The sequence below is a fragment of the Phasianus colchicus genome, chromosome 3 (genome assembly GCF_987193195.1).
Source record: "Phasianus colchicus chromosome 3, bPhaCol1.hap1.1, whole genome shotgun sequence".
Classification (NCBI taxonomy): domain Eukaryota; kingdom Metazoa; phylum Chordata; class Aves; order Galliformes; family Phasianidae; genus Phasianus; species Phasianus colchicus.
In genome coordinates, this window is record NC_143438.1 from 71,969,407 (window position 1) to 72,091,302 (window position 121,896).

General features: G+C 39.9%; 4 protein-coding genes and 1 long non-coding RNA gene across 9 annotated transcripts; 1 reads left to right on the top strand and 4 right to left on the bottom strand.

Annotated features, from left to right (window-relative positions):
- Positions 1–572: 572 nt before the first annotated feature.
- Positions 573–4,752, bottom strand: LOC149918669 (uncharacterized). The gene is made up of 3 exons (XR_016465633.1): positions 4,369–4,752; positions 3,946–3,991; positions 573–931 (listed from the first exon to the last, which is right to left on the bottom strand). It is a non-coding gene; the product is annotated as an uncharacterized LOC149918669 (long non-coding RNA).
- A 10,788-nt stretch (positions 4,753–15,540) lies between these two features.
- On the bottom strand, positions 15,541–76,831 carry RAD54B (RAD54 homolog B). 2 transcript variants are annotated; one of them, XM_031591003.2, is made up of 15 exons: positions 76,629–76,831; positions 73,835–73,989; positions 73,007–73,163; positions 37,817–38,017; positions 35,771–36,058; positions 32,708–32,870; positions 31,803–32,028; positions 27,273–27,480; positions 26,580–26,719; positions 25,729–26,019; positions 24,267–24,442; positions 21,798–22,059; positions 20,477–20,543; positions 19,121–19,321; positions 15,541–16,407 (listed from the first exon to the last, which is right to left on the bottom strand). In XM_031591003.2, the coding sequence occupies exons 2-15, from the start codon at positions 73,970–73,972 to the stop codon at positions 16,187–16,189; spliced, it is 2,739 nt and encodes a 912-aa protein (XP_031446863.2). In that variant the 5' UTR covers positions 73,973–73,989; positions 76,629–76,831; the 3' UTR covers positions 15,541–16,186. The 2 variants fall into 2 exon arrangements, with proteins under 2 accessions (XP_031446863.2, XP_031446862.2); XM_031591002.2 differs by having other exon boundaries at positions 15,545–16,407; positions 76,674–76,831.
- Positions 52,161–58,843, bottom strand: FSBP (fibrinogen silencer binding protein). Its single transcript, XM_031591004.2, has 2 exons — positions 58,163–58,843; positions 52,161–53,876 (listed from the first exon to the last, which is right to left on the bottom strand). The coding sequence occupies exons 1-2, from the start codon at positions 58,531–58,533 to the stop codon at positions 53,351–53,353; spliced, it is 897 nt and encodes a 298-aa protein (XP_031446864.1). The 5' UTR covers positions 58,534–58,843; the 3' UTR covers positions 52,161–53,350.
- A 245-nt stretch (positions 76,832–77,076) lies between the features above and the next one.
- LOC116227615 (RING finger protein 151-like) lies at positions 77,077–90,525 on the top strand. Of its 4 annotated transcripts, none has more exons than XM_031591006.2 (8): positions 77,077–77,215; positions 79,960–80,059; positions 82,327–82,440; positions 83,348–83,573; positions 84,815–84,954; positions 86,369–86,531; positions 88,012–88,132; positions 89,085–90,525. In XM_031591006.2, exons 4-8 carry the CDS (start codon positions 83,368–83,370, stop codon positions 89,319–89,321), a joined length of 867 nt encoding a protein of 288 aa, XP_031446866.1. In that variant the 5' UTR covers positions 77,077–77,215; positions 79,960–80,059; positions 82,327–82,440; positions 83,348–83,367; the 3' UTR covers positions 89,322–90,525. The 4 variants fall into 4 exon arrangements, with proteins under 4 accessions (XP_031446866.1, XP_089993935.1, XP_031446867.1 ...); XM_090137809.1 differs by having other exon boundaries at positions 79,960–80,054; XM_031591007.2 differs by lacking the exon at positions 77,077–77,215 and adding an exon at positions 77,233–77,432.
- Positions 90,526–94,246: 3,721 nt separating this feature from the next.
- VIRMA (vir like m6A methyltransferase associated) lies at positions 94,247–121,120 on the bottom strand. The gene is made up of 24 exons (XM_031591001.2): positions 121,007–121,120; positions 117,722–117,837; positions 117,409–117,495; positions 116,976–117,024; positions 116,189–116,357; positions 115,771–115,893; positions 114,935–115,219; positions 113,022–114,174; positions 111,431–111,922; positions 110,132–110,286; positions 108,701–108,783; positions 107,405–107,498; positions 106,723–107,267; positions 105,960–106,195; positions 105,125–105,377; positions 103,734–103,951; positions 102,577–102,709; positions 101,665–101,817; positions 100,006–100,166; positions 99,691–99,787; positions 98,511–98,677; positions 98,045–98,376; positions 97,029–97,172; positions 94,247–96,567 (listed from the first exon to the last, which is right to left on the bottom strand). The coding sequence occupies exons 1-24, from the start codon at positions 121,067–121,069 to the stop codon at positions 96,410–96,412; spliced, it is 5,466 nt and encodes a 1,821-aa protein (XP_031446861.2). The 5' UTR covers positions 121,070–121,120; the 3' UTR covers positions 94,247–96,409.
- Positions 121,121–121,896: the final 776 nt, after the last annotated feature.

Genomic DNA, 121,896 nt, shown 5'->3' on the forward strand with positions numbered 1-121,896 from the left:
ACAGTCACTGGCTGCAGAGACACAGAGCACAGATGTTTGAACCTGGCTGCAGGAGAGGTGCCAGCCCTTGTGAAGCAGAGAGATGTTCCCACAGCAGTTTCTTTGCTTCCAGTACAGGAGTGTTCCCCTCCTGCCCTGCTGCCGAGGCAGTGCCTGCATGGAAAATACACCTCTGCTGTCTCACAGTGTTCTGGTAATCCCATTTTTCACAAACAGAAAATGGTTGTCACTGCAGGTTGTACAACAGCTCACAGTGCCACTAACACTTTGCTGCCTCAGTGCTGCAAGATAGGGAAGGCAGCACTGGCAACTATGCTGCTAAACCTGGACTTGGGCTATGCAAGGAAATGTAGGGGAAAAGTGGGCAGCCTTCCAGAGAGGGCAGTGACTATAATAATATTGTATATAGTAATGTAATAGTAATATAATATTTAATAATAGGCAGTGACATCCAGCACTTGTGCAAGGAAGAGTTTGCTTTGGTGCCTATATATTGCTGGGATTATGGAAAAGGCAGTGTTATATCAGTCCTATATCTGGCACTTACGCAGTGGATGCAGCTGATAAAAAAATACATTAGAAAACATTAGATTTGTTCCAAAAACAAATGTATGAGTTCTTCAAGTGCAACAAAGGGGAAATTTAGCGGACGATGACAGAACAGGCTACCAAACCCCACCTAGTCCAAACATACAACTGAGAGCATATAGGGTGTAGGATTTTCCCAAGCAGTGCTCTTGGTTTCTTCAAAGCGTGCACTGTCCATGCTCCTGAGTGCCATTTCTGTGTCTGTGGTTATCATAACTCTTCTGAGATTCACATACTGCTCACATTGATGGGTGCCTTCTCTGTCATGACAGTCTGGTCCTTTGGGATTCCCAGCACACATCTCAAGTATTCAGCAAGATGCACGTAGCGAAAGACATTCAAACTAGCAAACAAGCAAAACAAACAGTAGTTATTTCTATCCAAAAATAGCCAGAAGATGAATTCCAACAAGTTTTTCATGGCAGCCATGTGGACAGAGCACTCGTGCAGCAAGTGGGAAAGCAGCATTTACTTCTCTCCCTAATTGGAAGGGACTCGGACTTGTGTGTTGCCAAGGCTGTTCCTGTTGTCCCCAGGGACACAGTGCAGAGCATGGGGCTGAAGCTCAGGCCTGCTCCTCCCAGACAAGACTTTTAACTATTAGTAACTACTACATGCTTTTATATTAGACTGTACATGAATATCATCATTCCAGTGTCTGAGTTTTGTCAAGAAGTTGCTCCCTATCACCTGCAATTCTATAAGTCGGTGCTTCTAGGATGCTCTTAAGAAGAGGAAGCTGCACGGTTCTTTAAGGAGAAAGATATCCTTATGGATTATCAGCATAAGGATCTGGTTGTTTTGCAAAAGTTTGTCCTTGCCTTCTGAGGAGGTACCTCTTTTTAAGGCTAAAAGAGAGGGAAAGATAAGAGAAATAGCTCGCATTTGCACACAGTGTGAGTCATGGCTTGCTCACTAAGGTTAGTCCTCATGATACTTGAAGATCTGTCTCAGGGTGCATACATGAACCTCAAGGCCAGTTATTTTAAAGGCATTTGTGCAGTCTCTAAGTGAAAGGCTTTGGGGAATTTGATGCCTGCCTTCCGTCTACACACTCCCCACATTGTTGAGGAAATACCTGGATTCAGTTGAGGGAAAAACCAAATATTTTTGTTTGGATAGTACTTCCAAGGGAACAGATGCTAGGAGCCAACTAGCAGCAAGTTTGCTTGTCCAGCAAATTTAACATGCATCTGTAAGTCATGTGCCTTTAGTCCTTGTATTTCCAAGTCTAAATGTGACTGCCTGCTACAGTCTCGGACTCTCATCATCATCAAGTTGAAGAGCCTGCTCCAAACACCATTAGGCTTTATCACTCTCCTCCTGGTCTTTCTGTTTTGCCTTCTCAATTACTTCCATCCAATCTACCAAACCCTCTTTTGCTGAAATTAAATTGTATTAAATTGTTACATGGGTAACTCAACTGGAAACAGCAAGGAGGCTGCGCTCTGTGGCAACATTTTCTGCCCTTGCAAGAGGCAAGCCAAGACTCCCATTTGTGTCTTCAGACAGCTTAGATGAGCTGCCTCGAAATCTGATCAAAAAACTTTGAGTTAAATAATCCCCATTTTGTGGAAGAGGAAAACCTTTGGTACTGGCAGAGCTGTAGGCGTTTCCACATCACTGCTGCTCTAACAATGTGGGAGAGGAGCAGTTTGTGCAGAGCCCATAGAGCCCAAGCACATCTCGTGGGCCCCAGTTTTGGGTTGTTTCTCGGTGCAGTGTGAAATGACTAACGTTTGCCTCAACTGCATTAGCAGTGTGTTTCTATAAGTAAAGCTCTTGGCCCAAAAGGAGTCCATCACAACTTTTGGTTTTGGAAATGTCTATGTTATATCGGCAGTGATTGCAAACAGAGAGCACAGCCATCCTGATTAATTAAACCCCACACGGTACCTCCTAGCAACCAAGGGCTGTTTTTCTAACACTTCTTGCTAGGACTTGCAAGAGCATAACTTAACCATGCGGGAATGCACTATCTCATTCTCATGAGCTCAGAAGTCTTTAAAGGAAACGTTACCTACCAAAAAGTTTTCTGAGATGCCATCAGTGGCCAAATAGACACAATGACCAATAGATGGACAGGTCACAGAAGGTCAGAAGAGAAGGTCCTATGCTGGATCATGTGTTAGCATCACAGTTAGCAACTCTCCTTTTTTCCCAAAAGAATAATGAAGCCACCCAGCCAGACCCCAGCTCCAAACGTATTCCCCACTGCAAATCATAAGGAATTTTAGAGCACAAAATCGGTGCTGTTCTGAAAACCATGTGAAACACTGAAATCATGTCACTGAGTCCATACAGAGTAAATGTCACTGAGTCCATACAAAGTAAGTTGTTGATGGAAAACCTGAGATGTGCCCATCTGAAATGCAGGGTTCCAGTTTTCACAAGTTTTTGAAATCCTGACATACACCGTCTATACAGCAGCAGCCTCCAGCAGCACTGCAGCTTCCAGCAAGAAGGTTCCGAAATCTACCACTGACCATAATGTGTCATCCCACCCTAAATCTGCTTTCAGCAATACTACATCAAATCCCTCTGCTTGACTTGGCATTGGTGGCCTATGAAGGTATTACTTACATCTGCAATCCCATGCTTTTAAGATGCATCTTTTACTAAAAAAAATCCTAGCTAAGCAAAGATAGCAGAGAATCATTTCTGTATCCCAAAGCATGAGAAGAAAAGTAGGTGGCTGTCACTGCTGAGATCTAAGCCAGGATGTTCTTGTGGCCAAGAAGGCCAATGGTATCCTGGGGTGCGTTATAAAGAAGGTGGCCAGGAGGTCTACTCTGCCCTTGTGAGGCTACATTTGGAGTACTGTGTCCCATTCTGGGCTTTTCAGTTCAAAAAAGACAGGCTCTCTAGAGAGATTCCAGTGGAGGGTCACAAAGATGACGAGGGGCCTGGAGAATCTCCCATACGAGGAAAGGCTGGCAGAGCTGGGTTTGTTCAGCCTGGAGAAGACTGAGAAGGGACTTGATCAATGTTTACAAATATCTAATGTGTGGGAGTCTACTGGATGAGTCCAGATTTCTTTCAGTGGTGTGTGGTGATAGGACAAGGGGCAATGGCCAAAAACTGAAACGTAAGAAGTTCCAAAAAAATATGCGGAAGAACTTCTTTACAGTGAGGGTGACGGAGCACTGGAACAGGCTGCCCTGGGAGGTTGTGGAGTCTCCTTCTCTGGAGATATTCAAGACCCGCCTGGATGCCTACCTGTGTGACCTACTGTAGGGAGTTACTGTAGTGCGGAGTTGGACTGGATGATCTCCAGACCTCTGCAATTCTGTGGTACTGCAATCAAGGTAATTTGCTTACCTAGAGGAAATGACTTACATCTAAATGCATACCCACCTGCTGTGCTTTACCAGCCTCAGAAGCTCAGCATGCAAGCTCTTTGCTGAAATTAATTAACAAGAGAAGCAGAAAATGATATCATCATTAATTAATTTTCAACACTGTTACAGGGAAGCCTGAGGAGTATGTTTGTGACCAGTGGTTCCCCAGGAAATAGGGCTATACACAGAGGAAGACCATTCAGGGACCTGCCTGGTGTCACAGACTTGAGCACTAGAGGGGCTGGACCAGCAAATAACCACAGGGTAATTTTGGAGACAGCATCAAAGTTACCTATGATTATTTTTAAAAATTCTGTTCTAAAACTTGTAACTGATACTTGTTTAATTCTAGAAACTTTTATTTTTAAAATCTGCATTTTAAAATATGTTTTATTGACATTAAGCTCTTCTCTGGTACTAAGAGTAACAACAAACTGACCTGGGAAAAGCTGCTGCTTCTTACGCCAATCAACACCACATTATCCATTTACGATGCTGGGGATTCCTCATCAGATTTTCCTCCTCTGCACTGCACATCTTGCCAGTAACCACAGAGGCACATTTTCTACATCTCCTCTCAGATATACTTCCAGCAGCACAAACATGCAAAAGCACTCCTGAAAAGGACAGGTCACTAACTAGTGATAGCCTGCCAAAGCATCACTGCAGGCCCAGCTCTCTCCACCTCTCCTCACAGGAGAGGGACTCCAGGCCCTCTAGCATCTTCATGGCCTGTCTCCAGTATGTCCTTGTCTCTCTTGTACTGGGTGTTCCAGAACTGGACCCAGCATTCCAGGTGTGGCCTCCCCAGGGCTGAGCAGAGGGGAAGGATCACCTCCTTTGCCTGATGGCAACACTTCACTAGTACAGCCCAGGATTCTATTCACCCTCTTAGTAGCAGGGACACACTGCTGACTCATGTTCAACTTGGTGACCAGCAGGACTCCCAGGCCCTTTTCTGCAGAGCTGCTCCCATCTGTCTGCCTCCAGCAAGTCCTCATGCCTGCAGCTGTTCCTCTCCCAAACTTTGCATTTCTCCCTGCTGAACTTCATGAGGTTCCTGTCAGACCATTTCTCACCCCCAGCCCTCTTAGATGGGAATCTGATGGCATCCAGACTGGCTTCCACAGGATATAAGGAGGATGCCAGACAGCTCTCCACAGCAGCAAATGAGCCACCACATCAGGATGGGGGCTGAGCCTCAATGCCAGGCTGGGGCTCCCCACTGGCAGCATCCCTACAGGGCCACCCTGCAGACAGGTGACAGCTGGAACCCCACAGCCAGGCACTGTGGGGCACTGGCACAAACCTTGGGAGCTGGGCACAAGGACAAGAGGCAGCTTTCCGTTCAAGGTAGCACAAAGATCAGAGCTTCTTATCAGCACCATTGATCGGTACAACTGCTGTTTGTTACAAATCACATTGTGAATTCTTTGAATCAGAAGCTGTAACAACAAAGGGCCATATGTTTCCTGCTTTTGCAGGTCATGTGGGGAGCTGGAGCAGGAGAAGAAATGACTCTGAATACTGTGTAGCCGAAAAAAAGCCATTTCCCCTCCACCTTGGAACTGACTTGAGCCCCAGCATGGGACACCAGGCCCAGCTGCAGCCCCTCACCGGGCCACGGCCAGCCCTGCACAGAGGAACTAAGGAGTGCCAAAGGAGGTCTGCACTTCATTCCCAGCAATACAGTATTTTATTCCCAGCAACTCATTTCCAGCCTAAGGAAATCTGCTTAGTGTCTCTCTCATCCCTCTTCCCAGCTCCTGGTTTTTGCACCTTGACCTATTTTCCTGCATATGCCCCATGTTTAAAGTGCAGAAAACTGTAGTGTGAGTATTCCAAGGGGTGAAGAACACTATTTGGAGAGAGGAGGCTCCCACTGAGGACATTCATCAGGAAGTCTGTCACATCCTCAGGCACTGCCAGGAGCCAGCACTTCAGGTACAGGGAGCAGGCCTAGAAAACTCCAGCAGGAAAGTATGGCAGCACCTCACATCTCATGGGGGAGTTACTTCCACAGGGACCTCAAGCAATGTCATTATTTATCTGAGCAGCCACACCACTTATCTCCCACAGGAGAAAATCTACAGAGGCCATACAGGACGCAGCTAGATCCAACTGACAGAAAACTTGATGAGAATGGAGTCTCCAGGCTCAGAAGAATTTTATTGTATTCCACCTCACAGCACAATCCCCCTCAGCACCCCTAGCACAGGACCTGCTGCTTGACAGAGTAGTCAGGGGCTGGACATCAGGTAATGAGTTGTAACTTGTTTTTAAACCTGCCTGTACATCAGTGCCTTTGGCAGGGGCTGAAAGCTTTCTTCTTTCAACATGAGCTCTCATTATTCCCATCTCCAGGCAGCTCAATAAGTTCTCATGAATCTGGGAATAGAAGAGCAGCAAGAGAGCTGATGATAAACAGTCTCTACAGGGGATTTCTGGTCACCAAAAATTACCTGCCTAGATGTTGCAGAATGAAATGGAAGCAGCACTCATTTTGATAGACAGTTATCAGTGACACAGCTTCCTTTTATTTTACCAGACCTTTCCTCATAACCTGTCTCAGATGCTCCTTTCTTGGTTCTTAGAAAAGCCCTTCAGATTCCACCAGCCAGGAATCAACACAGCAGGGTTTGGCTTCAACACTGTAGCAGATGTACCTTAGTGGGATGTATCCCATCCACATGGAGACCACCAGAGGTGGACCTGAGGCTGTCATACATGAAGACAAAAGAAGGACAACTCTGGAGAGAGACACACAAAGTCTCAGAGATCTTCCCTAGCAGTCCGCTTTATCTTTAATCTTCACTTCTCAGTAAAGTGCAGTTGGGCACTCTGAAGATATGATGGCTTGCTGGCATGGGGAAATTTGGGGAATGCCCATCTTGCTTGAACTGGCTGTGATGATTCAGAGAACAACAAAGGGCTGAACTTCGGGCACTGTTGCTCTCCTCCTGTTCAGTCCTTATTTAAGGGTTGCAAGAGAAGTGTGGCCTGAAAGATGTTTTGTGTGTGGTCTCAAGATTGTATTGCCTAATGATAATGCAGTAAGATTTTGTTCTGTCCCATAGGACTCTGTCTTTCCCAAATGAAACACCATGATCTTGGATCTTGATGTGATGATTTGAAGTGGCCAAATTCAGTAACAGAGAGAACTGGGTCCTTCCATGGTCTTAACCACCGCTGAGGGCATGTCTGAAGGTTTATAATGGGTTGTAGTGGAGCAACCTCTTTGGACTATTATGACGCACTGTGATTCAGAGAAACCCTTGGGCTGCCTTAACTTACTTATGAGACCCTACTGTTGTCTGCTAGCCCTGGAAATTAAAACAAAATAGTGCAGTCCTATGCAGTCATTTCTTCCTTTCCCAAAATCATGTCGTGGAGGATGCCAGACTTGCAGATGCAGGTGCTGTGAGACTCTACAGGATGGCATCGAGCATCGTGGTGCCTCATCAGTGCCCAGGATCCATAGCCCTGTGTGAGGTGTCAGGGGAGAGCTGGGTGCCTCCGCGCAGAGTCACAGTTACCCACGGCATTAGCAGACAGACACAAGAGCGCTCCCAGCCGCTTAATCACAGTGGCAAGTCTTTGGCAGAAAAATACATATCTGAGATCACCCCAGGAACTTGGACAGACTGTGTGGGTGCTGGACTCGAGGTATTTCATAGATCAGTCTGTGGCCAGACAATGGCTGTAGGAGGGCACGTTTTCGGGTACAGCAGCACTGGGACTGCACTGACGCAGCCGCAGTGCCTGCACTCGCTCTCCTGACCGTGTGTCCAGCAGACATGGCTGCTGCCCAGATTTACAAACCATGCTCTTTTACGTCAGTTGTGAACTCACATGGCGTGCCCTCTGCATCAAAAGGTACAACATCATAACCCACTGACAACACAGCTGCTCACCGGACCAACGTACCTCGTTCATTTCAATGCAGAATACAGAGAGCATTCCTTATTTCTGTTTGGAAGAAGCAACAGATTTCGCCTTAGCACCTTCCTGCAATCCCGCTCTCTCACAGCAGAATCTGCAGTCTCCCTAAATCCTTGTGACCATGCACCGCACGATGCAACGCTACTGTGAGCCGCTGCTGCCACCCTCAGGTCACCCTCGTACAAAAACTCGGTTTGCCTCTGGTGAATGTCGTCATTCACATAGAACCACAGAATCATAGAATGGCTTGGTTTGGAAGGGCCCTCAAAGATCATCCAGCTCCAACCTTACCGCCATGGGCAAGGGCTGCTGCCCACCAGCTCAGGCTGCCCAGGGCCCTATCCAATCTGCCTTGAATGCCTCCAGGGATGGGGCACCCACAGCTCTCTGGGCAGCTGTGCCAGGGCCTCACTGCTCTCAATGAAATTTTCCTCTGAAATCTAATCTAAATCTCCTCTCAGTTTAAAGCCATTCCCCCTTGTCCTATCACTATTCACCATGTGAAAAGTCAGTCCCTCTCCTGCTTATAAGCTCCCTTCAAGAGCTGGAAGGTTGCAATGAGATCTCCCCAGAGTCTTTGCTTTGCCAGACTGAACAAGCCCAGCTCCCTCAGCCTGCCTTCATAGGAGAGGTGCTCCAGACCTCTGATCATCTTTGTAGCTCCCTCTGGACCTGCTACAAATGCTCCACATCTCTCTTGCACTGTAGGCCCCTTGCACCCAATAGGTATGATGGGATTACTTGCCAAGGATGGGTCAAGTTTTTGTAACTTCAGATGCTTTGCATCAAAGCAGGGGCAGCTCTGGCATGGCTGGAGCAGATGCAGGACAGTCATGGCACACAGCCTGCTTGTTTCTTTGAGTCCAGACCCTAAACTGGCAGCAGTGCACCCCCACAACCAGGCAGCTGCACACATTCTCTCTCTGCAGCACAATGCACAGCTCGCTGCTTCCCAGACATCTCCTGGCAAGACCCAGCTGGGCAGCAGCCAGCCAGATGCATTCGGCCTGCAGGAACATGAAGCTCCAAGCAAGCTGTGCCCACCCTGGGAACATGCCACTGCAAGGGCTGGGGCAGCAGGATAGAAACCAGAGCCAGAAATGGGGAGGCCTGAAGTCACCTTTTATTTCCACTTTCAAACCCCAGGTAAATCCACGGCTGGATTTAACCATGCTTAGGCTCTTATCCTCCAATTCCCAGTTCTAACAGTGGATTTGCAACCAGATCTACAGATGTGGAAAAACTTGGGAAAGATCACTATGTCAGGCAATATGCAGAGGTTCTCAACAAGTGTTTGCTTGCATTTATACCACCATGACTACCTCAGCTCATAGCTGAAGGACGTGGCTCTTATCAGCCGTGAGATGATACAGCAATGAGAGAAAAGCCAGGAAAGTGAGAAGGCATTGTGCTGCTCTCAGCATGCTGCAGGAGGAAGGATGAGTTGCCAACCACTAAATCAGGCACTGGAAGGAAGTAGTTGTACTCTACAAGGAAGTACATATTGGTTCCCAAACAAGTTTTGCTCATAGAAGTTTCAGCTCAGTGATATTTTAGTCCCCAGCTAGTTCTTTGCTCTAATATTTGGCTGCTGGGGAACCAAAGCTCTAGCATGGGGGTTTCTGAGCTTGTGTTGAAATCAGGGCTGACATTTTAGAACTTATAACACTTTAACATCTTCTTAAAGACCTTGTCAGGCTATTAAACTTGCAACATCTTTGGAGGGTAGGGGAGATATGGTTTACTATAGCTTTTGGTTTATGCTTTTTAATTTTTGTATTTTTCTTTAATTTTATGGCTGTGCCAAACAGTGTACAGAAACAGGCAAAAGACACAGAGAGTAGAACCGTCCCTAAAAGCAGCTTGAGGAGAGCTGGAGTTCTGATTTCAAATGGCCTCAGGTTTAGGCAATCTTCCAGTGTTCATCTGTATGCCAAAGGCTCTTTGGTCAACTTCAGGGAGCTGCCAACAAGCTGTTAGCAAATGATCCCACAACAGTTTCTAGGCTGCTGATTTCTTGGTGCTGTTTCCCACCGCAGAAGAGAATTCCTGAATTCTTTTATCAGATCTTTAAATCTCATTGTGCCCTTTTAGATTCTATTGTTTTGCATCCATCACAGATTTTAGATCCCAAGGAACTTCTGAGGGGGACAATCAGTGGCTACTCTCCCTCCTAGATCTGTATTTTCTTCATACTCCTGACACAACCCAGGAGATACTGAGCAGCAGAACAACTCACACTGGAAGGAGCATTTGGAGGCCAACCAATCCAGCCCTCTACTCAAAGCAGGGACAACTTTAAAGTTAGATCAGGTTGCTCAGGGCTTTGTTCAACCCAGTTTTGAAAACTGCTAAGGATAGAGCTTCCACATCTTTCTGGAAGAGCACATTTCAGTGTTAAACTTTTCTCCTGTGTCTTTTTTTATTATTTATATTCAGCAACAGTCATTTGAGAGTAACCTTATTTATGACACAAACTCAGCTTGTTGCAAGGTAACTGTCCAATCTCCTAGCTGGATAAGGCTAAAGAAACAGAGTATGCACCCCTGCAAGATTCTATTGTGATGCATATGTAAAAGGCTGTTACATGTTGAAAAGGCAACTTCAATCCTGAGTGCCTGCAGTTTTCAAAATAGTATCAGTATCCTTTGAGAGTTCATGCTGCAGTGAAGGTTGTAATCATTTCCACCTGGCTCATGCTTTTAGATTTGCAGTGATTCACAAATCAATAGCAAAGAGACGTCAGTGGCTCCGCAAATGCTTATAAGACATCAGGTGAGAAGAAGCAATCATTTTACCCACGACTTAAATAGTGTTTGCCAAGAGCAGAACAGTGAGACTCAGGCATCACGGGGCCCGTTACAGAATCTGGGGGACAGCATTCTCCCTCCTTTGGTCAAATTTGATGCATTTTTCTTTTTAGTAGCAGTATCTTGTTCCAACCTTGACTTTTTCACCCTCTCATCCCCACCCACCCTACTCATTCAGCTGGATCTGGCCTTTTTTGGCTTCTCTTACTGTGCCTCTTCAAAGCCTTTATGCACTCTCAACTCTCCCTCCTGCCTGTCTGTTCCCTCAGATCACCTCCACTTGCTTTTCCCTCTCTGTGCCAATCCTGATCTCACCAGTTTCCTTACCCCACACCACCTTGCACCTAGATCTGCTGCTCCAAATGGGACCTACTTCTCACTTGAGGCTGGTGGGATGTTGGTAGGCTGAGTTAACACGGGTGTCCTTGCTGTCACCTGCTGCATTTGTGCCCTACCCAGCAGAGAAAAATTGGAAGCCAGAACTGCAAGAAGAATCCCTTGAAACAGCTTCACAGCTCTGGATCAGACTATATTTAGTCACATACAGGATGTGGTGCATTCAGGGCCCGATCATAGGTAAAACTTAGGAGGGAATGGCACTTGTTCAAATCGGTAACATCAGCCAGTTCTGTATCTCACACAGTCCTGGTGTGGAAGGAATTAGGAGATATTTTAGCTGCTCAGAAGAAAGAAGTCTTTACCATGCATACTACTACTGCCCTTTCCTTGGAAATATTTATAAAACTCTGCAGGTACTAAAAGGAAAAGTGAAAAACATTGAATGCTTTTATGGAAGTTGTGTCTTCCCCACTCCTATTGCTCTTTAACTCCTAATTCAAAACAGGAAGGTGAGAGATGGACAAAACAAACTGCTTTCTCCTACCCATGGTCTTAGGACTGCATCAACCACATACGCAGAATCTTTCAGCTCAGCATAAGAATAAATCAGCGGCAGAAAATCAATGGGGGAAATGTTTCAAACAGGAAAAGTTTCAAAGTAACTAATGAAGCAGGAAAGCACTCTATAGCAGAAAATTGTGGTGAGCTTCAGTGTTACAAAGTACTGCCAGCCTCTTTTACACGTGCATTACATATTTAAGATATGTCGTTACTATGGATGACCCACAAAGACTCATCTACTTAACTCAATGCCTTGGGCACCTAATTCGGATCCCAGGTCTGTCAGGTTTATGGGTCAGCCTTGACACATACACAGAATTCAGCTGACTTGATGAGGCTGAGTAGACCTGGTGTTCAAACCCAGGACAGGACTAAAACCGCATCAAAGGCAACAGATTCTAGTTGGAGGAAGGATATTTCAGGCTGCTGCGCTCTTACTGTTCGGCAAGCTCCATCCATTAGGATGGATTGACAAGGGTTGCAAGGGAGATTCTTGCTAAGTGCCATAACTCACACTCTATAAAACTAAAGCCTGAGCCAAGACAGTCATAATGAAGAGAGAAAAAAGATTTTCAGCTAACTGACAGAGAATACTAGAAAAACCAGCTTGCAGGGGCACAGGCTTTTGTCACAGTGACTGACATCTTTCCTATTTGGGAGAAATGAATGAAAGAAAAATGAGGAATGTATGTTGTCAAGTGGGTGTAACTCAAACCAAGCAAACAAAGGAGCACAGGAAAAACTCAGGCTGGCATCAAGGCTGCAAGAAAAGAAGAGAAGAAGCTGGAAGAAGGCTGCACATACCCTTGGATGTGTATCCTTCATATTGTCTCAGATTTCAGCACGTTAATGAAAATTGGGTGCAATTCAACAGCATCCAATACATTGAAGCTGCGGAGTTTCTGCAGAACACTCCCAAGCTGGCTGTGGAATTCAGTGTTATTGCTTCTGTAGTGCTTCTGCTGACGTGTTACCTCTTATCCTGAGAGCAAACACTGCATCATACATTGCAAGTCCTGCACGTATCTATATCCACATTTCTAAATGGAAAACTTGCTTTGGTACAAAGGAATAGCACACAAGGCTCTGTTAGAGCTTTCAGTTTAGCTTAGTGTTCAGTTATGATGTAAAGCCAAAAGCGGTTTTCCTTATTGTTCCTTATAGCCTTCCCAGATCTTCCAGCCACAGACACATTGTTTGTTTAAGCCACACATAAACACCCATGGCTAACGTCAAATTTTCATTCAGTGGAAAGCACATGAAAAAGCTACTTTCCTTCTGTGTGTTACTTGCCTACAAAGCTGGAATCTCTCTTTGTGAATTCCTGGTGATGACCCGAAGCAGTTGTCAAAGCCTGTTCCATATCTGGCATTTTAAGAAATTCCTATGAATTTATTCCCTTACAGAATCACTCCGTCACCACTTGGCACCCCTTCTGTAACAGATGACAAGTTGAAGGACTTCATGATCTCTGAAAAAAGGCAAACCCTTAACCGGACTTATGTTAACCTCTTGTCATCATGTCTCTGCTGCAGTTATCATACAAACATCAGAATCTGAATCATTAAAAAATAAAAAAAAAAGCAAGCCAGGATGGCTTAATACTGAATCAACAAAAGTAATCATATGAAACCAGTTTGTTGTTGTTTTTAAAAGATGCAATAAAAGCAACAGTAAAACAACTTTCTGCTCTTTAGAATCTGGGTTGATCACCACTGAGAACATGAAGCACGTTTGCTTCTTTGGCACTACGCCCTTTACCATAAGTAATTGAATTTCTCCCAAACCCCTCCACCTACCTAGGAATTGGCAACAAACACAATATTGATTGCTGAACCTGAGGGCTGGCTGGCAGCACTCCCTGCCTGGTGTGACTCAAGGCCCTGCAGAAGTTGCTCTAGGATTAGTCATAACTTTACAACTTGCTCTCCTGAAAAGGTGAGCACTGCTGGGTGTGCCTACTGGAGTCAGGTGTTAATAGGTGCCCTAGGACACGTTTCAATTCAAATGGAGTATTCTCTAATTTGGCAACTCTCAATATCTCACACTTAGAGCACAACCAGGGCATCGCTGGCAGTGAATCCAGAAGCCAGGACCATCTGCTTGGAACTGACAACTTGTCTTTCACCACCAGCTACCTTACCCACCCTCTAGAATTTCATGTTTGTTAAGAGAAGGGGCAACACGACCTTGTGAAAAGTTGAAATCCTCAATATAACTTACCAGTCAAAAATCAGATGATAAGTTCATTATGGGGCCTTTTCCTAGTGAACATTTTTCACCTATGGGTGAAAAAAGTCACATGGCCACGTGCTGCACTTTGTATGCTAATAATGATCATTTCACTGTGATTATGTGAGCAGGATGGGCTAATCTAATTTTACAGGCTTTTTTAGACTACTGTGAGAGAATTACAGATGGCGTACTAAATTAGATTCTGTATTCGTGCTTCCTATATTTTCTGCAATCTATTCTTCCAGTGTGAAGCATAATTTTCTAGGACAACAAATTTTAGAGTCAGTTTCAATCTGCATAATGTATAATGTCATATTCAATCTGTAATTTGGGTAGTTTTGATTTATCCAACAAAAAAGAAGCGTGCTCATAATTCAGTCATGCCAAGTCATCACCTCTGGCATCCTGAGAGCTCCATGGTGGTTTAGCACCAGCTTTTCTCGTATTTATTTATTTAAAAACTGCCAGAATAAAACAGCTCTGCAGGTTAAATAATAACAGGACTTCCCTGCTAGACCTGTGTTCTGCCAACATGCAGCTACATGTGTCCTGTGTGGAGGGCAGGATCTCAACACAAGAGGTCGGAAGGCTTGCTGAGAAAACCCTGGGGTCTTGAGAAATGAAACAGAGAAATGAAAGAAACACGGCATGGTGTGGGTCTTCCTTCTGTTATACACCCAGGTTTCCTCAAGTGTTGACAACTTCATGTATGCTTCAAACCACAGCATGCATGTTAAGTGGAGATGACCTGACTCCCATAAACAAAACAGCAATGGGAGCAACCTACCTTTTCATGCACATGCATGAAACCACATATAAGGTCAGTATCAGCAGAGAACAGAGAAGGAAGCTGGCATGCTTCCTTCAAACAGACAGACTGACGAACTTATGGGCAACACTGATCAAGTATAACCAGTCTCAAATAAGTGTTAATTATAACAATCATTACTATATGGATTGGCTACAGTCTGTCTTGAGTTTCAGAGATACAGCGAATCTTGGCCTTGCTAATTAAAATAAGCTGTGGCATCTGTTAGCTATCAGTCTTTTATCTAACAGAAAACCGACAAAATAGCACAGCACCTGGATAAGCATGAACATCTTCTCCTCATACACAGGGTGAGGAACAAGCTCTTTAACAGACAAACTAAAATGTTACAGAACTAAACTCTGTTTAGTTTTTCATTCTAACTGTATTAAGGAACAAAATTTGCATGCCAAAAATATTCATACTTGTTTATATTCTCCAACGTGCCCTCACTTTGTTTTTCATTATTTTCTTTTGACATCCAGTTCTCAGAGTCAAAGGAAATGAAAAAAAGAAAAAACCTCTGAAACAGACTTCTATGGTGGAGAGAAGTCAGTGTATTTGATTTCCAGTTCTCAGACTCACAATGACAGGAAAATGTATGATGATGGATTAGGTTGGACTGTGAATTCCATGACATTCTAGAGAAAGATAGAGCACCGTTTTCTGAAAATTGGTTGGACTTTTTAATGACCTACTACTACCACAACAGGCACCAAATATCAAGAGTATGTACAACATGTGGCACAGTGCAGGATTACCACAATGGAGTCTCAAATTCTCTAAGTTTGCAGTTTTTCTGAAAATTTTCTAATCTTCTGTTTCTCTGGGTCTTTTGAAGTACTTCACATATAAGATATAATCCGATTCTAAACTTTTGTGCCTTCAGAAAGAAGGAAAACATAGTCATAAGAAAAACATACAGTGAAAGTATGTTCTCAAATTCTCTAAGTTTGCAGTACTCCAGTGTTTGACAAAAAGAGTCCTCAAGCAAAGTAAGCTAAAAATTAGATAAGCTGTACTCAACGTGCCTGAGAAATGAAGTTGTTTATTTTTCCAGGTAAAAGCAACAGGTGAATTTCACAACATTTTGACACAGCAACAAACCCTGGTCTCAGAAACTTGGATCTCAGTTGCTATTGCTCCTATTTCCAGTAACTTGTAAATTCCAGGGAAAACTCCTCTTGCGATAAAGCCACAGTTATACAGACACACAACTTTTCACTGTCAAAACAAAAATCAAACCAGAGCTTTGTAAACAGCATATAGCACTGCACAATATTATAAAATGTGGCTGAAGAGTTGCCAGATTTACAAATAATAAATCATTATAGTCAAAAAAAAGCTATAAAACAAAACAGACACACATAGGGATTGATTTTTGCAATTATTATTAATTTAATATTACCTGTAACTTTTTTTTAAGCACCAGGACTCACGTTTACTCAAAAACCTCATCAAAACCACACAATATAGAATTTGACAAAAATAACTTTGTATGTCAATTATTTACTACAACTCTGAGGAGAAGGATGAGAATGGTAGGGAAAGATACTGTAGTTTTATTGGGTGGGGGAAGTTGGATTGGTTACATTCTGGAAAATGAAAGAAACATTTTCTTTTATCCTTTCAAGAAAAGGATCAGGTAGAGCTTGATGTTGCCCAGAGAAATGCTTCCATTGCATCAACTGTGACATGGAGAGAGGTTTCTTTAAATTATGCTTCCCCTGGTCTTGTCTGAGCTGACAACATCTAGACACTGAAGGCTTTTGTGAAGAAGGATCTGAAAAAAGGATGCAGAAAATTAATCAGGGAAAACTAAGAATATTTCAGTGTGAGTCAATAAGACAGTTGGTGATGAATGGGAAAATAGAGCAATGTAAAGAATCCTTCTATGTCAATGAAAACCGAACATTTGTATCCATAGTAAGAGGTGAAAGGCTGTTTCTTGCTCATGGATCAAGTTTATCAAAATCACCATATGCTATCTCAAAGATGAATCCTTTCACAAATAGATAGGAAGGGAAATATCCTATCTGGCAATTTCCTTTCTTCCATCTTCCTAATTCTGTAATATTTGGGTTTCTTCCCATTCTTTAAGTAATTCTGAATATAGAAGTATCTTACAGCAAAACTCAAGCCAGTTTCTATTTCCTCCCACAAGAGTCATTCCAAACAGCTAAGAAGAGTTTGAACAGTTATTTCACTGAACTTAGCACACTAGAGGTAGATCTCTAGTGCACTCTGTACATTCACACTATGCCAAGTTGCTCAATAAATGCTATATTGTATACTGTGTATCACAGTAAGAAAAAGACAATTCCCTGTGAAGCACAAAGAGAAGAATTCACTTTGAATTCTGGAGATTCTAGGGATTCTAGAGTGCCAAGCAACAGCAGGTCATTGCAGGGTATGTCATGTATTGCTGACTTCATGATTCACCTGATGCACGTGATAAATAAAGAAATCAGTTGTGATGGAAAAAACTGCATCACTGCTGTTACTGATTTAAACCATGTCATCAAATACTTTCACAACCAAGTTATATGTTTCTTAGCAAGTGACATAAGCAGCATGATGACTCAGTATTTTCAAGTTTTTTAAACTTTTGGAGAGACCATAATGACTCCCATATGCAAGACTTTCCTTCTGACTGATGATACGCATTTGCATTAGTCTTGACATTTATTATTTTTCTGTCCAGCAGAAAAATTAGATTAGATGCATTTCTCAAGTACTTACAGATTTTGCATTCCTAACTTCATAAATAAAACCATGATCAAGTAAAATAATAGTACTATACTTCGCAGCTGATCTGACAGTCAGAAAAATAGCAGGCAACCCATCTACAGAACTCACACAAAATAGCAGGCAACCCATCTACAGAACTCACACATAGTTAATTACTTCCTTTCAAAACTCCTGTGGCTTGCTAAAGATTGCCCCAGTACGAACTGACAACAGGTCAAGACCATACAGTCACATTGGTAGATATAATGAAGACTCTGAAAAGTTCATACATTGTGAAGCCTGTATAGTATTGTTTAGCTCCAACTTAGTTCATCTTTTGAATCATACTTGCTAGAAATGGAGACGACAAATCGGTAATAGTTCTTAGCAATTTCTATGTAACAATGTCTTTTTCCAGGAACTAGGAGCTGGTTCCGCAATGAAGTATCTGACAACTTTCTCTTCTTAGTAATGTCAAAGAGATCAACTAATGGCAGCTGCATTCTGACTCACAACCATGACTTGTAAAACCATGACTCATAACAATTTGACAAGGAAACTGATGAGCCAATTTGTTCTCTGCTCTTTAGGAAGCCAAACCTTTCCCAATTCATTCTATCATTTCTAACATTGAAGTTTAAAAATGTCTTTCTGGTTTTCCCTTGATTTACCATCATAAATGTTCCATTTGCTGGGACCAAGATACAATTACCCTTGCGGGAGTCCTGGTTACATTCAATGCCCCGAGTCCCAAGAAACTGATGCTGGAATCAGTATGCATTCAAAGAATAAAATAAGCATTCAAGAGTGTTAAGACAATTGCAAAATCTTGATTAAAACTATATGCATTAGTGTTCATCACAGAAGAAATATCAAATTTCTTTGGTCTCTGAAGTACAGAAGCTCTACCTGCATCACTGCACAACAGTGAAAAAAAAACAGTAAGATTTAAGACCACAGCTGCATTTCCTACACAGATGCTTTAACAGTACCTAAATGGAGGCTGGCATAATACAGAACATCACCTACTCATATGACAAGTGGTTTAATTTTTTCAGTCATAAAGAAACATACAAAGACTATGAAATCATTGTGTGGAGCAGAAATAAGGAAGAAACTCCAATTGTCATGGATACAGCAGCATTGTGCTTTCACTAACCAAGTCCTTCCCGTTTTGGATAGACAGAAACAGCTCTAGCCTATTTTCCAAAAACATGAAAACTACCAAGCAAAATAGTCATCAGGTTTGCACTACTTAATTGTGTTCTTGTGTTTTACTTAGTTGTGTTAACATGTGTACTCACAGCCATTCCTTCGTGGTTTTTTTACTGTGATATTTGTGAATACTGTATATACATATTTCATACTCCAAGAAAAGAAATGTACCCAGGCAATAGACACTTTTTTCTTTAGGAAATTGGAAACTGAAGCTATCATTACTGTCCTGGAATATTTAGAAAAAAAATACACAGCACTTGTTGGTTGTAATGAATCCCTACCTAAACTGGCCATAGCTAATTCAAATAATTAAGAGGCACAATATATGAATTGGTTGTTACTGCAAGGAATTAATATTTCTTCTCTTCATCTTATGAAGGGCTCCTGTGTATCAGAAAAATCAGGCAATGTCTGGCTGGTCCCAAAATGAATCTCACTGCTTCAATTCTGTTTTACTGAGCTTTGTAGTTTTCTCCAAAGACAGGCGATATATTCCAAATGGATACAGTTCATCTGTAATAGCCAGAGATAATGAAAAAGAAACTCACTTTGATGGTCTTTGTTTCCCATACAATCACATTCAAGTAAGTCATGGGTAACACAGCTGGAATTCTCATGAAGTGTAAAGAGATTTCTGAGCTCCTCAACAGAAAAATGGATATGTTCAGATGTCTTGGAAAGGTCTACAACTGCCCCCGAAAGGTCCTGTTTGCTGATCTGTCTTTGATAAATCTTTTCTTCTATTGAGCCTGTATTGAAAAAACAATATATACACTGGAATAATTTTTTAGCAGTATATGTCAAGAAGAAAAGTAAAATCCATTTCTTGATAACAGGCACTATGGAGGGACCTGGATAGACTGGATCAATGGGCCAAGGTTAACTGTATGAGTTTCAATAGGGCCAAGTGTTGGGTCCTGCACTTTGGTGACATCACCCCAGGCAACCCCACAGGCTTGGGGAGGAGTGGCTGGAAAGCTGCCTGATGGAAAGGGACCTTGGTGTACTGATGGACAGTCAGCTGAATATGAGCCAGCAGTGTGCCCAGGTGGTCAAGAAGGCCAATGGCATCCTGGCTTGTATCAGAGATGGTATGGTGAGTAGGACTAGAGAAGTAATCCTGCCCCTGTACTCAGCACTCAGCAATCCTGCCTCACCTCGAGTACTGTGTTCAGTTTTGGGCACCTCAGTACAGAAAGGACATTGAGGTGCTGGAGCAGGTCCAAAGAAGGGCAACAAGACTTTTGAAGAGCTTGGACAATATGCCCTACGAGGATAGATTGAAAGAACTGGGGCTGTTTAGTTTGGGGAAGAGGAGGCTGAGGAGAGACGTTATTGCTCTCTTCAAACACCTGAAAGGTGCTTACAGCGAGAGTGAGGTTGGTCTCTTCTCACTGGTGACAGGTGACAAGATGAGGGGAAATGGCCTCAAGTTGTGCCAGGGGAGGTTTAGGTTAGGTATTGGGAAAAACTTGTTTACAGAAAGGGCTGTTAAGCACTGGAACAGGCTCCCTAGGGAGGTGGTTAAGTCACCATCCCTGGATGTGATTAGAAACCGTTTGGATGTGGTGTCCAGGGACATGATTTAGCGGAGGGTTGTTAGAGTTAGGGTAGTATGGTTAGGTCATGGTTGGACTCTATTATCTTTATGGTCTTTTCCAGTATGAGCAATTCTATGACTCTGTGGTTCTATGATCAATATTCATGGGAAATGCTGAACCACTATTTTCAGATATAAAAAAAAGAGCACAGAAAATGCAAGGAGAATCAAGGAGATGGATCTATTTTAACTGAATTCAGAACAAATTAAATATATCTTTCAAGAATGATTTATTTCCAAAAAGTCCCTCTCTTTCTTCTACTGCCAAAATTTCTACAGAATATGTTAGAGCACAATCTCTGACCTGTGGTTAGAAGTCTGTAGATATGTACAGTATGTTTCTGACCATCTCTCCACACTCTGGCCATTGCCTGGAGAAAGGGAAAAGATAAAGAGTATTAAAAGCCTATTCTAGGACAAAATTTCTGCTAAAACTTGTATCCTCTGCTGATCAAATTACTGGTTCTGCTAGCTCACGCAGAAAGAAATAATAGCTGTCATTGACTGTTTTTATAAAAGTCTGCCGGTATTAACTGTAAATTATTTTGAAAACGTAACTTGCTTTGTCCATCTGTTCTCCTCTTTTTTTGTGTATATTACAGTAGGAAAGCAGAGGTTTAATTTCCTTTCTGTCAGCAGTCCTTTCTTCATATCTCTTTTCTAAGCATTAGCAACAGTTGATTATTTCAATAATACATCTCCAATTTTTTTTTTTTTTTGTGCCACAACACATCTTAAAAGGAATGGCATTGCCATTCCTTTTAGAATTGTAGGATCAGTGTTTCACATGTAATTCTTAAACAAAAAAAGTAACTGAGTACCATTATATAATTTTAGTAAAAAATGTAAGGGTTACATTACATATTAGGTACATGTACCCACAACATGGTTTGCAGTTTTTGGCAAACTGTAGTAATTTTGGCTGATATAGCAGACAGTGTTTAGAGCAACAAAACAAGTGACCACATGGGGGTACTAATTCACTCTTGGAACAGGATCAGGGCCAAGAATCAGAGGTTATTTCATGTATCAGTATTTAGTATTCCTCTACAGAGAGACATTCCTTACTTAATTCATAAAAATATATATTTTTAATTGTTATTATTAAGGACTATTTTAAATGAACACTCTTATGCCAATTAAATAATCCCTTACAACCAAGGGCACTGTTACAAGCATAGCATGGCACTGGCTTTGCTTTCTTTTAATATCATTGACACGTGTTTACTTCATTCCCTTAATTCTGATTGGAATCTCTCCCTTTTCTTACATATAGCAAATCAACAGTAACACATCCTATATATTCTAATCATAGTTTTCTTTTCTTTATAGAACACAACAGCTTTCCAGTTAAAAAGTAGGCAGGAAAAAAAAGGGATACATGACTCGCACCTCTAAAGAAACCAGACTATACTCTTCATGCACAGGAAGTTCTAATGATACAAATATACACATTAAGAACAGATAAATTTTTCTTCTTTTCAGAGGTTTCCTCTGTTATTGTATTTGTCCAGGCACAGGGTGATAGCTGGGTAGCAATAAGACATGTTAAGTCAGGCATCTCAAAATCAGCCAGGAGCTCATTTGATACCCATCACAACCCACAGTACACAATTATATCAGACCTGAATATCCGTAGCTGGATTCCAGTCAATATCATAAAGGACCAAGTGAGAAGCTCCAACCAGATTCAGTCCCACTCCACCAGCTTTTGAACTCAGCAAAAAGATGAAAGCTGGACTGAATTTACAATTAAAACTATCAACAATCTGTTGCCTCTGGGAGACGGGAGTATTTCCATCAAGTCTAGTATAAGAATATCCATAACGTTTACATGTCTCCTGTAGTATGTTCAGTGTCTGAGTGTAATTGGATACCAGTACAACCCTGTCAAACAACGAAATCAAGTTATCTCAAAATGTTAGAGGCAGGTAAGGTTAAAGTACAATAACAAATAACTGAAAGCAATTAAAAAAATGAAATGACAAATCTAGCAAAAATTAAACATCAAGTTGAGGTTACTCATATTTGCTAAGAAATAGAACTCAAGATAATTTGAAGCACACACTATATTTGGACACATTATGTCTTACCATCAAACATTCAGATGTTAAATAATCAATGTTTTCCTTCACAAGAGAACTTGACTTAATGTATAGATTACAGGGATCCAGAACCAAACACAGAATTTTTTAAAAAATCTACATTTACACAGAATAGCTGCTCTTAAGGCAGCATTTGCAGAGGACGCTGTAGCAACTAATAAATGTAGATAACTCTACTTATGGAAAAAGCTAATGAGAACTTCTATAGACAACTGAGAAAATTTCTGATAAACAAGATCATGAAAGCCAAATAACAAAGCAATTACTCCTTCCTACATTGTTTCACTGAAAATAAATGGAATGAAGCATGATGAAAGATATCACAAACAATACAGTTTCATTTTTTTTTTAAATAACTCAGTCTCTTGATTGACTAACCCTAACAACACATCCTAGGTCAACATTATTTCTCTTAGTTTTTGAGTAAGTAAAAAAAACCTAAAAATCTAAAAGATCTAAAAATTTAGTATTTCTGTTCTACGAAGTACTGATACTACTGTGAGGACAAATATCTTTTTAATTTAAGCCATAAATAAGACAATAACCACAGTTAGGATATTTTTTTTCTGCAAGAAGTCTAAAGCAAATGTACAAAATTTCATCAAAAATGGAATTTAATTTTTTTTTTTTTTTAATTAAAAACAAGTACTGAAGAACTATAAAAGCAGTTTTGGGGAATATCTGGTACATTAACATTTTTAAATTGTTACAAAGTTTTATTATTATTGTAGTTGCCTCTACAACCAAATTATATCTAAAACACATTTGTAAAGATTTTGCAAGATAGGTTTTTTTGTTGATCAACCTTAAATTCACACCTTTTCACTCAAAAGCAGAATATAAACTTCAAAGGAGCACTGGAATTGAATCTGTATATTGCAAAAAAGCTATTTAGTGATGATAGAGAGAGCTGGGAAACAGTAGGAAGAGAAACATGAACAGTACTGTATTAAAGCAAAAAAAAAAGTTGGAAAAGAATGCCTCAAAATTAGCTGTAACTCATCAGCTCCCACAGCACTGACACAGGGAAAGATGCTTTTTTCTTGATACCTTAATTCTTTTGACTTAAAGGAAAAAAGGCTATTATGTTTTGATATTTAGCTGTCATTGGTTTCAATGTATGCAAGGCATATAAACTCCCACGATAGGCTCCGATTTCTGGTTTGTAAAAAGAGAGCATCAGGAAGAAACAAATTCCATTACATCAGTGTCAAGAGATTGGCTGTAACTTCTCACTACTGAATTACAGAATGTCTTATTTAAGCACCAATTAAAATAAAAGGTAAAAGGAACTACTTTTGGAAGAGCTGAGCTTCAAGGCATGAGTACATTAAAAAGTTATCATGAGACACAAGGTTGTGTTGAGTTTTCCATGAATCAGCAATTTCACAGTTATATTCAACAATGTGTAGCCCATTACACTATCATAAACAAAGGTTTTCCTGTGTGTCAGTGACATTCACGACAGGGCAAATAAGCAGTTGCAATGCAACTTCACCTGATGAGTCTTCTAGCCCTGGATGGAAAAGGCAGCAAGCACTGAGCAGCTAAACATGATTAAAAAGGAAAGAAACTCATAATCCGGTCATTAAAAATATTTTTGTGAAATTTAAAATATTGAATACATTAAATAATTGCCTTAATAAGATACAAAGCATTGGGAACTCTTTGTAGATAAAGATAATATGTCATAGTACAGGGGCTGTAGCTAACTCTACCTTAGTTGTAGGAACTCAATATGAAAAATACAAGTATCTTTATTCGGAAATCATAGAAGAGCAACTTTGAAAATTGTGTCAACTACAAATCCTAGGTTAAGAATTAATGAAGAAGAGCCAGGAGTACAAAGCATAAATATGTCTGGTACCTCTGCAAACAGCTGCAAAGGCTTTATTTTGAATAGTATGTCCCTATTACACAACTGAAAAGCAAAACAATACGTAGCAGGTCACTCCTATCATTTGCCTTTTACCTTTCTTTCACACTTGCCTTTCAGAAGAGCTGAGCTCTCGGATTGCTGCTAACAACTTCACCAGCACCTGCAATTTTCCTGAATCGGTTTCAGAGAAAATGTCAGAAGTATAATCTTGTGGAAAGACATCTGTTAGACCTTCGTAGAGACTGGACTCAACATGCTCATCGCTTTTCGGATCACAGGATTTTTCCTATTAAAAATAAAAGGATTCAAGCTTCACATCCCCACTAAAATATTTGACCTTTTTTTTTTTTTTTGCGTTGTCTTATTTCTAAAAATTTGCTATATTATCATTACAAAAAGAGGTATCAAAAGCTATCACAAAGTAGTGTATCACATGAGCACAGTAAGCTTCCAGTACTGTATTGACACAGTTTTAAAACAGTGAGAGCATTTACTGTGATTTACATCCTCTAATCCAAGATTTTGTTTACAGCTGGGTAGACAGCAACATGAAATACTAGAAAGTGAAAAAAGAAATTTACTTCTATTTCTCTACTTCAACAACTACACAGATACACATCCACAGCAAAGCCACAACTTAAAAATTAGGGAAAAAAAATCAAGATGTCATTAGGTTTCCTTTATTGCAAGGGAAGTGAAAAAAAAAAAAAGGAAAAAAAGCTGGCAAATAATAACGTGCTGTAACTTGCAAACTGATGTTTCCTGGGGAGGAAAAAGCCAGTCTAACCAAACCCCACAACAGTAATAAATGACCTGCACATACAGTCCTTTCAATGCAGATAATTTCCAAAGGGTTATGCCTTCATTTATGAAAAATTCAAATGGTTATAAAATGAAGTGAAGGCAATTCACTTTATTTGTCAGAGTTGCAGTTTACAGAGATGTCTGCTGTGAACAGTCCTGCAAATTCACAAAGAACATTTTTTAACAAACATTTATTTACATTTACACTCACCTTACTCGCACTTGGACTATTATTGAAATAAGTTAGTAATACTAAGTTCTATCATACAAGTTACCTGTAGGAATGAGAACATTTATGAGAAACTAACAAGGTGTAGAGGGTGACGGGATTCCAGGAAAAAGAGAGGCAGCTTGTACCAGTGATGTGTCAAGCCTGCAGCTGTCAATATCACTAAACTCAAGACTGTATCAAAGAGAGTTTCATGGGAACCAGCAGACAGAGTATACAGAATAATCTCTAGCAGAGTACTCTTTGGAAAGCCCACATTTGAATGTATTTTTACAAATATTCAGGGACCACACTGGGAGGGAAAATACATGAAGGTAAGGAAGAACAAGAAAATAAGGTGCTATGAAGGTGGAGACATACCTACATTCAGATTCCCTAACATTTACATTTTTGAAAGCCAATCTCCTAAAGCAAATCAGATGTGAAAACAGCATGGAAATGACCTTAATTGACATGCACATTGACCAACACATATTTCTAGTGACCTCTGTCAGCTGAAATGACTACTTGCAGGCACCCACCCCCATGCAGATAGATACCTTTACAGCTTTAAGCAGAAGACATGGATGATTGCAAAGTTTTTTCAAAGCTCCTATACATATTAGGTGAGGACTATTTTCTAGCCTGCCTTGTAGACAGGAGGTAATAACATGAGAACTGAGCAGTTTTCGATACAACTCAAGCTGTAGTGCTGTTGGTTGGCAGAAGATAATGTTCTCCTTTTTCGGTGGAAGAAATTTGTTTATAACCTCCTGTGTTCTCCTAAGAACAAAGAGTCCAGTGAGGCGTGTGAGTTCTGCTGCTCTTTTTTCTCCTAAATCCTTTTCTTCCTAAAAGAATGAAGCACAAAATTAATGCTCATCTTGCATTTCATCAAAATAATTTTCTATATTATTTTCATTAGGTAGTTAGTGAATATTTGAAATGCACAATATCACTTCCAGCATGAGAACATAATGATCCATTCCATAATTAGTACCACTGCATTAGCTTAATTCTAGTTTGGTTTCTAAAGTCTTAAACAAATGAAGATAATGTCTGCAAAGATACACAAGGTTCAAATTATATTCCATAAATTTCTTGATTGATGTAATAAAATAATACAGTATTGTGAGAAATTAAGAGATAACACAGTATCCTCATATGGTAATTTACATGGCAGTTTTGGAAATTCAAAATGCTGGATGCCTGATAAAGAGCAGCCATAATCTCAATATGCATGTATTCCTCACCTGCCTTTGGAAAACAACCAAGTTTATTCAAATAAGAAGCTGAAAAGCTGTTGCTCCCATTAATAGTCCTGAAGTCCATCTATTCCACAGAAAGCAAATTTCACATTCTTCTCTACTAACTTCCTTCTATAATTGCTTTTTTTTTTTAAATAACATACCTTTGTTGCTGAAGGTTCTCTGGATCTGACGATGGGCTCCTCATATATCTTTCTGTATGTGGATAAAGAACCAAGTACTCCTGGATTTACAAATTCTATTAATGCATAAAATTCTTGTAAGTCATTTTGGATTGGTGTACCTGGAAAGAGAGAAAAATAATTCTGTATCTATAATAATGTATTCATAACAAATAATTCTTGAAACTGACAGAGGTACAATTGTTGAATGCAGAGTTTAAAATTCATAATGACTCTTAATAAGTTATTTTATTTCAATTGGAATTACTCAGAATATTGAATTAATCTAGAACTCCACTCTGATTAATAAACTACCATCTTCCTAACTGAATAACTGCATATCTAGTTGGTTTGACAAAGGATAGATTCTAGAAGTTATTTTGTTAAATAGCTGCAAAGGAAAATAATGAGTGTATAAAAATGGAGTCCTGATTCCCTAACAGAAGTTCCACAGCTCCTTACACATCCCTTAAGTTACACAAATTTTGCTTGTCACTCTTTTTTTTCTTTTTAAAAATCTGTTTTTAAAAGATCCAATATTTGTGCATTTAATACCTATTGCAAAAGTTTATGTTGTGTTTCTGTCATATTTACAATATCCTTTTTCCTTTATGCTAATCTGGCACTTTCAGCATAGCTAAACATTAACATTTATATTAAAGTATAAATACTAACCAGTAAGGATAATTCTCCTCTCACAAGGCAAACTAGTGAGGGCTGTAGTTGTCTTAATAGAGCTATTTTTCAGACGATGTCCTTCATCACAAATCAGGAGGTTAAATTCTATAGCCTGAATTTGATCCAGAGATCGTAGTAGCATCTCATAGCTGATTATCATAACTGAATAAAGTGGAGAACTGATGAATTCTTCTACTTTATGGTCCTACAGGGATAAAAAAAAAATATAACATACAACTGCGTTTTTCAAAATCACCCATCATATTACTTACAAATCTGGTGGCTGCAGAATCTTTCCCAGAATGACACAAAATATTGACTATCTCCTTCAAGAGCTGGATTCTTGATTGTGTCTTAATTTGCAAAGCAAAGAAGGGATCTGATATGGCAATTATTTTTTTTTAGCTTTATCACCCCATTAACAGACAATTCATTACTCTTTTAGACCTTGAGATCCTCTGAGACACATTATCATCAAGGTGAGAAAATGTTACAGACTCCCTGGAATAACTTCCCTGTCCTGGTATTTAGGTAAACTAAACAACTACAATCGAGATAACAAACAGGCAATTGGCTGCCTACACATCCTCTATGGGATCCTAAGCTGCAGCGTCCAGCAGAAAGTTACCACACTCTGCCAAATTAAAATTCCTCTTTTAATTTTGAATTGAACATGATATTCACTTTGTTAAAAGCCTTTAACATTGATGGGTTGGTCAAAAGGAAAGCACAGTGTTGGACTCAGAAAATTAAGCCTATAACTAACCCTAGAAAACATGACTATTCATTGGTAAATATATGCAATTCATCTCTGAACAGCACGTTACTGGTCAGAAAGCATCTCTGAGCCACTCACCCTTACGTGTCCTTCAAATCCCTTTTTTTTTCAAAGGACATTCAGACTTCTTTTCCTAAACTCTTAAATAAAACAACCAGAACCAAATGTGGCAAAGAGGAAAACTGTTTATCCAGGTTAGAGCTTTCAAGTCTGACCAGAATTGAATCTGTACAGTTCTAGACCTCGGAGACAGAACTGACTTCAAAAAGAAACATATTAAGTTAATAAAGCACTGTAATGTGAAAGGGAGCTTCTTCCAAAAAAAGGTTCCTAAAAGTGTCTACATTTATTTACAGACCTGTGAATGCAATAATAGAATTGCGCACCTGTCTGGTAATCACACATAAAAGTGGAAAATTCTTCTGTGGCCCATCCCTTGTCTCTCTGCTGAGTTCAAGATACAAAGGCCCTGCACACTCCTTCCTGTGTCCTAACAGTGTTCATTGCCTATACATGCAATGGTCCCAGCTGACAAGCTGAAGAATCTCTTTGATCTTTAAAGCAAATCAAGCTAGAGCTTCAAAAGGTAGTGTTATTTCCAAACAAGATCAGTGATCAAACATAAACAACTAAGTCTGGGGCCAGACAGCGTAAATACACTCAAAGAACAGTACCACTTAGTTATCAGAGCCTTTAGAGCCTCCTGTTTGTTGATTCAGATGAATCTATGGGCCGAATCTGGCAAGTTAACCCCCCAGAGTACCTTGTGGGAGGTGAATCCCCACAGCATGCTCATGGAGAGGCCCTGCACGCAATGGAGGAAGCGTGAAACAGTGCAGAGCAGGTAACAAGGGTGTGGACAGATTTCCTCAAGGTTTTTAACTGAGCCACAGCATTCCTACTGATTCCAATTCTGCAAGACTGGAGGTAGGTGCTAGCTTTCCAGCCAGTATTTTTACTGCCAGTTTTGAAATACGAGAATTTCCCTTGTCCTCCATTCCCAGCATAGGAACAGAAGAGCCCCTGTAGGCATCATCCAGTGTTGTCCCCACCCCAAAGTTGGGCTCCACAGTGCAGTCCTCATGACAGAAGCAATGCCTCTCTCGTCTTTTCTTGGAAAGCACCAGAAGATGAGCAGGGTCAGGGAATCTTTTGCTTTCTCACTCTTTCTGGGTATGAGCTGAGCCTATGGGCACTGAGAACTGCCTGCAGCTGTTATTATATACAGCAGAGAAAGACGGACTAAAACTTAAAATAATTTTACAAGCCAATTTCAAATAATTAATTTATCCTCTCAACTAGTTCCAAGATATGGATGTATTATAGCCTCCATTTTCACAATTACCCAAAGTGACTCGACAGGTTTAAGAGAGGAGCCTGGAGCTACACATGGAGCAATTGTCAGCCAGTATTAGGGCTCTATAATGTCCCAGACTTACTCTCCAAACAGACCCTGCCTTGCACTTGTCCAATCCAGTGAAGTGTAAATTAAAAAATGCCGAATCATGAAGCAGTGTAAACTTTGAATTGATTCATTCTCCAAAATTTTCACTTATGAACCTAAACAATCACCGTAGAAGTGATACTCTGCAAACAGATCATGGAGTTATTCTCTCAATCACATCTCAAATGCTGATCATGTGGATTAATAAGACCTAAATGCAACCTTTGGGGGGAAGCCTTCATTTTAAAAGCAATGCCTTCTATCCGGCATCTGCATTTCAACAGAAGTAAACTGTAACCACACTTCAAAAGCAGATGATGTCCTGTTTTTTTAAAGAATTTACCACTGAGGGGTTAGGATCAGTCTTCAGTCCTTCAGTGTGAAAATGAAGAAAACATGCCTAATGCATTTTAAAAGTCTTCCATTTCTTTGAATGTATTCCTTGTAGGCAAGAATGGAAAAAAAAACAACACTGAGACAAGCTCTTCCTTTTAAGTTATACTGAAGAAATAACAGTATGATAATTGCTGGTTTTCTGTAGAAGATAGACAGTAAATTATTTTAAAATACCTCATTATACTCCAGGCAAGTCATACTGCATCTTGCTTTTGCATGACAATGTATTCACTGCTACTTGGGAACAACAGTCTTAAAAGCTGCAGAGTGTCCTCAATCCAAACAGCTCCAATGAAATGAGTAAGAATATTAAAGTTATTTAAATTAAAAGTCGGATAAAAGCTACTGTCATTTTGGGTCACAGTAACTGTCAGCAAATCCAGATTTCTTTCCTCCCAACATTATTTAAAAAAAAATGAAAGAAAACATTCAATTATTTTTAATCACCTTTTCAGGTAATAATGTTATCCTATTATATTTTGTCTTCTATCCACTTTCCTTAGAAAATTCTGTATTTCTCTATCTCACCTATATTACATTACAGTTCCTGACAAGTCAGTTTGCTTCATTTCCACATCTTGAAACAAGTTACTGAGAAAAACAAGTGATGCAAAGAGCACTTCTTACTGAAGTGGATGTGGATTGGCCTCAGTGGAAGATGAGTAGGTTCAATAATTTCAGGATTTTGACAATAATAAGAATGGAACTCAAATAATTACTTTTATAAAGTGTACATTCTACAAAAGAGTTTCATAAATAGTTCGAACACTTCCATTTCGTCTGAAATATTCATTCTTTCATATAGAATGTAAAGTGTCTCCACTTCCTCCCACTGGTACAATTTAATCAAGAAGGACCGAGGAAAAATCGTAAAATCATAGAATCATTGGAAAAGACCTCTAGATCATCCAGTGCAGACATACCACATACCACCAATACTGTCCACAGAACCATGTCCTGAAGTACTACATCTACCCTTTCCTTAAACACCTCCAGGAATGGAGACTCCACCACCTCCCCAGGCACCTTGTTCCAATGTATCACTACTCTTTCTGAGAAGAAATTCTTCCTAATATCCAACCTGAACCTCCCCTGGCACAACCTGAGGCCATGACCTCTCATCCTACCTCTGTTAGCTGAGATAAGAGGCTGATCCCCACCTCACCATAACTTCAATAAGGTGCAATAAGGTCTCCCCTGAGTCTCCTCTTCTTCAGACTGACCAATCCCATCTCCCTTAGCTGCTCCCCATCAGACTTGTGCTCCAGACGCCTCACAGCTTCATGGCCTTTCTTGGGATGTTCCAGGTCATCAATGCCTTTCTTGTGGTGAAGGGCCCAAAGCTGAACACAGTGCTTTAGTTGCAGCCTCACCAGAGCTGAGTATAGGGGGACGATCACCTTCCTGCTTTTGCTGGCTTTACTACAGGAGACTAAATCATCCTTACAGAAACCTAACTCTTACCAGTGTCAGTAAGAGGAATAACTTACTGAGATAACCAGAAACAGATAGCTGAAATAAAGATTAGAAAGTCTTCAGTAAACTACCAGAGAAACACAGTACAAGTCAGTCAAGTTAGAAGCTGTGTTATATAAAGCAAGGAAGGTGTGCACTTCAAGGTACAACAGAAAGTTCTTCCTTAAACTAGAGAGACAAGGAAGAGAATGTCTCCTTTTACATCTGCAAAGGTGAACCATGAGACTTACACTACATAGGCAGGCAATCTTCAGCTGCTGACAGCTAAATGCACCTATGTCTCTGAAGGAGGAATGAAGTATTCCAAATAAATTTTAATAGTGAATTACTAGTTCAGGTATATGCTTAAAAAAAAGAAGAAAAAAAAAAAAACACACAAGTCCTATATTCTGAGCCAGATAGGACCTAATCCCTTCTAGGAAATAAATCTTACCTGATCAACTGTAAAGACTTTGATCCTTTCACTTCCCAACCATTTCTGAAATTCTTTTTTCCAGTTTTTTACCAGACTCCCAGGGGTGACAATTAGTGCTCGCTTCAGTACAGGTTTACATCCATAGACCCCTTGACGCAGAAGAGTCCAGACAAGTGAAATGCACTGCAATGTTTTTCCTAAGCCCATTTCATCAGCAAGAATAGCTCCAAATCTGCCACTAACTCTGTAAGACATAAGAAGCTACGGTAACATTTTAAAAGACGCATCTGTAATTACTCACAACCGGTTTAGGGAATTATTTCTCATGGGCATTTCGTTCACTATAAAGAATTTACTTATACTTACTATATGGTTATATGGTTATTATAGTCAGTAAGGACCAGAAGTCCCTAGAGCGAAATTCCTCATTTTCTAGATTAATGCACCAGCCCTCCAAAACCAAATAGTTTAAATCTCCTTTTAGAATTTAAGATATAACATAACACGTAATCCTTTTAACACTTGTATATACCTTCTTTTACTTTCACTGTACATACCTTCTTCAGCTTCTCTTTTCCAAAGGACTAAACTATAGATTATACAATTATAAATTAAATGAATTATAAACCCCAGACAGTGGTATGATTTAGCATGAGTCAGATGTGTTTAGAAGACGTGGTATTTTCAACAGAACTGACAGGCCCTTTGCTGTACTAGCATCTCATCACATCTGGCAAAGTCACAGCAAACACAATGCTACACAGAGGTCAGAAAAAAACCTGTGCAACCTTTACTGAAGAAAGATAATTAATATTAATTAACTGATCAACTTTTCAAATGCTCCCCTTCGAACTGTCTAATTGTTAAGATGGAACATGAAAATATTATAGGCACTGAAACCAAAAGGATAATTACGTTCTTACCTCATTCCCATTACACATTCATATAGAAATACAATTCCTTCTCTCTGATGTGGTCGGAGATTATTTGCAATGTAAGGATCCACCACTACATCCACCACGGGTAAACCAGCCTTGTTGAACGTGCACTGATGACTTGCATTTGGTCTTGGCATAACTAGAGAATCTTGAAGTACAAAAAATACGCAAATATTGCACTAAACTTCTCTTAGACTGTTAGCAAATGATATTATTCCTCTAAACAGCAAAAAATCAATGTGATGAATGAAACAATTACTGGTTAACATATTGACCTTTTTCAGACAGAAAATGCATTTACCATCAAAGTATACAAAGTATCCATAGCCTCCAAAATAAAAATCCTGTTACAGAGGTGTCCAAAATAGTTTGCACTTTTCTGTAATGTAATGGTGACAAAGAGAGCACTCTGAGCATTGTTTCAGGAGATGAAACTGCCTACCTAATAAATGCAGCATGAGGACTTTGAATACACAGAGTTAAATCAGAAGAACGTCTAAAGGGCTTCTAAAAGGAAAATTTAAGAAAACAATGACCCACAGAAAAACTAGACTTAACATTTCAAGGGGATATTCTTGTAGCCCAGATTTCTGTAGCCCAAAAAGACTATTTTGTCTGAGAAACAGAGAGAGATAAGACGATTTGCCAAAATAGAGGGGAAGAATGAGAGTGAGCTGACAAAGGCTGCCACAGTGCATAAACACAAGAAGTTGACAGGTTTGAAGTCATACAGAGGCAAACAGAGCATGAAGCTATATCCTTTGGCTACATCTGAATAACAGTTTTGCTTGCCATAATTTGTTTACAGACTCTGATGGCATTACTTTGCTAGATGATGTCCATACACAGTTGCTGATATTGATGCTACAAAACCTCACTGAGAAGTTGTATCGTCAGAAGATAGAATGAGAAAGCAATTTACAGCTTCTAATATTTTTATGTTGTCAGAGAAGAACTATATTGATAATTTATTCATGGGAATAGATCTGTTGAAGACTTGAATCACTCAGAGGGATTTTGTTTCCTACTGACAAAAGGCAGAGTTCTGATGGATTACATCAAATTGCATCTGGATATATATAAAAGTCCAAGGTGATGAAAATATCTGTCAAAATTTTGCTGCCTCAAAGATGGGAAAGAAACAAGATTTAGATGAGTTATGGACTAAATCTTAGAAATCATACATGAAAGACATGATTTTATGTCTTTGTCAGTGTAGTCTGTTCTGTTGAGCACATAGACAAACAGCATTCTATTTTGAGGAAGTTGCTTTTTAATCAAGTATTTTCATTGACATCAACATGAAAACTTCTGAGTGTTCCCATCACAAAGTCCTAGTCTAGGAAAATACCTCCAGTACTTCTGAAAGAGATTATGCACCAAGGCATTACATAAATGATATGATTCTCCAAGGTTGAGCATCACTAACATGTGAGAGTCCAACCTACTGATGTCTTGAGAGTTCTCTGTATCAGGCAATATGGGGAAATCTCAAAGGAGGTGTTCAAATTCACCAGAAGTAACAGAAAGCAAAGTACCAGAATAAAACTTAGTTTTTGATGGAGTAGTGGATAAACAACAAAGAAGTTCATTTGAATACAGAATATGTCAGCTCTTTGCTAGATTTTAGGTTAGAAAGCTAATGCAGAATTGTCATGAAAATGCAGGAAGATGCCTCATTAGACCCAACATAACCAAGATGAATTCAAACTAGAAGACAGTGCTAATGAGTTTGCTCTTACCCAAGTGCCAATGATATCACCAATTACTGTATAATCAAGATATCATTGTTTATTTACACAGTTGTTAACTAGCAGTTTTGTCAAGATTCGAGGTAAAAAGCTGGATAGAGGTAAAACTATAGTAAGAATATAGAACAACTCTTTTTTAAATAATATTTCTTTGAAATCATCTTTCTCTTTCATCTGAAAGATAAAGCCATCAGCAGAACATACAAGGCCTGCTCTGAAAGTAATGCCTCCTATTTTATTATGTTGCCTCACGATGTCAGAAGCAGATGTTTGTGGTATGGCAGCACCAATATTCCACTACATCTTGTTACCATGCAACAGATGGCAGCAAAGGGGCAGTCTGATAAAACAGCAACTGACACTGAAGTGCGTATGAAGCAAAGATGTGCACCTGAATTCCTCCATGCGGAAAAAATTGCACTCACAGACCTTCACTGACACTTGTTGAAGTTTGTGGAGATGTTGTGGAGTGGGTGTTAGCACAGTGAGGTGGCGAGTGGTACATTTGAACAGTGACAACAGCAATGTGAGAGACAAGTCATGTTCTGGACAGCCATACAGATATTTACGAGTGTGGCACGCAGGCTATGACTCATTGCTGGCAAAAATGCATGGCTAATGGTGGTGACTCCACTGAAAAACAGTATTCTGTAGCTCATAATTTACTCTGTCTAATAGTGTTATGTTCTTTGTATCTCTTGTAGTTTCCACGGAAATAAATAGGAGGCATTACTTTCAGAGTAACCTATGTAATTTAAGAACTCTCATGACTCTTCAGTACAGGGCAGTTCTAGCATGACATAACAAAACTTTTATTCCAAAACATGTCTGGTCGAGTTTGGTTCAGTAAAGTTACACTCACTGGCTGTTAAGGATCAAGCACCATCAGGAGCAGTTATCTGCTCTTGGCTCTATTATCTGCTCTATTACTGACCCTACTGGGAAGATGCTTTGGAACTCATCTAGAACTTCTAGTGTATGTCAGATTGTTTCTCTGAACAACGTACACATTTTTCTTGGCAGAACTCTCAGAAATCACTTCTACAGAAGAAACCACTCAGAAACCACTTGCTTCCACAGCCATCTGTAACATCTGTGAGCAAAAGTGATGCACTGCAGAGCATTCTACTTGTTAGAAACATATGATAAAATCCTAATGTTCTGTTGACAGAAAAACCACTACTGTATTTCAGAAATACTTCAGTAATACATTAAGGAATTTGAAAATTTTGGTTACACACTCAACTTTCCTGAGAGCCAAAGGCTACTTAAATAAGCTTAAAACTTTGAACCTTACTTGCATCATTTGGATTGTGACGAGGTTTGCGGCTCTGAGAATTGAGGAGAATATTCTCTTTAGTACTGGGTTGGCAGGCACTTTTGATTGGCTTACAGAATTGTTTCATGGTAGTTTGAGGTAAAGCAGTTGGGACTGTGTCGTGAGTCGCTATTCCAGTCTGAAAACACCTGCCACTGCTGAAGTCATCTGCTGAAATTACACCCATCACTTCAATTTCTTTTCCTCCAATCATCAGTGTTTGACCTTCCTCAAGACTGTCTAACTCTTTAGATTTATACCCAGTACCTAAAAAAAGATCAAAATTTAGGAATTAGGACAACACAGCAAATACTACTTCCTTAACATCAGTACTTATCTGCATTAAGGATAAATAAAACTGTCAACAGGTCTATCTTCGTGCAAGATCATTTGAATTCCAGTCTGAAAAGCTTATTTCTGAGTCAGGATGGGCATTAAAGGTAGATGTGAACTTAAGAAAGACAAAAAGTGAATCCACAAAGCTCAAATGTTTATGCAGCTGCCTGAAATAATTTTTTCCATAACACACAGCAAATTAAAAGAGAGGGCTTCCTAGATTCTTAGTAATATACTATTAAGAATTTAGGACACCTGCAGAGAAGAAGAGCAAGAAGTTCTGCTGTCTAGCTTCAAAAACAAGCTAAGCCAATGCTGTTTTTAGGTTTCCATATTCCTTCTTAAATCCTGCCCTGGTATGCCTAAGTAAAAAATAAACCAAAAGCTTCCTTTTACTCTTTTTTTTCCATTTTAAAATAGTAATTCTGGATGCTCATTCACATTCACTGTAAAACTGCTAGTGTTAAATGCAATTTTGGAGGTAAACATAAACACCAATACCCCTCACTCAGAGTGCCTGTAGAATAATTGAAGAAATTTAAAAATTACACTGCTTAAATTGGTGAATTTAAGAAGTTTTTCTTAGAATCCATGAACGTGGAAAGCAGATCAGCACCAGTGACATTGGTACCGCTGTGCTCCCTGTCACAAATAAACATTAAAAAAACTTTAGCATTGGGAATCAGAATATTTGTGTTGTGTCCTATTGTGTTTTCTGCTAATTCAAGAAGACACAACAACAGGGTGGTGGCCGATGCATTCCAGGCATTGCTCTTTCTCTCTGCCTTTTTCAAACCCAAGCAAGTCTGTACATATCTCGCTTCGCTGTGGCTGAATTTGAATTAACTTCTAAGTCACTGATTTAAAACTGCATGGTCCTAACATAGCTCACAATGTCATGGTTGCAATTAAAAGAGCAGAGGAGTGAAGTCAGCCCCAAAATTAATCAAATTATATTTTGTACCAACACTGTCCAATCCAAATTCCTTACTAAATATGTTTGGCTTAGTTAGCAATGCTAATTCTTGCTTTTCTTTCAGTAAAAAATACTACCTCAAATTGACTGCAGCCTACAGTTTGCAAGTCTTATTTTTAACTCTGATAACAACCCAAACTGTGTCTTACAGCAGCAGCTGCTGCTAAAACTGCAAGATTAAAAATTGCTACACAGTTGACTTTGGCTGGAAAATGTTGCTGTTATTCGTCTTTCTGACAAAGATAATAGTTTTAGCTGCTTGATTGGATGAAAAGTACGGATCCAACCTCAGACATTCCCAGTTCCCACACTACTGGCTGGAACGTCTACAAGAAACTTACTTGTCTACCTTCTTAATTCTCACACCTTCTCCAATGCAGTACAAGAGCACCCAAAATGAACTCCTGCCTCATTTAGCATCTTTGCTGAATTAGTACAGCCCCATTTCCAGATCCTCTCCTTGGACTCCCATTTGGTGCTTCTGTGAAGAATGTTACACAGCCTGCTCCAGACTCCCCCATGCATCTGCTTTATACGTAAGAAACAAAAAGCTTTCTTTCTATTTCCCTCACTGCAAAAAAAAAACCTAATCTTTTCTCATTCAACTTTGGTACTGAGAACTCCAAAATATCTAAAAAGCTTTTCTCTGTTATTGAAAGCATATTAATTTTAGGCTAGCTGTTCACTTACACACAAATGCAAATGTACAGTACCTCTGCCAATGTCTTTGCCTTCCATGTCTTTCAATATTACTGACTTTCCTTTTGTAATAAGAATAGCATCGCCTTCCCACTTCTTGTGCTTCTTCTTTGATGCCTTACACCACATAACACTGAAATACTTTGTGAGGCAGTCAGGTTCTTCCTGCGCTGCTGCTTCCTTTGCCATCCCTGATGTTGGCAAATACATTGCATCTAAAAGGGAAATAAAACAACAAAGGATATCTCAAATTCTCTTGATGAAGCATATATTCATTTCCATTTCAAACAAATGCATTTCATCTTACATAAACGAAGTGGTATGCATCCTCTCCTGGGCTGCTTACGTTAAGTGTGGAGTGAGACAGAATAGCACGTAAGGACTCATCCTGAAATAAGAACCATTAAATTGGTTTTGGAAAGTATGTGCTTTCTGGAAAAGGACATTTCTTGGTGTGTTACTCAAAGAGATCCTGATTTGTCAGAATGGATGATAACCGTGTAAAAAGAATAAAAGGAAAGACTGGGGAAAAAAAAGGGAAACGAGAATGGGAGAAAAGGACCAGTCCTGATGAAGTGGTGCTGGGCAACGTTCTGGAAACAAGGGCAGGAATACGAGGTTCATGACAGGAAATAAAGGAGACCATTACACAGGTCTGAAGCTGAAGTCATTAGTACTAAGATGCAGAATAGCTGTAACTGTAATAATGCAAGAGATTACTTCAACTGCTTTCCTCATTCTCTTTAAATATAAGTGATTATGTAAGTGTTGAAACAGACCATCTCATGAGCATGCAGCAACCCAAATGCTGTTACCGTGCTCAGGCTGACTTTCATTTGTCAGCAGTTAACTCATTCTAAGCAACACAAATATGAAAGCTAATACAAAATGTTTAGATTAATAAGGTTAAGAAATTATAATAGAACTGACAGCAGTTGATCATAATATCGATTAAGAATAAATGCATGCTTCCAAGAGTTAGCTATCTGACATGAGCCAAGTAATGGCAGACAAGCCCTCAGCATTATCTAAAGGAATATCTGTAGCATTCCTTTTCAGCACATGCACAGCTTCAAAGAGAGAATCAGACTAATTTTCATTAAAATACCCTTGCGTGCTGGTTAAAGGCTTAAATCGGTTTGCTCCTTTGATTCCATCTGGGATTGAACACTGCAGAAATCTGTTACTTATGCCACAGACTAACCTTTCCACAGTTTCCAAGTGTGCTGGTGTTTAAAGGAAAGATGGCAAGAGCAGAGGTCTGCTTACAATAAAGATGAAGCAACTTAATAGTAATGAGGCAAATTCACAATAAATAGAGGCAACTACATAACTTAAACAACAGGCCTACATTTTCTTAAAACTGAGAAACACTAGCATGTTATATGCCTAACTGAGCGTGCAATTTTTGATATTTTAAAAGTGCTATATAAATGAAAAATTGTTTTTCAGGGCATTAGCCAGTGTCTGTGTATCTCTTGTGCCAGGTGCCCCACATCCAAGGGGTAACAGAGCAGCTACTGGGTACAGGCACAGCAGGCACAGATCCACTCAGATGGAACCTGGGAAATGAGCCAGAGAGCAAGAACAAATCCCTGCAGTTTTGCAAAAAGGTGCAAGGGTTTTACTGGATCGTCAGCAATCACAAGAAATATGATTTGAAGGAGCAATGGATAGAGAGGGAGAAAGAGAAAACTCTTACTGTGCTAAAAATAAAAGATATTTGATTCTGCTTTAAGTTTCCATACGTCAACTGATTCAACAAAAGAAATGCAAGACAGTTTTCTCTTTGTTTTTGGAACCGGTTCTCGTATTTTAATCAGCAACTGCTATTCCTTTCATCATTTAAAGATTTTATATAAGTTACTGTAAGAATGAAGGAGACTTTGTTGCAGAACTTTCTTCTCTTTTGAGGGATGCTCATCACAACCAGAAATGACCTCCTGTTCTCCTCCATTGACTTCCCACATTAATTTGGTGACCCCTAAGATCTGTTTTATGGTCACTGCTCTTTTACTCAGGGAGTTCTGTTTGTTGTTATATGAATCACCAATAGATTAACTTTCAGGTCGATAACAATTCCTCAAAGTCTTCTTAGCCACACTTCAGGTAAAAATAAAATCAGAAGAATAATTTTAAAATACTATTGGAAACTGCTAGCATTTTGTAGCTGCTAGCTCTTTTTGGAGAGAAGGATTTCTAAAGCAAACTGCCCTCAGTGAGCAGCAAACTGAATGCCAGTATATAATATATAGTATATAATACTACCACGTTCCTATTGAAAAACTGAAAATGAACAGAATGTGATGCTCAGGTTTCTTCCCTCAATTTGTCTTTAACTTACTGTAATTTCTGTTTACAACACTACCCAATAATGATTTGTTTGTCAGTGCCACATAATGTATTCTCCTTTTACCTATAACTACAGCAGAGTTTCAGATTAACAGTGTTAAGGTCTTTTTCTTTCTCTGCAGCCAAAACCTTGCTGGCTGCTGATGGTAGGCACCACCTTAGAGCTGGTTTTGCTGAGATCCTGACTACATGTTTCAGTTCTGCACTGCACTGTTAATCAGTTGGGACTGAGAATAATAAATAACAGGAACTCCGTGTACGCCAGACTAAGAGGAAGATCAGGGAATCATGCCCAAGTATCTCCCTCCCAAATGGCTAACTGCCTCCCAGGGAGTGCAAGAAAATGCAGCAAGTGACAGATTTGTCCTCCCACAGTGAAGGGCTGGGGAATCTTAAAACCTTGGGTGATAAGGCTTTAAAATCTTCCACAAACAGGAACATACCTGGCTGGAAAGCAAGGGATTAGGTTTCAAGATAGAAACTATTGCTTACTCGATATGAGAAACAGCTTCAGCCACCTTCATGGAGGTGATGATTTACAGAAAACGGGACAGGATCCAGGAAAGGGAATCGAGGGAGCGTTCCAATGGCAAACCAGCTTAACCAGTTTCTGAAGGGCAGGAATTAAAGAAAACCTATCGATGAAATGTGCTGGGTTACTCCCAGAGCGCTGAGAAAGCTGCATTATGAAACACCACAAAATGTAAATCAGTGTGCATTTTGAGGAGTCTTTACAGTGTGGCTGGCAGCTGTGTAACTGTGCATTATAAGGAGCTTGGCATGCTCCAGTGAGCAGCACACCATACCCTCAGCCCGAGGTGTGGTTTAATGGATGGCTTAACCCCATCTATCTGCAGGCTGCTGCCAAAACCCGTGAGTGTCCTCCTCCTCCCTGCTCCCACGCTGCTGCTCGTCCAGCAGCTTAGCAGCTGAGCAGCCAGGGCACATGGATCGATGAATCACATGAGCAACCAAAGTCAATACAAGGAGAGGGAAACGTGGTTCTCAACAAGGAGACGGTGTCTTTCCTTGCAGCTGCCACTGTTAAGCTGAAGTGGTTTTGGAACCATGGGATCTGTCAAGTTGCTTAGCAGTTCTGCACCTGGACTTTCACATTGTGACTGAGCCTCTTAAACAAAAACACATTGTCAAAATGCAAAAACTGTAGCTTAAAGAAAACAACTTTGGTTCAAGTTGTGTTTTACAGTATAAAAGAATAAATTATTTAAAAAAAAAAAAGAGAGAGAAAGAAAGGGGCAGGCAGAGCCAAAAATCTGGACCGAGATAAAAGGAGATTTGGCCTCTGAATCACAGCTGAAACTCAGTAACAGTGTCTACCCATAGTCTCTGCAGCCACCTCTGCATACGTGTCATCCACCTGCTCTGCAGATCCAACATTGGCCCTGTCTTCTGAGCAGAGGCATTTAACAAAGTTGAGAGAGCAGACGTGTACACAGAAGTTAAGTATCTTGTTCTATATGAAATATCTGTGTTAAACACTTCTAAGGTATTCCAGGAATGTTTAAAGAAATATTAGACAGAGATAGCATCATCGTTCATTTGCAAAGCAATTTCAGTCTAATGATAACTTTAATATTAAGCTAACATGTAAATGCATATTACTGGGCCTTGAATATAGAAAAATATGTCATAAGTCTTCTCACAGAGCTCCTATGAGACATTTTATGAGGGGTGCAGCATGAAGATTTGAGGTGACTTGCCCTTTTATCATAGGAATCAATGACAGATGGGATCACATCTGAGTTGCTTGATTACAATCCAGTGCTTCATGCCCCTATTTTAAACACAAAATGTGTAACACTGAATTTGTCCTGCACACATCAGCATTGCTGCCAAAATGAAGCCACCATTACCAGAGAAGCTCATAGTGCTATCAGTATTTAAGTACTGTGGATGAGCTGTGAGGACTTGAAATCCTGACAGAGAAAGGCCTAATTTTAATAATTTCATCAGTACTGAAGAATGTAGGACATTTCTTGACGTGAGACTTTTAAAGATTTTGTTTGTTTGTTTTAAAAGTTAAAGCATAGACGGTTTACTTTTTGCTATTTTTACTTATGCCATAGAACTGAATGAGCTTGTTGAATGTGAAAATTAACTCACCTAAAGAATGTTATTGCAAACAGGAATATTTTCTTTAAGAAACACATCATTGTTTTACATCCAAACTTATTTTTAAACAAAAATACAAATGCTCAAACACTGACCATAAAATACTGTTTTATGAGAACAGAAACCAGAGATGAACGCAATTTTGGTCAGAATAAATATTATTCCTTGTAGAATTTCTATTAAGTCAATGCTCTGGAGAAGAATTTAGAAATTAGGGGAGAAGGCAGCGCTTCTTTTTTGTTTTTGGCCAGGGCAAAACTTTTTCCATCCCTGAGAGCTAAATGCTTTTGGAAATAAACGCACTTTGCACATTCTGTGCAACTTAATTTCCTGAGGATTACACAGTGGACATGCTCTAACTGAGGCCGAGAATAACTTTCTCTGTAGTCACAGCTCTCACTGCTTGGACCAAAACTAGGTCCTTTCCAAACATGCCAGCAGGGAATTTGTTCTTCTCAATCAGAGACAGTATCTCCCTTCCTGAGAGAGAAAAGGAAAAGATGGCAGCAGGGATAAGGAGCAAATACATGGAAGTGCTCCTTGGGAGAAGAAGCCTGAAAAGAAAGTCTGCTACCAGAAAGGAAAGCTTATTGCACCTCGTCTCTGTCCTTCAAAATTCAAGGTTCAGTAAAAACACATGGCTTGCTGGAGGCCACCAAGGGAAATCAAGGAAAGACCTAGGAGGAGGAGATGAGGACAGGAGCTGATTAGGCACTGTCAGGGAAAATAAAGGAAAAAGTTACAGAGGAGAAAACAGCCAAGGACAACAGAGTATTGCAACACAAGAGATGGCAAGCAGGTGAACCCTGAGTTGAAGTGACGGTACAAAGATGTAAGGGCACTCAGATCAATTCACCTCCTGATAAAAAGGGCCCACATCATTTCCCTCCCGTTTGATTTCAGTTTCAGCGACCTGGATCCATTTGACAGATCATACCACATGAGACTATCAATTCTGAGTTTAGGATTCATGGAGTCAGGCAGATGACTGGTAATGGCAGAGGCAGTGTAGACCAAAGAGAAGCTAAGGTTTGGATTGTCTTGCCATTCACATTCAAGACCCTTTGGTACTTTCTGTTCTTCAGCCTGAACCTTTTTCAGTCTTTCATCTTGTTTGTTGTTAACAAAAGTGCAAAGCTCACTGGGCAAAACACTGCATGACGCTGTAATAATGGTCTACACTGAATGCAGCAGCCTTTTAATGAAATCATTCAATTTCTTACCTCAAAGGGTAAAGATCAGAGTTTCAACTTGGTCTGTTTTACTCAGATAAAAACATTAAATGATATGGAAAAATCAATTTGGAAATGTTAATTTGCTCTAAAAGCCCAAAGAATAGTAACTATAACCCCTGTGGTGCCAAACTATCTTACTCTCTACCTTCTCAAAAACCAACTTATTTTATGTGAACAGTTTTAAGGTAAGATGAACTAAATAGTGCCTTTGATAACAGGATACCACTTGCATTAGTTTCCAGTGTTCCTTTGTGGTGTAAGAAAATCATTTAACCTTAAACTTTTCAGCAGCAGACATTTGCCTGAGTGTCTGATTTGAGATTCAGTTTCATTTGTAGTAATACTGAACACTGTGCACAGAGGCAACTGGAAGTTGTGGTTTTAATAGATAAACTGTAGAATCATAGAACCATTGAACAGTTTGGGTTGGAAGGCAGCTCGTGCTGCCCAGCGCCTCATCCAACCTGCCTTGAATGACTCCAGGTCTGGGGCACCACAGATTCTCTGGACAGTGCTTCACCACCCTTACAGTGAACAATTTCTTCCCTTTATCTAATCTGAATCTACCATATTTTAACTCAAAGCCATTATCCCTTGTCCTATCACTACACAGCCTTGTAAAAAGTCCCCGTCTTTCCTACAGGCCCCAGTAGGTACTGCAGGTCGCAATGAGGTCTTCCCAGAGCCTTCACTTCTCCAGGCTGATCATCTTTCAGCCCGTCTTCAGAGAAGAAGTGCTGCAGCTTTCTGGCCGTCCTTGTGGTCTCCTCTGGACCCGCTCCAAAAGTGCCTCATCTTTCTTGCACTGGGGGCCCCAGACCTGGATGCAGTTCTCCAGTTGGGGCCTCACAAGGGCAGAGCAGATGGGGACAATCACCCCCCTCACCCTGCTGGCCATCTCTCTGTTGATGCAGCCCAGGATACAGTTGGCTTTCCCATGTCCTTCTCTGTGCGGCTGCTCTCCATCCATCCATACCCCACTTACTGTACTGTATACAGAAGCTCTTAGATAACACAGTCCTAGTTGATTCAAAATACATCTTCAGTATTTATGGAGCTTTTTGATCTTACTCTCTCTGTGCCACACTTCCCAGTTTATCTCCTAGAAAGCAGAGATAATTGCAAACCCTCATCTCTCAATGCTGTTGTGGAACACAGGTACATTTGTGACATGCTCAGCACCTATTGTAATGGGCACCAAGGAAAAAAAAAATCAGGAAATTAAATCAAAATAGTGTGATGAAATCATGGCATTATGTCTATAACTGACCGAAAAGGAGGAAGGAAAACATGGAATAGTTGTTCACTGAGTGGACCATTCTGTAAACTAAAACTGGCAAGGAAGCCAATAGAAAGAGAATATATGATCTTGCACTTAATCACAAGACACAAGAAGCTGTAAACAGGCTGAGTACCTTTTGGTACCTGAATTTGTAACCTTAGTTTTCCTTTGCAACAGGAATTTTCTGTAAACAATAAAAGAAATGACAGGTGTACTTAATTTGAACAATGTTCAACATTTGCCTCATCACCATTTAATGAAACTTTTAGTTCTTAAGGGTATCAGCTGCAGAGGAGGAGGAAAGCTTATATTTTGAAAATTATAGCTTCGTGATAGAAAACTATTCTTCTTAAGCCTCTCAACTGTCTAAAAATCCAACTGACTCCAGCTTCCACTGTAAAAATTTAATGAACTAAGCTGAAGCTTCTGTCAAGTCCACAGAAATAGATGTGCAAGTCCTATTATCAAAGGAAAAAAGCAGCATCATTGAGAATTCTGAAATGCTGCAGGCATCATATGGTGCAGCAAGCCAAATCAGCTCAGTAAAATACTGGAAACATTCACCCAAGTTCAGCATTTACTACTCTTCCTACTGTTCCTATCCACACTGAAAGTCTAGATTAATTTATCAACTAAAGGCTTTTTTACTTAAAAAAAAAACAAACCAAAAACAAACAAACAAAAAAAAAACCAAAAAAACGTATGTGGGACTTTGAAAATATATAGCCCTGCATTCTCTAAGCATTTACTATTGCCTCTGGGGTTTTTATTGAAATTAAAACTCTCTCTCTGATCTATAATATTTCATTTACAAAATCTAAAGGCTTTTAGATATGTGGGAAACAGAAAGCAGGGAGAGAGGGATTTATTACGATTATGTATACTTCACATTCACATCTATTTTAACACACATTAAAAGGTAAAACATTTTTCAGCTACTGTTTGTGTTTGTTAATGGCCATCTTCGATTTTCATGGATTATAATAATGAGTCTTCAAAATAATGAACAAAACTTACATCCACTGTAATAACCATAAAACATAATATATTCCTATCTAAATTATTTAAACAAGACTGTTTAAAATTTATGACGTTACCCTGGAAAGAGGCACACAAAGGATGAGTCATGTTTTTGAGCATTCTCATGTGTTATGCAGCAGTGATTACTTACAGAATGGCTGACGAAATCTTTGGAAAGGGAAAGAGTAATCTTTCCAAATCAAGTTACATAACTTTGATTTACATAAATGTAATCCATTCAATAGGCTGAGCAGAAAAGTAATATTTATGGCCAAGGCATAAAAACTTAGGGCTTTATTTGTAATTCTTGCAAGAAAAGCAAAAATAAAAGAGCAAATGAGGGAGGAGAGGAGAAATTTTTCCTGTTTGGAGGTATGTGGTACTTACTGTGCTGCTTTGCCACTTCTTGATGTAAGAAAATTGAACATGTTTTAAATTGCCTAGAAGTTCCAGTGCAAATAATAAGATGTTTCTATACATGGAGCCATAAATTTCAGCATGCCTTTGACAGAACCTACTTTGTTTCACTCTGTCTGGTTATGGTTCTAAACTGACTGCTCAGCCAACTAAAATACATGGATATGTGGCAGCTTTCATCAGCACAGGGCCCGCTTGCTATTCCCAAGGGCCTCCTCTATCACCTGTATGATGTTCAGCCTCTGCAGCACACACAACTTCAGCTCTTCTTATCAAACTCCCATATGGAGTATGTATATGTGTGTAGGTACAGATGTACATGTGCATAGAAAAGGATGAGATGGAAAAATGACTGACTTCATCTCTGCTATATTTCACCTGAAAACAATCTTTACAGCTGCCCATTACATCTTCAGAGGTTACCTATCCAAAACCACCAAAATATACTTCTGTTGAGAAACATCCCTAGTACCGTCTTAGAATTTGATTCAGGATTTTCAAAACTAAACTACAGCAAATTAGTATGTACAGTTATATAACAAAAACTCTTCTGAAAAGAATGAATTTTATCTATCAGAAATAATTATAACAAACAACAGTGGCTAAATTCCCTAAGCAAGCTTAATTCAGCCTTTGTCTGCACACCCACTGTGCAGCACTCTGAACCACATAAATACAAATTATATTTTCCAGTGTATTGCTGGTTTTGAAGTTTTCACAGAAGAGCCAAACCAAGAGCTGTTTGGTTCAACAGTTCCATATCTCTGGAGCTGTGCTGCCAGAAGGGCCGAAGCACCCGAAATCCACACTGTTACCTCACTGTACTCACTACACTGTCTCAATATGGCTGGGCAAATGTGGAGACAAATCTTGCTTTCAATCAAGCTAAGAAATCGCTGTTGGGCTCTCAACAATTCAGTGTGCCCCGTTGGGACAAACTCTCCAAAAAATTCATTTATTAGGGACTGTAACTAAAGTATAACAGACTGCAAATGACCACAATCTGTGCTCACTAATGAATTATGAATTAGCTAAATGGGAGAGAGCCTTTATAGGAATGGCCACAGACCATGCTGATGCCAAATGTCAGTACTTTTTCAAAAGCACAGAGAAACAAGAATGCTATAAAGGAAAGATCATCAAAATTTAATACAAAATGATGCATTCTCCCTTCAATCTGGTTCACAGAAACAAAGCTGAGCTGCTTTGAGAAAACATAAACAAAAGCTATAGCACACACACATGAAATGGGGTAACTTAGCATAAAACGGTTTGGCCAAAATGAAAGTAGACACTACCAGTGTTATATGGAAATCCATTGTGACAGACAACCTACTGCAAAAGCCCATCTACAATATCATCCCCCTGTACTTTGAGGCCTCACTTCAAATAGTTTTTTTTGAGCCCCTCACTATAAGAAAGACATGGAGGCCATGGAGCATATCCAGAGAGGGGCAACGAAGCTGTGAAGGACCTGAAGCACAAGTCTTATGGGGAGCAGCTGAGGGAATGGGGATTGTTCAGTCTGGAGGAGAGGAGGCTCAGGGGAAACCTTATTGTTCTCTACACCTGCCTGAAATGAGGTTGTGGTGAGATGGGGGTCAGGCTCTTCTCCCAGGTAACAGAAATAGGATGAGAGGTCATGGCCTCAAGTTGTGCCAGGGGAGATTCAGGTTGGATATTAGGAAGAATTTCTTCCCAGAAAGAACGGTGAGGTATCAGAACAGGCTGCCCAGGGTAGTGGAGTCACTGTCCCTGGAGATGTTTAAGGAAAGGGTAGATATAGTACTTAGGGACATGCTTCAGTGGGCAGCATTGGTGGTAGGTGAAGGGGTGGACTGGATGATCTCAGCAGTCTTTTCCAACCTTAATATTCTATGATTACAATGAAAAACAACGCAACCATCACTTGGATGAAACACGCAGAGTTCACAAGTCAAACCAAAATTGATTTTTTTGGCTTACACATGCATCCCAAAGTGAATGCCATATTATGATTTAGAATATATCAACAGTAATAGCAACTGCTATTGATATGTATATTTTAATTCTAATATTCAATTTTATTCCAATATTTATACGGACTTTGGCTCTATGGCATATCCCATTTTAATTCTGTATTTCTGATGCACACCATAGATTAACTCCACAGTATTATATTAACAGTAGCAACAAGTGGACTAAGTAACATTTTAAAAACTGCTACTGAGTTATGATAAATTACTTTCTTTAGCATGATCTCTTCATCAATTAGTACAACTTGAGATTACTGCAACAGATTTTATCTATATAACACAGGAGAAACAACATCGCAGTAACTAACCACAAACAGTACAAAATCCCCTCTTCCCCACCCCCTACATTAGATAAGGGTTTTGTCCTACCCTTTCACTGTTCAATTACATCTAAAAAGATAACTGACAATTTGTAAACTCACTTGTTTCAAGCACACAGAAATTCTGAATGTTAATAGGAGGCATATTTTGAGAAAGCACTAACAATACAGACAAGGATCACACAAAGCCATGCACGGTGTGCAAATGGTAACTCACAGGATGCTGTTTATGAACTGACTGACCAAACCAGACCTTGACATCAACAGCATATGGAGGGGCATCACAGTCCAGACAAATAATTTTTTAGACGAATTTAGAATTTATTTTGTTAAATTATTACTGTTATTATGATTATGCTAACTAAAGATGAAAATCAAGCACAATTTGAAGTATGATTTTCAAGTCTGCAGTTTTGCTAAAGAGAAAGCAGAAATCATAAGTAATGTAGAGTAGCTGCTGATTAAATATGGAATAAAAATCTCCTCATGGAATTCCTCATGGAATAACAATACTCCTCATGTGTGATTAATACAGGGTCTGGCAAGGTGTCATGTTCACCCAGAAATCTTTGGATGGGTCAACAAATCATTCTGTGTAATCACAGGGATAAAACAGTATGCAACCCCACAGCACTTGAGAAGGACAAGAACACTGGAGAGAGTCGATATTTGCACACTGCTGAGTCTCCCTGTGGATTCCCTGTCCCTTATCCATCCCCATATATGAAGAAATCACAACTAACGTTTTCAACAACTTTAGCACTGTAGGTATCAGATGCAAGAATTCTACCTTAAAGCTTTTAAAAACACCATAGCTTAACATCTGAATGTCCTGAGGTAAATTTATGTAAAGTTCTGTTAGGTTTAACCTTTCTATAATGCAGTTTGGAGCACAAATAATTTTCAAGAAAAAGGAAAAAGAAAAAAACTAATTACGTTTACAATCTCCTTCTCTAGCCTTGGGCAATACTATGAGCTTCATCAACATGAGATTCAATCACCCTGTGAAAATGTGTTATATTTGAACTGTGGAAAGACAGTTTGCCAAGCAAAATTGAGCCTCACAATTCTCCATTTGTTCCTCCTATTTAGAAACAATTCTTTTATAATTATGAGCAATATAAAGGCTTTGCCTATTGGAAATCACAGGGACACAAAATATTTGAGCTCTGGTCTATGCACTCCCAAGCAAGAAAATACGTGGAAATATAAATGAAAGAAAGCAATTGAAACTAGTGAGGTGGAGGATGCTAGAAGAGAGGAATATGAGTGCAAGATGTGCTGTAAGTAATCTTTGCTGGTCTTGAAGTACCTCTCTTTTCTGCCATTTTTACCCGATAATGCTTCTGATATAGGGCAAGCACAGCCAACAGGACAATGCTGGAGGAGCTTGGGGGCGGGGAGAGGAAAAGATAATTAGGGAACAGTTGATAAAAGTGTAGACTGATAATTAGACAATTACTCAGATGGATAAAGTTACACAAGATGTTATCACAGTGATCACAAGGTTATCACAGTTGTAGTTTTTTAATCTAATCCTAAAAAAATAAAATCATTAGATGTTGAGAATTAAAAAGTATTCCCAGAGCCTATTTATTTCAGTTAACTTAGTAGAAGGACATGAACATATGGTAGAAATTTGCCCTTGCCTAAAATTACTCTGCTTGTACACAGTACTTTGTAAACATGCAGACAGGGAATGCCACTGCCAGATACAGCAAAGGGAACAGAAGGATAAGAATGGGGCTGAAGGAGGGAAGGGCTTCCGACCATCCCTTTCACACATGCTGATGGAATATAATTTGCTGGAACAGTAAAAATTCATAGCACTTTAAGGTCCAGAAGGACTTAGCCACAGCTGTACGTGCATGTCTCCGCATTAGTAATACATAAAAAAACCCGAGAACAGGCACTGAGAAGTGCAAAGTCTGACGCAGACAGATAACCTGATACTGAGAAGCAGATGTGGGGTGAGAAAGAAAAGACAGATCCATCAGCATGGGGAGGCATAACACAGAGTCAGCACCATACTGCACTGCACTGATGTCACTGACATGTCACAAGAAGCAAGCAAGCTACTATGGGATTCAAGAGATCTTCCCCACAGATCCTCCTCCCCACCCCCTTAAAAAAAGAAACACAGCAGAGAGTAAAGAAAACTAAATGCATGAGATCTCAGAATGAGAGATGTTGCTTGCAAGTTAGAATGAGAGGCCTTCCACAAACAAAATTAGAGACAAAGCTAGAACAACCAAACACAGAAATATGATTAGAGGGAGACAATTCTGACCAAGCCTGTGTATTTTATTATTTCTTTATTCATCTGCATCCTTTGCCCTCCACTATCAGGAGTATAATGGGCAGTATGCTCTACCCACAATCAACGCATCTACTTTGCCTTCCAGCTCAGGAAGGACTACAAGTTTTCAAAGACTGGAAATTCCTCCAGTTTCAGTTCTAGAAATAAAAATACCACACCAGCAGAGTCCCTGGAGGTCACCTCTTAATCTAACTCAAAGAGAATGGATAACTCAACCCAAAGTATTAAAAAATGTCTGCAGAGCATTTTTGTGGCCAAAATAAGGCTAGCTATAAGTTAAAAACATTGTAAGATATTAAGCCACTTGGGAATTATTTTCTAGACTAGAAAAAGGTGTCAAATTGCAGAAACAGTAACAGGAATTTATTGCTTACCACCAGAAACCAAAATTCTGATTTTCAACAGAAAAATCAGGCACTTCCAAACTGTAAGATAAGTGCAGGGAATTTAGTGCTGTTACCCATTTCTGAGAAGCCACACTTCAGATGGCAAAGTAGAACAAATAAGATGTTCTAATGTTCAATAAAGTATTTATTAATGCCAAGATTTTGATTCTTGTAAACTCAGGGAACTGAATGTCTCATTGAAGCATTACTAGCTATACAAAAACAGATCAACGTCCTTGAACCGAAAAAGGCAGAAGCAAGCCAAGGGCTGTACACAAACAGAGGCCACTCATTCAGACATCATCATTGTAAGCACGTGCAGAAACTCCCGAAAGAACCAATCCTTGAAGGATTCTTTTCTCTGCCACACAACTGGAAAAGCATGGGGCAATTCTGTACTGATGTCATCTGTTTTCACAGTCTGTATTTTTCCTCAGTTTTCCTCCTGTAACCTGTTGAAGTTGTTCTAAGCACTGAAAGTCAAGATGATTTCTCTCTCACCACTCTTATAAAATTTTAACTACAATGCTTTAAGCTCAATTAGTCCCTGAACTAAGTTACATGGTTCCAGCCTTTAGTTTTTAATAAGCATTTATCCCTGAGGTTACAAAGGTAACCTGATTCACTCAGAAGTCTGACGAGCAGTGTGTTTTACCTTCCTACAGTCTGCTAACGCACACCAGTGCCTCACATACTGAGGTTCTGTGGGAATGGAGAAAGAAGGAAATTTGGGACAACAGTGACAGGATTGACAGTAACAAGCAGCTGCAGGAAAAAACATTCTCCTTCCTATTGCTTTTATTTTTTCTGTTTTTGGAGCCCTCTGAGATAGGAGAAATAATTACATTTCCTTTGCTCGTGCTTTTTCCTTGTTGCGCGGCTTAATTTCCTTTTCCTATACAACAGCTTGCAGGATGGAGAAAGTGTTGTTACAGGGGATAAGGAGCCAGAGGTCTAAGGAAGTTGTGGATCCATTCATAACAGGCAGGAGACCAAGAATTACAAAGAAAATGCTTGTTAGGAATTAGACTTGCCATTATTTTTCTTCCAGTTATGAATGCTGATCATAAATGCAGAGGAAAGTGCTGCTTCCAAGACAGACAGAATAATCGATTTCTTTTTCATTTTGGGCTTTTTATTTGAAACTGATCTAAGGAGCAAAACAACAGCATTTATAAAAGGTACCAAGAATAACAAAGAATCTTCTGTTAATTTCGAGTCACATAACTTACATACAGAAGCTTTTTCATTTTGATAGCTTATAGTCATATTGATATTGATCAAAGGCACCTGCAACTGTCTTGGTTGCACATGCACTGCAGTAATTATGCATGCAAGTGAGCTATTAGACTTTTTTCTGGTTGAGGACCAGTATAATTACTCTAAGTGAATATACAATCATGGTAACTGTACACACAAATTATGCATGCATGCAGTTTTAAAAATGAATTGTTGCATTCATTGTCTCTATTTTCATAATATCCTATGGAAACACTCATCCACTGAAAACAATATTAAAAAGTATTAACTTTTTAAAAGATGAACATTTATTCAACTGTCTACTGAACATTAAAAAAATATAAGAATCCAGTAATTTTGCTTTCCAAGCTGATACATCAGCAAAATTTCACCACTGTCACAAGATTTACCAACATGAAAAGAAGAGCATATTTAAACATAGCTTCTGACTCCTCCTTTTTATATGTTTACTAACCAGTAAGTTCGTTAAGGTAATAAAGGATTGGTAATTATTTGAAAAAATAATGCATATGATCAAATCTTGAAAAAGAACCACCCTACATTGCTTTCTGCAATTCTATTAGAGATAACTTGAAATATTTAAGAAGTTGGGATTCTCACCATCCTTAAGTCTACATGATTTGATTATACTTCAGAAGAGTTGGTGCACTCAAACCCATACAAGGTGTTTTTATTAAGGTACGTAAACAACAACATGGAAAATAGGCTTTCATCTTTCAAGACCATATTAACATAGGGAACAGTTTCACTAGGGCAAAAGCATTTATTATTAAGTATTTCAAGGGATGTGACAGAAGTAATAAAATATTTAGATACTGCTGTATTCTGGCAGATCACGGCGTAGTCGTATTGCCTTTAGCTTTTCTACTTTGATTTTTGTTCGCAACAGTTCTTCTTCCAGCTGCTGCTTTCTTTTCAAACCATCTCTTTTTTCTTGGACATAAAGCCCAATTTTTCTTTGATTTTCTAGTATTATTTGATGTTCTTCTTTCAGCATTTGCAACATCTGTGGGTCATACCCACACATCGGTCTGAAGCGTTCTCCAACCTCAAGCCTAAAAAACTCATCTCTTCTTGGCACAGGAGAGGGAGACATCATAACCCTCATGTCAACTGAAGATACTGATGTTGAAGGAGACCTTTCCATAATGTGCACCAACTGGTGTTCTTCCTCTTGTTCTACGTTCTCACTTGGCTGCGAGTCTATAATCAAAGAAGGAGGAGGTTTGACATCCTCTTCTGATTGCAACTCCATCATGACTGTAGCAGGATGGTGATCCAACATTGCCTGTGGTGAACTGGTACCAGCAATTGTTTCTTTATCGATATTAGCGCTAGAACACACAAAATCATATTTAAATAATCCATTAAAAAGTATAAAACAGACAAACAAACATAGTTGTAAGTAACCAAAGCTTCACTTGAAATATTACTCTGCTCTACCCATGCCTGAACCTCTGCTTTGTTACATGACCACCATCTGCATCCCTCCTTCTTTCCACCACATACACACAGCCCTGTATGATTTAGATGGCATTGCTAATCTGAAGGCAGTGCAGCCTATAGTGAACAATCCTGGGAGGTTCTTATTCTGAAACAGGATAAGCAAGCATTAGTGATAAGTGAGAATAAAAACAAAGCGGCAGCAGAAAGTGATGCAAGTGACAGAGGAAACAGTTTGTGTAATCTAGAAAGTGATTTTAAAAGGCCATAAACTTGCAGAAACATTTCCATCTCCCAAACTTACTAATCTCCTTCTGTTCTAATGCATTCTCTGTTTCTGACTCATGCACCTAAATGTTTAAGCTTTTCTTTTTATTTGTTGTTTTTTTGGTAAAACAATCGCTGAATAAAATGACTCAAGAAGCCTGGGGAGAAAAAACCACAGCCCAGATGATGACCCTGTCAGTAGATCAAGGAGTCAGCTAATCCTTGTTCCTTCCCTTTGAACCAATGATCTCACTGGTTTTCTGAAGTTTCAAGAGAGGGCATGGAAATGTTACCATTAAGAACAAGCCCATAGTTCCATGCAGCATTTTTCCAGCTTTTCTGAAGTTCAACACCCACTTGACTCATCTGCCTTTGTGTAAACTCCTGAGTCAGCAGCACCTCCGGTCAGGATTTGACATTACATTGGTTCTGATGATATTAATGGCTCAAGCTGCTCTTGTCTATTTCTCCACCATCAGTTGTGTCTGAAACCCTGTAATTCTGCACATCACTCCTTTATACAGGTAATACTTTTGTAAGCCCTGATCTGCTTTTTGAACTATTTGACAGTATAGATATACAAAGAATACCTTCAGCATGACTTGGGAGGCAGTACAGTGTCATATGGGAACAGTGAAGTGTTAACCTGGCACTGAGAGCAAAGATAGTGCACCACCACAGCCATGACTGTTTAAAAAGGAGGCTATGGTTAGTGGCTGCAGATGGGAAACATTCCTCAGTCCTTGAAGAACTAAGCTGCTGCTAGCAGCTAAAGGCAGTGAGTGGATCCATGATTAATACAACATTCACAGATGTGCCCTAACCCTGGAGGACTTGAGTGCTGTCTATTAAAATGGAGGCAGGTGTGTGAGTATATATATATATATTTATTATTATTATTATTATTTTTTAAACTCCTTGTGAGCACTACAAGACACAGTCTGAGGAGCACTATCTGATTATTAAAAACACTGCCCTGGTTAGCAGCAGATTTGGGTTCAAATTCCCAGAAACACGGGAGAATTCTGATCTGTGTATCATACTTTTCAGGTAAATGTGCTGACTCCTTGCAGAGACATCAAAAGAAAGCATTATCCCCTTTGCATCTTGCTTTGGTCTTCAAAACTCTTGATTTAAAAGAAATAAGCAGCCACGGCTGCAACTTCCAAAGGATCCTAGCTAGTCTACCACCCACTAACACGAAACAGCAATTTCTAGAATAAAAGCATAAAAACTTCTAAATATTCAATTATAAAAATGTTCAACAGGGTCAGAGAAATGCGTTTTCCTAAAATCAATTCTGCCAACCACCCAAACCATTTAAATTAGGGCTTTCAAAGAGAAAAACGCTATCTGAAGCAGGAATTGAAAACAGAACCTTCATCTATCCCTGAAAAAAACAATCTTAATTCTGCTCCTGTCACCTGAGCTGCATATCAAGCATCGATTCTATCACCTAACACCCTCTTCCTCATGCCTCAAAGCTTCACCTGCTTCTCTACACCTTTCTCACACTGCATTCCCTCCTTTCCTGGAGCAATCAGAAGTACTTTCCTGCATACAAATTTTCACTATTTCTCCCCTTGCTGACTGTAGTTCTGGCTTTCCCCCTTCCCAACCACACAGCTTCAAACACAGCCTCCCTCTTATTTATTTGCTGGCTCCTGGCCAGCTGCTAGCCTGAGAAACCTGGAAACAACTAGTAGGAGAAGCAGATCATTCTGACAAAAGGGCACAGAGGGAGGGGGCAGAAGGAGAAAGTGTGAGAGGTTAAGAGAAGAAAGAGAGGTGAGGATTGGTCTAAGGTCGAGTAGGGCCTCTAGTGACAAACTGATCTCTCACAGCATATTCCACACAGAATTTGAAAATGACCGAGACTTCAGGTAACTCAGATGAAGCTGTTAGTTGGGTTTTGGTTTTTTTCCCCTTAAGAAGAAACCAATTAGTGAAGAGAGAAAGAAGGAACTGAGAAACAAAAGGAACGCCTGCATGGTGGTTACTAATGTTGTTTCTGACAACTTGACTGAAAGAAAGACAAACAACAGTTACCACAACTGGGGGATGGTATTTATAACCCCGGAGGCACCCATGATTCACTCAGTTTTGTTTAATCACAGTGAGCTAGAAATTGCTTAAAGGTGCAATTAAGAATTTGGATTCATTGTAAGTTGTATTCCCTTCCAAAAAGCTAAGCCATATCCTAGAGACTTAAAACCCAATATTGGGTTCTCAAAATCAGGATGAAATGCATCTTAGTTAAAATCAGAACTACAAAATAATGATGTATTTGGGCAGAAAAAAATATTTAGATGATATTCTTTCCCTTCCACAGGCAGTGCCTTGGCTGTCCCTAGGAACAGCTACTTGGGGTAAGCAGTAATCAAGTCAATGTTCCCAGAGCCATAAAGGACTGCAAAAAACGTTTACATTACAGGAGACAAACTATGGAGATCATTAGGTCTTAATCATTCATGAAAAGCGGCACTGCTTTTCATAAGCCGATCTGCAAACCAAAGTTCTCCCACTATTGTTTTTTTTCCTCTTTACAAAAGTTGGTAGTCGAGACACTGCAACCTTTATTAGCGCAATTAAAAGCCTTGTTTTGTTCCAGAGAATTCTTTGGAACTGTTCCTCCAGGGGCATTCAGCAGGAGCAGCAGTGCAGCCCAGTTGCTTCAGACTCCTTTACGCCAAGGACCCACAGCAGCATATTTTTAGAGCATCTGGCATGTTAGGATTTACACAATTGTTACCATTCAGTTCAACCAGTGGCACTGTGAATCAAATTCATCCTGTGTACACATGCCAGCTTTTCTTAGAGCATTTAGCTGTTGCACCAACTATCTGTATATCTGATTGAAATATGGAAAGTTCACTTCCCATTAATCTGTTTGTGAAAGGGAGAAAAAAAAAAATCAGAGATTTCTCAAGATTTGTGGGTATTTATCTGGCTTTTATCCTCCTGCCAAGCTTACTTTGTGTATCAGGAGGAACCAAAACCTGACCCCGGCGTTTTTGGATCCCTCAAGGACCAATACAGAACCAGCAGAGTGCTGCAAGTCAGATACGAGAGGCATTCGCCAGCTGTGTAAGAAAGCCTGTGTGCTGCCTGCCTGTATTATGTCTGGCTTCAAATCTAGACAGTGTGCCTCACTTTACTGAGCAGTAAAAAAAAAAAGAAAGAAAAAGCTCTACAAAAAAAGAAAACTTCCATTGCTGTATCTCTCAGTTTCTCTTCATGTGCGTTTAAGCTGCCCAGCATACAGCACAGAACTGCTTGGAGTTTAGACTGCAATTAGCTCTGCTCCAGTTTCAGAGAATTACCATCAGTGCAAGAAAAGTAAAATCTTTAAAGAACGTCTGCACTCACAAAGTCACTGTGCTGTGAGGAGTAAAGGATTGGTATCAGGTAAAACAATATGCACATAAGAGCAAACAAGAGGCAAAACGAGCTCTCTGAGCAAGGTTTCCTAGCTCTGCAAAGTAACTTTATCAAAAATCTTACATAAACCGATAACAGTTGCATATGTTGCAAAATGACTGCAGTATTGCCTTAAATGGAGGAGAATAGCCATCACTTTGCCAGTGTTTGAATAATCTGCCTATTAAAAGGTAGGGGAGGGGTAGAGGTTGGAGCTACTATTTCTCTTTGATTCTCCCTTAACCCTCACTTTCCGGAGTATGACAAAGACTGAAACAGGCTTTGAAAGAGCTGAGAAATGAATGCAGTGCTAAGTCACCATAAAGCTGGCCATAAAACAAAAGCAATATGATTCTGTCATTGTTCCCAGCTTTGGGATTTTCCCTTGCAAACACTTCCTTTAGGACACCAAACACACGAGAAGCGTTACACGGCAGATAGGAGGCGCCATCATTTTCATTCAGTAACAAAATAAAAAGAATTCTCTCACCTTTGTGCACCGCTCCTGTCTCTTAAACACACATTGGAAATCTGTGGAATCATCTCCACAACTTTCTTGGTTGGCTCGGAAATGCTGCTTTTACAGTCTGAATGAGTCTCCTTTTGCTGCAATAGCTCCTGTTTGGCATATTCTTTGAGCCTCTTGTACAGCGTGCGCAGGCCCTGTGCGGTGCGAGGCGGGCGATCTACTCCGATGGCATTGTAGTTATCGGCTATGATATCCCAGCATTTGTTTTTTTCCACTATTACAGAATGCTTATTGGTGTGTTCTTCGAGAATTTTAACGTAAGGCTTCACGAGTTTTAGCAAATCGAGCTTTTCAGATAAGGTGAAATTAGAAGATCTGGCCTTCCCGACCATTGTTAGCTTTGAATTAAGGAAGCAGCTCCCGAAGCCACCATGCAGTCCCTAGCTCTGCTCAGCTCTTTTTCACAAACAGAAAAAGATCAGGCTTAACTAGGCTAGTCTCATTTAGGCCCACGCCTACAAGGGAGGGTTTATTAAAATTCCTTCAGCTTAAGCTGACGCAGGTTCAGGAAATCTGCTTAAGCCAAGCCTGACCTACATAAGGCTTCAGACTGAAGAAGACGAGAAGAAACAAGCAAAATACACTTTTGTATGAAGAGACCAGACGTACACAGGATTTAAAAACATAAAGGTTTAAAGATTAGCACATTACCCAGCTAAAAATTACCTAATTTAGCTTGAGTAACGAGCTCTGACACATAGCTCCGGCTCTCTCACACGTATCTCAAACTGAAACCGCACTCGAGATTTTACACGCCACGACGTCCCCAAAAAGCAACAATTGTTTTGTGCCGTTTATTGACTGTTAAACCGGGCAGGAGGAGCAGCGAGCGCAGCACGTACAGCGCACTGAGCGCCGCGTGTGTAGAGAGATCCCTAACAGAGCCCCCAGCACCGCTCCCCGGCTGCCGCCGCTCTCGCAGCATTTGCATAATGCTGGTCCTGCTGTCAATCAGCAGTTGCATATCCCCTAGCTAGTTAGGTTACACTCGGGCTTCGCAGCAAAGCTAAGCTTCCCCTGCATTCTGCAGGCTGCTCCTGCTACCTACACGGAGGCTTCTTAAAGAGGCAGTTTCTATTCCTGGCCGAACGCTTAACGACAGCGAAAAACACCAAAATCCCAGCGAGAAAACACCAAACACTGCAGCGTGAGCCCTGAATCAGCTTTTTATTAGAACTTCAGCCTGCAGCTGTGCCCTGCTAAAACATGCCTGCCTTGTAACGCATGTGTCATCGCCATTCAGGCCGCGGCGGCTGCGAAATGGCATGAGCTAACTCTTGGGCTACATGCAATAAAGGTTACATTCAATCACGACAGATTTACTGAGTGCACTGCGGCGCATGGATACCGGGACCAAGAAACAGTCTGCTTTTATGATAATACTTCTAGGCATTCTCTCAGGATAAAAATCTGATTCTTATTAATGAGGTGCGTGTGCATTTCTCATGTTTGCTCTGAATTCTATCACCTTAAGCCAAGCCTTAGCACAAAAACACACACCGGGCTTTCCACTTCTGTGGTCAAAACTAAATTAACACATCAGAGAAAAAGGAAAAAAAAAAGCAAACCCACACGTAAAAAGAAAGGTGCTCATGAAACCCAAAACCAAGTCTGAAAAATGACATACGTCATTGAGAGAGTCCAGAGGGTGGAAACAAACACAATCTGAGATAGCGGCAACAGCCTCTCGAGCTTAACATGTTCAGCCTTGAAAACAAGGGAGCCTGGAAGGGGGGTGAGGGCAAGAGGAACCTAATTATAGTCTAAAATATCTGAAGGCAATAAAGATCTGGGTATAAACTTGCTTGCTCTAAGGGGGAGAAAAGCCAAAGCAGAGGCAAGACTTTAGCTGCTAAAGATCAGCCAGCAGGTAGAACAAGAAGCGTGTTTGGAACAAATGCTGACACCTCACCCATAGCACCTCATGTTTGCGACCAGCCTGCTTTGCTGGCACTGCTTTCAAGCCAACATCAAATCAAGCATTTTATAGTCTGAAGCCCATTTCAGCAGACTTTGAGAAACAAAATACTTGTGTGGTTAGAAGCACTGTTATGAAAACCAGTACTTTTAAACTCCTAATCCTTCCTTATTTCCCCACACTTTACTCTTTACTACAGTGAAGAGCTGGATGCTGGTGGGTATTTTATTTTTTATTGCATTTGGTTGCTCTTTTGTAAGTACAAGAAATAAAAACCAAAATGGATTATGCCTTAGGAACTTCAGGCTGCTGGCAGTGTTGGAATCCAGGAGTCACAAGAGAGCCCACACTGTGCCCTCATATGTTGGAGCAGCTGCGCACTGCCCAATCTCATGACTTTTTAGTGACAAAAGAAAACAGTTAGGTTGTGTGATTAAAGGCTCCTCCACACAAACACAGAGCAGCACAGATAACCAGCACTGGACAGAGAGACGCCAGTAACCAGAGCAAAAAGAGCAGAGCTCTTGGTCTGGCTGTTGCCATCTCTGCCACAGAAGCACAACTGCACAAGGGCTCAGGAGCGGGGCCATGACAGAGAGCTAACAGGAGAAGCTCTCTAGATCACCTTGCATACATGGGAGGGGGGGTTGTGACAGCCCACTGGGACACGGGACTCATTATGAGCTGACAGAAAGAGTATTTTAGGATTGCTTTAGGAAGGCTTAGTACAGTAAAGAACCAAGAGCAAGAAAAGTGAGGGATGAAAGTGTTTGGGGAAGGAAGAAGCACAATCAAATACTGGGGAAATGGGATAAGAGGGGCCCAGATGCACATCAGCAGGAGTGGCTCAGTACTGTAGTCCAGCCATGCCCTGGGCCTGGTCACTGCTGTTTGTCCTCACTTCTTATTAAACTGCATTTGTAACTACTCTCCTGGGTGAGAGGAATCCTTACTCTTTGTGTTCAAGTGTGCATGGAAGTGCATCCAGGGACTGGAACTGGACCACAGGTTACACACAGGGACCCAGGTGTACAGGGTGCCAGCAAGCAGAGGTCAGAACCCATGCACATTTGCCTTGGTACACGTCTGTGCACAATCCCTGACAAGCACTGAGCCAGAGTAGCCAGCAAATAGGGTAAGAATCTTGCAAGCCACAAACAGGAGTAGGTTTGAGTCTGGCCAGAAGCTGGAGAGACCAGAGAGGCTGTGGGCTGGCTACTGGAAAGGTCATAAATCAGAGCAGCTGCCAGAGACCACTTCGTTTGTGTCTGTGGGGGTGAGGCAGCTGGGAAACCAGGCATGCAGAAGAGTAAGCATCTAGAACTTGTCATAGGAGGGATCCATCCTTTCATCATGGTCAGCCACAGAAGGGAAAAGATGAGGCCTTTGATGCTGCTGCTGTCTGTCTAAGGGCTATGTTTTCTGTGCAGCTGGCCATGTATGTAATGTAGTGCACGCACGTGTCTGTGTGCCTCCTGGGAACAACTACATACCCCCTCACTGTGGGCTGGAGCCAGCCCTAAGATGCTGCAGCAGCCCCTCTTGTGCTCGGCTGCCAGGTGTGGCAACTCCAAGCACAGAACCCTCAAACTTGGTTATTACCACCTGACAGCTTAACACTCACCAACCTTCCACGCTAATACCATTACCGCAAAACACCACCACAATGCTTTCTTTCGAGCAAGTGCCTGAAGGAATCAGTCTGAATTACTTACTGTTCTGCAGGAGTGTAAAATAACCCTTGTAAAAATGAAGCTGGCTGCCAAACAAGATTTTTTTCCTGTTTCTTTTTTATTGGGGAGGGGGGGTTATTTCAGTGGCTTTTGTTTGCTGTTGTTTTTGGTAGTTCTGCTCATCAGCCTAAGGTCACATGGGTATTTGGGTGAGAAATCACAAATCACAGGTGAGAGGGCTGCATATTAACATGACATTCAGACTTCTCCAAAAGGTGTAGTTTCAAGGTGATTACAAACAAAAAGCAAAGTTGCCACAGTCCACCCTTCATCCTATACCATCTACCAACTTATTGCACAACGGAGTGCACACAGCCAATTAGGGAGATGATCCAGCTAAAGACTAAGCATTTTATTTTATTTTTCTGCCAGGCATGCAGCTTAATATTTTGCTTAACTTAAATGTGGGACATTGCCAAAAGTGGAATTTCCTTCTTTCAGCCCTGTTGTGTTTCTGCCCCTTCCCTGTGCCGGTACAAGCGCTCACAAAGTACTGACTTTTATTTGTTTGATTCTTCTAAACAAACCATATTCTTCCCAATTTTAATGTTAGAATTCTTGGTTTTGAAGTAGATGCAATGTTCATATTTGGAAATTCATGAAAAATGGGAGCTGCGAGATTAGATTATTCAAGAACTGAGCAACAGCCCATTGCTAATGTGCTTAAAGTTGTTGGGAAATACTAAAAACTACAGGTAGCATAAATTCAGGGGTTTGCAGCAGAGAAGTCTAGAATAAATACAAAAAAAAAAAAAAAAAAGACACAAATAGTGCTTTCTGGAGAGCTATCAAGAGGTGAATGAATCACAGATAGAAGTAGTTAGGGATTAAAGTAGCCAAACTACTACGATATGAATTGTTGAAAAAGTTCAATGGATCCAGATTTTAGAAGCCAAGTGACAGATGTGGATCACGACCAACAATTGCATCAAGTGGCCCATTTCACTTTAAACATGTAAGAGACAGAAAATCTTATAAAGGATAACTTCTTAAACGAGAGAGAAAAGAGAGGGAAAGGATCCTTTGCCAAACAGAACTGAGGGAGAATACGTCCATTATATTTTCAGGCTTTCTGATCTCTATAAAGTACACAATTAAAAGACAAAAAAAAAAAAAAAAAATTACATGATTAAGGAGGAGACCCCAAAAAGAACATCATGAAAAATGAAGTTTAGAGCAAACTTGAATGCAGTGAATTACACTGGATTAAGACATTCAGGCAGGGACCTCTTAGTGCAAGACATATCAGGTCAACAGATAAATGACTACTGAATTCTGTAAGGGTGCTCTGCTCACAGAGAGGTAGCCCCAAAGTAGGTCTAAAAGATGCCTATTTTTCTTTTGTTTAACACTGTATAGTCTTTTTGTGTTAAACAAAACAAAAGGGGGCAAACTAGCTCTGGAAAGACTGGGTTTGGCATTTGTAGTTACCCAGAAACCCAAGAATCTTAAGAGAACGATTGCAAGATTTGATCCGAAGCTGAAGTGAAACTCTGATACCCCTGTGCTTATTAGAAACTGTAAGAGGATTCGGCAGCTAAGACGGGTTGTGTTACACATCACTGAATATACTGGGGTATACTGGCAGCAAAAATATTTGGCAAGCGTCGAGGCAGTTGCTCACTTGTGCAAATGAACTTGGCAGCTGCATAAGATGACTTGAGAGCGTCTGTGGGTATTAAGGGCTGCAAAAGTTCCATTAGGTCATCCTACAGTCTTCTTTACTGACATGACAGCAAGATTGTGCCAAGTCATTCCATTGGTCTTAAGAGTGTGCTGCAGCAAAGGGTGGGTGAGAAAGTTTTCAGCTCCAAAGGTCTCCCATTGTGACAGCTGTTTGGTGGATAAGCTCCAAAATTAAGACTTGCAGGCATTATTCATTATGGAGAGTTAAGAATGACAAAGTTTTGGGAGCTAAAAAATGCAAGACGACTTCTCCTGGAAGTTACTCTGCTTAAACAGACTATCTCCAGAGTTTCTTGAATTATTTTTACAACATTCAAATTTCGTTTCAGATAGTTTTCTAATTTCAAGCAATTTTATTATTGTCTTCATCAATTTTCACAACATTTTCACCATCAATTTTGCCCTTCCTTGTTCCTACCTTGGCTATACCAGAAGTCCCAGGATCACCCCTTTTCCTTCTCCTTGCGATAATATTTCTAAATATCTCTAAACCTCTGCCCTCCATTTGGGAGATGCACGGCAAGATTGGAAGGGAAGAACAAAGGGAAGCTTTAAGTCTTTTTTCTGCATCTATTCTTGTCATCACCATCTACCACATATCAACTCCTAGCATCTAGCAGTTCTTGCAGCTCCCAGGTACATGCATCACAGAACAAGTCCTGAAAACCCAGAAGTTGATGAAGTAGTTATTACCTTTAGATTGCTCTCTTGAATTATGTATGGGCTACTCCAGAACTTTTACATCATGTAAAATTCCAAGTGTAAAAGCTAACTGTACTTCCATTCCCTCTGCTGATGCTAGGTGTTGCCCCATGAAATGGGAAATACTCAGATGAGACAATTACACCAGCCTTCTCCAAGCCAAATTTTAAAGAATTCACCTCAGTCTGCCATTCCAGTCCACGCATTCAGATCTGTAACCATCCTTCAAAGGAAGTTTAACTTAAAGTTACAGGACTATATATTACAATGAAGTGACTATGTAGCTACGATATAGCACCGTAAATAAACTCTTCACTTTACAAGTAAGAAAAAGGAACAGCATCATTCTTTACAAATTCAGAAATGCCTCCAGTTGTTAATACACACTTGCATTTTCTCTTTTTCATGACTGACCAGAAACAAGCAGCAAAGAAATACAGAAAGGTTTAGAAGTATGATTTCTTTTTAGGACATTTTGCTTAAGTTCTTAAAATCCCATTTGCAAGATAGACTCTACAGAAGCCAAATTTCTGTAATTCTTCCATCTTTTGAAGATTATTCTTTTAAATACTAATCTCAGAATACTTCTCTACTCACTATTCCTACCATTCAACATAGAGCAGCTTTCTCTATTCTTCTGATTTGCTCAAAGTGGCAGTTTTGAGGACCTAGAGATAATTGTCTAACCACTATCATGTTGATTTTAGGAAAGTCTTATTGTGATAAGGCTTCTATTTCAGGGGGAGACTTAAAGTCCAAAGCCAAAAGCTGGGATCGAACTCTGCTGGCATAGCAACAAAGGGCATCCAAACAATGAGCACAGCTACAGAAGGATATGAAGGAACCCAGGCAAAGTCTGTAATAATACTCATTATAGCTCAAAAACACCTTCCATTTCACTTGAATAAGGCATTTGTCCTTTCATCTGATACCTACACTCTCTCCCATCTTCCCTTAAATCCAAATTTGTATCTTATCTAACGGGGACAGGAGGGTGCTGGGGAGAAAAAAACTTTCTGAAAGGTGAGAGTAGAAATGAAAAAGATCTAAGAAATTTAGGATAGCCATGAATTTCTTCTTTTGCCTATCTTCACTCCTTACACACAAAAAGGCTTGATAGTAAATTTTGATAAACAAGAAGTTAAGAAGAAACCACATGGACAGCTTTCCTCAGAATGAATAGAGAAAATGATAGAATCTTTACTGCTAAATCCATCTGTTAAAAATAGTCTCTGGGCAGAGTACTCTTAAGTTCCTTCTTTCAAAAGTTAGAGTACTGGATCAATGTTTTTTCTACATATTCCATATATTTGCATGCAATTCCCATGGAGCCAAATAATAATAAATACATTGGCATAGTAAGTTCATTTTCAAGGCCCATTCCCACCCTGGAAAAGTGAGTTTCCTTTATCTCTGCTGTTTTAACATGAGATCTCTGTGTCTATATAAAAAAAAAAGAGAACTTAGGTCTTTTTTTTCCCTTGTTTACAATTTTTTAATTTTCAGTAACTTAAAACATTGGAAAAAAAAGGGGAAAATGAATAAAAGATGGTTGGATGGTTATCTACATGTAGCACAGCTCTTTTCAATAGCGTACCTATCACTATTCAAAAACAAAGAAACTAGCAATTTTTGTCTCAGAAAAGCTAATGCTGTTCAGTTTAATAGGCAAGTTGTTACTGAAGTGCTTTCACGTTAATCCTTCCAACTGCTTGAAAATTCTCTGATATCATCTACCTAATAAAACCCTGATAGTCTTTATTTTCTGACCATCTAATACCCTTCTAATTTCTAGTTTCCTTCCTCTCTCCTCCATTATCTCCACTGATTCAAACGCATACATTAGAGCACATGTAACTAGGACACAAGAAAAGTATATTTCACTGTCAATTTGCTGCCCTTTTCACAAATGTGTGAATATCCTGGTTATGTCATCTGTCATTACATAAAGTCTAGCTATTCACATGACAGCTAGATACGATCATATCAAGTTATAAATTATGTCATACTAACTGTGGAAAGATCACAAGAGAATTGCGCAAGTCTGGATTTGTTTGACAGCAGCCCATTATACTGCATTGCACATGGCTGCCCCATCCAGGAAAGCAGCTTTGCACTTGCTGAATGTTATATGATACGTTGCTTTTGGAGGTGGAACTGGCGTAGTTTCCTTCCATCCATCTCACACATAGAGGTTTACCTCTGCAACCACAGCACATCTTACTGCTCGACTGCTGGACAGTCCAAACTCAAGATAAGTGACACTGGTTAGGGAGGAGAACTTCTTCAACAGGCTGGTATATCACATCAGCACACCATACTGCTTTCCTTGTGTTCAGTCTGTAGTAGTGCGTCATAAGTTATTTGATTACAGCTACAGTTCAGTAATGCCTTTTTGCCTGAAGACTTTAAAACTGAAGAAGTGAGGGAAGTCGTGGCTGCTGCATTTGGTGCTTCTCAGCACAGAAACAGAAGCCCTTAAATACAGGGTTCTGTTCTGGCCACTACCATAAAGCAGGTGAGGAATGTAGAATAGCAAGGGGGAAGGGATACACTGAAGAGTTATGAAAACAAGCAAGGGCTGCACCAGTTTTATTCAGAGCTGTCTGCAGTAACTAAATGGGCATAGAACCTACTTTGTAGCTTGTGGGAATATTCTGATTTTGAGTAGACAGAGGTGGTGTCACCAGGTGTGTTACTTGTGCTTTGGGAACTTCCTTCTTGATCCTTATGGGTCCCTTCCAACTCAGGATATTCCGATTCTATAATGCCAGCCGAGGGCGTGAGAGTGAAGAATATCCCAAATTTTTTTTCCTTTTTCTTCAATTCTAGGAATTTTGAATACTAAGATTACAGTAGGAAGGTTATTTGGCTAAAACATTGCTTCCTGCTTTGCTACCATACTGTCTGAACGTGTAAATGAAAGCAGTGCATGACCACAGCAAAGGGTTCTCCTCTGAGGAACCCTGAGCATACATAATTAACTGGGGAAGTGCCAAAGAAGGTCAGATGCTCACAGCACAGTAGAGGACATTATCTCACATCACAACAAAGAACAGCAAGCAAAATGTGTCACCATGAGGAGATGACACAGGTCCAACACTGCAGCCCAGAAAACACAGATCATCTAGAATTAAACCACAGAATCCTCAGCAAAAAGCCTGCCTGCAAAATGTTGATTGCTGAATAGTGAGGTACTGGGCCAAAATGGTAACAGTTTGTATGAATACCTACCATGGCTGATGCGTAAGTGAACACTTCTGGAACAGCATCACATCAAGAGATACAAACAATTTCCTCTCCTATAAACTTAATTTAACATCAATCTAATTTTCTTAATCAATCCCCAGGTACAGGTGACACTTTTGCAGAACAGAAACTACGTTGAATTTAGCAAGAGCTGGCCTCTTCACTACTATAGACCACTCTGTCTACCACACTGCGGGGAGAAGCAGTTTATGTTACATAATGGAGAACTGGCAAAATTATATCATTTTGAATACAAGATGGTAACAAAATTTAAGAACATAAAATCTAACAAGAGCAGTGTGGTGATGAATTATTTCAACTGAGGCATCCACTAACATCTTAGCTGTACTAAGGTATACTTAGTTGTTATTAAAAGCTACAGATGCTTATGCAGTGTCTTTTACCCAAAGAGTTAACTGCTTTATCAACTGTTTATAAAAGCATCTGAGGGGCCACTGCACTGCAGCTATACATGCAGCTCTACCACTAATATAGACAGATGGTAAAAATACCCGACTGGAATATCTTTTCCAGTTCAATCTGTAAAGTGCAATAATGGAAATGAAGGAAGCAATAGAAATTACAATTAAATTACAATTACAATGTTTTAAAATGCTGATGGAGACAAACAATCCTATTATGAAAATAAAATTCACTTAAATGAGGAAAAAGTTTTAACATTATAGGCCGACACACTCAGAAGACATTAATATTCCAGGGCAGTTGAAAAATGTACCCAAAACTGTATGCAAATAATAAATACAGTGAATATTATAAGCATGAAAAATATTCAAGAACATTCTGTGATCGTAGAGTGAACGTTTTAATCTTGTTCTGAAATACAGTTACAATCTGTCTGCATTGTTAGTTCAAAGGTAACATTTGAATATGACTTCTGACAAAATTTCTCTCAGAAGGAGCATTAACAGATGTTAGAGGTGGATGAAAGACAAGGTGCTCCTCAGACAAAAATGGAACAAGAGGTGGGTTGTAATAGAATGACAGACTCCTTATGCAGCTTTTCAGTTCACCTATATCAGGTTCAAACAATGGATTCTCAGTGCAACTTGAATGTCATGTCCAAGCACACAGGTGAAAGAGCTATTTGTCTCCACGTGTGATACAGCAAACCCAGAGGGAAACAAGACAGCATTCTTCTAGATTAAAAAGTCCAACAGAAAGTAAACTGAAAACTGATAAAAAGCATAAATTTGATTCATTACATATATAAATATATATGTACATACATGCATAAAATGTGGCATTGAACAAGGTAGTGCAGGTGAGAACCTCAGTTGTGGCCAGTGCCCTTTACTAGCAATATATGTGCACTGATTATCTGCTAGAGTAAAAGTCCAAAAATTTAATCCAGAATACTGAGACACTGAGGGGAGTTCAGTAGAGTTCAGAGATTTGTCTGTCTGTGATACTTCAAACTATTTGTCTTGTAATTGCTTACAGGAGCTCAGAAAGTAGTGAGGACAAGTAGAAGCCAAGGAATTTTAAGAGCCGCAATAATTCCAGACATATAATTTTCAATTTCTGCTATATACTTTTGGAATGGTAAAATAATCTTCATTTTTAAAGAGCATACAGACTTATCCAACTGAATTCTTTGCAGCATGAGAGAAATAAATTGCCTCCTCCCACCACATCTGTTGGCAGTGTCAAATAGTAATATATTCTGAATACAAAAAAAAAAAAAAAAAAAAAGGTACCAAAGTGGTTGCCACACTGTTTGCCTCATGGGAGAGAAAAAAAAATACTGATTCATAAAACTGTAATAAAGTTTATTTTCTTACATTGATATTTACAAAGAAGCATCATTTTTCAGTATTCAGAGCTCATCACAAACATGGTTAGCTGCTTGTTGAACACGTTTCTATAAGCCTGCATCTGAAATATCTTCAAATCCAAACCCTGATACCACTAAAATGGCCTCAAGTTGTGCCAAGAGAGGTTCAGGCTGGATATTTGGAATCATTTCTTCTCCAAAAGAGTGGTCAGGTGCTGGAATGGGCTGCCCAGGGACAGAGTGGAGTCACCGTCCATGGAGGTGTTCAAGAAATGCTTAGATGTTGTACTGAGGGACATGGGATAGTGGGAATTATTGGTGATAGGTGGATGGTTGGACTGGATGATCTTGGAGGTCTCTTCCAACCTTGGTGATTCTATTTAAAAGCTTCCTTGAAATTACAACCCATAGGCAGGTTTCACTCTACAAAAGCTGATACCATTTTATTAAAACCTCTTTAGAAGCTTTTATCTCATGTGATAGAAGTTTAGATTCCTTTTCATTAGTGCGATAATAGGATAGAAGAGAAAAAGCCTAAAAAGCAAATTTTTCTAGGCCAGATATGCTATAATTTAAATGAATGTTATCTAACCAACACCAGGATACTGATACGGTGTGTCAGATAAGTTTCACTGAAAGAATGTGCAGCATTTTTAGGGCTGGGTGAACAGAAATGAGCAATGAACAGTACAGTTGTCCAACTGTCCACAGGTGTTTCATAAGAATTTCAGTGGAAGCTGGAGTATTCATTTACACATTCCACTGCTGTACTAGAAACCCAAACACTGCAGCTTTCAGTGTGATATAAAGTTAACAAACAGCTTATTATCTGTGTTAAACACTATTCAGACAGTAAACCAAAATAATGCATACACAGACTTTTTAAATCTTGAAATTATCTTAATGTCCCTTTAAGAGAGAAGTCTTTTTTTTGACTGCAGATATAATTCCATTACAATAGTAATAATAAACAAATACCAACTCTGGCTTTCACAATTGGTTTCCATTACTTTTGAATTTCAGTTTTGTCAAAACAATTTAGTTTCACACTACAAAAGAGGTTATAGTTTACACAGTCTACAGAATGGCTGTAATGAATAGCAGATAAAAGCAACATAAGTGGCAGAAGCTGTCTTGAAGAATCTATGATATTAAGAAACTGTTTAAGATTTAATGAAGCCTCAATGCAAGACAGTTTCCACGATGCAGCATTTATACCAGCAGTGACTCTAATGACCATAACCAACATTTACTTGTGATATCCCTTTTTTTTCTTTTTTTCTTTTCTTTTTTTTATTTTTTTTTTTTTTGTGCTTTACAAAGAATTGCAGGATTAGCCCCATTCTACAGACACTGAAAGGCTCTGGCACAAAATGGTTTGTTTGGTTACTCAAGCAGTGCAACATCAACAGAAACAGGTCACTCAGTCACACAACTGTTCCTTTTACTCAGGTAATCACAGACACCCCTACCAGCTGTACCTAGAATAGATGATACTGAAAAAGCATTTACTATCTTTTCCACTTATCAATTTTTTTTTGTTGGGAAGATGACAAATTTCCCCCCCCCCGAGGCCACAGGAAGATTATTCTGGAAATAAATCCATTGATTATCCTTCAAGTGCACTGTTAGATAGAATCAGCAGACAAATTTTTGCAGATGTATCTACTGGGAAGCAGGATCACTCAAAGAACCTGTCCTATACACACTGAAAATTTTCTGCAAGCATGAGCATCATAGGAACAGCTGGAAGTTACAGCACACTGCAGATAAACACAAAACCCATAGAACCAGAGGGACTTAATACATAGAAGACTGGTAAATCTTCCCACATTGGCTCTGCGAAACAGAGCACTCTGAGTCACGCAACATAATTATGGCAGTATCTCCTCAGGGCTATCACATGTGACCAATCAACATCATTTTCTGAGGGTTAAATCCAACGAGAAGAGTCCATTGGAGTCAACAAAGTTGTTGCCTACTTGGGTATGGAACTTATAAAATGTTAGAAAGAGCATAAGGGGATTGCACAAGACATGATAATGAGATTTTTAAGAGGAAAAAAACAAGACAGGCCAAAGGGAAGGATGAAGGTGGTTCAGGAAGAAGCAAGTGTGGAAAAAAAAGAAAGAGAAAAAGCTTTAAACAGGTGACTGGTCAGTATGTTTGTCCACCTGTGCTCTGCACCCTGTCACCACAAGCTGTCTCATCTTATGAAACTACATTTCAATATATTTCCTGGGTAAAGGGACTCTTATTAAGTGTACATAAATGCACATGGAGTTGTGCATGCTAGAAACAGGGGCTGGACCGCACACAGGTGCTTATGCCCCTCTGACCTGAAGTGCCACCAACTGGCAAATCCACGTGTATTGCGTGGTGATGCCAGTGTGTGATCACTAGCAAACATCAAACGGGACTAGCGGACATACAGGAAATGAGGTTTGGGTGTCAGGTTTTGGAGCAGCTATGAATCTGGGCCAGATTATGCAGAAACCAGAGGGTCTGCAAGGTGGCTACTGAGGGACCAGAAAGTACAAATGAGTACTGGAAAGAGCAGGATATCTGAGGGGAGTGACTACTGGTTGGCTGGCCACTATTAAGTCTGGACTAGGTACCAGAGTGTCATGTTGATTTCTATGCATCTGTTGTGAACAAGGCAGCTGGCAGACCAGGAGATACAGCAGCCAGGTGTCTAAGGCCATGTATTGGAGGGATCTGTAGTGTGTTTATATGAGTGCAGGTCTGAGAACCAGCAACATGACTGAGGCCTTTATGGTTCACATGCCCAGGTAGACAGAGGGTATTTCAAGGGAGAGAGAGAAAGGATTGTGTAGAACTATCCTAATTATCAAAGTAATTAGTTCTGAAGAGAAAACAGCGAATTAACAGCAAGATAGATGTTAATATGCATGAGTTGGCTCCAAGATGAATGATTTTTATCCATCAGTGCAAGTAATTCAGGTAAAGTGCAATGCTTCTCATATGCATTTGGCAGCAGAGCTAGCAAACCTGCATTCATGCACATCTGTGATCATGGCACATGAAGAATAGAAAAAGAATATACACAGTTCCGTGAAATCAGTCAAGTCCATCAAAGTGCATTTACTACATTTCAGATACGTCACCAACTTTGCAGTGCTTACTACCTAGCTTTTGAGAGGAATATTCATTACCAGGGTTAAAAAATTAATGAATGGTACACGAGTGAGCACAGCCTGTCCTAGTTACATGAGAGTTAATAACACATGCTTGAACCTGAACGGCCACCAGAGACACTGTCATCAGATAAGATCTTACAATGAAGAAGCCCTCATGGATTCTGAAAAGTGTGAATTCAGTCAGTATCATTTGTATTCTTTGCATGAGACCAACAAAATATCCAGACTGCAATACTCTTATAAAAATTAGGGAATCCCAACTCTTTTTATGATATTACTCTCAATTAGAGCAAATTGACTATAAGTACGCTTATAGAAGACATACCTGAATAGCAGCACTACCAATTAATTGGCTTGTAAAATATCAGCTTTTTTTCCTTTTCCATTTAAGAGAATTGCTTAATGCTTGTTGCTTTTGCACTCTGTCCAGCAGAACAACAAGTAATGCTCCCATTGCACAAGACATAAGTATTTCATAAAAGTTTAGAAAGCAGCATACCAGATATAAGCTTTTAAATTCTCACACAACTCACAGCATTAAGTAGGAAAAGTGTATCTTACCAGCTTTGGGTACATTCTGTGTTTTCATTTCCAACTTGCTGCACTTACTAGTGCTGTTCCACACTTTTGTAGACTTTACTTTTCCAGATGACTCAACAGACTTATTCTCACCGAACATTTCAGAAAACAGTGAAACATTTCCATGTTTTTCACCTATCTGCAAAAGAGAAAGAAGTTCAGGACAGCATTTCCTTCAGGCAGTTGAAACGAAACAGAAAAGAGAACAACAAGAAGAGATTTCAGTAGTTTGATAATGAGGATTATGTGTCTATCTACACAGATATATACATTCCCACACAAATATATACCCTCCCATTTTCAGAACATTAAGTGCATGATCACAAAACCAAATGCCATTCATGCAGTTAGCTTTTGAGCTGCATTTAATAAAAATTTCCAAAGATAAAATTAATAAAAATTCTTTTTTTGGCCAATACTATAGATTTCAGAGAAAGTTCCTTACAGCAAAACTGTGACTGAATGTATTGGCATTTAATTAATAAATGCCTTGTTTTCTAATCTGCTTTTGCCAAAGCATTACAAACCACTGAACTCAACAAAGTCCAGGCCAATACACCTCAGTTGCATTAAGAGTTTGGGCTCAGTACTGATTCCCATTATTTATTTCAAAAATATATTCCTGTGTGCACTTCACAGAGTGAAAGACACCCACCCAAGAGGTAGATCAAATTTAGTAAGTGCAAAGTTATCAAAGCCTAAAAGTACTCATGATCTAAACTGGGACTATACGCGGTAAGCCCAGATGCTTCCTTTTATTAACAATACTGCAGGAACACATGTAATTTTCAGCACATTCTTCATTTTTACCTCCTTTAATTTCATGTCTTGGTCCATTTCCTCAGTTTCAATCTTGGGACAAACTGCATTACTTTTTCCTGGTGGTATAAACCTTGGCTTTTTGGCTACTTTTCCTAGCACTTGACTTGGAGCTGCTGATCGCCTCATATTTAGTTTGTACCACTCTGGAAGGAATAAAGCAAGTTAAAAAAACATAGTCAGAAAATGCTTCAGATATGGAAATGCAGCCGTAATGAAACATACAAGTAGGCTTTTAAAAAAGTAAACAAACAAAGAAAGCTTATGTGGCATAAAATATTTTCAAATGACATTTTTTATTCACAAGCATAACAACTTAAGAGAAAGAAAAAGAATTGCAACATTTTAAGTACAAAGAACGACTGCAATTTCTGCAGCTTCTTTTTTCATTTGGAAAGCAAGTAATGCAGTTCTCAAGAGCAGGAAATGCTCTGGAGACAATCAATACAAGGCTTTTTATCAAACTTTCAAATTGCTCTTAACATAGATTGATATAAAAGAATCAACTACTCCAAACACTTAAAACATAATTTTGAAAAACCTAATATTAGTAAAATAATGAATGCTGAAGTTCCAGTTCCTATCTGGGAGTAACATTTTGCATTAAACAATCTATTATATTTGTAATTCCGACACACAGTAAAAGATTAGAATTCAGTTGAGATTCTGTCTCCATATTACATTTAACTGAAGAGTGGAAGGAATGTACTATAGGTTTTCCCTCAAAATGCAAGGCCATTATTCTTCTAGCCATGCTCAGACAAAACTAAACACACACCAAAGTTACTATGGCAAAGGATGCTTGCAACCACTGCAATAAAATGTTCTAATCTTAATACTTAAATTAGTAGAAACAACAAAAAAAGAAATCAAATGGAGTAACCCAGAAGCTCAAATGACAAAAACAGTGGAACAGCAATTAATTGAACATACTTTGGTTTAATTCTGCATTCATACATTATTATAATTGATTCTCTCCCACCTCTAATTATTAGGTAAGAATATGCCATTAAAGCAATTACAGACACAAATACCTCTATCCTCCTGAAAGCACTTTTGCATCCCATTCCAAGAGGCACTGAGTTCCTGCACTTTAATTTTTACACTGCTGTGCACTCCAGTGGCGTACCAGGGCACAGCAACCTTTCTTTTCAAGATTTGCACACAACCAGCAGCAGAGTACTACTGAAACACTTTGCAGACATTAGACACAGCTGATGGTACTCCTTTATGTCTGGGACATGCAAACGCTGACAGTACTGTTCTTGTCTCTGTACTATGAACGATGACACATACATGATGCTGTTAGACATAAACCATAATGGTAAGGATCAACCATAGTGTAGGACCAAGGTAGGTATGGCTACATCAAGGAATACCTCCACATTCCAACTATTTCCACCAAACATTAAACATGCTCTTTCCAATGAGACAACCAGCACTAGACAGAGCCACCCTGCAGCTCCAGGGAAGCTGCAGGAGGTAATGAGAAAAGCTCTGCTCCTGCCTTTGTGAGCCATCTGGCCAGACCAGAGTAAGCATCCCATGAAACCACAGCCTGCAACAACGTCTCATCACTGCACCTGTTTCTGCAAGCACTGAATTCAGCAGTATGTTTCTCCTTAAAGATATCTTAACATCTGCATTAAAATGAAACACGCATGCAAGAGGTATTTCAAAATCAAAGAATCACAGAATCATAGAATGGCCTGGGGTTCAAAATGACCACACGCCATTAGCATTTTCTATTTGTTGTAACCAGCTTTTGAGATACTGAGATTTCTAAACAGAGAAAACACTGATTTTTGTTCTCCACCTTTGCATATCTTCAGTGCAAGTTCTAGACACCTGTCTGGATATTATTCTGAACATCTACAGCAGCAAAAGTTTCCCAAACAGTTTCAGAGAAAGCAGGCTAAACAGTAGCCTAAAAGTATTTTCAATTTCCATTATGTCTCCCAGGTTCATAGAATGGCCTGGGTTGAAAAGGACCACAATGATCATTGAGTTTCAACCCCCCTACTATGTGCAGGGTCGCCACCACCAGACCAGGCTGCCCAGAGCCACATCCAGCCTGGCCCTGAATGCCTCCAGGGATGGGGCATCCACAGCCTCCTTGGGCAACCTGTTCCAGTCCCTCACCACCCTGAGTGAAAAACTTCCTCCTAATATCTAACCTAAATCTCCCCTGTCTCAGTTTAAAACCATTCCCCCTTATCCTATCACTATCAACCCTCATAAACAGCCGTTCCCCTTCCTGTTTATATATCTGTTTATAAATCTGGCATTTTCAACTCAGCACTGAGTCATAACAGAGACTGTAACATTGGTCATTTCAGCCCAAACTTAACTCTCCTCAACACCTGAAGAAAGATTCCTGGCAGGTGTGAGCAGGCTTACTGTACATAGGACAGATGTGTAACACGGGATCTGCTTCGATGCAGTAACTGCAGGTCGGCAGCGTTAGTGCCGATCTGGATACCAGCGTTGGTCAGAAATCACTTGGAATGAGTACCAACTGTAAGAGCCTGGAGCAGGCACCAAGAGCAGTAGTATCCATGGTGCTGCCAGCCCAAGGCTTTTCATCATCACAGAACGGCCTGGGTCGAACAGGACCACAATGATCATCTGGTTTCAACCCCCTGCTATGCGCAGGGTCGCCAACCACCAGACCAGGCTGCCCAAGGCTACTCACAGTTGTAAGCCAAACAAGTATTTAAGGAGGTCTGGCTTACAGAAGAGGCACAAAAGAGACGCAAAAGGACACCCGACAGAGGAAACTTACCGGCGAGGAATTATTTTGGGTCAGGCCGTGCCATCCCACCCTTACCTCAGCAGCCGCGCTCGCCGCGCTCAATTGTCCCGCCGCCCGCTCCCGTCAGCCCGCCGGCTGCCCTACGCATGCGCCCCACTCTCCGCCTAGCGCGCGTGCTCCGAGTCCGTGCCCGGGGGTACCCCGACTGCGCGTGCCCGACACGAGCCGGGCGGGAGGCACTGATATGCGCGTGCGTGCTGTGTCCTGCGAGGCCGTTGCGACGCAGCGCCACGCTCAACATGGCGGAAGAGTTGCGTCGGGTGGCGACGCGCAGCCGTCAAGCACGAGCGGCTGCAAAAGTAACCTCGCCTTTCTTGCGACAGCGGGCTGAGGCAGCAGCCCTGAGGACCGAGGCGGCGGCGGCGGGAGGCCTGGGCGGGCTCGGCCCACATAGCCGTAACGGCCGTTACAGCCGCAGCGGCCGTCCTGTGGCGCAGCTGGAGCGCACTGCCAAGGGACGGGGCGTTGCGCGAGGATCGGCTGCCGCGTGCGGGGCTGGTGCTGGGGAGCGCCGTGCCCGTGCTCGGAGGCCCCGAGGAGGCGGCGGGAAGATGCCGGTAGGTGGGGGCGGGGCGGGGCAGCGCCAGCCGTCCGCAGCCTGCCCGAACCCGGTCCCTTCTCTTGCCTGCGCTCTGAGTTAATCCGGCGGCTTGCACTGAGGAGCGCAGACGCTCGTGTTGCTCGTAGGCTGTCCTGCCCCACTTCCACGGGCAGCGGAGCTTTTCCTGAGCCATTGACATGACGGTCCAGTCCGAGTTGTTCCGTCTGCACCGGGTGAGGAAAGGGCTGCGTTAAACGTTCCGTCCATTCAAGGCGGGAAGAGGAGGGAAGGGAAAGGACATAAATAGGGGAAGGCTTGGCTTAGGCTGCTGCAGGAGTGCTGTCAGATACGAGTTTTGGCGGTTCACTCTTCAAGCAGGCTGCTTGGCCAGTGTGATAGTATGGGAATGGAATGCTGTTTCTGCATTTGATATTAAAAAAGGCAATTGGTTTGAAGAAGTAGGACATAATGTATTTGTATTCTGTAACTTATCCGTAGAAATAGTTGGTCTAAGAAGTAAAAATACTGTATATGTTAGCAGCATGTTTTAGAAACATGATTACTGAATTATGTGATTAATTCTTTCTTGCAAAACTGTACTAGTTGTTAAAATGTTCCAAACAACGTGGGTATAGCGTTAGGGATTAGAAAACATGTTGTAGAGTTGTTCTGTTAGGATAAGAAACTCCCAACAAAAGAAAAACAGATTTAGCAAACATCAAAGAAGCCAAGGCCTCTACACAAGGCCGGACTGTCTCACTCCTTGAAAAGACTGGGATGTGTCAGGCAGGCATCAAGAGGCTCCCCTCTGTCCTTCTCCCAAGCTTATCTTTGTGGAAGGGAGGACAAGCAGATACAACAAAACAATGATCAAGTGTGGAATAAGTTAATTAATGAATTACAGATTTACGCTTAGGCAGCAAAGATTTATGTTTGTCCAGAGTTTGCATTAGTGAAGCATCGAGAAGATTGTGAACCTAAAGTACTCAGCCAATGAGGAACTAGGGGAGAAAGAGATAAACATCAGGCAGTAAAGAATAAAAGATGTAACGCTGTTTTCTGGGTGCTCTTCTGCTTGCAGGAGGCCCGTCATTGCAAACAAAATCTGCTTTATCAGAGATACTGTCCTGATAAATTATTTGGATATTTCCAACAATAGTGGCAGGAGTGAGAGCTTGTGCTGAAACAGCTGAAGGGATGCGTCTGCTTCTTTGGCCCTTAATGCTACCATAAACTGCCTTACCGTTGCACAAGGCATCCTGAAACATCGTTTTTGTATAGCAGGATTTAAAAGCACAGTACATAATTGTGAAAACAGATGCTGAAGCAGCAGCATGTTAAATGTCACCTCATTACTGGGACCTTGTGTAAGTTATTTGTTCTTCCACTCGTTCTGAAAGTGATATCCTAGTGGTGCACATCTGTAGTTTTGTCATGATACCATACAGCCCTTCTATCTCTATTTTGCCACAGGGAAAGAAAGAATATTTAGTAAAATCAGAAACTACTGTAAAAGAAAAAAAGCATTTCACTAATGGCATCACTGTCCTAATTTTATGAATTGCTTTGATTAGTTCTAGTTATTTAGCAAGATTTACCATTATGTTATTGGGAGCTGTATCCCAACTGTATTTTGCTCACAGCTGTACCCACAGTCTGAAGGCAGAGCAGACCATAGCTTGAGGCTGGCTTCAAGCTTCATCTGCCTGATGAACAGCGTGGGACAGCAGCTCCTGAAGGAATGAATTAGTATCTGTGCTGCTTTTGGCTGGGATGGAGTTAATAATGTTCTTAATAGCAGTTGGTAGGATACTGTGGTTTGTATGTGTGATGAAGACAGTGTTGTTAATACATGGGTGGTTTAGTTGTTGCTGAGCAGTGCTTACACTGCATCAGAGTCTTTTCTGTTTCAGCTTGCAGCAGAGAAGGCTTTAAGGAGAGCTGGTAGTGGCCTTTCAGTATCTAAAGAGGGCTATAAGAAAGAAGGGTATAGACTCCTTAGCGGGGTCTGTTGTGGTAGAACAGGAGGAGATGGTTTCAAACTAAAAAAGGGAAGATTTAGGTTGGATATAGGAAAAAAGTTTTTTCTAGAATAAGAGTAGTGAAGCACTGAAACAAGTTGCCCAGAGACGTGATGGATGTCCTGTCTTTGAAGACGTTCAAGGTCAGGCTGGACCAGGCTCACACTTTGACCGGATGGCCTTTAAGGGTCCCTTCCAACTTAAACAATTCTATGATCCAGTTTCATGCTGCCTTACCAGCAAGAAGCCATGGGGTGCACCAGGAGCTGGAAGGAGACATAGCCAACCTGTCCCCAACTGACCCAAACTGTCCAAAGGGATATTCCATGCCCATTGGGTTATGCTCAGCAGTGAAGCAAGGGGAGTGTTTGCCAGGGCTGCTGTTGCTCAGGGGCTGATGAGCTGTCAATATGCTGGTGCTGAGCAATTGTGTTTGTTGCTCGTATTCCTTATTTTTTTTTCTCTTAGTGTTCTGTTTTTAAGGTTTTTTTTCTTGTTGTTTTATTTTTTCCTTATTAATTTGTCTTTATCTAACCCCCCATGTATTCTCTTTTACCTGTCTGATTATTTTGCTTTGGAGGAAGTAGGCCAGAAGCTGCATGGTGCTTAGCAGACCACTGGGATTAAACCCCAGCACTGGGGGAGATTGTTGCGTGTCAGAAATGATGAAGAGAAAAAATACATTTGAAATAATGAAAAGAAAATAGCATGTAATAGTTCTTGTTTTTCTGCCTTCCAGATTTGGCACCTACAGATTCCAGGTTTCCTTGGGGACAACGCTGCTGGTATTTGCCAGGTGATGGGAAAAATTCAGGACCAGAGGAAGCAGACAAGGCAAGGTTTGGAAATGTTATTGGAGTGTAAGAAGGTGGTGATGCCTAATGTAATTTCTAGGTACAAACGAAAAGGAGTGTGAAATCTGTGAATTGTAATAGAAATGAAAGAAGAGATTTTGAGGTCAAAGAGAAAAGAGAAATTGCTTTAGAGAGAACAGAAATTGAAGATGGGGGTGTGTTGCAGTGGAAGTACTGAGTAAAGCCATCTGTACTACTGTAGTGTATGCCATCTACATCTGCCCGATCTTCTCCCTAGTAGAATCTTGTAGATTGAGTCTTTGGGGATCAGCAGCGTGAGCAATAATTCCAGTAGAAAAGAATCAGTAGAGTTACAGAATTACATAGAGTTCTCAGGACGTATCTTGTACCTCTATGAAAGTTTTCTAAAAGCTGAATCTCCTGACATCAACAAGCTAAATCAAAATGTTAGCCTCACAATTCAAATCATAGAACACATATGTTCCATTTAACAGTTCTCCAGTGTAAACATGCTGTATGTTTCAATGCTTTCATCAGTATTGGGAGCTAGTACTTGGCTTCACATTCTGTTACTGTTAGCATTGTTCTCCAGTTCCTAACTTCCCCCTGTTCCCTTCTATCCTCACAGTGACAGCTTTGTGCAAACATAGTACTTGTTTTGTTTACCCTGAACTGGCACAGCCCTGAATTTCCTGTTTTTGCAGGAGAGCTCTAAAAGCAAGTGGGGAAACAACAACATGAAGAGAACTGTTTATCATCTTCATAATACAGTATTTTCTTGAGCACACTTTTCTAAAACATAAAACATCCATGCTGTGACCAAAGGATTGGCATATCAATGATGCCTACAGGTTTCATTTCTATGTACTATGTACTGGGATAGCAACATAGCCAGAGAAGCACAGAGCTGAGCGCACTCTGAAATCTGCTTGGGATCTTGTCAGGGGTCTGTGGATTACACTGCGTGCTCCCGTGGCTGTGCTTTAAGCATGCCAATAGAAAGAAAACAATGTGAAAACTGTAGCAGGTGATGTGTTTCATATTTGGTAATATACATGCTTACTTGTGCTATGCTCACTGCAGGTTTTATTAGCTTTAATCTTAGCGAGCACCCTGTTAACACAAGTAGCTCATATTCACTGAATGTATGTTTTGCTACTCAGATATGGAAGATGTCCCAAATTCCAGATTTATGATGTATTAATTAAAAGGAATTGCAAAGTTGTTTTGGTTTTCTTATCAGAGAATAGAATAATAGAATTGCTCAGGTTGGAAAAGACCTCAAAAATCATCAAGTCCAACCATAACCTAACCTAACCATACTGCCCTAAGTTACAACGATTATTTTATAAAACAAACCCCCACTTCCCTCCCATATACACACCACAAAATCTACTAACGTTGCACAGATTACATCTACACTTCTTTCCCCACTGTAAGGTCAGTAGCTTGGAAAGACTTCTCTCATCCTTATACTTGGTCAGCGCTTACAGAAAGATCCAGTCCCACATTCACTGGCCAGCCACATATTTGTTTTGCTTTCTAGCAACTTATGAGCAACTAATGAGTTAATTTGAGCTGTTACTGCCTTTATTATTATGGTCATGGAGATTTTTTTCCTTCAGAGCAATATATGACTCTAGTCCTTAGAGATCCGTGGTGTTCTTCAATAGCTCTAATTCCAGTTGAGAACAATGTCGATGAATAAATCAGAACTGCTTAGCTAACACAGATTCTCTTTGAATCTTATATTACAATAACTAGATATAGACCCTTGGGATTTAAGTGATGACTTCATTTGTAATTTTTTAAGTGAGCAACCTTAGTTATATTGTGTATCAGAACAATGTTATTTATCAATTTATCAGTTCTGTGAACTTGACTGTGATGCTTCTGTTTTGAAAATGAGCTGTGCGTCCTGCCTGAATGAAGCTGGGTTAAATAAAATTTCAAAACTGCAAAGAATATTATTTTACCAGATTTCAACTGCTTATTTCAATATAACTGAATTCTGTTAACTTCAGTCCTACAGATGAGTCTGTAAGGGTTTGAAATGAAATGCTGGCTGGGTGTTCGGGTTTGCAATATGTGTCAGCATCAGTAATAACTAAAAGACTGATTTTTTTGTGTGTGTGGGTTTTTTTTCCTGGTCTAATCAGATCTCTTGTGTTGAATTGTAGGCTTTGAAAGCTGTTAGGGCAGCATTCCATTCAACATCTGGCTGATTAAACGTAAGACTCATTAACTTAGGAAGCACAACTGAGCCTTTTTCTTTCTAATTTTTCTCGTAGGCATAATAAAGCAGTGAAGAGAAACTGAAGGAAGCACTGTGTATCTTGCTGATGAGAAAACTGATTCTGAAGTAATTGGGCAAACTAGGTATACATGTAGCAAAATCTAAAAAGGTAGGATATTCTCATTTATTGTTTTATTTAAAAAACCTAATAGCTAATTTAAAACTCTGTTCTGAGTTACAGAATTACAAAAGTAATTTTGTATGTTAAGAAGGAAGGCAAAATCTAACACCTCCTCTTAAGTGAGTTCTGTAGAGTTTTAGCAAATTCTAATAGGCTTCTCTTGGAAGGATTTTGGTGGGGATAGATTGCCTGCTAGTTCTTCACAAAACTTTCAAATCGTTGTAAAAGGAACCCTGTTTTATAAAATAAATCCAGTAGGAGAGAATAATAATGGCTTCTCATGATTTCAGGGCTAATTGAAGTCTTGGCTTCTTTTTCTTCCTGAATATTAACCATTTCTCTAGACCCATGGAGATTTTTGCTGTTCTCCTTGTAATGAGAGTCTACAACTATCAGAGAACCTTCATCTTCCTTTTTTCTTCAATAAGAAAGCAACGTGTTAAGTCATGTGCAATTTAAAATGCAAAATATGCTGGTTCATAGTGCCACAGCTGTGGTTTGTAAGGTTACAGTTTTGTAAGTTTGTTAGGCATCGTATAGAAGACCTATATTAGAGAGAGAGAATGCAGACACTTTTGAACTTCTTTGATATTTCTGCTTCAGGTAGAATTTGAATAAACAGGACCTTTGTGTTTCGTAGTGGCTCCGAGAAATGTGTTTTATAACAGAGTTTCGGATGCATTTACTGAAGTCTTTGCTTTCAGGATTCAGACATTCTTGATATAAAATAAGGATGCTGACCTCCAGCAGTACAGTCCTCCAATTCTCAATTAAATCTTGTAGCGTATTCTCACCAGCTCTGTATTTGCTTTAAGATCTCCATATTTCTGGAATTGCATCCAGGCTGTTGTGTAGTGGATTGTGAACAGACTGCTTTATTTCTCTTTGTTAACAGGTTGGAAGTGTGTGGAAAGCATGGGTTACGATATTGAACGTTTTGTTGGCTACGTTAATGAAGGGCTCTTATGCTCCATCTGCCGTGATGTGTTGGAAGATCCACTACAGGCTCCTTGTGAACATGCTTTCTGTACTGCTTGTATACATGGGTGGCTTGTTCATCACAGTAACTGCCCCGAAGACAGACAAGTGATTGATGTGTCTGTGCTACGACCTCTGTACAGGTATACAGTAGTCTCATTGTATGTTGGAATTGTATGAATTAAGGATTTTTCCATTTTTCTTGCATAGATTCATCTCTTTTCACCTACTGTGACTCAAAGTTGTCTTGACCCAACATACCTATGGTAGAAACTGATCACTTCCTTGAAGCCATTAGCATTTTCTATTTGTTGTAACCAGCTTTTGAGATACTGAGATTTCTAAACAGAGAAAACACTGATTTTTGTTCTCCACCTTTGCATATCTTGAGTGCAAGTTCTAGACACTTGTCTGGATATTATTCTGAACATCTACAGCAGCAAAACTTTCCCAAACAGTTTTAGAGAAAGCAGGCTAAACAGTAGCCTAAAAGTATTTTCAATTTCCATTATGTCTCCCAGGTTCATAGAATGGCCTGGGTTGAAAAGGACCACAATGATCATTGAGTTTCAACCCCCTGCTATGTGCAGGGTCGCCACCACCAGACCAGGCTGCCCAGAGCCACATCCAGCCTGGCCTTGAATGCCTCCAGGACTGGGGCATCCACAGCCTCCTTGGGCAACCTGTTCCAGTCCCTCACCACCCTGAGTGAAAAACTTCCTCCTAATATCTAACCTAAATCTCCCTAATCTCAGTTTAAAACCATTCCCCCTTGTTCTATGGTTGTCCACCCTTGTAAACAGTCACAGCAAACAGTTCTCAGGATTAACGGTCACTAAGCATTGTATATCTTTTATTTTTCTTTTTACTCTTATAATTGTTTATTGCCAGTAGTCACAGTTTTATCTCTTGATAGTACTTGGTGTGTAACTCCTGTATTGTCTGTCTTACTCAGATGAAGTAATGTTGTGTTTAAAATCTTCCGCCACAGGCATTGGGTTAACTCCATTAGTGATGAGAGTATTGAGAGTTTAACTGTATGGAAAGCTGAAGTATACCATAGGCAGTGCCAGTGAAAGAGTAGACAAAGTGTTTGGGAATACATGCTAAACTAGTGAAAAGAGTTGAAAGCAGTAAAAAATAACTAATTTGTTTGCACATTTAATTTTGCCAACTGAATTTTCCATTTAATATTGTTTCTTTTGTTAGCTTGTTCATTTCCAAAATTGTCACTTGAATGCTTAAAAATCTGTGTGTATGGAAACTGATTTTTCATAAGTTTTCCTGATTACAATTTGAATCTTTAATCTGTCTTCACACAGTGGAAAATTCAATTTTTTTCAATAATTTTCTGTCTTAAGAACAATTTTTTTTGTATGCATAGATACATGAAAAATGATCTAAATCGTCTTCAACTACACTGCAAAAACAGAGAGTATGGCTGTGAAATGGTTTGCTCCCTGGAGTCTATAGACCGACATGAGAGGGAGTGTGAATACAGTCAGATACCCTGCTCCAATGCTGGTGAGTAGCAGTCAGAGAAGTTCATCTTTTCTGTTCAGCAAATATGTGTTTTTCAGCTTTCTGTCAACAGGATGGCAATGATGGCCATTCATTTTTAAATGGAAATTCAAGTGTTTATTCAGATCTACTCTTTGCAGCAGACTTTTCTGAAGAAACTCAATATCCATTTATGACAATCATGGCCATTAGCAACATATTCTTCTCTGAGAACTAACCAAATGAAGGAGAGCAGTGAATCTCAAATTTATGAAGATTGAGCAGCACATTTGTGTAGCTTTCTGTCAGTTTGTCAGATTGTCTTTCAGTGTCAACGGTTCATTAAAATGTGCCTTTTGACTTCTGTTACACTGATTTAAACAGCTGGTTTTCACAGTGCATCTGCAGCCATGCACCATCTCTTGACTTTAACAAAAAAGTATCCTGGGAATAGGATTTTTTAACTAAATTTTTAGTAGAGTTGATAAGTTTGTGTTAAGGTCTCTGGAAAAAAAACCTATGCCTCCTGAGGAAGGAACATACTTTTAAAAATAAGTGTACTGTTAACATTTCCCAGCTGATTTTATTCAAAACGTGATGTGTTTCTAGAAAAACTTAAATTTCTGATTAAAGGATTAAAGAGGTTAAGAGCATAGTTGAGTCTGCCCCTGTAATTAATTGGGAGGATTTTGAGGTGCTAGAGTTGCTCCATGAGAAGTTAGAAGCCTATGAAAAGTCTCAGCAGTGATTGTTGCAAACCCACCTTTTACTTTGTACAGAAACAGTAATGTTTAATGAGCTGCTGCATCTTGTCTCTGTTGTATGGTACCAATGTGTGAGCATGTATAAACCTCTCGTGATCTATTGTATAGACATAAGTCTGACCAGTGGTCAGGAAAACAGTCTCACCCACTGTTGTACAACCTGTCCTTGGACTCTTTTTTTCTAAATTTGATACCTTATTTATTTGTACATTTACGTTTTTCATCCATCCCATTCATTACAAGCTGCTAGTCCTGTCCTGCTATCAGAGTTGTCATTACTGAAGTTGCTTTAATGATGGATCAATGGCAGAAATCTTTACAAAAGAATACTCCTTAATTAACCAGTAAACATTTTAATAAGATTTTTTGAGAGTCTGTATAATGTGTGTTACAACTATTGTACTTTATGTTCTAAAGAACATGCTTTTTCCCACATTTCAGCAGATTGACAGTTGCTTATCTCATGATATTACAACTTCATTACTCACTTAAATGGTTTGGATTTTGTGTTGAGGGACACGGTTTAGTGAGTACTATTGGTGATAGGTAGATGGTTGGACTGGATGATCTTGAAGGTCTTTTCCAACCTTGGTGATTCTGTGATTATGTTGGAATTAATGAAAATGCTTCTGTTAGTTATAAGTGGTTGCCTTATCTTCTTGTTCCCTGTTCAGGCTGTACAGTTCAGATTGAGCGACGTAACCTTGATGGCCACTTGGCAGTGTGTGAATATCGGAGCCGGGAGTGCCCCAATGGTTGTGGGTACACCATCCTCAGTGCAGAAGACACACAGCATAATTGTGTAGCAGAGCTGAGAACTGAGCTGGAACTACTTCGGTACATATTTTCTGTTTCTTTGATGTTTGTGTTTGTCTGGGCCTAAAATCAGTGCATAAAGCAATTCACATTACTAGCACTGGATTCTGGTATGTGTTAAATAGTCCTTTAATCAATTAATACTAGAGGCACAAAGTATTATTTGTCTGTGCAGGCTTAAATTCTTACTGTTTTGATTTTTTTTTTCTGTTACTTATTTGTCCAAGTTACTGCAAATCCTGAAATACCATTGGTTACAGCTGAACAAAACTGAGCTGGCTGTATAAACTGACAAAATACCTGCCAAGAATTGGCCAGAAATTAGCAATTTCCTTTTTCCATTGGTGTGATATAGATCCAAATCCACATTGTTTAATTATTTCGTTTCAATTTCTACAAATCGTCCTGAAGATAAAAATGTCTTGATTGTTTTGTTAGGTACAGAGCAGTAGATTTATGTAAACATGGGAGGGGAGTCAACTCTTTGCAGTGGCAGGTAATAGCAGGACAAGGGGAAGTGGTCTTAAGTTGAAGGGAAGATTTAGGTTGGATATCAGGGGGAAGTTCTTTACAGAGAGAGTGGTGAGATGCTGGAACAGGCTGCCCAGAGAGGTTGCGGATGCCCCGTCCCTGGAGGTGTTCAAGGCTTTCAAGGCCAGGCTGGATGGGGCCCTGGGCAGCCTGGTCTAGTATTAAATGGGGAGGTTGGTGGCCCTGCATGTGGCAGAGGAGTTGGAGATTCATGATCCTTGAGGTCCCTTCCAACTCGGTCCATTCTATTATTTAACTTCATTGAATCTTATTTATAATTTGAATTAAAACCATGGCATAACAGTTGGTCAATATGAATCTTCTTAGCAGCATTCTCTTATTTCCTCTTATATGTTTCTGTAGCTTTTCCACAATATTCCAACTGGGCAGCTCTTGGTGTGTTTTTTGTTTCTTTGCTTGGTGGATGTTTTTTTTTTCCTTCATGTTTCCTTCCTATTTTTAATCTTTCGACTCTGTAAGTCTTGTGCTCCAGAACGTTGCTGTGCAGTCTGCCTCAAATTCATTTTAAAGTTATTGAGACGTGAGGAATTGAGGTACCTGGTTACTGAACTCAAAAGGTTAATGTAGTAACAGTGAATTTTTGGCAGTTGATGTGTACGTGATCAGATTATGACAGATACTGCTATCATTTATTGTCTTCTTTAAAAGTGACAAGCTGTCATGTTTAGCAATACAGTAGTATTTACACTTCTTTTTTTATCTTGACTACATATGCTTAGAAATAACTCATAGAATTACTTCACAAATGTGATATGTTTGTCTCCTATAACACTGTATGATAAGCAACAAGAACGTGTCGCTGAAGACGATTTATGGATGGTATTACCATGTCTCCAGAGAGATGTCCTGTACATATCAGGCTGTCTGGCTGCAAGAAGTTTTTGTGGAATCTGAAATATTTTTTTTCACTCATGTTAACAAGGCTTAAAAAGGAGAAATGCATTTTTAGGTCAGAAATGATCTGCAGAGTGGAGGAAGCAAAGCATGAGATGGAGTCAAGATTAGATTCACAAAGAAGACATATGGTCCAAAAAGAGAGTGTTCTGCAAAATGAAATTGAAGAGCTCAAGGTGAGTATGATCTTTTCCTTCCCAACCCCCTTATAGCAGTGTAGCAATTAGCTCTTCCCAGAAAGTCTTCTCTTTTGTAAATACAGAGCCTCAGATAGAGGCAAGTTTTATGAAATATAGTTAGCAAAATATGCCAGCACAACACTTTGCCTGGGCTAATCAGCTCTGTTGGGGAGCAGACCCAATGTTGGTTTTATGCAGTTTATCTACTTCAAATTAATTTGGAGCTAGCCTGAATATCGCTGTACAAGGACTGCATTGTTTGATGTACACATAACCTGTCAGCAGATAATTTCTAGAGTCTGAAACTAGGGCAAACATCACAAATCAAATGTAATTAAATAGCCAGCCCCTTTTTTAGTGCTTTTCAAAGTGTCTTAATCCAGTGCTGACACAGAGCCCTACTACAGACAATGGTGTTTATACTGTACTTCAGCTGTGATCAAAAGGTTGGAAAGCTGCAGTGTAAATCAAATAAAATAACAAGGAAGGCTGTGTTGTCTTTTGATACATCCAATCTTATTATATCATGGAGTCATGATTATTAAAGCCCAAAAGAACGGAAATGCTGTAAAGTTTTTCATTTTGAAGGATTTAAAAATAAAATTAAGTAGGAATTATCTGAACGTAACCAAAATGTTACTTTGGTTGGGGCCTTGGCATAAGAAGTTTAAACAGCAACCAGGTAAATCCACACACTGTTTAAAATATTTCATAAGAAACTTTTTGCACTTGGAGGAAAACTTCGGGAATTTTGAGAAAAGACCATCTAAAAAGGTCAGTGTTGGATTGTGTCTTAAATTGTTTACATTTCTTCTGCTAACAAAACAAGTTGCTGATTTCAGTGTTGTTAATTTATAATCCATTACCCTGTGTGCATGACCAACTCAACATTGTTACACCATCGTTAAAGACGTTCATTTATTGCAGTAAATTGATAATTGCATTTCAGAGTCAGATGTCACGAATGATGTCAGATGTACGTTCCCTCATGGCTGCAGAGAGACAGCATCGACAAGAACTGGAGCAAGCAGAGCTGGAGAAACGGGAACTAATGGAGCTGCTGAGGGGGCTGCAGAAGGACTGTCGCTTAAGCACTGCAGATGGAAGCAGGAAGACAACAAACTTCCGCCCCCTGACACGACTGGAGAGTGCAAAACGAAAACCCAGGGAAGTTACGGTTATCTAAACACAAGTAAGCTCAGAAAGGATTTTCTTCTAGTTTCTGTGACCATCTGGCAAACTTTTCTACTCTCCGCGAATGATTGGTAAATTATTTCTGGTATGCTCACTTTCTTGTTAAAAACTTTATTTCTCTTGGGCCACAGAAACAAATGGAAGAGTTTTTTCTTATGGGATATGGAGCATTAAACCCAGTAAGTTATAAAGACATTTTCAGCTATATGTTATCATAAAGAAAGGGGAAATTAATTGATTTGTATCTCTTCAGTGTGTCATTTATAGAGCTATTTCAAGCCTGAAGATCGGAACTAGTCAAAGATACTTAAAGATTTTTTCCTTTCCAATCCATTATTGTCCAAGTCTATTTTATGCATAGACTTGAAAAAGAAAGAAAACGTGACTGTTGGTAATGACATTTGAGATCTACTTAATTTGGGGAGAGTCAGTAATACAAGTTAATGGATTGTTTTGTTGTTTTTTACAGTCTGTAGGAGATATATGAGGTATATTTCAAAGGTGAAAAGAAAGCACTTTAAATTCTAATTCTACTGCTGTGTAAGAGCTTTGAGTGAGGATGACTTAACCTCAGAGCTTCTCTGACTTCCCAGGCTTGAGAGATACACACTTAGGAGATATGTACCAAAGCCCAAGGTGATAGCATCCCCTAAAAACTTCTGTATAGATCTGTGTGTAACTTGGGTTTTGTGGGGAAAAAGGCCTTGCATTTTATGTAACTATTTGGAGATTTTTTATGTGAAAGTATGGGATTTCTACCAGGTTCTTTAAGCCTAAGCTCAGTCCTTTAAATACTATATAAGAGATACACGTGAACTTTGAGTTTCTAATTTTCTTTTGGCAGATTTAAGGCTACTTGTACATTATGTCCACAACAGAGGGCTATTTGCACAATGGCTACTTGGAATGTTTTTATTAGGGCTCGTCTGCAGCTGTGTAAGAGCTAGGACTTTACAACAGAGGGACAAATACTGCATGAAGGAGGCATATGCCTGTAAGACTGTACAGTTTGAAGACTCATCCCTGTACTTCTCACAAAGCCTGTTTGTATTGATTTCAGTGCTATAGCTAAGCCATATTCTGTCTCCTGGTGCAGCTCTTCAGTGGAATAACTAGGGAAGAACCTGGCCTCCTGCTTACTGAATACTTTAAAACATTTTTCAGGAAAGCTGGGTGCAGGCACAACAATCTTCATAAACCCCTTCTCTAGTTTAGAAAACATACATTTCTGTGTCTAATTTCCTGTCACTCAGAACAATACTTTTATGGCTAAAAACATTGCCAAAGAGAGAGATTGCAAACTTCTTTGGCACGTACGTTACATGAGAAGGACTTGTAGTCAGTTTTCTTAATCTCGGACATTAATAAATCCTTCTAACTTTCTTTTCCTTCAGTACAGCTGAAACAACTGCACGCATCTTCCGTTTTTATGCATTTAAAACCAACAGGTAATTCTCCTGTAAAGGTTTTCTTTTGTTTTCTACAGCTATTCACAGGATGAGTGATGACCAAATATTTATTTGGTTCTCACTTTACTCTTTTTATATCCTAGGTTGAACTACATTCATTGACAGTATTTAGGTCATTGTTAGCAGTCTCTTCCAGCTCATGACATAGCACCTCTCTTAAGCAGCCACATTGAACAAAGTGAAGCAGTAGTTATAATTTGGGAAAATTCACACCAAACATTCAGTGGTCGATTCCCATATATCATTGTGCATATTAGAGCTGTAGATAGAAACTAAGAATGCTTTTATTACCTCGTGTTTTAGGTGAGGAAGTTTTTAGTGTCTGGTTTTTTTCTTTGGTGCCTGTTCATACTAACATTCACACTAATTTTGAAGCTTTTAAGCAACATCAGATTTCATGCTCTTAGGATTTGCAGGATGTGATTTTCTGTGTTCTGTAATTGTGTGGTTGTGTGATGTGACTTCAACTATCTTGCTTAATGTGAAAGAAGAAAATTCCTTCAAAATCCTGAGGAACTCAGATGAGCTGGATCATCCTTCCTGATTTGGAGTGCAGTGATAATATCTTCCATTCTGAACAGGAAAAAAAACCAAGGAACTAGCTTTGTGCTTTTCTCTTAATGGGATCTCTGTGTGTGTTCTAAGAATTTCACCCACTGATTTTATCACTGAATTCCTTTTAGTATAGGAGAAAGGGTTTATTTAATATTTCCTTAGCAGTTGGGCTACTCTTTGTCCCCTAAGTTACACACATGGAGTTGTGTGAGAAAACACATCTTAGGAGGTAAGGGCTGACTTTCTGCTGTACCTTCCGGAGCTTCTATTTGCCAGCTCTGGGGGGTCTGAACTTCCAGTGTTAAAATGGGGCAGTGCTTTGAGCCCACTTGCTGCTGGAATGACCTGTCAGTTGGGTCTCCTTGAGCTGAAAGCAAGCATGTAGGTATTTTAAATGGAGTTATACTAGCTGATAGTGTTGGTTCATTCCAGATACTTAAGACTGATCCTGCTGCTCAGTGATGGTAACTTGTCTGCACTTCAGATGTTCCTCTACTAGGGAACCACACCCAGGGCAGTCTATGTTAAACATGGTCATCATTTTACCTGTTCCTTAAAATTAACTAGACTGAAATGAAACAGCCTGTTATTAAAATATCTAGTTTTACCTTTTCCAGTCTCATGTATTACACAGCTGATAGTAGCAGCTAGCAGAAGCAAGGAATTTTTTATTCTTTCTTTCAAATTCTTATAAAAGGATTAAGTAAGGGTCCAAATATTGTAGTAGATATTGTAAGTGAAGGTGCTCACTTAGAAGTGCTTCTTGTGACTGGGAACAAGGATGTTAAATATTCTCATAGTACATCACAACACAACGAATTCCATTTCCTCACAGTTGGAACTGTGCTGAGAGCACATTGAACAGTTACTCAAGTGGACCAGTAGCCATGCAAGCAGCTGTACTTAGCTGCTGCAACAGAGAGCAAAGGCTGGGGAGGAGGGAGGCTGGAAAGAACTGCAGACTTCATGTCTGCAGAAGCTCAGCCTGAGAGCAGTTATGTGGCAATAGCAGCCTCTGCAGCAGCTGGCTTACCAACAAGAAATGCTGCCTTGGGGCATCACAATTACTGTACCTTACAATTAAAGGGAGATTAAGTCTGTGTTTCCAACTAAATGCAATAGTACCAAACCTGCAAGAATCTCAAACAAAACTCAGAGAGAGCAAGTTAGTAAGTGAGATTACAAGGAGCAAATCCTTATCCTACATTAAATTGGGTGAAAATAAGAGTAAGGATGTATTTAAAGAAATTAACACCTTTAAATGAGTGAAAATGTTTGGCTTTGAAAAAAAGGTCAACATTTACCTTTTTATTCTGAAGATTTGCAAGATACCAGTTAAAAGTATTTTGAAATTAGTTCCATTAAACTGACTTCTCCACTTGAGCTTTCAAATTCAAGCCAAAATATTGCTTCCTCTGTTTCCTTCATGGTTAAAGCTACATTCTCATGCTCCTGCATTCCTCTTAAAGCAAGGGTCAGAGTCAGAGGTCTCAGTCAGGGTTGAACCACTGCTCCTAGGATCACTTTACTTGGAAATAGGTGGGAGTGCTTCTGTTAAGTGTAGCTGACTCAGAATGGAGAACCATGCATCTGAGTCAGATACAGGAGCTGCAAAGCAGAATTCTGCTGGCCTTGCTCATAAAGATGGCAGGTTTTAGTACAACTCTAGTACTAGATTAACAGTCCTTTATAAAGGAGGTTTGCTTAACTACAGAATCACAGAATGGCCGAGTTTTAGTGCAGACATCTGGAGGCTATCTGATCTAAGTCCCTGTTCAAGCATGGAACACCCAGAGCAGGGTGCCCAGGGACATATCTGCAAATGCAGGAGTCTCTTGTCAGGGCAGGAGCAAACAAAATACCGAATACAGTGGAGAATTTTGACTGGATGAGTTGTTTAAATCTGAAATGCTTTTAAGCATTAGGTGCTTTTTAGAAATTCATTGTGTTAATAGATGTCAGTTCCTACAATATACAATATCGACAGTCTCACAAATTAAATTTTGCATACGTTGCCCTCTTGGATGTTTCTGGTATGGTGCTTTTCTACAGCTGTCTTACTTAAAAGTGCTGGATAGTATTTAAAAGGGGCAGTGCTGGCCTTTCCTTTCTTGTGTACTGCTCACAGGACGAAGTATGATAGGTCAGGGAGATTTTACCACAGATAGATGCCTTTATAAAGACCTACAATTCTATGCAACTTTATATATTAACAAATAAACATTGAATTGTCTTCCAGCATTATGGTTCACTGCCAGCCTAGTTACATTTTCTACCTTTATAAATACAAGGATAAAACAGTGCTTAACAGACCTTAATCTCTAGTCTGTAAACAAAACAGTATTTGTATCACTTTGAAGTACAGTTTGTATAAAAGTTGAATTAATAAAGGGTTATACCGTAATGAATGCTACTTTTGTTCATTCCTTTCTGTTACAGAAGTTGAAGTATCTGCTTGATCAGATGAAATAGGGTACTTCAGCCATGCTGTATGCGCAGCACAGGCAGTCATGAAGAAGCTATGAGACAGTCAGTGCATTAGAACAGTTAAGACTATATCTACCAGTAGCACAGCATTTTGCCAAGCAGGGAATACACAGCAATAAACAAAGTAAGCATTTGGTCAAACAGTAAAACCCTTCCAAATTTCAGCTGGCAGAACAGCCATTAATGACCATCTCCTTTCCTTACCCAACTCCTGGCACATGGTCTGTGTACTCCGCCCCAGAACTTGGGAGGAAGAATTGTATCACTCTGTGGATCTCTTCCACATTCTTGCTCATCCCAGGTGTTTTGTTCATTGGATGGGTGTACAAGTACCGAAGAGTGTTTTGACACTGGCATTAGCTCCACTTAGGAAACAGAACTTGACCACTTATTTTTGGGCACGGTATAAAAAGCAAAATTTAATGCTTAGAATGTTATTTACTCATGGAAGGATTCCAGTTTAAGAGTCAAACCAAATAAAGAGCATCATTTCAAGTTGAATTTATCCAAGAAAGGAACCACTTTGCATCGAAGGGCTACAGAGTTCATTAACAAAAACCAAAAGAGACACTTCTTTTTCATGTTTAACTAAATTTACAGATTGCATAAATCTTAAAGAACTTAACCAACCCTTTGTTTCTTCCTAGTTTGAAAATGATTAGTGTGACATGCCATATATTTTAAACTTTCAAGAACCGGTACTGTAAATTTACATATTTATTCCATGCCTGACACTTTTCATTTCAAATTCCCTGATAGAAAACAAATGATTCATATCCCTGCTAGTTTCAAACACAGTAAAGTTTTTTTAAAAAATTAAAAACCTTAAACACATGGTCTGAAGGAGTTGACTTGAAAAAATATTTATGCAGTGCTCCTTAAAAAAATAGCATTAATACCTGTAATGCCTGAGAGCTGCACCCATTTTAGTCATTACAATCACATCGTTAGTAAAATTGCGTCTTGCTGTTATTTTCACCACTCAAACTGTGTGACCTCCAATCATTTTTTTGTTCATGTTTGTTTATACAACAACAACAAAAACACATTTTGGTGAATATTATTCCCGTTAAGTGCACCCAGTCAGTCAATAGAAGCTCACCACTTTCTTTATCTCAACTGACTTTGTGCCAGCTCATCAGCTCCCAAACCATGGGACGTTATGACCCAAAGTCTTCCACAGTCAGTCTGCTCAACTGGGGCCTTCTGTGTAAAACCATCCTGAATTCAGGTAAAAGCCATCCAAATTCAATCTGGTGTGATCATACTACAGAAACACTTGACATAGGTTGTTCAAGCTGATGACACTAAGCAGATTAGCTGTCCAAAGTAAGTTACTATTACTTAAAGCGTTATAACTGCACCTTATATAACTAGATGAAGACCCCTTCTTAGCACTTTTGTAACGCCAAGAGACCAAAGCATAAGGGAAGGTCAAGCTCAGTTAAAGGACAGTGAAACTCATATTAAAAAAAGTACGTGGCCTTTGAACTCCTCACCCCACGCAACTGAGAAGGAATGCAAATTTGTAAACATGTTCCATCAGTCTGTGAGTATAACATGAAAATAAATTTAGAGGAATCTACTGGTAACATTTCTCCATGATTCCTGCTTGCAAAAGTTTTGTTCTTTGTAATATATCTGTCTATGAATTACAGAAATAAAAATCCAAGCTATCTCTGCAAAGGGAAGTTTTAGTATTACAGCTTCACTATGTGGTTGTTCAGTCTTCACATGAATCTATGCCCCTTTCTCAGCTACATATGTCAGCAGATGGGCAGGCACCAATTACCTCCAGGCTCTCTGGCAGTATGGGTATCTTGCTGTTTAACCACAAAGCATGATCCGTTTTCCAGCAAAATAACATTTATGCTCCCTAATGCATGAACTGGAATTATAAAGGGAATTCTAGGATGTTGTCTTACTCTCACCAAAGTCAGTGACAGATTTTCTATGAATTTTAACAGGTGCAAGATCTTGCTCAAGCATCTTATCACGTTACCAAAAATGTACAAAAAAAAACTATATAAATTAATTAATCCATTAAAGAATGCAAACATAACTGTAATTTCAATCTTCTATTACCTGCTACAATTTCCCTTGAATGTACCTCAATCGTTAAGAACCGAGACCGGCTGAAAAAAGGGCTAGTGGCTCTAAACCTGAGAGAAAAAACTAAAGTTGTCTTACATACATTTATATAGAATTTTCTTGCAGTTATAAGTCACACACAAAACATCTGTACCTTGTTTTTGGCACAATTAATATTTTAGAAGTCTTTCAAGGTTTAACTCAACGAGGTTCTTTACCGAATAGTCTACTGTCCACGAAAAAATTAAAACATTCTTTCAAAAGGAACCAAAAAAAATATACAATTGTACACAAAAAAAGTCTTGAATTTTATTGAAATTTCAAGTCTTGTATCAAACAAAAACTTCTCTTCAGACAAAAATATTCTCTTGGTGTCCTCCAGATACCCAGCAACTCTGAATTGGTCCTTCAGTGCCTCTGTTAGCTTTGTCATCTTCACAGAAGTCCCTGTGGTTGGGCTGTTCCATTAGGTCTCATTTTATCGTGTGAAGGAACGTACATGACGGCCTCTTCCACTGCCTCCACTAACAAACTTCCCTCTTGAGCCACCACTGCTACTACTATTAGCACTTGTCCAAGATGGTCCAATTCCTCCACGGCCTCTGGAAGCACGATCGCGAGGACTCGGTCGGTAGCCTTAAAGCAAAGAAAAGTATACTCAGTTGGAAAAAAAAAAAAAAAAAAAAAAAAAAGCCTAGGTGCAGCAGGTGCTGTGAAAGCACAGGAAACAAAAACAAGACGAGACACAAACCGGGTTTGTTTTCTCCTTTTAATTTTCACCTTTCTTTTAGGCCAGCATTTTTGTTTTGATTGGTTCTAAAGTTACCGTGTGGTTATGAAGACAACTGAATTGCAAAAATCTGAATGCAAAGTTAAGGTTCTGCGATCGAGTGCTCAATTCAGCAAGTTTTAGGGATTACAGGACAGTTCGTACGAAAGTATGTATTTGACAGTCTCAGTGACAACTGTTCATATATGCTTAAAAAATTTGCTGAATTTCAAGGTGTTTGCGGCATCCTTGCATGGTTTCATTTGTAAAGCAAAAATGAAATTCAAGGAATTTTCTATAGTTCGATGCCCATATGAATACCATGTACCTGCTGAACTTAATGGTCTCAGTGGTGGCAGTGGACCCCTGTTAAAATTGCTTTGACCACCTCTACTGTCATTGTAGGTTCCTCGCGGCGTACTCTGTGCGCTCCAGCTTGAGCCTCGAGCACCTTCACGACGACTGTAGTTTCCTAAATGGGGAGAGAATAACCCATACACTGTAGAGCAAATCTCAAGTTTCTTTCACTTGAATCTTCAAAGTACTAAGTGGGTAAACACAGTATTTACATAATTCAAATAGATAAAACTGCATTAACATACGCTCAGTATTTTTACTCAAAGCCCACAGATTATTTTCCTCTGGTTTAATGCATAGCACAGTATCTACTTTTCAGATGCAATACCAAGTTTTATAAGATTTGCATTAGCTGCTGTACAAAGAGACACTCCTAATGCTTTAAGTATTTGCTGCCAAGCAAATCCCAGTACTTGCGACTTTTCTAAATGGAAGTATTTTCCATTTCCGCTGTGGTAACTTGTCTTACCTACAGGATGGAAAGGAAAGGAATGCAGCCTTGTCTGCATAGGAAAAAAGTTTAACACAGTAGCTAGAACCTCCAACTTCAATGAAATTGCATCTTGCTCTTGTCAAAATCTTCCATCCTTTTATTCAAGCCCCACTGAAATCCAGAGGCATACTGTGATGCTTGATTTCAGGAACCACTATATCAGAATGATAGAGAGACCTTTGTATTTCTCTGACTGTATCTCTGAATCACTCCCAGAGTTGCTGTACACAAGACTGTGACATGGAAAAGGAAACAGCTAACTCCTTTTGTAAGAGCGAGGGGCAGAGAGGCAACAGGGGAACTTGCAGTTTTGGTTCAGTTTCACAGCACATGAGATAACCTTTCCTAGCACCAAACAACTTCTTTCCTTCCTGGATACACTATGTCAGAAACATCTCATGCCAGGAGTGATTCATTTGTGGAAAATCTGGCTAGTATGACTGAAGCATTTTTAGCACTCATTTACTCCACATCTAATAAAAAAGAAGGCATACCTTTTGAAGCAGGTGGAGTAAAGAACCTGTTCTGACTGTGAAAAGCTCCCCGTCCTCCACGATTCCCTGAGAACCCACCACGTGAAGAAATCTTCTGCGATACTTTTGGTGGCCTTTTGGCCGGTGGTATCCCATCTGGAGCAACCACTTCTTTGCTCTCTGCAGCAACAAAATCATCCACGTGCATGGAGGGTGGTCTGCTTGTGTTCTGTTTCCTCTGACGGAAGATATCGTGAGGTCGAATTCCTTGTCCAAATCCTCCCCTGCCTCTTCCTCTTGGTGGTGGCACAACGTGAGCTCTCTTTGCAGGCTCTATGTATTCGGATTTTCCACTGTCATGACAAACCATGGTTTCTTTTATTAATGTGAAAATTAGAACAATGCCATTTTTAAAGTATTTGGCGTTTTGAGAATATACAAAACAGTGCTAACCACACCAGCTTTTTACTCATTAAACTCATCTTACCTTGAAGTTATGAAAGTCTCATGCTTGTGCTTGCCAAGTTTGAAACCTTTTGTAGTTTTTGTCCGACCAGGAGATGATGGTTCTGACAAAAATGACCTCTCCAATTCCGCTTGCAAGTCAAAGTCACTGCAGCCCTTCTCTGACAGTTCAATTAAGTCAACTTTTACCTGCAGTAATAAAGTTTTATAACAGCAATCATTATGAGCCCCTCTAAAAAAAAAAAAACATGCACCACATGGATGAGAATCAGCAGAGATCATAACACAGCCCAGCTCTTTCTGCTAGCGTGAAAGGCTCTATCCTCCCCTTTTTAATGCAGTAGTGTGGCTCAAATAAAAGCAGCAGTAAGAAAACAATTTAAAAAAAAAACAATTAAAAAAAAAAAGCAGCAAAAATGCCCTCATGCCTCTGAATCTCTACAAAGGGCTTAGATTTCAAGCACTGTTCTGCTTACACAACAGTCCCATAAATTTATCGGTGCTGCTTTTATATGCAAATCAGTTTGGTCTTTGCTTAAGAAATTTAAACACTTCTATCTTTGCATGTAAACATGGAAGAGTGAAACTAAAAAAGAATGCAGGCAACTGAGTCAACAGAAACAGACTATTTCTCGCATAAGAAGTTAAGACACTAACAAGTGCTTCATTTAAAAATTGCTATTTTTTGTAACTGCATATTTTTCAAAGTGACATTTAAAGTTCAGATCACAAAAATCAAGTTTCAGGTAACTTGAAAAAATTTTGTGCACAGTTTCATTTATTACTGCCTTTTTTTCCCCCACTTTTGTCAGAGCAAAGATGGGCATAAAACAGAGATGAGCTTCTTTTAATATTACTGCAGTGACAGAAGATAAGTATGGACAGAACAAAATGAATCATGTTCTTAGTCTACTAATTTAACACAAATTACTGAAAAGCCCCAGCAGCAATACAAAAAAAAGCAGGTTAAAACTGACACACAACTATTCCTCGAAAGGAGATGAGTTGTACACTAAGAGCACTGTGGAAGGTGCCAATTTTGTACCTGTTTGTGTCAATTTGAAGGTATTTGATAATAACCCTTTAACAAATGTTTGCCTTACTCTATCTGGATCAGTTGCCCGCTTGCCCATGTGAATCTGTATCCCAGGTTAACCCTTTACTTTTAAACCCACTTCAGTAACGTTAACGATGCTTTTTACCATATCCAGATCAGTGTCTATTTCTTCAGCCTGAAAGGGTGAGAACCACATGGACTTCAGCTGGTCATCCATCACATCTGCCAACACATACGTAGTCCTACAACAAAATAATGCCAAATGCGTTCGTTTATGAACTGCAACCAACTGCAAGCATATGAGCACCTCACAACCTGGGGTGAATACTGTTGCTTTATCCTTGACACCTGCATGAAACTAAATGTACTGGTACTAGTAGGGAGTAGCAAAAGCAGTTCTGTTTAGATCCTGTTTGTAAGTAAATCACAGGCCATAAGCCCACACATTTAACCATTTTACCTGTTGTTAAATAAATTCTGAAGAGAATCTGGTGCAGAAAGGATAGGCTCTACATCCTGGTCACTTAGTGGACAAGCATCGCCCGCTGATTCCAACATTTGCCTGACTCCAACAATGTTGTCCAGTAAGGATTCAAGGCCATCATCTTCCTTAGAATGATCCTAAGTCAACATATGAGAAGGCAGAATTTGTTACTCTCCTCAAAGAAATAAATATTTTGTGTTAATTATTAAAAAAAGACTACACTGCACAGTCCATCTGTCCAGAAACAGCAAAGCTGAGACACTTCAGTATGCAAACGACAGCAGATTGCTCCTTAGTATGCCATAAAACAGTCACCACAAGTACATTCCTCACTACTAGCCAATGCAACAAGCTCTGTTACAGGGCTCTGCAGCACATGTATTCTCCTCAGGTTAAAATTAACAAGTCTTTTGCTAGAGCATTCCAACATCCTAAGCATCTGTTACTCTTCCTTCAGCACAGCTGTGGCTTTTAGCCTTTTACCACTGACTTGGAGGCAGGGATGAGGGACAGCAGGAGAGAGCACACTGGAAAGGCGTAAGTGACAAACAGGATGTGGAGCAAATTGTAGAGCAGCTGTTCTACGGACTCTTCTAAATTAGCTGTCTACTGCATGACAGTCAGCAATGATGCAGAATTAGACTGGAATATTAGAATTTGGTCTCTAATTAGAATCACAGAAACACTGGATGGATGGAATTCTGCAAGTCCTCTAGTCCAATTCCCCTGCTCGAATCAAGACTGCCACCACAGCCGTATCAGCTCAGCCCTAACTTAATCTAATCAAGTCTTAAAAAAATGTTCAGAGATTCCACAGCCACTCTGGTAGTGATTTTTCTATTCTCCCTCTCCTACTCCTCCCTTAGCACCAACCTGAACTTCTGAAGCCACAGTCTGGGGCCATCGCTCTTTGGTTTATCCATCTGAAGCCATGAAGAAGAATTTGGTTTCATCACCTTTGTAACTATCCTTGAATTGCTGTAAGCAGCTATAAGATAGCTTCCTTCACAGGACTAAATAAGCCCATATCCCTCATCCCTTTTCCATAGCACACATGCTCTAGGTTCCTGACTACCTTGCTTAAACGCTCTCAAATTTCCCTAGAATTGCCAAGAAGTAAAGGTGGCCAGAGGTGAACACAGCATTTCAGCTAACAGCTCACCAGCATTCCATGGAATGAGACACTAAGGTCTCCTCATTTGCTGCCCATGCTCCTTCCAGAATTGCTCAGAATGCAGTCTTGGTTGTTATAAGCAATGCACCATCAGTCTATTTCAATCTCCCACTCAGCACAACCACCCAGCCCAGCATGCACTGAGGCACTGGATTGCCCTGCTCTCACTTCATTTTGCTTCATGACCCGCACAAGCTTTCTGCTAAACAAATCCTAAAAAGTTTATTGAGGTCATTCAATTGAGGTTCAATAGTTCATCATTTCAGCCACTCCCTCAGCTTATTATCCTACACAAATTCACTGAAGATGTATCCATTACTTGGGTCTCAGCCCTACCTGAAACTTCTTAAAACAAGAGCAAAACATATGACATACTTCTCATCAAATAGGGACAGTCTTTAAAAGCAGTCAGAGACAAAATTACAACATAATTCAATACAACAATATTCAAATTCTTTTACCATCACATGTTTTTCCAGATCAAGCAGTAGGTTTTCCGGGGTTTCATCTTTGCTCTGCAGTAGATGTTTTAACTCTGCAGTGGTGAGACCCAGTGTTCTGCCTGGATGAGATCCATCTACTTCCATAAGGCTCCCATCATCTCCACAACATCCCTAGAAAACATGAAGAGTGGGAAAGAAGTATACTTAAATGTTCATTATACTTCTAAGACTGCAAACTTCTTAGAACTTAAATATACATTAGAGAAATCTAGCAAAACAAGTAATTTCTCCAGATTTAAAGGCAATATATAACAGATATAATGCAAAATAATTTTAGTAAGTATATTTCAATCCTGCAACAAGATTAATCCAATCTTTTCCCATATAAACTAAGATCTGTATCAGAGAAATTATATTTTAGACTTCTTTCTATACTATACATTAACAGTCTTTACATACTGCACTATATTTATATAATACTTTCTATATAGTAAATGTTAATGCAGCAACTCTCTAACATGCCATAATGAATCTAAAACCTGGATGCAATAGCACACTACTCACAGAGGAAAGTCAATGAACTAACTGACAGATTAGATTTCTACTCAGGTAAAACTGATGTTCCATAAGCCTTCTTTAAGAGGAAACCATTCTACCATAAGACTTTTTTTTGTGCTGCCAATGTCACTTAACCTGAAGACTCAAGATGCCATTTTTTTCCTACTGAAAGCTCTTATTTGTTGTGTTCTGCTCAACTTTCACAAATTTCATTAAAAAATAAAAGTGGCCCTGATGCTACTGATGGAAAAGCCTTGCAGAGCAATCTACATAGTCATCTGCTTTCTGAAATAATAGCTCCTGAATGCATCTCACACTGCAGAGTTCAGAGAGCAGCCACTGAATTTGTCTGTTCAGTACATGGCCACTCACCAGAGTATCAGAGTTGAGAAGCTGTCGCATAAAATCCAGGAAAGAAGAGGCCAGTTCACCAGTGTCTTTGCTGAAACTAGTTATGACGCGTTTCAGTACAGTATACAGAGCACTGCTGTGTTTTCTTAGAGAGCTGGTTTTTCAGTTTGGAGTTGTTTGTTGGTTTTTTTTTTTAGAAAAAAAGAAACAAAACACTGCATTAGTGCATGCATTGTGACCACTGCACTATAACATATCACAATAACATATATTACAAAGTGAATTTGGTAAGTTTCATCATTATTGAGTTTTGGTTACAAAGCTGGAGCTTCATCATTTTCTCTGCACTCAACTGTTGTTCTCACCAGTGCAGTCCACAGACTGCTCAGACACAGCTATACACACCACAGCAATACCTCGAAAACCATCAGAGAATGGCATTTACATCTTGTGGAGGAAAAGAGAATCACAGAAACAGCAATGCCTTTAACCTATTTTTCATTGACAAGTTGTGTAGCTTGCTAAGTCTGAGCAGCACACTTCTGTAACACTGCTTAGAACAGTACTTTGAGCAGCCTTTTATCAGCAGTGCTGCAATACCTCGCGCCATTCCTGTCTGTGCACCTCACTTCAGTGGACAGAACTCAGTCCAAATCCAGGACAGGGAAAGAAGTGACAAAACAACTTGGTACTGCCCACTGCACATATACACACTGTTCAAAGCAGAATGGACTTAATACAAGTAGCTTTAAAAAAAAAATTCCATTTCAGAAGGCCCTAATTGCTGGGTGGTCAAGACATGAGAACTACCCCTCATTCAAATCCTCCAGCCTTGTGAAGGCAAATCATAGAATGGCCTGGGTTGAAAAGGACCACAAAGATCATCTATAGTTTCAACCCCCCTGCTATGTGCAGGGTTGCCAACCACCAGACCAGGCTGCCCAGAGCCACATCCAGCCTGGCCTTGAATGCCTCCAGGGATGGGGCATCCACAACCTCCTTGGGCAACCTGTTCCAGTGATATTACAGTTTCATATGACGGTGATATTACAGTTTCACAGTACATCTAGGACTCCCAGAGAAATAGGAATTCATAAGCCTTCCAAATCTTCCTCTGATTTCATATTGCAGATTTTAATAACATTTTAAGTTGTCAGAGATATCCTAAGATTTCGTACCTCTTCAAGTGATAGAAGCCGTAGTCGTGCTCTGTGAGGAACATCATTGTTCGGATACATGTCAGCAGACAACTGTAACTGCTCTCAGAATTGGTTAATGTTTCCATTAGACAGTCACAAATTGATGGCATCAGATCCTTGTTTGGCAAGGAATTGGAAAGCTGCTCTAATTCTGACACAGAACCTTCTGACGAACTTGGTAAAATGAGTGCAATATCCTACAAAGAGTAGTTATTCACATTGTAAAAATGCATTTGAAATACAAGCAGTTAGTATAAACCACACATCACATTAGGAACACTAGGCTCTTTCACTACTCCTTTATCAGCAGATTCCCATATTTGGCAGTTATTAATGACTAGTAACATACTAATCTAATGTACCCTTTCTAATTTGCTTCTGTTAAGGACTGCAAACTATCACTGATTTTTTAAAACATAAAAGATACAAAGGGTGAGAAGTGACAGCAAAGCCACAACTCAATGCCAGACAGTAAAGGGAGTAATATCTTATCCTTGGAATTATGCTTTGTGCTTAGGGAGTCAAACTGTCCCTTAATCTCAAGACATTCATCAAAATTTAGATGCTGCAAGCGCCACTTAGGAAATCTAACATCTACTGCTCCTTCATGTTTTATGTAACATAACCCAAGACTGATTTTCACAATGAATTTGCATAGGCAAAGACTCCTGCTTAAATGCAAGTGGCTGACTGATCTCTACCAACCGTGCCCAAAAGTCATTTGCATAACTGGATTAAACCAAACACATGCAACTAGTAAGATATGCAAATCTATGTATACAACTCCCAAGAAACTACCTGGCCTATTCCAAGAATCAGTTTTCAGATTTCTCATTTTATTCTGTAGGAGGGGTGGTTTGTTGGTTTTTTTATTTATTGTTGTTGTGGGAGTGTTTGGTTTATAACAGTGGTAGCAGCCTATCATACATATCTTCAGACTTGGAATGTTATGTTGAAGAGATTTTAATTAGACTGCTAAGAGACACACTATTCAGCTGGGTAAAAAGTGAACAGTGACAGCACAAGTTTTGCCAGTGGCCCAAGTTCCAAAATCTTCCTGTAAGGAGAAACGATATCCCCCTCAGCTGAGAGAACAGTCAGTCTTGGCATCATTGGTCTCTAACGACCACCAAAACAGCGGCTGTAGTGATTCAGTGATTTATATCCAAGAATAGAAAGACTGGCAGCAAGTCTGTCACAGTGACCAACCATACAGAATTTTTTACTTTTTGCATTTTAACAACATTGATGGGTTCTTCCTCTTACGGAAAAACAAACAAAAAAAACCCCACGTGCCCCTAAGAAATAACATCATTTAATTTTTCCCCAAAAGCCCTCACAACACATTATGCATTAAACATAAAAACTACCTGATCACAGAGGGACTGCAGAATGGAAGTTACGTATTCCGCGCTTTGTTGATGAGTGACATTGTCTCCAACTGATCGCATTAAAGCCAAAAGCTCCTGGAAAACTTCTCCATACTTTTCATCACCTTTAGTAGTTCCATTGATAAGATGCAAAATGGCCAATTTACAGGCTTTATGCGAAGCCAGGGCATCCAATAAAGCAAGTAATCGAGTAGTCTGGCCAGTGTATTGTTTCTCTTTATCTTCCGTGTTGCTGAAAGGATATCAATGCACTTTGAATATATAGGAAAAGCTGTTCTGAACTGACCTAAAAAGCTAGAATACCAACTGTTGCAGGAGTCATAATTCTACATATTAAACAAAACACCTGCTGTATGTACTTATACTTTATTTTCTTTAATTTTCACTAAACAACTTTCAGTTGCATCAGAACGTAACTATGTACCTAAAATAAACAGTACTCATTCAATCTCCTGCACCTGACAAATATTTGCATATTTCCCTCTTGATATGCAAATCCCAGTAAACTTATTTAGTTCTGATAAGTCCTTTAGAAAAATTTCAGTGAATAGAAAAGTCTTTGAAGGGACAGCCTGAAAAAGCCTTTCTAAAATACTTTCCATACATACACAGAGTGAAGCAGTAGAGGTGTGATATGCTTCTTACCAACACTATGCATTATCAGGACACAGTATATACTATTGGACTGAAAATTTATTCCGTTCATAATAGGTAAATATTGAAAGTATTTTTCTCTTGCTGAATCAGCTGCACAGAACCTGGGAGAGATTAACAGTCCATTAAAGAAATCTTTGCAATAGAAAAATGAGGATACCTTTGTAGGTCTTCTACAATCAGATCCAATACAGTCCTCATGATAAGAAGTGCAGTAGGTGAAGCCAAGTCACACAGCTGAACGCAAATACGTCTCAACATGTGCTGAATAGGCTGGCAAGATGAACCAGAGAAGGATCGAACTATCTCTTGTATCAGTTTGGCCTGAACATGAAGATGCATGCTCCACAGCTTCCTGGTGTTGAGTGCCACTGAAATATCATGTGGCTCAATTACCTGCAGGAAAAGAAGAACATGAGGTTTTTCCTTCCCACTTTCATCATAAAAACTCAGATCTACTACAAAGCACAAACAAATACTAAGTACTGATATTGTCCTCAACAAAAAAACGCAATGCCTTTTTCATTAATATCACTGAATGACAGAGTACAGAGCCACAAGCTAGGTATTCTGTTGGGAGCATGGACTGCCACGCATCTTTTATGCTTACTTAAAGATGACAAATTCAAGACACGTGCCTTAGTACACTGAGAGCTGGCATTGCCAGCCGTTATTTCATTAATACAGTGGTAGTCCAGGTAATCTACTGAAGAAAAATGGTTAATATTAACTGAAAAAGATGCTCCAATTCTTCCCCCCCCACCACGAGAAACATACCTCTAAAGAATTTACATGAACATAAATGCTTTATAAAAACTTGAATCCACCCTTTCATCAATTTGTTATTCCACAGCTAGGAAAATGGTCTAAAAAGGCTACAGACAATTGAAATTCTTTAAAAACTAAATAAATCTAAATTATACCTGAGTTGTCTGCATGGGCAGCGGAAGAGGCAACAATTCTGAAAGCAGTATAAGTCCAGAGAAAAAACCCTCAGGAATTCTCAAAATGGAGGAGAGAACCTCTTTTAGCATTAAAGACCAAGTATTGTTTGCCAAAGTTTCTTCTGAAATGGTAAGCTTTTCATTAACGCCCTGTGTAAAAGTCAGTAGGATATCAACAATGTCATTCTGGATTTTCTGTTCGTCGCTATCTAAGCGGCCTGAGAGAGGAATAGAACACAGGAGCATGTGTAAAGAAACAAGTGCTGACGGGACACGCATGTCCTTGAATTCGAAAGATCCACCCCTCAGCAATTCTGTTAACATGGTTTTAAGTAATGTAAGTGTACAGCGGGCCATAGAAATAGTAGTAACTCTGTGAAGTGTGGTGCCCATGTTGACATGGAGTCGCCAAGGCTGAATAAGGATGCTGTTCAGCTTCTGGAGAACACGAATGAAAGTGTCCATGCCCTCAGAAGAAAACAGCTGAATTACTGCAAGATTCCATTTAAGGTCTTTCTGTTGACCTGTACGGAAAACAAAAAAACATTTCTGAATGTCTTATTCCTCCCAGGAAATCACAGTTACATTTCAGACACGTTTAAGTAAAAGTCTCAGGAAACCAAGATTTCTGTGTTAAATAGGACAAATGGATCTACCATACCTTCTACCATAGGTGGGGGACACGCAACATGACAAAGAACACGAAGTGCCGTAGGAAGACCAACTCCATCTGGGGTCATCAAACTGTCAATGTTCTTTAAACAAAATTAAAAAAACACTTGTATTACAAGAAATAACTTTATATCAAATGTTTTACTTGCTTTATATTCTGACACTGCAATAAATAAACAGTCATCAGACTGTTATACGCATTTGCTTAATTACACAGAAAAGCAAATTTAACATAACTTACAAAGAACACATTTTAATTCCATTCATTTTCAACTTTTTTTTTTTTTTTTAACTGGCATACTATGCACTAATGCTGATAATCTACATTTAAATGAAGAGCTCTAAAGCAAACCAGGGCATCAACAAGTCCACCAGTCCAAACCTTGGAAAACCAGCCTCGGACAAAAGGCTGTTAGCGCTTAAGGTATATACATATATTATATACCTACATATACACACACAGGTATATTTATCATTTATCATTCACTGACTACCAGCCTCTACTGAAGGGAATGAAGGTCTTCAAGACTGTTTTCCAGAAGGGAGGTTTTCATTTAACAAAAATCAGAAGAGCAGATTAAGTTTCTGCTGTTTCAAAACATATAAATGATTATGTTTTATATTCTATCTTTCCAATACAGGTATTCTTCTGTTTGATGTTTTAAACAAGAAAGGAAAATTAATTGCTAATGCTAAAAAGCTATTTCAGTGAACTTAAGGGGAGAATTATTCTCTGGGAGCTAACTCGAGGAGAAAACAGTTGAAAATCCCTTTCAACTTTCCTGGTGAATAATCCTGTATTTTGCCTTTCTTAGTAACCAAAGCTGCAAAATGAAAAACTGCTGCCTGCTCAATGCAGGTGAAAGAGCAACTTGTCTCTGCCTGCAAAATTACTTCCCAAGAATTGACAGCTCTACTTTCTATGCTGATCACACTTCTTGGCCCCAGGTTCCCAATGCACATGACCAGGATACACACTTCAGTGTTGGATTAAAAACTCAAAATCAAAAATAAGGATAGAGAAAGATACATATCAAATAAGGCTATGTTAATTTTTACAAATTACATTCTGATTGTTTATATGATCATATAAACTCAGCTACCTGCAGTTTTGTTTCACTAAGTATAACTGAAAGCAAAAATTGGCCTAGATCATAAACTTTAATAGAAACATCTATTTTTAAATATCATGTTGGTATATACCCAAGATAAAGTATCAAACTACAAAAAGGCATAAGCCTATGCAGTATAACTAAAAGTGAGTATCTATCTGTATTTTACTAACCTGTTTGATATACTCAATAAGATTTGGAATACAATTTATTTCAAATCTAAGGTTTTTCAAAGGTTCAAGCCACTTGCTGAGCTCTGGGGAAAAAAAAAAAAAAACAACACATTGTTAATCAAGTAACTTGTCAGTGCATTTATGAACATAGAGTTTTATTCAATAAAAATGTATTCAATCCACATAATAGGTACTAAGTCCATATCCATAAAGCATACTCTGGAGCAAGCAGAAAAGCACCAACAAAAGCAAGACTTCAAAACAATCAATACACCTTAAGTATTTTGCTCGTCCTGAACCTGAATACTCCAGTGTTTCTCAGTTTGTTTTGTGTTATTCATAAATAAATATATTTTATAAAAGACACAAAGGATCTCACTGTCAGATAAAGGAAAAGCCTTCAAGGAAAATGGGTCCTTGCTCTCGATGTACATAACAAGTTATTAAAAACTGAAAACAAATGTCCCCATAAATGCCCAAACAGAACCAATCTCTGCACCTATTCTCTCTGAAAGTCTTTACACAGTAAGTTTCTCTTTGACCAGAACAACCTGAATGTCCCAAATCTTTGGTAGAGAGATTTCAGGTTTTTAAACTCATTGCTCCTGAAAATAGGCAGAAGAACGTGAAGGTTCGAAGGCCAAATGGTTATAAATTAACAAGGTGGATATAAACCAGATCCACTCCTTACAAATCAGTCTGACAATCTACAGAGGCAAAAAGAAATAAAAGCGTGGCAGAGGGGAAAATCAAACTGAAGTTCTGAAGAATTCTGTTTTGTGTCAGTGCCTTTAAGTTTTTGGGAGAAACTGCTGGGAGATCTAGACACAGCAGTGCAGAGCACAACTCTGGCCATCACAGCATTATTGTTCAGCTGCCAGAATGGTCCCCAGCAGCCTTCATCCAATCAGCCCCATCTGAGTCAACAACACTGAGGGAACACAAATTGGAGGCCAAGAGATTTAGTAACAGAAACCTGACTATTCCACGCCAGTTGGCCCTGGTGCCAGGAAACAGTCCCAGGAATATTTCCTTTATTTGCATATACAGATCCTGTAAGCCTACATCACCAAAGAAAACAACAGAAGTTAAGTGTCTGCTCACTAACTAGTTAGTCCAATTCTGAAATCTGCTCTCCTAAGTTATTTTCAACACAAAAATAATTTCATACTTCCTGCAATTATCCAAAATTCGTGGTAGTTAATATTACTTGAAAAATAATTTAACTATACAGAATTTCCTATTAAACTGTCATTAGCAGGAAAAAAATTACACATAATATCTGTGAGTCAACTAATCAGTTGCAGCTGGAAAAGGAATTTCATTATATACATTATCCAAACCAGATGATTGTGAAGTACCAATTACCCACACATAAAAGGTTTCTTCCATACATTCAGACAATTCAGTTGATAATGACACATACTGTACCTTGCAATTTGGTGTTATTTTCGTCTGCCTTACAAAGCTTCAGCAAAGGCGCCGAGTGCTGTTCCAGCATTTGGACATCACTGGAAGACTGAACCACCAGCAGAACAAGGATGCAGGCATAATTATAAGCAACTGACTTCTTAGACTTTGAGTCTCTGAAACAACGATAAGAATCTTCTTTAGATCCCAGCTTATGCAAATTTGCTTGATTTTCATACTTTGACACCTAAAAGTCCATGTACAGAACTTTCACTTTCAGCAAGGCTTTCCCCATATAATTATCATTAAAAAAGAAATTTCTCCTGCGTTTTTTAAGTTTCCATTTATATTTGCTTAACACATATTTTAGCACCCATAAAAAATGAGAGCTGAGAGCACTGACAAGAGTCAACTAAACAGCAAATCTTTTTCTGTAACTTTGTCTCTGCTTATAAATTTTTGCCTGGAAGTGCTGCTATCTAAAATAACAACTGCCTGTGCAGAGAATATGACTACTTTTAATACACATAAGAACTTAATGAACTAAGAGATTCCCACCCCTGAGAAGCGTGCATCCCCAGACAAATCTTCCTCTTGAATGAGAACTGTCTGCTTACTGATTTTTTCATACAGCCAAACGTCTGATCTATATCATAACATCTTTATGGATGACCTACATAAATTTTGGGCTTTAAGTACTTGATCACAACTGTGAGGCCTGATCTTCACAGAGACACAGAATGGCCAGGGTTGGAAGGGACCTCCAGGATCATCAAGTTCCAACTCCCCTGCCACAGGCAGGGCTGCCAACCTCCCCATTTAATACTAGACCAGGCTGCCCAGGGCCCCATTCAACCTGGCCTTGAACACCTCCAGGGACGGGGCATCCACAACCTCTGTGGGCAGCCTGTTCCAGCACCTCACCACTCTCTCTGTAAAGAACTTCCCCCTGATATCCAACCTAAATCTTCCCTCCCTCAACTTAATACCACTTCTCCTTGTTCTGCTGTTATCTACCCTTTCAAAGAGTTGATTTCCTTTCTGTTTGTAGGCTTCCTTTTGGTACTGGAAGGTTGCAATGAGGTCAGCCTGCAGCCTTCTCTTCTCCAGGCTAAACAACCCCAGCTCCCTCAGCCTGTCTTCTTAGGGGAGGTGCTCCACCTCTCTGTTATTTTCAATAACATTGTTCTACTTAAGGTATTTTCAGCAAGTTCATGGTCTAAAAGGAACACAAATTATTTAATTATACTGAATTATTTTTAGAAGGTAGATACTTCCGAAATGTAGAAATCTAAAGAATGCAAATATATGCATAATTACCCTAAAGCTTCTTTGGAATAGTACTCCATTAAAGTAATAAGACTTTGGAGGTTTTTCTCCAGACTGAAAACATGAGCCACAGCAGATCTTCCCACAGGGTTAAAGGTGATCAAGTAAAGGTTGTGAAGCGTTCCCAGCAGATCGGAGTGGTCGGTTTCCTCACTGGCTGTGCACCGCTGAAAGTGGCAGAATAATTCTGAAATGCATTGTAATGTCTGTGTCGAATGGAGGAGCCACAGGGCAAACGTGTCCTCATTTGCACCATCTGATTGGAGACCTTCCTCTTGATCCGGATCAGAAAACTGACAAAGTGCTCTAATCAGCAAATTCGTTGCCTCGTACTCAGAAATGAAGAAAAGGAGACCCTTCTGTGACTGTGCCAGGAAACGCAACAGATCTCGGATAGCTTGTAGCACACCTGGATGTGCACCTGTCACTGGAATAGACAGTAGTAAAGTAATGCATTCCAAGAAATGGTGACTATGAAGATATCTGAAAAAAAAACGTACAGGAAAAGAATCAGTAACATTACAATCATCTGTCAACACTGTACAACAGCAGAATGTAAAGTTACGTGCCTCCTAGCTTCAGTACTTACCTGCTCTGTGGACTGTGAGAAATAATAACTAATAATAAAGCAGTACAAAATTTTAAACATACAAAACATAACTGTTCTAATATTTACAGGGAAAAAATCACAGAATGGTTTAAGTTGGAAGGAGCCTTAAAGACCCTCTAGTTCCAAGCCCCCTGCCGTGGGCAGGGACATCACTCACCAGTTCAGGCTGCCCAGGGCCCCATCCAGCCTGGCCTTGAACACCTCCAGAGATGGGGCACCCACAGCTCCCCTGGGCAGCTGTGCCAGGCCCTCAGCATCCTCCAAGAATCTCCACCTAACATCTAAATTAGATCCCTCCTCTTTTAGTTTAAAGCCATTCCTCCTTGTCATATTGTTACTTGAAGACTGTCCGCTTACAGATATTAATATTTAGCTGTGATCTACACTGCTATTATCACAGAAAGCTGTTATTGTTTACAGAAATACTTTCTAGATAATAACTTGCTAACACAGAAATAACACATGAGATCCTATAAATAGCTGAATAGAGACAGGCCTGAACTTTTCTGCCCATGCTCTGGAACACTGAGCCAGGCTGACAGAACAGCATGTTGGCTTGTATCCTGCCAGCTCAGCATAGTGGGAGAGGTAATTCCAGACTCTTCATCCATATGCGTAGACATCTTCCAGGTTGAAAAAGGGAAAACACTTTAGATCTATAACAACTTTCAAATACGCAGTTGCACAGCACCCAGCATAACCATCCAGGATTTATGAATGCAACTGACATGTTAGCACAGTATCTGTCATAGCAAGAGGTCAGCTTGCTGTTATGTGTGTGGTAGGCTTGACTGGAAGCCAATAAGGTAACAGGTACATTAACCATCAAATTCGCTCAGAACAATCCAGAAACTTGTGACAGAAACAAAGCAAAACATCAAGAAAAGTGTCAGTCAACAATGTCATCCCTAAAAATACCTGTACCAAGCTGGAGGAAACACTTTCTAAAAAGTGAATTTGCAAGTACCATACCTAAAAAGAACGGGATAAGGATCATCCCTTTCTGGAGGGCCTGTAATGCGTGCCATGGTTGGGAAAGATTTCACAGGTGGCTGAATCATTGTATGAGGAGCTGTCTCCATCAAGTGGAAGATTTCTTCAAGAAGACTAACGAGTTTTTCCACCTCTCCTTCACTTATGTTAGAAGATTCCAAAAGATGATCCATATCCATAGGAGCCTCCACATCATTCTCATATTCTTGGTTGGCTCTGTCAAGTCCTGCCAAGTCCTGGTCCTGTTCTGTCTCCGTGTGATTAGGAAGAGGAGGAGTGTTCTCGGCCAACTGATCAACCACCTTTTTAATATCTGATAGAATCTCATAGAAGTGACACTTCTGGAGAATTGCAGAACCAGCAGTAACTACTCTCACAGTCTGATCTAACAGTATGAGTTCGAGCAGTTTCTGATAACCACTTTTTTCATGTGCATCTGCACCACCTCTTAGAAACATTTCCATTCCCTCAGTTGTACTAATAACACTATCCAAAGCTTTAAAAGCATTAAGTTTAAGGGAGGAGGATACATGGTCTGCAAACAACAGTTCAAACAACACATTAATAACTCCTGCCTGCAAGAGTGCTGTTATTCCTTGAGTCCCACATTCTCCTAATGATGACACCAGTTTCGTCCCAGCTTTGAGCTGTCGGACATTCAAAGCAATAGGCTGCTTGAGAGCTACCTGAAGGCTTAAAGCCTGCAGGGTCCAGTCTACTAGCTGAGTAATATAGTCTTGTTTTGTGTCTTTAACCTGCAGATAGCTCAATCCTTTTACTATTAAACTTGGAATCTCTTCTAATGCAGTCACCCACTTCGCACCCCTTTCCTCTTGATATAATTCCAGCAGCTCAGTTAATTTAACTGAGGCCTCCACTGCTCCTGAATTTTCTTTTTCTGGGTCTAGGTCCTTAATTTTAGCAACTTCATTCTCAAATACAGTCTTGTAGGGGCAGTTGAAGTATAAAAGAGGTCCAAGCTCCCTTTCAAAAGGTTCATATGTCACAGGAGGCACAGATGCCAGATCCTCTGGTGTATATTCAATATCAAAGCTCGGATATTTAAATGTTTCGCGTTCCAGATCAGCAATTCCATCTTCATCGCTTGAAATCTGCTCATATCCATCATCTCCTAAGAAGAAAATAATTCAATCAGAGAACTTATGGATAACCCAGTTCATTACTGCTGTGAAGCTGCTCAAAGCAAAATAATTACGTATTCAATGCAAACTAGTTAGAAAACAATCACACACCAAGTATAAGTGAAAGCCCCAGCTGACAGACTATTTTATGTAACAAAGGACACACTTAGAAGAACATATAAAGCAAAAAGCTCTTTCAAATGGATTACGTATTACTACAAGAATACTCTCAAATTTTCTTCTTATGACTGTATCTACCACCAAACATCTAGCTCAAGATTTTACACAGGGATGAGTAGCAAATTTAAATAATTCAAGATGACAATTACTGACATTATTATGAAAAAAAAAAGTTTAGTAATTAATTTATTGTTTGCATCACAGTTCCCCTATTTCTTTAAAAACCAGATAACAGGATCCAGTGTTCATTCTTATCTATAAAATCTGCCTCTCCTTTCCTCTTTTTATAGAGCTTGACGGGAAGATCATAGGATGGCTTGGGTTGGAAGGGACCTCAAGGATCATCAAGCTCCAAACCCCCTAAAAATTTACTATCATGAAATAAATATCCCTCAACAAAAAAACTGTTCTCCCCAAGAACCATGGGCAAGGCACACAATGGAGCATTGAGGGAAGCAAAATGAGATACAGCTCTCTACACTACAACTCATTATAACAGTACTGCAATCAAAAGGTCAAAAAGTTTTTTCTTTGTTTTTCTTATTTTTTTTAATCAACTTCTTAACTTACCTTCACCCTCTTCTTCCTCTTCACCATCTTCTTCATCTTCATCTTCCTCCTCCTCCTCCTCATCTTCATCGGGAATACTCTCTACTGTATGTCCATCATCATCGTCCTCCTCCTCCTCTTCCTCAACATCCACATCTTCTTCATCATCTCCTTCTTCTGGTTGATCTTCTTCCACCTCTCCTTCATCAGAATACTGGCTTTCTTGGTGAATGGATGTTCTATCCGGAGAAATGGGCTCAAAGTAATCCTCCCTATGGTCCACATCATCTTCTTTTTCTCCAACCACTAAAAAATCACCAAGAAAAAAACAAAGTTTAAGAAATCAGAGTACTTCTGTGCAATACAGTGCTCAGTATAATTTTAGAATTTTTTCATTACACATAGTGGAGATGCAAAAAGAACATCTTAAAGAAAATCTTTGAATATTTTGACAGAAAACAAGCAACAATCACTTAATTCAGCAAGGCTGTACAAGAAGTATGCAAAGAATTCTTGGCACTTTTCATCTGTACAGAGCCCACAATGCAGAAGATGCTGCAAGAAGAGAGATGAAGTGGAAGGACAACAAGTAACAGTCAACAGGAAATGTATATAAAATATGCACACTATGATCAAGCAGTGTATTGATCAATAGCTGATACTCTTAAACTATTATCTTTTAAATTGATACAATTTAATGTATCATACAGATTTTCTTTCAGATCCCTTCCCTAAAGTGGAATCTGTACAGCAGCAGTAACAGCTGACAGGAAACGTCACACTGGACACGAAACATAATTCTGCCTCCACTAAGCAATGGTTCACAGCAGACAAAACACAGCCTGCTGTCGTTCTACCTGACACTGGCATAGGTTCATCCTCATCATCATCAGGAGGAGGAGGGCCCGGAGGTGTCCTTGGTCCCCTAGGTTGTGGTCTTGGAGGACTGCCATTGAACTGGTCTTCTTTCTCTCCATCAACTATATTTATTGTGAAAATGAAAACTCACATTTAATGGAATCATAGAAACAGTATATTTTAGTTTTTCAGTGTCACTTTGGATAAAGAAACACCTTAATTTCCCAGCTATTATGTAACCTGTATTTTGTTTCAGCACATAATGTGAGTTTGTTTTCTGAAACCACTTTTGATGTAAACAAGAATTGCACTAATAAGCAAGGCTATTAACAGTACAGATTTTTTTTTTAATATAATGCAGGATTAAAATTAATGTGGTTAATTGCCATTTTTTACTTTAACACTATCAAGGCTTACCATGCTTTGGGGTTCTTTTCAGACCAGGCTGCTGCTGGGGAGGAGGAGGAGGAGGTGGGGGTGGAGGAGGTGATTCTCTGTCATGAGTGATTACTCTGTCAACTGAGCCATATATTGCCAAAGTCAGACAATTGTACCACCCCCTCAGAACCAATCCATCTGTGTTGACCTGTTTAAAAGAACACAAGATAACTAGATAAAAGTTACTTTTTATATCACTGTATCAGTATCTGCATAGAAGCAAAAACAAAGTACTGAACATTGGAGTATCCCTCCAATCTGCATTTTGAAAACTGAGAAAACTTAAGATATATAAATCATTACAAGAAATAAGTAATCCTCCTCTAAAAGCATTCAATTATTTGCATTGTGTTGCCTAATTCATACAGCCTGTATCATACCTCCAGTTAACAAAGGGAAAAAAAAAGAACATTAATTACCAGGGGCCACAGGTGTACTGAGCTGAATGAGATAAATCAAACAAACTCGAAGAGGATATGATTTTTTGCAGCCTGCAGCCATAACATTCTGATTCATCTTTACTCATAACAGATACTTCCATTGGCAATCTTGGTAAGAAATGTCAAGCAATCAAGCCTTCTACAAACTTACGCCATTCATACAGCATCTATAACACAGACTGTGAAGTATAGCAAGTACCTGAGCTACAAGCCGGTTTTAGAATAAGATCTTAAATAGCAAACACTTTACTCAGATCCATCACACCACACTTTTATACTCAGATGACAAACGTGTAGAAAAGGAGGTTTAAATCACATTACATTACCTTCGCATTGGGTCTGAAAATAATTGAAGTGTTTTCATCATACTCGAGGCTGTTAGGTAAAATATTAAAAATTATTTTTCCATTACTACAAAGCATTTCATAGAAACTAAACATGGCAGTACTAAACAGATCAGCCTATGATGAAACATTGAATAAAAACACTCACTGAAAAACAGCAATGAAGAACCATTTATTTTCACATAATACTTTTCATTAACACATAAGGAAGTTTAAAAATCACTGCTCTTAAGTATGAACCTCTGTCCTCTCCCAAGAACTGGAGCAAAAGGGCAAGGAGAATACAAACTCCTTAGCAAAAGGCAGACCAAACGAGAAAAATATGGGAGATGCAGATGTTCTGCACTCAGAACTTCTCAAGAAGAAAAAGGGAAGGTGGATAATGAAGTCTTGAAGTAGTTGTGAAAATGCTTACCTCCCCAGCCTATCAAAAACAGGAGCACTTGGCTTGCTGACATTGTTGAAAAACAAGTCCAGTTGAAACGTGTGTGGAGATGTCTCTCTGGAAACACAATAAAGACAAAAATTAAACTCATCAATCTCCTTATCAGAGTAAGGACAACTAACAAGGAAAAAGCCTTAAATAATACTGTTTAAATGATTCCTCAAAATAATTACAAGAGCAGCAGACATGCAAATGCATTTTATCTTTTCAGACAGGAAGTTCTATTGAAATATAGAGGTTGAAGAAAAACTAACAAGAAGGTGTTCCTGAATCAGACACTCACCCATAAGCTCTGCTGTCAGGTAAACTCGTGTGAGCTCTCACACCTGGAGGAATTACACGTACTTCATTTATATAAACCACACACGGGAAACGAACCACATCTATATTGGTACTTTGCTGCAAAAACAAAGAAGAAAGAGATGCAAAATGTGTAAAATATAAAATGGAAGCACGTAACAAATACTCTTTATTAACCAAATTTAGGTTACAATACTAATTTTAAAATTCAATTCTATAAAATGTTAATTGCTTGTTAAACAGATTTTTAAGTGACCTCCTGGCATTTTTTAATTCCTCTTGAACGTTATTTATTCAATTTTGCAATATTTGGAAGCCCATTCAGAACATAGAAATAGCAAATGCAAAGAAATATTATGCTTTAACAGTCTTAAAAAGTATGTTTAAGCAAACCAGAAGTAACTGCAAGGTCACCAACCTCCCATATAGTAACAGCCAAACAACTGACCCGCTGCCTTGAGGGTGCTGGCAACACTGCAGCACATACAAAACGATGATGGTGAGGCAGTGACTGCTGGGGCAAGAGGAGAAGGAAAGTGGGAAATTCAAGGGAAATACCTAGAAGGAACTAAGGAGATATTCTTCAAGGGAGTGACGAGACCAGCTGAAGTGCCTCTGCTCCAGTGCACACAGCTTGGGAAACAAATAGGAGGAGCTGGAAGCTACTGTGCTGCTTGAAAGCTACAATATAGTTGTCATCATTGAAACCTGGTGGGATGATCCCACAACTGGAATGTGGTTATCGACAGCTACGAGTCGTTCAGAAGGGACAGACAAGGAAGGAGGGGTGAGAGTGTTGCTATCTACACCAGGAAAGGAATAGAATGTGAAGAGCTGTCCCTAAAGAATAGTCATGAGAAGTCAAAACCCAAAGGGTGACAGTTAGAGAGTGAGCAAAGGGAGCCTTGTGACTGGTGTCTGCTAGAGGCCACCAGATCAGTCAGAGCCTGTCGATGATGCCTTCTACCTGCAGCTACAAGAGGTGTCACAATTGCAAGTGCTTGTCCTACTGGGGGACTTCAACCACCCAGAAATCTGTTGGAAAAGTAGCACAGAGAGCTGTAAGCAATCCAGGAGGCTTCTGAATGCACTGAGGATAACTTCCTGAGTCAAGTAATTGATGGCCGCACCAGGGGGGATGCAATACTGGACCTGTTGCTCACCAATGTAAATGCTGCTATCAGTACAGGCTGGGGGATGTAAGGATGGAACACAGCCCTCCTGAAAAAGACTTGGGGGTACTGGTGGATGGCAAGATGGACGTGTGCCAGCAATGTGCCCTCACAGCCCAGAAAGCCAACCATAACCTAGGCTGCATCAAAAGAATCATGGCCAGCAGGGTGATGGAGGTGATCCTGCCACTCTGCTCTGTGCTGGTGAGGCCTCACCTGGAGTACTGCATGCAGATGTGGAGTCCTCAATGCAGAAGAGACATGGAGCTTTTGGAGCACATCCAGAGGAGGGCCACAAAAATGATCCAAGGGATGGAACACCTCTCCTGTGAGAACAGGCTGAGAGAGCTGGGGCTGTTCAGCCTGGAGAAGAGAAGGCTGCAAGGTGACTTGATAGCAGCCCTTCAGTATCTAAAGGGGAGCTACAGGAAAGAAGGGGACAAACTCTAGCAGGGTCTCTGGTAGCAGAACAGAGGGAAATGATTTCAAGCTCAAAGAAGGTAGATTCAGGTTAGATATAAGGAAAAAAACCTTTTACAATTAGGGTGGTGAGGCACTGGAACAGGTTGTCCAGCTATGTGGTTGATGCCCCATCCCTGGAGACTTTCAAGGCAAGGCTGGATCAGGTTGTGGACAACCTGATCTAGCTGCGCACGTCTCTGCTCACTGCAGGAGAGCTGGACTACATGGTCTTCAGAGGTCCCTTTCAACTCTAAAGATTCTATGATCTTTTAGCACCAACACAGGATCTTGCCCTAAGGACTGAAGCATTACCATTAGGAGGACAGAACAAAAGGAAACATGCTGTGACAGGAAGCACAGCTTTATTAAAGGACTGATGACTGTGAGAGTGCTTTGCTTTAAAAGAGATGTATTTGTCACACGTAAGACTCAAAATTTCTGGAGGAAGCTATGCTGCCAGCAGCACAGCCCAGGGACACATTTCTGGTTAAATGATGCAGGACTGCCATACAGCAATCTCATCAAGATCACAACTGAGTCCAGTTCAGTCTGCCTCCAAAAAAAAATAATAAAAAAAAAAGAAAAACAGACGAGATCTGAACTGCCCAACACATTCTAGCACCAAATAAATAATTTCACTAGAAAGCTAAACAGTACTTTTCAAGATGAGAAAGCTCCAAAGCAAGGCAGATGATCCAGTTAGCTGGAGAATTATTGTAGCATAATGGTGGCTTTTCTATAATATGAAAAACACATTTTGTTAATTTTTTCTTTAATGAGAATTCAGACTAGTTCAAGTTCAAAAAGCATCATTGGCAAGAATGAAAGTGCCAGAAAACAATATATATAATTAAAAAACATTCAGTAAGAGAGCATACTGCCCTGAGAAGAAGGTAAATGGCGAGAACTTCCTACTCAATGCTATCTTAAATAGAAGAGAAATACAGTCGTGTCTGGCTAAGAGTGGCAACTACAAAGGGTAGCAGAATAACTTCTGGTTTATTTTTAATTGCAGCATCAGCTCAAAATGCTTTGTTTTCTTTCTCTCCCATCTGCCCCTGCACAAAATTTCTTCTACAAGCTACTCTGTGCTTCACATTTTCCCCTTCAAGGTCCTCTTCCTCCCTCCAGATGGGCACAAGAGGCTGAGCTGTAACACGAGCGGCTCCAAGTGAAATGTTTATGCCCTCACTATGAAAACAGGGCTGAAGTGCTTGTTTTGCTCACGGTACATACAGCTCCCACTGGATGCTACAAGGAAGTAACAGCCATCTGATAAGTACCCAGCGCACTCCCTCCCTCGCAGATGCCTGCAATCACGACTCCCAAACCCCACGCTTTCAGCTCGCCTCTCCCCGTTATCTCCAGAAAGGGCCGGCACCGGCTCCCTTAGCTCCGCCAGTGTTCGCAGCGGGAAGACTACAGCCCAAGCGGCGGGAGGAGGCGGAGGTGCCCACTTCAGCAGAGCTGAGCCAAGCACCGCTCGCTCCGGCCCAGCCGCTCACCGCCAGCCCAGGCCGCCCACGGTGGCCTACACCAGCCCCGCTCCTCCATGCCTCACAACGGGCTCTGAGAGTATCGGGGCGAGCAGGAACGCGGCTACGGCAACCGAAAAGACGAGCCCACCACATTACCTCCGCACTCTGGTGCTTGAACGTGTCTAAAAACAGCAGCTCGGTTGCAGTGTCCACCGCCATCTTGGCTGCGCCGAGGAGAGGAAGCGCTTCCGGGTCAGCGCCAGCACTTCCGGGTCAGCGCCGCTGCGGGTGGGGTGGGAGGGTGGTGCCTCTCAGAGGTGGGACGAAGCGCTGAGCGGCGGCGAGGATCCTCGGTTGGGGGGGGACCCACGGGGCGTATCGAGCCCCACGTGCGGAACAGTTCCTCGCAGCCGTTCGGTGACAGTTATAAAGTCTACTCGCTGTGAAGCTGAAGGCAGCCCGCGGCATCCGTGGGACTGATGTGGTGCGAGTCGTGTGCGGTGACGGGGGCTCTGTGTGGGTTCTGTCACGGATCGGCTCTCTGTGTCTTTTAGAAGAAGGAGAGAAAATGCAGGGCGCTTCTGACTGCAGCCAGAGCTTCAGACAAATCCCTCTGCTTTCCTTAGTGGTGATAATTATACCTCATTATCTGTGCCTTCTGGTTCCTAATGAAATAAGCTCTTGTGTGTGCACCAGGAGCTGATGAGGCCTTTTATTTTGTTTTAGTAGCTAAGTTTGCTGCTCACTGCATCAGTTCTGACTGATTCTGTATCTCCATTGCCCGCACTGAAAGCAGCTCAGAAGCTCTGTCCCCATGCCACGTGTTGGTGCAACGCACTGTTTCACAGCCATGTTCATCGGTGCTACAGAAGACAAGTTTTGTGGGACTGCTGAGGATCCAGGAACTGGAATGGCTTCTGAATCACAGAATCACAGAATCACCAAGGTTGGAAAAGACCTTCAAGATCATCCAGTCCAACCATCCACCTATCACCAATAGTTCTCACTAAACCGTGTCCCTCAGCACAAAATCCAAACGTTCCTTG

What these genes read in the sequence shown, in the direction of transcription:
- FSBP (XM_031591004.2), bottom strand. Translation starts at nt 58,533, where the DNA reads ATGGTCGGGAAGGCCAGATCTTCTAATTTCACCTTATCTGAAAAGCTC. An exon ending in GACAGGAGCGGTGCACAAAG is followed by an intron (nt 53,877 to 58,162) that starts GTGAGAGAATTC and finishes TGTGTGTTCTAG; the next exon opens with CGCTAATATCGATAAAGAAA.
- RAD54B (XM_031591003.2), bottom strand. Translation starts at nt 73,972, where the DNA reads ATGAGGCGATCAGCAGCTCCAAGTCAAGTGCTAGGAAAAGTAGCCAAA. An exon ending in ATCCAGCTACGGATATTCAG is followed by an intron (nt 20,544 to 21,797) that starts GTCTGATATAAT and finishes CCCTTTCTCCAG; the next exon opens with GCAATGGCCAGAGTGTGGAG. An exon ending in GGGAAACAAAGACCATCAAA is followed by an intron (nt 16,408 to 19,120) that starts GTGAGTTTCTTT and finishes TCCTTTTTTCAG; the next exon opens with ATCCTTCTTCACAAAAGCCT.
- LOC116227615 (XM_031591006.2), top strand. Translation starts at nt 83,368, where the DNA reads ATGGGTTACGATATTGAACGTTTTGTTGGCTACGTTAATGAAGGGCTC. An exon ending in GTGCTACGACCTCTGTACAG is followed by an intron (nt 83,574 to 84,814) that starts GTATACAGTAGT and finishes TTGTATGCATAG; the next exon opens with ATACATGAAAAATGATCTAA. An exon ending in ATGAAATTGAAGAGCTCAAG is followed by an intron (nt 88,133 to 89,084) that starts GTGAGTATGATC and finishes ATTGCATTTCAG; the next exon opens with AGTCAGATGTCACGAATGAT.
- VIRMA (XM_031591001.2), bottom strand. Translation starts at nt 121,069, where the DNA reads ATGGCGGTGGACACTGCAACCGAGCTGCTGTTTTTAGACACGTTCAAG. An exon ending in TGCAGTCCCTCTGTGATCAG is followed by an intron (nt 103,952 to 105,124) that starts GTAGTTTTTATG and finishes TACTCTTTGTAG; the next exon opens with GATATTGCACTCATTTTACC. An exon ending in TAGACACTGATCTGGATATG is followed by an intron (nt 98,678 to 99,690) that starts GTAAAAAGCATC and finishes TTATTACTGCAG; the next exon opens with GTAAAAGTTGACTTAATTGA.